This window comes from Oncorhynchus tshawytscha, linkage group LG02, assembly GCF_018296145.1.
Source record: "Oncorhynchus tshawytscha isolate Ot180627B linkage group LG02, Otsh_v2.0, whole genome shotgun sequence".
NCBI lineage: Eukaryota > Metazoa > Chordata > Actinopteri > Salmoniformes > Salmonidae > Oncorhynchus > Oncorhynchus tshawytscha.
In genome coordinates this window covers 20019462-20129082 of record NC_056430.1, presented here as the reverse complement: position 1 = coordinate 20129082, position 109621 = coordinate 20019462, and the positions used below count along the sequence as shown (strand labels likewise).

At 42.2% G+C, this 109621-nt stretch overlaps 5 protein-coding genes and 2 pseudogenes across 9 annotated transcripts; 5 read left to right on the top strand and 2 right to left on the bottom strand.

Moving 5' to 3' along the window:
- Window positions 1-2579: 2579 nt before the first annotated feature.
- LOC112220027 (SRSF protein kinase 2) lies at window positions 2580-9148 on the top strand. Of its 3 annotated transcripts, XM_024381584.2 has the most exons (15): window positions 2580-3088; window positions 3834-4279; window positions 4394-4502; window positions 4618-4705; window positions 5137-5224; window positions 5350-5456; window positions 5602-5767; window positions 6052-6077; window positions 6226-6282; window positions 6963-7335; window positions 7639-7736; window positions 7901-8008; window positions 8098-8167; window positions 8257-8349; window positions 8529-9148. In XM_024381584.2, the coding sequence occupies exons 2-15, from the start codon at window positions 3949-3951 to the stop codon at window positions 8711-8713; spliced, it is 1899 nt and encodes a 632-aa protein (XP_024237352.1). In that variant the 5' UTR covers window positions 2580-3088; window positions 3834-3948; the 3' UTR covers window positions 8714-9148. The 3 variants fall into 3 exon arrangements, with proteins under 3 accessions (XP_024237352.1, XP_042150827.1, XP_024237360.1); XM_042294893.1 differs by lacking the exon at window positions 6226-6282 and having other exon boundaries at window positions 7140-7335; XM_024381592.2 differs by lacking the exon at window positions 2580-3088 and having other exon boundaries at window positions 3368-4279.
- Window positions 9149-9548: 400 nt separating this feature from the next.
- LOC112262510 lies at window positions 9549-14885 on the top strand (annotated as a pseudogene).
- A 2855-nt stretch (window positions 14886-17740) lies between these two features.
- On the top strand, window positions 17741-36914 carry LOC112262523 (metabotropic glutamate receptor 6-like). The gene is made up of 10 exons (XM_024438137.1): window positions 17741-18345; window positions 23070-23286; window positions 23447-23582; window positions 23747-23901; window positions 24047-24187; window positions 24296-24496; window positions 31798-31937; window positions 32066-32689; window positions 32866-33177; window positions 36675-36914. The coding sequence occupies exons 1-10, from the start codon at window positions 17791-17793 to the stop codon at window positions 36912-36914; spliced, it is 2721 nt and encodes a 906-aa protein (XP_024293905.1). The 5' UTR covers window positions 17741-17790.
- Window positions 36915-39134: 2220 nt separating this feature from the next.
- Window positions 39135-42177, bottom strand: LOC121840631 (annotated as a pseudogene).
- Window positions 42178-42309: 132 nt separating this feature from the next.
- Window positions 42310-45593, bottom strand: LOC121838846 (E3 ubiquitin-protein ligase TRAIP-like). Of its 3 annotated transcripts, none has more exons than XR_006078514.1 (7): window positions 45285-45593; window positions 43849-43932; window positions 43660-43699; window positions 43425-43543; window positions 43234-43323; window positions 43013-43124; window positions 42310-42901 (listed from the first exon to the last, which is right to left on the bottom strand). XR_006078514.1 is itself a non-coding variant. In XM_042294886.1 (5 exons), exons 1-4 carry the CDS (start codon window positions 45486-45488, stop codon window positions 43524-43526), a joined length of 348 nt encoding a protein of 115 aa, XP_042150820.1. In that variant the 5' UTR covers window positions 45489-45593; the 3' UTR covers window positions 43255-43323; window positions 43425-43523. The 3 variants fall into 3 exon arrangements, 1 of the variants encoding a protein (XP_042150820.1); XR_006078515.1 differs by having other exon boundaries at window positions 43013-43105; XM_042294886.1 differs by lacking the exons at window positions 42310-42901; window positions 43013-43124 and having other exon boundaries at window positions 43255-43323.
- A 4209-nt stretch (window positions 45594-49802) lies between these two features.
- On the top strand, window positions 49803-56104 carry LOC112220066 (MON1 secretory trafficking family member A). The gene is made up of 6 exons (XM_024381652.2): window positions 49803-49938; window positions 50296-50461; window positions 53099-53497; window positions 53725-54490; window positions 54585-54732; window positions 54936-56104. The coding sequence occupies exons 2-6, from the start codon at window positions 50329-50331 to the stop codon at window positions 55074-55076; spliced, it is 1587 nt and encodes a 528-aa protein (XP_024237420.1). The 5' UTR covers window positions 49803-49938; window positions 50296-50328; the 3' UTR covers window positions 55077-56104.
- A 2680-nt stretch (window positions 56105-58784) lies between these two features.
- mst1rb (macrophage stimulating 1 receptor b) lies at window positions 58785-79889 on the top strand. Its single transcript, XM_024381663.2, has 21 exons — window positions 58785-59076; window positions 61125-62457; window positions 68627-68803; window positions 68934-69056; window positions 69161-69331; window positions 69601-69761; window positions 70706-70841; window positions 71073-71209; window positions 71980-72159; window positions 72313-72412; window positions 72539-72757; window positions 72921-73061; window positions 73243-73396; window positions 73615-73704; window positions 73884-74102; window positions 74332-74412; window positions 74725-74906; window positions 75050-75159; window positions 75356-75521; window positions 75702-75838; window positions 78126-79889. Exons 2-21 carry the CDS (start codon window positions 61237-61239, stop codon window positions 78355-78357), a joined length of 4137 nt encoding a protein of 1378 aa, XP_024237431.1. The 5' UTR covers window positions 58785-59076; window positions 61125-61236; the 3' UTR covers window positions 78358-79889.
- Window positions 79890-109621: the final 29732 nt, after the last annotated feature.

Below are 109621 nucleotides of genomic sequence, written 5' to 3'. Positions count from 1 at the left end.
GGCAGGCAGTAAAAGGAGCTGATATAAGGAGACCTCACAAGCTAAGGCAGTCAGGCAGGCAGTAAAAGGAGCTGATATAAGGTGACCTCACAAGCTAAAAAAAAAAACATTACAACCACAGCAGAAAAAGACTGTAAAGCCGTTCTGAATGGCCTCTGTTGAAAATGAGCCCACCAACTTTTGACCCCTAGATCGCAAAGCAAGAAATGGATTTGCACTGGAGCTGTCCCAGGAGTCACAGAATATATTGTTATTCTGTAGCTACTGTATTGTATTCTATCGTTGGTCAGACCCAAGCCACATGTAACAAACATCCTCGTTGTTTAACCTAACAAATCTCCCAATATATAATTTTTTACAGAATAAAGTATATGTATTCTAAATTACTATTTTGTATCTTCTGAGATATAAAGAATAGTTATATAAAAGAGGTAATTTAGTGTCTTGTGATTTACAAAAATATATAATGAACTCATATCAACTAAAAAGTATTTAAACACACCAGTGAACGTGTAAATTAACCTGTTTGTAAACATTAATATATATGTCTTATCTCTTCATCTGTCCATCAAACATACGCATTTCAACTGTGTTTGCTATTTCTCATGTTTTTCAAGCGAACACAAATCCTTTCAAAGTTTGGTCTTCAATCAACAAATGAAATTCCTGTTGTTGCCAAATTGTTGTTTCATGCAAGCTCTTTTTTTCTGCATTTCCTAAGAGTCCAGCTGGTGAAAGGACATAATAGCCAAGTTCAGATAAAAACCTGAGGACTTTTAGAGGTCTATGACAGTCGTTTAATGAACTTTCTATTCATTTCTATTCATTCAGTTGCGTAGCATGTTTTCCTTCAGGGCACTTTATGAACTTCAAAAGCCTTAACCAATTGCAGGAGTGGGATGGGGAAATTGTCCCCAAGAGAGAACACACTAAAACCAGAAAATGGTTGACAGCGTATGAATTTTGAGCAAATAAGAAAAGTGTTACCATGTTCAAGTCTACGTCAAGGTGGAAGTTTTGTGGCCCATTTGGACATTCACGATCAAAGTGATGTCGTGTATAATATTATGTATTTATAAGATTGTAACAACATTATCAACAATAAACCGCATATTTGGATCTGTATGTATCATGATAATAAGCTAGATTTGATTCTAAATTCCTTTATAAACTGATGTCAACTTAATGTGAAGAAATGAAAAGGGGTCTAACTAGAACAGGGCTAGGGGATGGGACTGTTGGCATGAGCAGGCCTTATGTCAGAACTCATAAATGTGGTAGTATGAGATTACGTTTCCATTGTATCATGTAATACGCTACTCCTATTGGTGGCACAATGTTATCATAATGGCAAAATTATTTAAAGTAATTAATGCCATTCCCATATACCACCGCAATTCAAGAACGGCTCTTTTATAAGCTTCCCATGACATGTGCTTGTTTGTTCTTGTGTATCTTAGGTTCATGATTATACCGTTATAAAAGGGCATCACTAACAACCTGAATTGTAGGAAATGAATACCTCTGGAAAGAAATGTATGAGTAGCTAATAATGATCTTTCATTTTAACTGATTAATGTCATGGCTTCATCTATTGACATGTTTTACAGGTAAAGCTATTCCTTTTATCTCAAGTACCTTTAATGGAATGTTATATTGGTTTTAAATGTTGGTGTTTTCACATTCAATAGTTTGTGTGTGAATTTCTTGAAGCTAGTCTAAACCTGAAACTGATGACCAAACTGCTGTGCATTGGGGGTCGTAAATGTATTTTTCAGGTGATGTACTTATGTCTGTAAAACATAAATGAATATACATTTTGCTCGAAGGAAATTTATCCAGAATATATATTGTATATTTATGAACTTATAACATTTTGTATCTATTGGTGAAATACATCATAAAACTGTCATAAACTGTCATAAACTGTCATAAACTGTCATAAAACCCATTCAGCACCAGCCAGAGAAGTGTGGTGTTAACTAACATTTACAAGTGTATTAGTTGTAGCTTTTTGAAGAATGAGTTATGTTGATTGACTGGAATTGTTTGTGACATATTGACTGAAATCCCTATCTGTTTTTCTCCTGATATTTTTTTCATCCTATGTCCATATTTCAAAGGGGTGAGAAATACTGTACAGTTTATGTTTGAGGAGGATGGGGTACATTCATTGATATTTTTTAAATAAAGTATCATCATGGTAAATCTTGGACTGGAATCATTTAAAAAACTATATTGATGTTCATGTATTTACAGTAATTACTGTGAGTGATTTGCCTCAAATAAAATATATATATATCATAGGTCATTTCATCGGTTATCCTTATTAGCCTAATTCTAATGACTTTGGCTTTGTTTGAAGAATTTGGCACAATTTGACATATTTAAAACATGTTTAAATAGCTTGCTAGTGTAGCTTATGGTGCTGCCAGCAACACAGCATGTACTGCTCAATCAAAGACTGGCAAAGCTCATGTCATTTTCAGAACGTGTGCTGTGCTTATGGGCAGGCACGCACGCACGCGGAGCCAGCTAGTGATGGGCATTCCGAGTCTTTTCGGTGAGCCGGCTGGCCCATTTGGCTCCGTAAAAAAAGCCGGCTAATTTGGCTCCCAAACGGCTCTTTGTTCAAAATGCTTAAACCTTGAACTAGAACCATGAGAAATCGCAAATCTAAAATGTAAAGCCCAAAAGGTAAGATACTATCATCTCAGATCGTGAAATGCGCGTTCAAATATATTTTTATCTGGCCAAATGATTCGTTTTTGCGTGGACCAGATTCATGCGGTCTCCCCACTATTTATTGTTTCTGTAGTGAGGATTCACATTCTTTAGGTAATTATTTTGTAACGTAACCGTAGAAAAACCTTATTTTGAGCTCAAAAAGCAGTATCTGCAGTATGCAAATCAGGGAGCCGAATTAATGAGTATTTCACTGATACGATTCGGTTCCTAATCTTAACCAAAAAGATTCTTTCAAAAGAGCCGTTCGTTCGCGACGCATAGTAGAGCAAACGTTGACGAAGAAGGAACGGTCCTTCAGTTTACTGGTTAAATCGGAGGACTCTGTTTTTCATTTTTATATGTAAGTATTTGGTAAATATTACAGTGTTTTTTTCACAGTTACAGGGTGTAATAAAGTTGTTAAGCAATTGTTACTTGATATGTCACATTGTAGCAACGTACGAATTTGAAGTCGGTTGCTTCAAAGCAATGACAATCTGTAACAAATAACGTTAGCTAAACAACTTTTGTGGAGAACAGACTCAAGCTAATTTACGCGTTGCATTAGCTAGCTAGTTAGTTGTACAAATCTGTTATAAAAATGTAATTCATATCGGTTACAAAGCTTTTTCTTTAGATGACATAGCTAGGTTTGTTGGACTTGGCAGTTCTGAATTGGTCAAAGGATTGACTTTTTCATCAACTCTTTGACACCTTAATGACTTGACTGAGACGGTCGTATCAATAGCTGTAATTGTCACAGGTTTGAAATAAAGACTCATAGACAGCATGCACTCAGTCAATAAAGTTACAGGCCAGCTTTGAAGAGCTATTTACGTTGACATGCCATTCATCTAAACCCAGCTAAAAATAAATGGACTCTTGCACATTCACTGGGCCCTTTCAAATGTCATTGCAGCCAGGCTCTAGAACTATACGATTTACTAAATGTAGAATTTGAATAGGCTTACTCAGTGTATTGGCCATGTTGTGTCGTCTGAATTAACCTCACATATCATATGTATGAATGCCTATTAGGTCAACTTATAATAGTGTGAACAGTGAAAGTTTAGTGAACAGTTTGTCTGTTTTTCTTTTTGCTGTAGGCCTTCTGCGTGTACCATCTTCATCTCCATTTTCTTCAATCCTGCCCTTGCATGACCTGTGCTGTCTAGGCTAGAAGGCGTTGGCTCCCTGTTCTATTGTGTGTCCCTTGTCACAATGTCCAATGAACCTTCATCTAGATATGCTGCTGCAATATCAGCCCTTTCCCTCAGTTTACCTGCTGTTAACCCCAACCCAACCCTTACTCTCAGTTCATCCACTGCCCCCAACTCATCGCTTACCCCTAAACCCTCTCTTATCCCCAAATCACATATTACTTCCAAATCCCTTACCCCTAAACCACTAGTTGCCCCTACCCCCAAACCACCCTTTGCCATCAAACTACCCACTGCTGCCAGCCCAGCCCCTTTAAATTCATATCCCCCTTCACTTGAGATTTTGGGATCAGATGATGAGGAACAGGAGAATCCATCTGATTACTGCATAGGTACTTCACCAGTGTGCCAAATATAACCAAACAACAATACAATCATGTGTGGTAGAAGGAGTTGTTGTGTACAGTTTATTGTTGATCGGAAAGAGGTTTCACTGTTTATTGTAGGTGGGTACTACCCGGTGGAAATTGGAGAGATATTCATTGACCGTTACCAGGTGGTGAAGAAGCTGGGATGGGGCCACTTCTCTACTGTGTGGCTAGGCTGGGACATGGAGTAATTATAATAGTTATACTGATAACATTGTTTTTGTTATTGATTGACCTTCGGTTTCATATTGTGATTATGACAGCTGAAGCAAGTGATTCACAATGTTTATTTGTATGTGCAGGAAGAGGCGTTTCGTGGCTCTGAAGTTGGTAAAGAGTGCTCCAACCTTCACAGAGACCGCTTTGGATGAGATCAAGCTTCTGAAATGTGTCAGTATTATATGCCCATGTTCAACATTTTATTCTCTGCTGTGTATGCCTAATCACAGGGTGCCTAGGAGGCAGCTCTACAGAGTGGTCACTAGCCGGCATAACCACAAAGTCATCCAATCAGATTTTGAACTTAAACTTATCCTTAACCTTAAATGAATACATTTCTGTTGTCATAAATACATATTTATGATATAGCCAATTGTGACATTGCAGCTGGCCCATCTAGCAGAAATTGCTCAGTTCTGCCTTCAGGGCAAGATTCATGACAATAAATGTTAACCTGTGGCCTAATCAGTGTAATTACTTGCTTGTTCATCAACCAGAACCAGGTTTAGTAGGAACTATATAATTTTATTAGTTGCACAATGGTGATAATAAAAAGGAATATGTTTACTCTCCAGTTATGTCCTGTAATATGTTGTTTTTAGGTAAGGGACAGTGATCCATCTGACCCTAAACGTGACACTGTTGTGCAGCTTATTGATGACTTCAAAGTCTCTGGAGTCAATGGGGAGCGTATCCTTTAAAAGCCACCTACACGTTATCCTTTTACTTATAATATCTTTATCATACAACATGTGTCATATGTTAACTTGCACATTTAATGTAAATGGTTTCTCCTTGATTCAGCTATGTGTCAGATGTATGCATGGTTCTTGAAGTGCTGGGTCACCAGCTGCTGAAGTGGATCATCAAATCCAACTACACTGGCCTTCCCCTGCCCTGCGTTAAGAGCATCCTTAGACAGGTGCTGTGTCTTTCCCCTGTGATTTCCAAATTATCTCTCTAGCATTTTATCATCCAGAGCAGCTTTTGTGAACTGATGATCTCCTTTGTGTGTTCCCTGCTGTCATGTAGCCACAGTATATCACCATTGTTGTCTCATATCACAGGTTCTTCAGGGCTTAGATTACTTGCACACTAAATGCAAGATTATCCACACAGACATCAAGCCAGAGAACATCCTTTTGAGAGTGGATGAGGTTTATGTCCAGGAGCTGGCAGCCGACACCAAGCTATGGGAGCTGCCAGTGTCTTCTGCTCCCACAAGCTGTTCAGGTTAGTATTGCTCTCAATTCCATGTTGGCATACACGTGTGACTAAGTACATATCCCTGTGGCATTCCTCTGTCTGTTTGACTTATTTAATTTTTATATGGAGGGAAATGGAAAAGATTTGTTACAGAGAGATGGCGATACAATAACAGTGCTGAATATTAGGAAGAGATGATTAACAAGTTTAATATGATTTCAATAGATGGGTCTGTTTTTTTCTTATTCTCTATGATTTGATTTCTTGCTCTCTTGTGCCCTGCTGATCTCTTCATCTACTACTGATGCCAGCAAACACCAGTCTAAGAGAAAAGCAGGTATGACAATCAACTCTTTATTATTGTCTCAAAGCATAAACCAATCATAGTGCTACAAAGGCGGAAAAAATATTTTCTGTTCATCTTTTGTTTACCTCATCTATCACCTCTGTCTCTCCTACCCCTCCTGTCATAACCTGGGTATTAGATTGTGTCAAACTTGATGGGAAAATTGACGGTGGCTTTCCAGGCTCTTGGGGTTTGGGTAAGATGGCCTTGGCATTATGAGTGTGTGCTGATTCACTGCATATTGGCCCTCAGAAGGTCCTTTTGGAGAAAAGCTTTGATCTGGAAATGTGCTATGTTATATCATTTGTTTTGGCTGTTGTCAATAGTTACGGTATTGTTTCAGGTTTTCTACTCATTCAACCATGAAAGCAGTTGTGTGTGTGTGTGTGTGTGTGTGTGTGTGTGTGTGTGTGTGTGTGTGTGTGTGTGTGTGTGTGTGTGTGTGTGTGTGTGTGTGTGTGTGTGTGTGTGTGTGTGTGTGGGTGGGTGGGTGGGTGGGTGGGTGGATGGGTTGGTGGGTGTTATTTAAAATGTGTATAACCTGCACAATAACAGCATTTCTGAATGAAGATGTACTATCTACAAATTGCTGTTTGTATTCAGTATTTATGTATTCTACAAATGTCTGTTTGTAATCAGTCTTTATGTATTCAATCAGTATTCATAACTACACCTTTGCATTTGTAGTGAAATTGCTCACCTTGATAAACTCATCAATAATTAGCATGCACTGCATGAAAAAGGGATATGCAGTTCTGATATTTAAGAAAATGTACCATATTTTTTTAGAGATTGTTTTAAAAATATATTTGAACACATGAGAGATGTGAATCCCATTTTAAGTTTCCCATCAAACTACTGTGACTGTGCTCATAGACTGGGAAGGTCTCCAGGATCCCGATGGCCAGGTTGTCGAGGAAGGAGAAGAAACAACAACAGCCGCAGAAGGGCGAGGACACTTTAGTTGGCCGTCAGAAGAGGGAGAAACCTCATGTGTCATTCTCTAATACCACCACTCCCTGTAGCATCCCTAATTCCACCTCGTCCCCTAAGCCTTCAGGTCCTGTGCATACTACTTGGAGACGGACCCTGCTGCATGAAGAAGCAATGGGCTCTGACAGCAAGGAGTCGGCCTCGTCACCGATGGAAGATGCACCATCATTGACTACAATGTCTCACTGTTCTAGACAATCTATAGTGTTACATCATTCTACCCAGAGAGACAACCTGCCCTCATCACCATCACATGGTCAGTCTTGCTCTGGAGCCAGCAGTTTAGAGTATATTGTAATAGCATATTACCGTGTAGTATACATGTCAGAATACCTGTCCACTAATCTTTCAAATGAACTTTTATGATTTGCAATATACTATGTCATGCATATGCTGATGATTAAGTTAATTTATATGATTGAAATTGCGTGTTGTAATACCTCGTACAAAGCAACCATTTTACACCAGAGCAATCACAGTGCATCCGTTATTGTAGTGGACAGGTGTAGAATTATTCAGTAATATCTATTTGAGGTATCTGCTTTATATTTTGTTTCAGGGTTAAGTGAAACAGATCTGTTGGTGAATCTTCTGAAGCCACAGAATGCTGATAAAATCAGCATCAAGATTGCAGATCTGGGAAATGCCTGCTGGGTGGTGAGTTACTATCTGTCTACAGACATTATGTATTTGAATGAATATATGTATTAATAAATACAGTGTCTTAGAAGACAAAATACATTACATTGAAATGATACGGCTTATTATCAAATAATTGCTCATGGTATGGAGTGCTAAGTCTTCATCTCTCTCTCCTCCAGTACAAACATTTCACAGAAGACATCCAGACCTGCCAGTACCGCTCTGTTGAGGTCCTGATTGGGTCTGACTATGGCACTCCTGCAGACATCTGGAGCATAGCCTGCATGGTGAGAACCCAGGAGCACCACATCTACCCTTATGTTAATGTTAGCTGTCCGAAATATCTTTTATTGAGAAGTCTTACATTTCCATAAAGGCGTTTGAGCTGGCTACCGGGGAGTATCTGTTTGAACCCCATTCAGGGGACAACTTCTCACGAGAGGAAGGTAAGCCTTATCCTTTCTCCTCTCTGTCCTGTGTTTTTCCTAGTGATTGTCCTTGCTCTTTAAAAAAACGCTTTAATGTCTCCCATCAGATCACATTGCTCACATAATTGAGTTGCTGGGACCCCTTCCATCCCAGTTTGCCCTCTCAGGGAGAAACTCCAAACGATATTTCAATCACAATGGTATATCTATTCACAATTGTTGTATCCACCATAGTGGTTTCCTTTAGCATATGATTCATATTTTGGTGAAAATGTACCCTTATTTTAGTTTCACCTACAATATCAAATTCCGTTTACATATCCTGTTCAGTCAATCCCTAGTGTAATCATGTAACACTCTTTCCCTTGTTTGCTCACAGGGCATCTGCGGCGCATCTCAAGGCTGAAACCGTGGAGTTTGTGTGAGATCCTGCTGGATAAGTATGAGTGGCCGCGGGAACAGGCAGTCCAGTTCAGTGCTTTCCTCCTCACCATGCTGGAGCCCCTCCCAGAGAAGAGAGCCACCGCTGCCCAGTGTCTGAAACACCCCTGGATCTCCTTATAGACATCATACCACTGCCTGGTGTCTAAACTCCCCCTGGATCTCCTTATAGACACAAAGCCACCACCGCTGCCCAGTGTCTGAACCCGATCTGGATCTCCTCATGGATACAGTGCAGTCTCAGAGCAGACACAGAGGTTACACAGGTGACACAGTGTCAAACAGGCTGGGACAAGTGCCTTAATATGATGTTTGAATAGTGGGTAATGGCTGATATTCAGCAAGTGTTATTTTTTCAGCTGATCTTCTGCAATGTTATTTTTCTGTTTGCTCAGGGAGAGCAGTCAACTATCAATATATGTTGTCTGATTATTTAACACCTTTGATGTAAAGAAAATAACTTATGATTTGGAGTGATATGCCAGATGGCCAGTCCGCCCCTGCTGGGAAAGCTCTATTTTTGTTTTTGAGTTTCATTGAATAAATGTTATTTGTTTATACAAGGCTTTCATTATCTATCGCTTTTCTCTTAATAATAAGAAAAAAAATATTTTGACAGAATTAATAGAAATAGGGTTAGGCATTGTGTTAATTTAGCCAATTCATCTATGAATTCAGAATACTCTATGGCTGCATTTAGACAGGCACCCCAATTCTGATATTCTTTTCACTAATTGGTGATTGGTCAAAAGACAAATTAGTGGAAAAAATATAAAAAATTAGGCTGCCTGTCTATACGCAGCCTATGTGATTCACCTGAATCCTGTCATAAGACCAGTGGAGGCTGCTGAGGGAGGAATGCTCATAATAATGGCTGGAATGCAGCAAATGGAATGGCATCAAACCATGTGTTTGATGTATTTGATATCATTCCACAAATTCCACTCCAGCCATTACCACAAGCCCGTCCTCCCCAATTAAGGTACCACCAACCTCCTGTGCATAAGACCTAATGGAATGACGAAGAAGCAGTGGCTTCAAAGGGGATTAGGATACTGTTGAGTAGGGCTCAAAACTGTAGCCCGGTCACCCAGTCCATGCAGGGTAAGCCATACCTCCCCTGTTTTCACTGCTTCCTTCTGTGCCGTCCCTTCTTTCTGTGTGAGTGTGCTGTGAGTATGTGTTGATGACTGAAAGTGTGCTTTAGTGAGATCTCCACAGCCACACATTCCTCTCAGTTCACATTAAAGTGGCAATCTGCAGTTCAAACAATAACAAAGCGGCCACCCAGCCACCAATGGTCAGTCCTTGTATCTATAGCTCTGTCCATGAGTTTGAGTGGTTACATTTCTCCAGCCCCCTCCCTTAGCTGTTTACCTAATCCATGTTTTAAGGCTATACAGTGTTTGTTCCAATTTACATTGTTTATAAACAAAGGAGTAAAACAAGCATATATAGTTTGTTCTGATGGGGAACGACAGCTCATGAGGCATCAATAAGTTATATTCTTCAAAAAATGTATGGGTATACATCATTCATTTAAAAGTCTAAAAATGGATGTAGCAACTGCAGATTGATGCTTAGGGAGGGGTTAGTCTCATGAAAATGTGAGTGTGCACTCATGTGTGAGACACAAACTGCTGGCAGGTGTGAAACAGTTTTATGGTGAGAGGCAGCATCAAGAAGGAAGAATATCACCACCCTGATTGGAGACAGACGAGCTTCAGATGGAAGTGAGATCCGTGTAATGTTATGGCGTTTGCATGTATTTGATCTGTCTTTGCATCGTAAAGTAGTAAACTAAATAGCTACTACCTTGTGCATGCTTGCATTGTTGGTTGCAACTGTGTTTTTATGTTAACAGTGCAGTGAATTGTCTTCGCTTTTTTAACATCTTGTGATATTGTAGAGCATTTAAAAAAAATTTTACTTATTGAATTGTGTAGATTTGAATGGAACTTTTCAGATGCCATAATTACATCAGAGGTTATTGAAGCTAAATATGTGTGGCATGTGTTTTTCTCTTCACCTCACCGGAATGATCTTCAGAGTTGTGTTTCATTGAGTTCTCGCTCTTTGTACATTGCAATTTATAATCATTTAGTATAATCTGACTAATATTTTCTTTTATATAGATTTTCAGTTTAGACACCAAACACCTTGATTCACTGGGGTGTAATGCCCACTCGAATATGGTACAGTTAATCTGCTTCATCAAACAACTCAAAGGTATATTTGCTATCAAATGAAGACACTATATCAAAGCGCCTGACTGAGCAAACCATGCCTTATTCATTTCCAGAGGCTTTTATGTATGTAGATACAGTACATGTGTAAGAAAGCCAAAGTAAAGATGCTAACAACCCCAGTGCCATGGCTTTTGTTTCACAGCTCTTGACCTGTTCTGCCTGTTGCTATGCAACTCAAAGCCCAACTTAATAGGCAATACCTCAGCTTAGCCTCTCCTGGTCTTTCAGACATGAGTTACATTTTCTATTAAAGGTTTAAGAGTCCCTCCCCGTGCTCTTTTCTGTTTTCACAGAAAACCAAAATTCCCTTTTTTTTCCTGTTTTGGCTTAAGGCTAGGTTCTTATCCTTTTGCACTTTTCTTCAACTCAACCACCATGTTTCAGAGGTGGTTTGGATTTTCAATATGAGCGTTATATTGTTGACTGTCTTTTCTTAATGCATAGACACTTTATATATTTGTTGTTACTTTGTCATAGTCCAGTGGGATTAGTTAGTATTATTTGTAACACTTAACTGGAAAGGAAAGTGGGATACCTAGTCAGTTGTACAACTGAATGCACTCAACTGAAATGTGTCTTCTGCATGTAACCCAACCCCTCTGAATCAGAGAGGTGCCGGGGGCTGCCATAATCGACATCCACCTGGACACATTAATGTATTTGTTTATAATATTAATATAAATTGCTCTCTGCTGGAGAGTAATGAGTGGATATGACAACAGGGCTTAAATAATAACGCAGGAGGATATGTTTGAGTGTCATCTGCTACATAGTAAACACCCTTTTCATTAGCCTAGTACTAAAGGAGCTATTAATTTCGCTATGGTCATGCAGATTTCTTGTGGACATACTGTATTGCAAAATATTTTTAAATGGGTACAGTGTTTCTATGGACTTATGTGTTTATCATAAATTCTCAGAGGGTGTCTCAGGGGGAGTTGGCATATGCAAAAAAGACTTAGGACAAATATAAGCAGCCACTAAACAAAAATATTTTATATTACAGTTAATTCATCTTGTGTGTCCTAGCATGTGGCTGAGCCTTCTTTCTGGTTAGATCGACGGAGCAGCTTTCCTCTTCGCTCTCTACCGCTAGGTGATCCCCACAGCTATGCAGTATCATGGAAGACTGGCACTACTGTGGCATGATGTCATCGTGGAGCGTGCTCTTGGCACTTTGACCCGGACAGGTGAGCTCTCTAAACAGATTTACAGTCCAGTCTTTGGTTTAAAGAAAATGCTTTAGTATGGTGGTATTGTGATTCTCCCACACCTGTCATGAAAGGTTACATGACAGTATTTCCCTTCCAGAGTTTCAGAGTGAAATGACAGTGTGTGTGTCATCCCTTTAATCTAGGCCTAATCGTGTAACGTAAGGTATGCCTCATCGTATGTACAATACCAGCTGTCATTTCCCCTCTGAAATATCTATCATCTTCTGAAGGCAGTGCAGAGGAAAGCCGCTGTGGTAGACCCCCAGAGTGTGATCACAGCCATCGACCACTTCTGCAAACATAGAGAATGGGCCATGAATGTGGGCGAGGAGAAAGGTGCTGTATGGATTAAATGTTCTTTGAATGGGTTATCGATAACCAGCTGAATGCAAAGTTATTTTCATACGTAATCTTCTTTATATCTACAGTCACCTCCAAAATTATTGCCATATTAACAAAAAAGTCTGTATAAAATATATCTATATTATTTTATACTAATACAATTGCTCAGAGAAAGAGATTTTGTTTAAAAGTTTTTAAAAATTGCACCCATAAAGATTATTATTATAAATAAAATCAAACAAAATAAAATCTGCATTAACATTATAATTTCTTAAAGTTAATCTCAGTTTAAGGAAGTGTATTGGGACCTTCCATGGTTTCTTGTTTCAATGGGGTATCAAAATTAGGTAACATGCATGTAAAATCACAATGGGGAAATGTAAAGATCTCACAAATGAATAGAGAAAAATGGTTGTTGACTTTCATAAATCAGGCAATGTGTACAAAAAAAAAGACTTAAAAACCAAATATACCTTTTAGCACTATTAGGACAACAATTGAGATGTTTAAAACCACTGGAACAGTGGTAAACTTGCCTGGAGTAGGACTCATGTGTATCTGAGAAAGATGGTTCAGGAGACAAAGAAAAGTCCAAGAGCCACAGTTGGAGAATTACAGAATTTGGTTGCATCTTGGGGTGACCAAGTCAACAATTCAACAGTTACATGCCGCTTTTAGGCCAATTGGCTAGTTGGAAGCGTTGACATAAAAAAGCCTTCATTGAGCTCAACTAACAAATGTAACAATTTGGAACTGGGTGGTTTGGTGAGATGAGACAAAAATGTTATTATTATTATTTTTTAAACTTGTTAAACAAATATCTTTCTTGAGCAATTGTAGCAGTATATAACAATACATATGTATTTGTTTTATTCTATACAGTCTGTTTTGCTTATCTTCATCAAGAGTGCTAATCATTTTGGAGGGGAATGTATATATTTCTTTCAGTCTCGTATGATTATTGGATAGAGATATAGTGCTAGAAGAGCAGTAGGCTGCAGCAGTATTTACTGTATGTGTTCCAGAGGCAAAGGCTTCGATTGCTAAACCACCCCAGGCCACATGTCTACCTGGTCTTGACTCAGGCCACATCTTTGTGTATGTGTCTGTGTGTCTATACACTGTATGTGTTCATTACAGGCTCCATTCCGGACTCTGTGGTCAATGAAGTGTCTTGGAGTTAGGCACTTATTGAAGGGTACTCAACAGTGTGAATAGCTCGCCTATTACCCCCTGGCGTCAGTGTCATTACCTTGGAGTTCAACCCGGATTATTCTGACACTGCTCGTCAAGTCATCAGATGGTCAGGACTGGAGGAGAAGGTAAAAGGAGATTGGGATGGATTAACATAATGACATGATGATGAACAGGATGTACATTCCTGTAAATTTGGGTGGGTTGTAGATGTTACAACATACAGATCAGTTGTAGCTCAGAAGCTTAGATGAGATCTTATTACTGTTGTCCAGGTGCAGAAAGTGGAGGGAGCCTCAGGAACTTGGATCCCTCGATTGAAGGAGCATTTCGGGGCCCAGGCGTTTGACTTAGTTTTCCTGGACCACTGGAAAGATCGCTACCTTCCTGACACAAAACTTCTGAAGGTATGTAAGATAACTAATTTGACCGTCCTGTGATTATAGGGAATCATTGATAGTCTTACACTCTTACATTGATTGATATGACCAATCAAAACACAAAACAACTGTAATTATTCTCTCTCTTTCTCCTTCTCTTTCTTCCATTCCCCCAACTCTATCCTCCTATCTCCCTCTCTCTCTAGGAGTGTGGTCTCATACAGAAAGGCACAGTGATGCTGGCAGACAATGTCATCTGTCCAGGAACCCCTGACAATCTGTAGTACGTCTGCAACAGCTCTCACTACAACAGCCACTACTACAGATCACACCTGGAGTACACTAAAGCAGAGAACGTCCTGGGGAAGTCTGTGTTCTTAGGGTACTAGCCAAACAGTGAGCATCTTGCTTTAAAACACCAACTCTCTCTTGATAAAACATTTTGGGTTAGTTTCAATTCAAAGTGCCACCTTATCACATGCTGTAACTTACTGTGCTAAGCATTTCTTTATCTGTAGAACTGATGTTATCTAGAGTAAGCAAATATGTATTTGAAAAACTATTTCTACTTGTGTTTTGACATTGTCACAATGCTGTCTTGCTATGCAAATGATGAAAATACCATCAGTTTTACAGCTGCAGAATTACAGTAGTGTGATGTCTTTTTCAAACATGGATTTAATACACTAGGTGGCAGTGGTGTGCCTTTTTAGATATTCAATCAGACAACTGAAAAGCAGCATGCAGTGGTCCCGTCATAACTTCATAGCATTTATAGCCTTCTTTCCGGTGTAGGTAGACAGAAAATTGTCTAAAGTCTTACACCATATCTAGCAACTTAAAATAATGATTAATATTTTGTTTTGACACTGTATCAGATCTACATTGAGTTATTAAAGGTTCTGTGAGAAAGGTCTATGTTGCACTGCTTTAAACTAATTTTATAGATTTAAATCTTTGATTTGATCAAATCCAATGGGTATCAAACAGATCACTAAGGTATTAACTTAAGTCGGATATTAACAGTACTGATTAATGTGACTTATCCTGGAGATGCTATAGAAAATGATCACATCTATACAGTAGAGAAACAAATGCACCAGATGTACCTGATTGTGAATCACAGTATTGTTTCAGTTAATAGTTGGTAGAATATGTCCCTTACATGATATTTCAACATGTGAATTAACAGGTGTGTATGAGAATGTATGAATCAAATCAATGCCTTTCTAATCTCCCCTGCAAAGTGACGGAGTGACGGTGTTCCATCATCAATGGGGGAGGGACTACATATAGAACAAGCTGCATAAAAATATATAGGCTAGTCCACCTAGGGATTTCTTCACAGACGCCCGCATGATAATCCCAATCTGTGGCCATTAGTGCACTGAGAGAGAAGAGGGTTCGGGAGAGAGAGAGGGAGGGGGGTCAACAGAGAGAGGGGGAGTGACAGAGAGAAACAGAGAGCGAGAGGGGGAGAGCTTTTAAGGGATTTGGCAGTGATTTGTCGAATCTCAGTGGCGTAATGTGCTTTTTCTACTTTTTCTACTGATTTAGACATGATGCTATACACGGAAGCCTCGAAAGCCAACGTTTTCAGCATGTTTTTATGAACTAAAACACATTTTTTTATGTTATTGAACGATTTGAGTCCATTACAGTTATTTTGGGAAAAGAAATATAATATCTGAGATGTTAATAGATTTACTTTTTGCTAAAACAACAAAGAAACGGGCACTGAATATCATCACATATTAAATATGGGAATAGGCCTATTTGGGAATGATGGCGTGATGGGTCAAATCAAGACTGGTCCAAATGGAATGCTCAGGTAAGCAGTCAATTCTTATATTTATGTTCAAATATATGTCACATCTCTATTTCAAGGTCTTGCAGAATTTGTGTAGACTTCAGGCCAGTATCAAACACAGTTTTTTCATTGTTTGCACAATATTGATATGTGCATCAAATGATAGCATGTGATGTTTGGTTGGATGATAATCATACAACTAAGATAAAATTCTGTTTTGCAACAACAAAAGGTTTAAACGTTTAATTATCCTTACTCTGTGAAACATCATATTTGCATAACGATATTATTGTCATTTCAATATCTTCAGTTGGTTATGTCTTAATAAACTTTTACTGCAGTTGGCTAAATCAGGGTCACACAGAGTGTTTCTTGGTAGTCTTAAACAAATCTACTTTGAAACAAAAGTATACACCTCACACACATGGTTATGGGCTTAAAAAAGACACATGTACCATGTCAGATATAGATTTGTAATGTATTATATTTTGAGTTTACATTCCAATATACCACTATATACATCACAAAAGACTGAAATATAACAAAACTGTTTAAATTAACAAAGAAACACCAGATTTTTGGCAGCTTCAAAAAAGAAAAGTTGAATAACTATGCATTTTTTGTTGTTGCAATATAACATTACATCCTTGAGGCCACTCAGTCATTTGATTGCAGGAAACGGGTACACCAAATATTTTACCAATTTTCAATACTGTTATAACTTATTCGGATCTCCCCCTCACATAGTGAAAATGTAAGAAAAGTAAGCTGGATAGGCAGTCAAACTGTGAGCTATATTTCAGTATATATATTTCAGTATATATATTTCAGTATATATATTCTTAGCGTCATATCGGGATGAAATTCCTTGTTCCTTACGCAAGTCATATTTTGATCTTGAACATGCACCTTAATTCTTCTATTTCTCTCACCCCTATGTCTCCCTTATGTTTCATTAAACCTAAACAGTATTACAGAACATAATAAAAATAACATAAAACACATATACTGTATCTGTCCATGTTCGCTTTTGTGAAATATTTATGCAATGTTATTACTTTGCACTTTGCTGCTCTCTTGGCTGTGTTTTACTTGTCCAACCCTTTTCATACAGATAACCTTTACTCATGAAGACTCTGCTGTGGTGTTTGAGCGGGTTGATTTTCTAGTCTAGGAGCAGTAGATATTCTCGGACACAGACACACACTTTTAAACAAATTTGTTATGCTCATTTTGAGACTGTTGTGAAGAACTGAAGTGGCATGTCCTATATTGTCTACTTGAATGATAATGTTTCAGAATATTATACACTGAACAAAAATATAAATGCAACATGCAACAACATCAAAGATTTTACTGAGTTACATTTCATATAAGGAAATCAATCAATATAAATAAATTCATTAGGCCCTAATCTATGGATTTCACATGACTGGGCAGCAGTACACAATTAGTTTTTCCCCACATAATTACTGACAGAAATACTCCTCAGCCCCCCTGCATATTTTAGACTGGCCTTTTAGGTGCACCTGTGTAATGATCATGCTGTTTAATCAGATTCTTGATATGCCACCACTGTCAGGTGGATGGATTATCTTGGCAAAGGAAAAATGCTCACTAACAGGGATGTAAACAAATGTTAGCACAAAAGTTTTGATAAATAAGCTTTTTGTGTGTATGGAACATTTCTGGGATCTTTTATTTCAGCTCATGAAACATGTGACCAACACTTTACATGTTGCATTCATATTTTTGTTCAGTATCTATATGCCAGTGATGTCAAGACATTGTGTATTGTAATCTCTGCTGCCATGGTTAGAGCATTTGCAGATCAATTTGTATGATAAACAGTTATTTGACTCATGCAGTGTTAGTTTAAAATGTATGTAATGAAAGCTATACAGATGTATTTAACTTAACCAAAGACCAACATGTCCTCATTAAACTGTTCACAGGTATCAAAGGTAGAGGGAGGAGCCTGGTACTTTAACACTGGATACAGGAACCTTTGATGGCCAAAATCATGACATCACAGAGCCACAAATCGCAGTCCTGCTGTGGGTTTGGTCCACCGTTTGGATGTCATGTAACAACATTTCCCAGGTTACTGTTAATGTTGTTTCTGGGTCTAAGTCCAGAGACATGGGCTCAGCAGGGCACACAACCACACTCCATCAAGATTGAGGGGGACATCACCCTGGGTGGCCTGTTCCCAGTGCACTCCCGTGGGCCAGCCGGTGTGCCCTGTGGGGAGATCAAGCGGGAGAAAGGTATCCACCGTATGGAGGCCATGCTGTATGCCCTGGATCAGATCAACAGTGACCCTGACCTCCTGCCTAACATCACACTGGGGGCCAGAATCCTGGACACCTGTTCTAGAGACACCTACGCCCTGGAGCAGTCGCTAACCTTCGTCCAGGCCCTCATCCAGAAGGATAATTCGGACGTGCGCTGCTCTAATGGCGAGCCACCCATCATTCCCAAACCGGAGAGGGTGGTCGGAGTAATCGGGGCATCCGGCAGCTCAGTGTCCATCATGGTGGCCAACGTGCTGAGACTCTTTGCGGTGAGACTCCTTCTTGTGCTGTGCATTGCAGCCCTCACTGTACTATATTCCCATGCTACAGCATTATCCTCACACACGTACATATATTCTTCAGCAGAGTTAAAGGGACAGTGCAGTCAAAAACTTGATTTTCCTATGTTTTATATATATTTCCACACTATGAGGTTGGAATAATACTGTGAAATTGTGGAAATTATGATAATGCCTTTAGTGTAAGAACTGTTTGAAAAAACTGCCTGAAATGTCTTCCTGGTTTGGTGGGAAGGAGTGTTGGCCTTCCATGGTGACATCGCCATGCAGTTAATAGACCAATAAGAAAGAGAGCTCCAAACCTCTGCCAATAACAGCACATTTTCAGTTTTTCCCTCCCCACTCAAACCACTCCCACACAATCTTGGCTAAATTCTTTCTTGGAAATTAAAGCTATTTTTGTTTCTTTTTGACCATTTTAATCAAAGTTATTTAATTGTTACCTAGAAATTATTTTATATTGAGATAAAAACAGCCAAATCGGACCTTTAATATACCTTTACATTATGTAATGTGTGGGGCAATTGTGTGTTTTGATATAAATCAAAACTACACATTGAACTAACGTCTGTGCCAGTGGGATGTAGCAGTAGGGTATGACGTCTATGGAAAGTGAACACTATTCCCCTGTGAATCCATGTTCTGAGCCGCGAATAGGTTTTCCTGATGAATCAGCTGTGAACTTACACCCTGACATTTTCCTCAACTGTTTAATTTCACACAAACTCAATATAAGATACTCTGCTAATTGCTATAACGGGACACTAGGGCTGCCTAAATCCCTCAGTGACTTAGTGACATGACTCATTAATGACCCACTAGTAATCTAGAAATGTCACTGTTAAAACTAGCCATTTCAACTAGGTTCAATAATCTTCAGGTTCAAGAAGCTAAGTATCTACCATCTCTAGTCCTCTGTCACTAGTTAATTCTCTTTATGGAGAGCTATTAGTTGGGAACCAAGCATATTGTGAAGATGTTAACTACAGAATTGTAGATCCCATCCTCCATTAAGCCCCTCTCAGCAGCTCAGGACCCAGTCTGAAAATAGAGCATCAGGCCAGAGGGATGACATTGGTTCTACGATATCACCAACTTTCTAACCAGTGTTCTGCAGATTTAACTAAATGGTGGGCTTGTCCTGTACGTATGTACTCAGGGATGGAAATTAAGTCAGCCTGCTAGTCAGAGGCTAGTATTCTTTAGACCAGACTTGTAGAAAATGTGTCCAACCAGCCTGCTGGCTAAAGAAACTGTGTTTTCAAATATTGCATGGCACAGATTTTGGACATGGGCTACTTAAAAATGTGGTCTACTAGCTGACCAGTGCCCAAAATCCTTAAGTTCCATCCCATAATGTATCGTTCTAGAGTTTGCACAGTTACTCAGATAGAGTCTGATGTGTGATGTCCTCAGTCTGATTTAATACGCATTGTATCACCTCTATCTAATACCAGAGTCAGAGAGAATTTGTTTAAAAGCGTAATTTTCATGATTTAATATGATTGTTCTCTCATTTTAATCACAATACATAATATTCTAACATGACATCTGAACTACATGTTCTCTGTGGTATTTATTAAACGTTTGAGTTGTCCTGGTCTTGAGAGTGAATTGTAAGAGCTCTGGGAAGGGTAAGGTTTGTCTATAGGGTTGAGGTCAGAGATCCCTGTAAATGTCATTGAACTCAACACACATGGCACTGACAATATACATGGCATGGCCAAATAACCTGATAGGGTTGCAACATAGCAGAACAGTCTATTTATTTTTTGATAGACATTTGTCTGACAGCCATAATCAATTGATTTCTGAAGAAAATTGATGTCATCCTTGTCTTTTGGTTTAAAGGAGGCTTAATGTTGTTTTAGGAATTCGTGTTGGAATGTAAATATTGGAAATTAATGTTACTATTGATGTTATCAATGTTTGGTGTATTGAATTTCACTCTCCCCAACAGAAGACTATATACACTACTCAAAAAAATAAAGGGAACACTAAAATAACACATCCTAGATCTGAATGAATTAAATATTCTTATTAAATACTTTTTTCTTTACATAGTTGAATGTGCTGACAACAAAATCACACAAAAATGATCAATGGAAATCAAATTTATCAACCCATGGAGGTCTGGATTTGGAGTCACACTCAAAATTAAAGTGGAAAACCACACTACAGGCTGATCCAACTTTGATGTAAGGTCCTTAAAACAAGTAAAAATGAGGCTCAGTAGTGTGTGTGGCCTCCACGTGCATGTATAACCTCCCTACAACGCCTGGGCATGCTCCTGATGAGGTGGCAGATGGTCTCCTGAGGGATCTCCTCCCAGACCTGGACTAAAGCATCCGCCCAGTCCTGGACAGTCTGTGGTGCAACGTGGCGTTGGTGGATGGAGCGAGACATGATGTCCCAGATGTGCTCAATTGGATTCAGGTCTGGGGAACGGGCGGGCCAGTCCATAGCATCAATGCCTTCCTCTTGCAGGAACTGCTGACACACTCCAGCCACATGAGGTCTCGCATTGTCTTGCATTAGGAGGAACCCAGGGCCAACCGCACCAGCATATGGTCTCACAAGGGGTCTCATCTCGGTACCTAATGGCAGTCAGGCTACCTCTGGCGAGCACATGGAGGGCTGTGCGGCCCCCCAAAGAAATGCCACCCCACACCATGACTGACCCACCGCCAAACCGGTCATGCTGGAGGATGTTGCAGGCAGCAGAACATTCTCCACGGCGTCTCCAGACTCTGTTACGTCTGTCACATGTGCTCAGTGTGAACCTGCTTTCATCTGTGAAGAGCACAGGGCGCCAGTGGCGAATTTGCCAATCTTGGTGTTCTCTGGCAAATGCCAAACGTCCTGCACGGTGTTGGGCTGTAAGCACAACCCCCACCTGTGGACGTCGGGCCCTCATACCACCATCATGGAGTCTGTTTCTGACCGTTTGAGCAGACACATGCACATTTGTGGCCTGCTGGAGGTCATTTTGCAGGGCTCTGGCAGTGCTCCTCCTGCTCCTCCTTGCACAAAGGCGGAGGTAGCGGTCCTGCTGCTGGGTTGTTGCCCTCCTACGGCCTCCTCCACGTCTCCTGATGTACTGGCCTGTCTCCTGGTAGCGCCTCCATGCTCTGGACACTACGCTGACAGACACAGCAAACCTTCTTGCCACAGCTCGCATTGATGTGCCATCCTGGATGAGCTGCACTACCTGAGCCACTTGTGTGGGTTGTAGACTCCGTCTCATGCTACCACTAGAGTGAAAGCACCGCCAGCATTCAAAAGTGACCAAAACATCAGCCAGGAAGCATAGGAACTGAGAAGTGGTCTGTGGTCACCACCTGCAGAACCACTCCTTTATTGGGGGTGTCTTGCTAATTGCCTATAATTTCCACCGGTTGTCTATTCCATTTGCACAACAGGTTTGCTGTGCCTGTCAGTGTAGTGTCCAGAGCATGGAGGCGCTACCAGGAGACAGTGTTGCTTCCTAAGTGGACAGTTTGATTTCACAGAAGTGTGATTGACTTGGAGTTACATTGTGTTGTTTAAGTGTTCCCTTTATTTTTTTGAGCAGTGTAGTTGGAGCCATATATGGTATTCATGCAGATGTGGGATCTTAATTTGAGCCAGTTTACAACAGCAAGAAAATAATCCTGCAGCAACAAGAAATGTGAATTATTATGTGAATTATAATTAATGGACATTTTTGTAGGGGTTGATGTATTTTTCGTAAGGGAAAATCAAGTCTGAAATTTCAAAGTGGAAATTACAAACTTCAGAAGCCTTTTTAAACCTCAAATACACTACAAGATTAACATGTCCTGCAGTGCAGGAAAGTTCACTTGTAACAGGGTGATCAAATTAAGATCTTAGATCTGTATCAGAGTAATGTATGAATGTTCCCACTAGAGGGAAAGGGTGAAAGTAAAGCAACAAACGTGGCCATCAGAATTAAATATATTGTATGGCTTACAGCTGAGAAATGGTAACCTTGTCTCTTGATCTCTGTCTCTCTCCCTCTGTGCTTAATGTAATTGGACTAAAACCCATATAATCCTTCCAGATAATCTGTGAAATGGTTATCTCCCTCTTCTCTCCTTCTCCCTTCACAACCCCTTGTGTCTACCTTTCTCTCCTCATCCCTCCAAAGAACCTCTCATTAAACCATGGGCAGGCATTAGTGGGGTCAGAGCCAAGACCACTCACATAAACTGTGTCATTAATGAAGTAGCACACCAGTAAATGAATCTTCTCATCAATTTCTTTCCAAACAAATGCTTTTACTGCGGTGAAATTTATCATCTGTATTTTACCATGACGTTGGCTTTTATGGCCGACACAGACCAGTAGTTATTGCTGTAGCAATATTACACTGTATGAATGTTCCAGTGGATTACATTGGCTGGACAAGTGAGAACTATTCAGCACCCTCCATTATAATGTTGTTTTGGGACAAAATGCCTGGCAATGTGGTATTATGTTGTTTGTTTACCAACTGTGTGTATGATTTATCCAGACGAAGATTGATTTGATAAATGACACATGGTGTCTGGTGCTGCAGAGAAAGGCCCACATGGTTCAGTAACTTTCCAACATCCAGTAACCGTCCTTTTGAATCTAATGATTGTCTCTGGTATCTTTTTAAAGTTCAGCACATGCAGCCATTAACATCATGTAACATCTGTATCTTTCAGATCCCCCAGATTAGTTATGCGTCCACGGCTCCAGAGCTGAGTGACAAAAGCCGTTATGAGTTCTTTTCCCGTGTGGTCCCTCCTGACTCCTACCAGGCCCAGGCCATGGTGGACATCGTCAAGGCTATGGGGTGGAACTACGTATCTACACTGGCCTCAGAAGGAAATTACGGAGAGAGTGGTGTCGATGCCTTCCTCCAGATATCTCGAGAGGCAGGTTTGTACTGAATTTAGTGGTAAATTGACATTTTCTGATGTAGCGTAACCATGGCCACTATGGTGTTGCAATTGATGGTACTGTATGGGGAGGATATGAGGTCCAATGAGGAAACACCTTGATGGTTTGAATCTTGTGTCTTTCTTCTCCCTTTATTCAGGAGGTCTATGCATCGCCCAATCCATTAAAATCCCCCGAGAGCCCAAACCAGGGGGCTTTGATAAGATCATTAAGAGATTAATGGAGACCTCTAATGCTCGTGGGGTCATCATCTTTGCCAATGAGGACGACATCAGGTGAGTGGTAACTTAGTAGTAACTTTTCCTTTCCTTTCCATAGGAAGGTTGTCACATAACCACCATGTTCTACTTGTTCTCTAAGCTCTACAGTACCAAGTTCCTATAGAGTCTAGAGCTACTAAAGGACCAGTGTGCTAATGTCTTACCACCACTTCTCGCAGACGTGTCTTAGAGGCAGCAAAGAGGGCCAACCTGACGGGTCACTTCCTTTTTGTGGGCTCTGACAGCTGGGGGGCCAAGAGCTCGCCCATCCTGGACCAGGAGGATGTGGCTGAGGGGGCTGTCACCATCCTCCCTAAGCGGGCCTCCATCGACGGTAAGGAAAACATATGGAAAAGGTATTGCAGAGATACATTATATTTTGGTATTCAGTATGACTTTAACTTCAGTGGGTGATGGGAAAGTCTTAAACATATGGTGATAGTGATGTTCTGTTTGTCCTCTGTTGGTTCTTTGCCAAGGGTTTGACAACTACTTCACCTCAAGATCTCTGGAAAACAACAGAAGGAACATCTGGTTTGCTGAATACTGGGAGGACGACTTCAAATGTAAACTGACCCGAGCAGGTATCAAGTACGACCTTGGTAGGAGAAAATGCACAGGTAGGAGAAGAGGTTACTTCTGACATATGTTATATCTCAAATCAGCAGATTTATTTATAGGCTACACTGGCTTTAACCATTGTATGCCACCCTTCCTCTCTTCTTCAGGTGAAGAGAGAATCGCTCAGGAATCTCAGTATGAGCAGGAAGGGAAGGTACAGTTTGTGATTGACGCGGTGTATGTCATGGCCCATGCCTTACACAGCATGCACCTGGACCTCTGTCCGGGCTCCATGGGTGTCTGTGAGAAGATGGACCCAGTGGAAGGGAGTAAGCTGCTCCAATACATTCGCTCAGTCAACTTTAATGGTGAGTTGGAAATGTAGGGAGCATGGGTCATTAAAGGTCCGTTTTTATCGCAATATCAATATCATTTCTGGATAACAATTAAGTACAAAAATTGCTTCTTAGCAAAGGGCAATTTCTCAAACACAACTTTTGCTAGGACTGTCTGGGAGTGGTTTGAGTGGTCTTTTAACTAATTTAGTGCATGATGATGTCACCATGGAAGGCCAAAACTCTATCCTACCAAAACAGGTAGAGGTTTCAGGCAGGCGGTAATTTCCAACAGCTCTTAGGGTCTTGAGGGATTCCATTGGAGCAGCAATCAATCAGGTCTTGGAACATTCTATAGACTTTGTTTAAATCAAGTTTGAAAATATATTTTCCATCCTGACTTTTATTTTTGTTGTTGCTGTCAAATCAGAATATATTCTTGATAAATTAAATTATTTTAAAAAATGGTTAGAAAGTGTATAGAGAAAATGCACAAACCAGTTGAATCAATGTTGTGTCAACGTAATTTGTCAACGTATTGTGACGTGTAATTTAAATGGAAAATACATTGGATTTGAAAGTCATCAACTGTTGTTTTGAGGGTGGATTTTCAACCACAGGATTGTGTCATCATTGTAACACATTTTCAGCATAGACAAACCTTGTATAAAGTACACTACAAGACCAAAAGTATGTGTTCACCTGCTCGTCGAACATCTTATTCCAAAATCATGGGCGTTAATATGGAGTTGGTCCCCCCTTTGCTGCTATCTTTTGGGAAGGCTAGATGTTGCAACATTGGTTGATGCTTATTTATAAAACCCTCGTAGGTCTCACTGCCCCTATCTGAGATACATACTACAGCCCTCATCCTCCACATACAACACCCGTTCTGCCAATCACATTCTGTTAAAGATCCCCAAACCACACACATCCCTGGGTCGCTCCTCTTTTCAGTTCGCTGCAACTGTAACGAGCTGTCAAAAACAGTCAAACTGGACAGTTTTATCTCCATCTCATCATTCAAAGACTCAATCATGGACACTCTTACTGTCTCTACCTTCTTGCTTTTGTGCTGTTGTCTGTGCCCAATAATTTATTTTTAATTTTTTTAATTTCACCTTTATTTAACCAGGTAAGCTGGTTGAGAACAAGTTCTCATTTACAATTGCGACCTGGCCAAGATAAAGCAAAGCAGCGCGACAGAAACAACAACACAGAGTTACATGGAATAAACAAGCTTACAGTCAATAACACAATAGAAAAAAAGAAAGTCTATATACAGTGTGTGCAAATGGCATGATGAGGTATGGCAATAAATAGGCCATAGTAGCAAAGTAATTACAATTTAGCAGATTAACACAGGAGTGATAGATGAGCAGATGATGATGAGCAGATGATGGTGTGTAAGTAGTGATATTGGTGGGCAAAAGAGCAGCAAAGTAAATACAATTGCTGTGTGGACTTGCTTCCATTGTCACGTTCTGACCTTAGTTCCTTTATTATGTCTTTGTGTTAGTTTGGTCAGGGTGTGAGTTGGGGTGGGTAGTCTATGTTCTTTTTTCTATGTTGTGTTTATGTGTTTGGCCTGGTATGGTTCTCAATCAGAGGCAGGTGTCGTTCGTTGTGTCTGATTGAGAATCATACTTAGGTAGCCTGTTTTCCCCATTTTAGTTGTGGGTGATTATTTTCTGTTTAATGTTTTTCGTCCCCTTACAGGACTGTTCGTTTGTCGTTTTGTTGTTTTGTTCAGTTGTTTTATTAAAAATATGAACACTTACCCCGCTGCGCTTTGGTCCTCCTCTCCTTCCACCAACAACAGCCGTTACATCCATTCAGCCACAAGAGGGCACTGATGTTGGGCGATTAGGCCTGGCTCGCAGTTGGCGTTCCAATTCATCCCAAAGGTGTTCGATGGGGTTGAGGTCAGGGCTCTGTGGAGACCAGTCAAGTTCTTCCACACCGATCTTGACAAACCATTTCTGTATGGACCTCACTTTGTGCAGGGGGGGCATTGTCATGCTGAAACAGGAAAGGGCCTTCACCAAACTCTTCACACAAAGTTGTAAGCACAGAATCGTCTAGAATGTCATTGTATGCTGTAGCCTAGCCCGACCCACGAAAAACAGCCCCAGGCCATTATTCCTCCTCCAACAAACTGGCACTATGCACTGGGGCAGGTAGCGTTCTCCAGGCACCCGCCAAACCCAGATTTGTCCGTCGGACTGCCAGTGGTGAAGCGTGATTCATCACTCCAGTGAACTAATTTCCACTGCTCCAATTGCGGCGAGCTTTACACCACTCCAGCTGACGCTTGGTATTGTGCACCGTGATCTTAGGCTTGTGTACGGCTGCTGGGACGTTGAAACCCATTTCATGAAACACCTGACGAACAGTTACTTCCAGAGGCTCGGTATTGAGTGTTGCAACCGAGGACAGACGATTTTTATGTGTTATGCGCTTCAGCACTCGGCGGTCCTGTTCTGTGAGCTTGTGTGGCCTACCACTTCGGTGCTGAGCTGTTGTTGCTCATGAGACGATTCCACTTCACAATAACAGTACTTATCGGGGCGAACTGACTTGTAGGAGAGATGGAATCCTATGACGTTGCTATGTTGAAAGTCATTGAGCTCTTCAATAAGGCCATTCTACTGCCAGTGGTATAAAGTACTTAATTAAAAATACTTTAAAGTACTACTTAAGTAGGTGTTGGGGTATCTGTACTTTACTATTTATATTTTTGACAACTTTTACTTCACTACATTCCTAAAGGAAATTATATACGTTTTATTAAATACATTTTCCTTGACACCCAAAAGTTCTTGTTACATTTTGAATCCTTAACAGGACAGGAAAATGGTGCAAATTACGTACTTACCAAGAGAACACCCATGGCCATCCCTACTGCCTCCTGTCTGGCGGACTCACTAAACACAAATACTTGATTTGTAAAGTATATCTGAGTGTTGGTGTGTGCCCCTGGCTATTTGTAAATAAAAATAAAAAAAACAGAAAATTGTGTCGTCTGGTTTGCTTAATATAAGGAATTTGAAATGATTTACAGTATACTTCTACTTTTGATACCTATGTATATTTTAGCAATTACATTTACATTTGATACGTAGGTATATATATATTTTACAGGGTGACTTTCCCTTTTACTTAAGTCATTTTCTATGAAAGGATTTTCCCACCACTGTCTACTGCCAATGTTTGTCTATGGAGATTTCCCGGATGTGTGATCGGTTTTATACACTTGTCAGCAACGGGTGTGGCTGAAATTGCCAAATCCATTAAATTGAAGGGGTGTCCACATGCTTTTGTATATACAGTTGAAGTCTGAAGTTTACATACACCTTAACCAAATACATTTAAACTCAGTTTTTCACAATTCCTGACATTTAATCCCAGTAAAAATGTCCTGTCTTAATTAAGTCAGTTAGGATCTCCACTTTATTTTAAGAATATGAAATGTCAGAATAATAGGAGAGAGAAATATATATTTCAGCTTTTATTTCTTTCATTACATTCCCAGTGGGTCAGAAGTTTATATACAGTCAATTAATATTTGGTAGCATTGCCTTTAAATGATTTAACTTGGGTCAAACGTTTCAGTAGCCTTCCACAACCTTCCCACAATAAGTTGGGTGAATTTTGGCCCATTCCTCTTCACAGAGATGGTGAAACTGAGTCAGGTTTGTAGGTCTCCTTGCTCGCACACACTTTTTTCAGTTCTGTCCAGACATTTCTATAGGATTGAGGTCAGGGCTTTGTGATGGCCACTCCAATACCTTGACTTTGTTGTCCTTAAGTCATTTTCCACAACTTTGGAAGTATGCTTGGGGTCATTGTCCATTTAGAAGACCCATTTGCGACCAAGCTTTAACTTCCTGACTGATGTCTTGAGATATTGCTTCAATATATCCACATAATTTCCCACCCTCATGATGCCATCTATTTTGTGAAGTGCACCATTCCCTCCTGCAGCAAAGCACCCCCACAACATGATACTGCCACCCCCGTGCTTTGTGGTTGGGATGGTGTTCTTCGGCTTGCAAGCCTCCTCCTTTTCTCTCCAAACATAACAATGGTTGTTATGGCCAAACAGTTATATTTTTGATTTATCAGACCAGAGGATATTTCTCCAAAAGGTACAATCTCTGTCCCCATGTACAGTTGCAAACCGTAGTCTGGCTTTTTTTATGGCAGTTTTGGAGCAGTGGCTTCTTCCTTGCTGAACGGCCTTTCAGGTTATGTCGATATAGGACTCGTTTTACTATATAGATACTTTGTACCAGTTTCCTCCAGCATCTTCACAAGGTCCTTGGCTGTTGTTCTGGGATTGATTTGCACATTTCGCCCCAAAGTACGTTCATCTATAGGAGACAGAACACGTCTCCTTCCTGAGTGGTATGACGGCTGCGTGGTCCCATGGTGTTTATACTTGCGTACTATTGTTTGTACAGATGAACGTGGTACCTTCAGGCATTTGGAAATTGCTCCCAAGGATGAACCAGACTTGTGGTACAATTTTTTTCTGAGGTCTTGGCTGATTTATTTTGATTTTCCCATGATGTCAAGCATAGAGGCATTGAGTTTGAAGATAGGCCTTGAAATACATCCACAGGTACACCTCCAATTGACTCAACTCAACTGATAAGCTAACTGACAATTAGCTTATCAGAGGCTTCTAAAGCCATGACATCGTTTTCTGGAATTTTCCAAGCTGTTTAAGGGCACAGTCAACTTAGTGTATGTAAACTTCTGACACACTGGAATTGTGAAATAAGTTAAATAATATGTCTGTAAACAATTGTTGGAAAAATTACTTGTCATTCACAATGTAGATGTCCTAACCGACTTGCCAAAACTATAGTTTGTTAACAAGAAATAAGCAGAGTGGTTGAAAAACAAGTTTTAATGACTCCAACCTAAGCGTATGTAAATTTCACACTTCAACTGTATTTTTTTATTTATTTTATTTTATTTTACCTTTATTTAACCAGGTAGGCAAGTTGAGAACAAGTTCTCATTTACAATTGCGACCTGGCCAAGATAAAGCAAAGCAGTTCGACAGATACAACGACACAGAGTTACACATGGAGTAAAACAAACAAACAACATACGTATAATCAATGATGCTATTTAGGCCTATAAAGCATTTGCAAAGTCATCAACTGCTATTGTTTCAATTCAACCTAGAATTAAACAAAAAATAGACAATATATATAGGCCCTAATGTTTCAAGCTGGTTTCAAGTTGATTTCACATGTAATGTTCAAGTTAATAATTAATATGTTGGATTCACATCTCCATCTCAACCAAAAATCTAATTTAAAGAATAAGATAAAATCAAATCAAACTTTAAATGCACTTTAAATCATTTGATTTGATTTAGTCCTATTCTTTAACTTAGATTTTTGGTTGATATGGAAACTTGAATCCGGACAAACTGGAATTAAAGCCAGACTAATTCCGTGGCACAAAAGATACATCTCATTTAAATGTTAATATTTTGATGCGTTGACAAACAAACACAATTCAATATAACTTTGCAATACAGTAAATAGCCTATGACCTTGTCGACAAATAAATCATGTTGGATTCACGTCTCCAACTAAACCCCCAAAACGAGTTAAAGAATAGGATTAAGCGAGAGGCTCAGATGGAACTGTCCAAGTATTAGATAAATCTCCTTTAAATTGTGATGTTTGGTTGGGTACAATTCAATATGACTTTTCTAATACAGTAAATAGCCTAAAGTTAAGGCTATCTTACAAACTAATGTATCAGTATTTATTCAAACTAAAATGAGGGACACGTCCATGGCCACATTTTGAGGTTACTGTAACTATAAATGTTTTCTTATGTTATCATAGAAAGTGTGCATGTTGAAGAGATAGCATGCAAAGATCCCAGGTCTGTGGAGATCTTCACAATTGCTACATTAATCTGTGCAGAATCTTGAACAGCATTTATCACTTACACTTTTAATGTAATCTCAACTACAATCCAGGTAATTTAGTTGTGCTAATCGATGAAGCACAGTGATATAATACAAAATATCTGATTTTGTATTCCCATTGTAGACCTTTCCTGCAGTCAAAATACCAAATCACCCTTTAGTGGCGTCATGGGTGGAATGTTTTTTATATTTTTCATAATTTCGTAATTAATCAACAGTATAAAAAATAATAAAACACTGAAAATACGGTGTTTCTATGTCAAACTGTTTTGTTATATTTCAGTGTTCTGTGATTTATATAACGTGTAATATTGTGATACAGGTGTCTTCATTTTTTAAAGCCCCTAATCATGTGTGTGATGTATATACTTTTGTTTCAAAGTAGATTTGTTTAAGACTACCAAGAAACACTCTGTGTGACCCTGATTTAGCCAACTGCAGTAAAATGTTATTAACTTTGTTGTGATTTTAAATGGTTGAAAGTGCAGTGATAATACATGTAGATGACAGCTAAACCAAAATTCTGACATTGTTTTTCCATTGGAATTTGGTTGTGCTTTAAGATTGTTGAAAGCATAGTGATAACACATTGAGAATTCAACAACCTTCTGGCTGCCTTTCTGAGTGGGTGAATACATGTTGAAATCTCATTGATCAAATTCTCAACCAAATGTTACCCAGATTTCCACATTGAAATGTCATGGTGTGCCTAATGCATGGTTTCATGAAGCCTTTTCCACTTCTGGTTCCCATCACGTCCCATGGGTTTAAGAGAAGAGTGTGGAGGGAGTTCAGTCTGAAGACAGCACTGCACTCTGCATTAGCCTTGGGATCTCTGCTAATGTACTAAGCCCCAGTACACAGCACATCCCTTCAATGCACTCTTCTTCCCCAGGGCTGCCGCTCTTCTTTCTTCATACACAAGACACACTCCTCTTTTTAGCTCCATCTTTCATAAAAAATACATTTCTTTATCACTGTTTGGAGTCCAAGGAGCTTTCTATGAAAGCATAGCTATTTCCTTTTCCCTCTTAGTGGATAACCTTTGTATAGAAAGCCCTCTCTGATTGAATGCCTGAACAGAACAGGCAGGAACAAGCTATAGTGTTAAGGCAACAGACCAGAGAGTACAGAAAGAATAGCATCATGTATGGAAAAGAACCCTCCACAGGAAGAATCTTATGCTCAGCTTTGCCCTGGTTGCATAAGGCACGAGTCTTATAGGTTCACCTCCTCTAATGTTACATTTTTCTTTGGTCAAAGGTTTAGGCATTCCACCAGGGAACACTACTGACCCTTTATGGTGCATACAATATACTGCCCAATAGTGGGTAGCCCTGTTGAAAATCCCTGCTCCTCTATCCAACAGGCAGTGCAGGGACTGGGGTCATGTTCAATGAGAATGGAGATGCTCCTGGTCGCTATGACATCTTCCAGTTCCAGCTCTCAAACACCACCAACCCTGGCTACCGGTGTATTGGCCAGTGGACAAACTATCTGCGACTCAATGTAAACATTTGTTTTGGCCTTTTTCATTTAGCTATGTTGATGTTCACTTTATCAGTGCTTTTATCGCTTGATGTTCTTCAGCATGGTTTCTGTCACTGTGTCTGTTTCTGTCTCTGTTTCTGTGGAAGGCTGAGGAGATGCAGTGGTCGGGTGGGGACAGTGCAGTCCCTGACTCGGTGTGCAGTTTCCCCTGTGAGCTAGGAGAGAGGAAGAAGATGGTGAAGGGTGTGCCCTGCTGCTGGCACTGCGAGCTGTGTGACGGATATCAGTACCAGCTGGATGAGCTAAACTGTGACATGTGTCCCTTTGACATGCGTCCCATGCCAAACCGGACGGGCTGCCGCTCCACACCCATTATCAAGCTGGAGTGGAGCTCCCCCTGGGCCATCATCCCTGTGTTCCTGGCTGTCTTGGGCATCTTAGCCACCTCTGGATGCATCATCACCTTCATCCGCTTTAACAACTCCCCCATCGTCCGGGCCTCCGGCCGGGAGCTCAGCTATGTTCTCCTGACAGGCATCTTCCTCATCTACCTCATCACCTTCCTCATGATCGCAGAGCCCAGCGCCCCAGTATGTGCATTCCGCAGGCTGCTGCTGGGCCTGGGCATGTGTATTACCTACTCAGCTATGCTCACCAAGACCAACCGCATTTACCGTATTTTTGAGCAGGGCAAGAAAGCAGTCACGCCACCTCCGTTCATCAGCCCTGCTTCTCAGCTCATCATCACCTTTATACTCATTGGAGTGCAGGTGAGTGGGTTTCTGCCTCTCTCCTACTGCATGTGATGAAAACGAGGCAGTAATACAACAGTGTTTTTTGTTAAAGACATAGGAAATGGTGTCTGGAATGGTATACAGTAGAATTAGATCGAACGGCTGAACCATGGGCCACATCAGTATTTTGCTAATTCTGTGTATATCCACAGTTACTTGGAGTTTTCATCTGGTTCGGAGTGGTGCCCCCACACACCATTATAGACTATGAGGAGCAGCACCCGCCCAACCCAGAGTTTGCACGTGGGGTCCTGAAATGTGACATGTCCGACCTGGCCCTGGTCCTCTGCTTGAGCTACAGTATCGTGCTGATGGTGACCTGCACTGTGTACGCCATCAAGAGCAGAGGGGTGCCAGAGACCTTCAACGAGGCAAAACCCATTGGCTTCACCATGTACACCACCTGCATCGTGTGGCTGGCCTTTGTGCCCATCTTCTTTGGCACAGCCCAGTCTACTGAGAAGGTTTGAAATTCAATGTTATATTTATATAATTGCTGGTATTTACCCTGCGGGAAAAAAGTTCATTTTTGATAAAACATTTTTTTTTAAAGCAACCATAAAACTATGTTTTCTCGAATTGGTTCTAGAGCTAACTTCTCTATTGAAGAACTGTCAACACTGTTATTAAATGCTAGTTTGTTACCTGTCGTACTCACAGTATGTTCAGCATTCTCTTCCTTGAATGACAGATGCCAATTTACCTTGTGGCTTATTTCTATGCTTACAAAGCAGTGGAACAATAGTCAAGATTTAAAAGATGGAAGTTTATTCAGACTGGTAGGGTGTATTATTAAGAGTCAGTCAAACTGAAATGACCCAACCCCCAGGTGAATTAAAAGTATTTTATCCTCTGCAAATGGAAATGAAATTAATCAAAGACGGGGGAACTCAGAAATGAGGTCAGATGAGCTCAGGGACAAAATGGGTCCCTGAGTGACAAAAAATACCCCATACATGCTTTTCAATTACACAGTTACTCATAGCTTAGAATGTCTAAATATAGCATCAATAACATTTAGTTGTCAGATTGCATTAGTTGCAGACAGTATTATAACAGCACAATAACAGTAAAACAGTGTTATTAGGTAGGAATGCAGGGGTATTGATGCATTAGATTTTGAGAGGTACTCAGAAAAGTGTCAATAATTGCATGCTGATCATTAGGGAAGTGTGAATGGAAGGTGTTAGATTTGGGAGAGCATGGCAAACTTAGGGTTGGCTATGTTTTTACATTTTCTACTGACTTGCTTCAATGTGTGTGGTCTGGATGGTTGACATGATTGCTGATGCACATGATAAGAAAATATCTCTCTCTGGTCTGTATTGCCTTTGGGTCTCATTAGAACTGCTCTTTGTCATATTTCAATGCCACTTAGTTGCTGAGCCATACTGTACCTAGCACTAGCCTGGGGTCATGATGTCTTTAATATTAACGCATGTGAACGGTGCTCTCTGGTCATCCATGCATTGCCACATCAGTGCTGGCCAGGTCATTGAGAGCCGATAAAAACCATAACAAAGAAGAGGACAGAGAATATAGAAATGAAAAGATATGTGGGTTATCCCCTCAGGATATTGTGCCATGTAGCTATTTATTAATTAATGAGGTGTACTGCTTTTGAATTGTCAGTGCATTGGACTCAGACCACAAGTCTGTTCTCATTACTGTTGTTGCCAGGCTGACAACAGAGGAACACCAAGATGATTAGCTAAAATACCCATGAATAGAACACCACTCCTCAGTGTTTATAGTTACTGGGTTATAAATCTATTCGGCTAAAAACACAGCCGTCTAAAATCAAATCAAATCAAACGTTATTTGTCACATGTGCCGAATACAACAAGTGTAGACCTTACCGTGAAATGCTTACTTACAAGCCCTTAACCAACAGTGCAGTTCAGGAAGAGTTAAGAAAAAATGGACCAAATAAACGAAAGTAAAACATTTAAAATCATAAAAAGTTACAAAAGCATAACAATGACGAGGCTATATACAGGTGGTACTGGTACCGAGTCAATGTGCGGGGGTACAGGTTAGTTGAGTAATTTGTACATGTAGGTAGGGGTGAAGTGACTATGCATAGATAATAAACAGCGAGTAGCAGCAGTGTAAAAACAAAGGAGGGGGGTCAATGTAAATAGTCCAGGTGGCCATTTGATGAATTGTTCAACAGTCTTATGGCTTGGGGGTAGAACCTGTTAAGGAGCCTTTTGGACCTAGACTTGATGCTCTGATACAGCTTGCCGTGCGGTAGCAGAGAAAACAGTCTATGACATGGGTGACTGGAGTCTTTGATAATTTGATGGGCTTTCCTCTGACACCGCCTATTATATACGTCCTGGATGGCAGGAAGCTTGGCCCCAGTGATTTTCTGGGCTGTACGCACTACCCTCTGCAGCGCCTTACGGTTCGATGCCGAGCAGTTGCCATACCAGGCGGTGATGCAACCGGCCAGGATGCTCTCGATGTTGCAGCTGTAGAACATTTTGAGGATCTGGGGACCCATGCCAAATCTTTTCAGTCTCCTGAGGGGGAAAAGGTTTTGTTATGCCCTCTTCATGACTGTCTTGGTGTGTTTGGACCATGATAGTTCGTTGGTGATGTGGACACCAAGGAACTTGAAACTCTCGACCCGCTCCACTACAGCCCCATCGATGTTAATGGGGGCCTGTTCGGCCAGCCTTTTCCTGTAGTCCATGATCATCTCCTTTGTCTTTCTCACAATGAGGGAGAGGTTGTTTTCCTGGCACCACACTGCCAGTTCTCTGACCTCCTTCCTATAGGCGGTCTCATCGTTGGCGGTGATCAGGCCTACCACTATTTTCATCAGTAAATGTAATGATGGTGTTGGAGTCGTGTTTGGCCTCGCAGTCGTGGGTGAACAGGGAGTACAGGAGGGGACTGAGTACACAGCCCTGAGTGGCCCCAGTGTTGAAGATCAGCGTGGCAGATGTGTTGTTGCCTACCCTTACCACCTGGAGGCGGCCCGTCAGGAAGTCCAGGATCCAGTTGCAGAGGGAGGTGTTTAGTCCCAGGGTCCTTATCTTAGTGATGAGCTTCATGGGCACTATGGGGTTGAACACTGAGCTGTAATCAATGAACAGCATTTTGTCCAGATTAGAATGGGCAGTGTGGAGTGTGATTGAGATTACGTCATCTGTGGATCTGTTGGGGCGGTATGCAAATTGGAGTGGGTCTATGGTATACAGGAGGATGGTGTTGATGTGAGCCATGACCAGCCTTTCAAAGCACTTCATGGCTATCGACTTGAGTGCTACGGGGCAGTAATCATTTAGGCAGGTTGCCTTCGCTTCCTTGGTACAGGGACTATGGTGGCCTGTTTGAAACATGTAGGTTTTACAGACTCGGTCAGGGAGAGGTTGAAAATGTCAGTGAAGACACTTGACAGTTGGTCCGCGCATTCTTTGAGTACACGTCCTGGTAATCTGTCTGGCCCTGCGGCTTTGTGAATGTTGACCTGTTTAAAGGTCTTGCTCACATCGGCTACCGAGAGCATTATCACACAGTCATTCAGAACATCTCCTGAACATTCAGATGAAGAAACAACGTCTGTATGCTGTGTACCTCTGAGACTTCTCATCATATAGCTTCTTCAGACATCGTATAGTAGTTAGGCATAATAAAGGTGTCATGGGGATTGCCATGGAAAATATTATGTAAGACAACCTCCATACATTGTTTATTGAAGGTTTACTGTATTCTCAGCATTTTCTCAGAATACTATATACTCATTCTCAGGTTATTCTCTGATTAATAGAAGGAATTACAGGCATAGGATAGATAATAAATATTTTTAAAAATCATATTTTGAGTTGTGAATGCAACACATGCAATTCACGTAGTACCCAGCCAGGCAATCCAACCCCTATTGTCAAATGTATAGGTTTATACTGAGGTATTTATTGTTAACTTTCACCCTGCCTTCTATCTGCTCCAGATGTTCATCCAGACCACCACCCTGACGGTGTCCATGAGCCTGAGTGCCACTGTGTCGCTCGGCATGTTGTACATCCCTAAGGTCTATGTCATCATCTTCCTTCCGGAGCAGAACGTGCAGAAACGCAAACGCAGCTTCAAGGCTGTGGCTTCAGCAGTGACCACACAACTCTCCCAGAAAGAAGACAAGCAGAACGGAGAGTCCAAAAGTAGCACCATAGTCCCTGACAGATCACAGTGAGTAAAGCAGAGACGGTGTCCAGTCAGAACTCTTAGAAAAAGGTGCTATTTAGAACCTAAATGGGTTCATCGGCTGTCCCCATGGGAGAACTCTTTTAGGTTCCAGGTAGAACCCTTTCAGTTCCATTTAGAAACCTTTTGGCTTCCATGTAGAACCTCCACATGGAAATCAAAAGGGTTCTACCTGGAACTGAAAGGGTTCCACCTAGAACCAAAAAGGTTAACTACTTGTAACCAATAATGGTTGTCCTATGTGACAGCCGAAGAACCCCTTCGGAATCCTTTTTTCTGTGTCCACTGGTCCTTCACCTGTGTTACTGTATGTATTCACAATGACAGAAACAGATTACAGTGTTCATTTTTCACTAAGACAATAGTAATTGCTCTCTCTTCAATCACTTTAGATAACCCAGCAGGAAACCAGAGATGAATGCGACACTTGGCGCCTTACAGATGACAGCTTAGCATGGTCTCTCTTGGCAAAGCACAGCTTTGAATCAATGGTGAAGGCTACACTGTCACATGGTTGGGATGGAAATGAAATGAAAAGGAGACACTAACTTTCTGTCATTCTAAATAAACACTGACTGACTCGCAACATGTGCTGTGACCTGACTGTAAACGGAACAGTTGATACATTGGATCATCCTCCTGGATCATCCTGATTCCCGAACAGAACACAATGAACATTGTAGACAGCTTTGCCAGACTTCAGGACACAGTGTCTCCTTCAGGACACAGTGTCTCCTTTTACAGTAGGATATCTCAAATTGACCATGGCAATGAAATAGTCTTTGATTTTTCTCCTCAGGACAATTATTTGGGTCAGTAGTTGATCAAATGATAAACCTTTTCCCGACTGGATGATCCAAAGTGGGATATTTTGAAAACAATGAAGCTTTGTTTGCTTGATTTATCAGCACTACATGGGTTGTGTGTATATTATATGAATGCTTCCATAGTATTGTGTGTATGAGTGTTACGACTTTGACTCGTTCTTTTTTACTTATTTCACCGGAAGGAACTAGCTTTTCTATACACTAATCCTGGAATACGTGTAGGGTTCATGGAGGACATACTTTTAAAGATAGAAACAATTATAGGGAATTTTGATTACTGACGTCAAAACTACCAGATCAAACCTCATGTAAGGGACCATTTTAATATAACATCTACAGTAAATGCTTTGGTTCGGTGTTAATTGTTTTAGCGGTAATGACTTGTATATGCTGCTGCAGTCTCTCTAAACAAGAAACCAGTGATTCTGAACAGGATATTGTGTTTTGTAAGGCACCTGTGACAATTGCGTTGTTAGAACAACTTATGGTAGACACTACACAATGTATGGCAGTTCCCTAGATTGTTCCAAATATCTTTACAGTGCTGCTGGGGTTGTGATAGTGAGAACAGTTATGGTAACACTAGATTTCACTGGGAATATAAATGTGTGTTTCCAATGCCTACTTTTGTTCGTCAATATTGTGCCATAAAATCACAGGTTTGTGGTATCAAAATGTTACAAGTGTCCCTTCATTTAAATTAGTGATTTTATGTAAACCTATTTGTGGCACCATAATGGTCCACAAAACCACGATAGCACAGTTAAGGTCACATTTCTAGATCACAGAACGCATGCAGCATTCACTCTGTGCTGAGGGGTACTGAGTTTCTATTTTGTGAGTTCGAACGCCATGCAGTGGCGATGTCAGCTTGCAGTTTGTTATTTGCAGTAAGATAATGTTTTACTTTGCCGGGGTTATGCTCAGGCTAAGGGAAAAAGGTGATTGAAAAAAAAATGTAAACGATAGGCATTTTATATTTTCAAATACAGTTATACACTAAAATATGAATAATATATGAATAATGACAACTCCATTTGATAAAACCCAATAGTACATACAGTACCCCACAATTCCACCTCAGTGTTGTACTTCTATAGCTGTAGCTTTCTTCCATTGAGTGAGGCTACCATTGCCCCCTGTGGGAGATTTATTGAAACTGTACAGTAAAACAGAACTACTTACTGGGTACACTAACCATTCTGTAGTGTGGAGACTAGAGTGTGGCACATTACGTGCCCTGTGGCGATGTCTCCACTACAGTATCATAGTGAGACGCATCTTGCAGAAAACCCTATCCAGGTCTGTTTAGAATGGAGAAACAGTTTAACACCACACGCAACAGTTTATGAAAAAACAATAGTTTATTTTTTGACAAGAGATCTTATGCAATAATCACAAGTAAACATATGGATCTAAAAGAAATTGCATTTGAAACAAGAGGATGCTATTCTGGGGATTTTTAAAATGTATTTAACAAGGCAGGTCAGTTAAGAACAAATTCCTATTTAAAATAACGACATAGGAACAGTGGGTTAACTGCCTTGTTCAGGGGCAGAACGACAGGTGTTTTCCTTGTCAGCTCGGGGATTCGCTCTAGCAACCTTTAGGTTACTGGCCCAGTGCTCTAACCACTAGGCTTCCTGCCGCCCCAAGTGGGAAACAACTTCTAAATATTCAATACAATGCTGTATTACAATATTCAGACAGTAAGTAAAACAAGAAATGTTCAAGTGTGAAAGATGGATAAAATTTGGATTTGTGTAATGTGCAACCGAGTCAAATGGCTGACATTTCACAGATGCTAGTAATGATATGTTTCAGTCAGCAGATCACCCTTCCTTACACTCAAAATTATAAACCAGAAAAAAATGAAATGTCTCAACACAAAATGAGCCAAATTAAGTCTCGATACACCAAAACAAATTCTCATCAAACTAGCAGCTATGCCCAAAGCTTGGAGCAGGCCCTCAAGTAAGAGGTCCAAGTTATTTTTTACCTGACTGGTAAACCTATTCAGGTTGCTCCTCTATATTGCCCCAGACGGGCTGGTCACTAGTGTCAGAGGTGCAACTTACACACATGCATCAGTCAGGGATGGAAAGGTCACAGGTCACTCCAGAAAACTGTTAAGCGTAGGGCAGGTGGAGCTCTTGGGAGGAGCTGGTCGGGAACCTTTTTTTTTTCCCCTCTTGGCCTTCATGAGCGGGCAAATCTCTGACAAAAGAGACTGGTGTGGGGAGGGCTGAATAAAGGAAAGTGGTATTCCATAACAAATGGCATTCACATGTTCCTCCACTATGGTTTCCTATGAGATTAGTTACAGCAAATGTATAACGACATATGTCAATAGACATCAGAGGATAAAATACACAGTCACAATATTTACTTCAATACCCATATCAATAAAAATACCTGTCAGTACACCTGAATTGTATGGTTTGAGAAAAGGATACAGGCTGGAAGAATTTGGTTCTTCCCCCAAGTCCACCGTAACCACGACATTGTCATATCGTTGACAAGAACAAGACAGGGAGTCAGGTTAAACCTACAGCTCCCAGTTTAATCCTCTTGGGGTCCAGCATGCTGCCGAATGTTCTCTTCCTGAACAGGTTGGTGTTATGGAAGGAGGTATCCATGGGCACCTCCTTTCTGGCCTGAGAAGGTTATGGCATGCTTATGCTTATGGCATGACATGCACACTAATGTACAACACATCTTGCTCTAAAATGTAACATTACATTAGTAATTTTGCAAATGATCCTAACCAGAGAAAAGTCTGTTCATGTGTTAAGTGAACCCTTGGAAGTGGTAAAATACCTTACTTCCAAACGAGGCTTTGTCTTGGTGTTTGGTCAGTGAGGACGACAACCTGAGAAACAAAACAAACAAGATAATTATGATCAATACTTCATAACTGTTCATTAAAAAAACAAGTGTCAGAATCATATGTTCCTCGTCAATGACACACTGTAGAGAGAGACTCACACGGCTGGGTCCAGATGCATCTTCTTGGATGGGACCTGTGACAACCTTTTATACACCGGGTCAGGGGTGATGATGTCAAAGGTCATGTTGAGGGCAATGTCCTCACTGTTGGGAGGCTGGTGGAGATGGGGTGGTTTCAGCTCCACTGGGGCAGGGCTGAAAGACAAGGGGGAAATTACCTATCAGTGACTGACACCAGATCTACCAAGAAGGTATCTTTACAGTGCATTCGGAAAGTATTCAGACCCCTTGATTTTTTCCACATTTTGTTATTTTAGAAGGCTGTAACATGTATTAAATTGTTTTTTTCCCTTCAATAATCTACACACAATAACCCACAACGACAAAGCAAAAACAGGGTTAAGAAAACTAAAATACATTTACATAAGTATTCAGACCCTTTACTCAGTACTTTGTTGAAGCACCTTTGGCAGCGATTACAGCCTCGAGTCTTCTTGGGTATTACACTACAAGCTTGGCACACCTGTATTTGGGGAGTTCCTCCCATTCTTCTCCGAAGCTCCTCTCAAGCGCTGTCAGCTTGGATGGGGAGAGTCGCTGCACAGCTATTTACAGGTCTCCAGAGATGTTTGATCAGGTTCAAGTCTGGGCTCTGGCTGGGCCACTCAGAGACTTGTCCCGAAGCCACTCCTGCGTTGTCTTGGCTGTGTGCTTAGGATCGTTATCCTGTTGGAGGTTTAACCTTCACCCCACTCTGAGGTCCTGAGCAGGTTTTCATCAACGATCTCTGTACTTTGCTCCGTTTATCTTTCCCTCCAGCCTGACTAGTCTCCCAGTGCCACTGAAAAACATCCCCACAGCATGATGCTGCCACCATGTTTCAGCTCTAGGAAGAGTATTGGTGGTTCCAAACTTCTTCTGTTCAAGAATGATGGAGGCCACTGTTCTTGGGGACCTTCAATGGTGCAAAAATGTTTTGGTACCCTTCCTCAGATCTGTGCTGATGTAACCGATGTGAAATGGCTAGCTAGTTAGCAGTGGTGAGCGCTAATAGCGTTTCAATTGGTGACGTCACTTGCTCTGAGACCTTGAAGTAGTTGTTCCCCTTGCTCTGCAAGGGCCGCGGCTTTTGTGGAGCGATGGGTAATGATGCTTGGAGGGTAGCTGTTGTCGATGTGTGCAGAGGGTCCCTGGTTCGAGGTAGGGGCGAGGAGATGGACGGAAGCAATACTGTTACACCGACACAATTCTGTCTCTGAGCTCTACGGACAATTCCTTGAACCTGGCTTGGTTTTTGCTCTGACATGCACTGTCAACTGTGAGACCTTATATAGACAGGTGTGTGCCTTTCCAAATAATGACCAATCAATTGGATTTACCACAGGTGCTCCAATCAAGTTGTAGAAAACGTCTCAAGGATGATCAATGGAAACAGGATGCACCTGCACTCAATTTCAAGTCAAACAGTCTGAACATTTATGTAAATAAGTTATTTCTGTTTTTTGGGGGGATTATAAATTTGCAATAATAAAAATAATAAAAGTTTTCGCTTTGTCGTTATGGGGTATAATTTGTCAAAATGTTTTATTTCATCAATTTTAGAATAAGGCTGTAACATCTTTTTTTTGTAAAAAGTCAAGCGGTCTGAATACTTTCCGAATGCACTGTATCCTAAGTAACGAGTTGTGTAGAGAATCGATTGGTGAAGTGACAAACCTCTCGAAGACTAGTCGGCTCAAAGCTTCGTTAGTGTGGGTTAGTGTGCTCAGGGTCTTTTGAACAATTATAACTTTTTTTCTTCTGACTAACATAATATTAAAAAGACAAAGTAGTGAGTAGTAAACCAAATTTGTATTTTTATTATACAAATGAAACAAAGCTTTGCAAATTATATAGTGCTTATAATTTCAAGAAGAGGGGCTTCTAACGGTAATCTCTGTCTGCGTTGGTCAAGTCATTTTGGACAGCTTTCATGTCATCCTTGGTCATGTTCAACTCCATTGTGGCTTTATGCAACTACAGAGATATGAGAGACGGTTAGTCGGAAGTAGAGACACAACCGACATTATCCCAGAAAAATGTCAATTCATGCGTTTTGTTTACATGCATTACCTTGATGTTTGAAACAAACACCTCCCTTTTGAGCTTTTCACACATTTAGTTTGAAGATCTGAGGCTCCCTTTTAGCTTGTCATACTCTCTGCCAAGGATAATAGGATTACTTAATAAATATACTTACACAACACTGATGCCCCTGACAATGTATAGTGCAACAGTAACACACAGCAGCTATGAGTTTGATGTTCCTTACTTCTTGAGAGAAATGCAGTAGATGGAAAGCTGCTCCACATGCAGCCTGGCCAACACCCATGTCAGTGATCATGGATTCCTCAGTTCTCTGACCCTGCAACACCACATCCAGACTGAGAAGCACACACACACACATACACAAGATATACAAGCCAGCAAAGTATGGTTAATGTTGGCACAATAGTGTGCTAATTATTATTGTGTAAGTGTGCTGCGGGCTACCTCTCATGTGTTTTCATTTTGGTCCGGAGTCATCGGGCCTCCTCCTTGGCAGCCTGGGTCTCACATTGCTGGTTCTCCAGGTATTTCATCCTTTTCGGACAGGTAAAAAAAAAATACACATCAGAGACATGTCAGGTAGACACGAGAGTGTAAATACATTTGGCTTTGTGTTTGACAACTTGGCATCCTACCCTGTGAGCTGAGCATCTCGTTCTCTTCAATCTCCTTCCTCACAATGTCCAGGTCTTTCTTCTGCCTGTTCACAGCCTCCTTCAAGCCCTCTACTATCTTCAGTCTGTCCATCGAGTCTCTGAGAATAAAAATACAAGTAAATGTTTTAGCCGTACCAAATGCAAAATAGCTACACCATCATAATGGCACATGGTGTATCAAAGCAAGCATCAGTTTTATTCACTGGCCTCTAACCTTTGGTACTTAAAACAGCTTTCATTCCATTGAGCTCATTCTGCAGAAGAAATAAACGAAACACTGAATAAACTCCAAATCATACAATAATATTAACCCCAATCCACATGCCATGAGTGACACTGACAATAGGCTATTCAATGTTGCCACAACATGAGTAAATAGTGTTTCCTCCTGGTATAGGCATACCTGCAAACTCTCTGGGTCAGCAGAGGATCCCTCTTCTTCACCATGAATGTCAAAGAACAACCTGTTGATGTGTCTGATCCTAACCTGAGGGTAGAGTCCAGATAAAGATAAACATGCAGAAGAAGAATTTGTAGTCATTTTGAGATGAATGGGATTGATATACTGCATGCAGATTTAAACACCAGTGTTCAGAAGGGGACACAAGTATAGTGAGTCCTACCTGGGGCGGTAGGTAGCCTAATGGTTAGAGCATTGAGCGAGTAACCGAAAAGGTTGCTAGATCAAATCCCTGAGCTGGTAAACATCTGTTGTTCTTCCCCTGAACAAGGCAGTTAACCCACTGTTCCAAGGCTGTCATTGTAAATAATTTGTTCTCATCTGACTTGCCTAGTTAACTTCATTCGCATACTGTTTTTGTCCAGAATTTCAGATGACTGATGTGCCCAAAGTAAACTGCCTGTTACTCAGGCCCAGAAGCTAGGATATGCATATACTTGGTAGCATTGGATAGAAAACACTCTGAAGTTTCTAAAACTGTTGAAATAATGCCTGAGTATAACAGAACTGATATGGCATGCAAAAACCAGAGGAAAATCCATCCGGAATCATTTGTTTTTGAGGTCACAGGCCATTTCAGTGCTTGTCTATGGGAAATACAAATAGATAGGACCCAGATTGCAGTTCCTATGGCTTCCACTAGATGTCGACAGTCTTTAGAAATGGTTTCAGGCTTGTTTCTTGAAAAATTAACAAGATGTTGGTAGAACTACAAGGTCTCTCATTAGAAAAGTGGTCTTGGAGTGTGAATGAGGTGCGCGCTCTTTGTTATTTATCTTCCCTATTGAACATACTATTCTCCGTCTTAAATATGATTGTTTATTTAGATATTAGAGTACCTGAGGATTACTTAGAAACATTGTTTGACTTGTTTGGACAAACTTTACTGGTAACTTTTGGATTCATTTGTATGCATGTTGAAAGAGTGAATTACTGAGATCGTTGGCACCAACTAAACAGACTTTTTTTGGATATAAAGAAGGACTTTATTGAACAAAACGATAATTCATTGTGGAGTTGGGACCCTTGGGATTGCAAACAGTGGAAGATCTTCAAAGATAAGTGATTTATTTAATCGCCATTTGTGATTTTGTGATGCCTGTGCTGGTTGAAAAAGTATTTTGGTGTGGGGCACTGTCCTCAGATAATCTCATGGTATGCTTTTGCCGTAAAGCATTTTTGAAATCTGACAACGCGGTTGGATTAACAAGAGGTTAAGCTTTTCAATTATGCATGACACTTGCATTTTCATGAATGTTAAATATTAAAATGTTTGTATTTGGAATTTCGGGCTCTGCAATTTCACCGGATGTTGTCGTAGGTGTTCCGCTAGCAGTTTATGCGCCAAAAGATGTTATATAAAAGGTTAAATAAAATACCTGTTTTCTACATTGTGGACAGGCACTCCTCTCAGTAGAGCCCAGGACACAGCCACACCTTGTGTTGAATGTGCCACCACAGATCCCAGCACTGGCCTGCCGGTCAGGCAGTATGCTGTCGTAATCGTGTCCACAATCCAGTGAGACAAAGAGCTGGTCTGTTGTTCTCACTGACCGTGTCCGCTCCACATAGGCAGACAGCATACCGGAGGGAGGCCCAGACTCCCCTGCCACTATTTCACCTTTATTTAACCAGGTAGGCCAGTTGAGAACAATTTCTCATTTACAACTGCGACCTGGACAAGATAAGATAAAGTAAAGCAGCACGACAAAACACAGAGTTACACATGGGATAAACAAACGTACAGTCAATAACACAATAGTAAAATCTGTATACAGTGTGTGCAAATTAAGTAAGGAGGTAAAGCAATAAATAGGCCAATGGTGGAGAAGTAATTACAATTTAGCAATTTACACTGGAGTGATATACGTGCAGATGAGGATGTGCAGGTAGAAATACTGGTGTGCAAAAGAGCAGAAACAAAAATGGGGATGAGGTAGGTAGTTGGTTGGATGGGCTATGTAGAGCTGTAAGCTGCTCAGACAGCTGATGCTTGAAGTTAGAGAGGGAGAAAAAAGTCTCCAACTTCAGCAATTTTTGCAATTCGTTCCAGTCATTGGCAGTAGAGAACTGGAAGGAAAGGCGGCCAAACAAGGTGTTGGCTTTGGGGATGATCAGTGAAATATACCTGGTGGAGCACGTGCTATGGGTGGGTGTTGCTATGGTGACCAGTGAGCTGAAATAAGGCGGAGCTATACCTAACAAAGACTTATAGATGACCTGGAGCCAGTGGGTTTGGTAACGAATACGTAATGAGGACCAGCCAACGAGAGCATACAGGTCGCAGTGGTGCGAAGAATATGGGGCTTTGGTGACAAAATGGATGGCACTGTGATAGACTGCATCCAGTTTGCTGAGTAGATTGTTGGAGGATAATTTGTAAATAACATCGCCGAAGTCAAGGATCGGTAGGATAGTCAGTTTTACAAGGGTAAGTTTGGCAGCATGAGTGAAGTAGGCTTTGTTGCGAAATAGGAAGATGATTCTAGATTTAATTTTGGATTGGAGATGCTTAATGTGAGTCTGGAAGGAGAGTTTACAGTTTAGCCAGACACCTAGGTATTTGTAGTTGTCCACATATTCTAAGCCAGAACCGTCCAGAGTAGTGATGCTAGTCGGGAGGGTGGGTGCAGGCAGCGATTGGTTGAAGAGCATGCATTTAATTTTACTAGCGTTTAAGAGCAGTTGGAGGCCACGGAAGGAGTGCCAGATGTATACAGAATGGTGTCGTCTGCATAGAGGTGGATCAAATAATCACCCGCAGCAAGAGCGACATCATAGATATATACAGAGAAAAGAGTCGGCCCGAGAATTGAACCCTGTGGCACCCCCATAGAGACTGCCAGAGGTCCGGACAACAGGCCCTCTGATTTAACACACTGAACTCTATCTGAGAAGTAGTTGAGGAACCAGGCGAGGCAGTCAGAAAAAACAAAGCTGTTGAGTCTGCCGATAAGAATACGGTGATTGAAAGCCTTGGCCAGGTCGATAAAGACGGCTGCACAGTACTGTCTTTATCGATGGCAGTTATGATATCGTTTAGGACCTTGAGCGTGGCTGAGGTGCACCCATGACCAGCGCGGGAACCAGATTGCATAGAGGAGAAGGTATGGAGGGATTCGAAATGGTCGGTGATCTGTTTGTTCACTTGGTTTTCAAAGACTTTATAAAAGGCAGGGCAGGATGGATATAGGTCTGTAACAGTTTGGGTCTAGAGTGTCTCCCCCTTTGAAGAGGGGGGTGACCGCGGCCGCTTTCCAATCTTTAGGAATCTCAAACAATACGAACGAGGTTGAACAGACTAGTAATAGGTGTTGCAACAATGGTGGCGGATAATTTTAGGAAGAGAGGGTTCAGATTGTCTAGCCCAACTGATTTGTTGGGATCCAGATTTTGCAGCTCTTTCAGACCATCAGCTGTCTGGATTTGGGTGAAGGACAATCGGGGGGGGAGGTGGAAAGCATGGCCAGCCTCGTAGAGAAATGCTTGTTGAAATTCTTGATTATCGTGGATTTATCAGTGGTGATAGTGTTTCCTAGTCTCGTCTCAGTGCAGTGGCCAGCTGGGATGAGGTGCTCTTATTCGCCATGAACTTTACAGTGTCCCAAAACGTTTTGGAATTAGTGCTGCCGGGTGCAAATTTCTGTTTGAAAAAGATAGCCTTTGCTTTCCTAACGGACTGTGTGTATTGGTTCCGGACTTCTCTGAAAAGTTGCATATCGCGGGGACTATTCGATGCTAGTACAGTACACCACAGGGTGTTTTTGTGCTGGTCAAGGGCAGTCAAGTCTGGGGTGAACCAAGGGCTATATCTGTTCTTAGTTCTACATTTTTTGAAAGGGGGATGCTTATTTAAGATGGTGAGGAAAGCACTTTTAAAGAACAACCAGGCATCCTCTACTGACGGGATGAGGTCAATACCCTTCCAGGATACCCGGGCCAGGTTGATTAGAAAGGCCTGCTCGCAGAAGTGTTTTAGGGAGCGTTTGACAGTGTTGAGAGGTGGTCGTTTGACCGCGTACCCATACGCACGCAATGAGGCAGTGATCGCTGAGATCCTGGTTGAAGACAACAGAGGTGTATTTAGAGAGCAAGTTGGTCAGGATGATATCTATGAGGGTGTCCATGGTTACGGATTTAGGGTTGTACCTGGTAGGTTCCTTGATAATTTGTGATTGAGGGCATCTATCTAAAATTGTAGAATGGCGTGTGTGTTAAGCATATCCAAATTTAGGTCACCTAGCAGTACAAACTCTGACAATAGGTGGTGGTGGGGGACACACACCCTTGTCCAGGATTGAGGAATTATTCAGGGGGGGGTCGGGCCACCGTGGTGACACCAATGCCCCTGAAGAACAGAGGCCGGCATTGTAATTGGAGTCAGTACCCCTCGATCATCGAGGACAACACCCATGGGGACTCTAGACACTACACCCACTTTGCCCTTTGAGACCGGGACAAGCGGCCAAGGCCAAGGAAGGGTGTGTCAGGGGACCTGCCGGGGCCCGCCTCTCCTCTGGCGCCCCAAGCGCATGGGTCCCTCTGGCACGTCCCTATGGTGGTGACTGTTGACACCATCACACATGTCAAAGGGAAGTTAGAAGCTCAGCCAACCCAACAAGTCCACGAAGCAGGGGTCCGAAGCCCTGGAAGAGCTTATGTTGTGACCTGCTTGGAGGAATAGGAACCCGTTGAGGGATATGGCAGAGGGATACTCAGCAGAGATCAGGACAGATGGAGAGTCCTCACTGTCCACCAGTTGATGACCAGTGCAGTGACTACCCAAGTGAGTAGGCCTCTCATAGCCTCTCGAGCCGCTGAAGCCCAGCTGGCGGCCTCTGATGGCCTGTCAGCCCCTCTTACATGGTGAAGAGTGCCAGCATCGTCCCCCAGGAACAGCCTATCACTGGCCAACAGGGAACAGCTGTCGTTGCCATCGAAGCTATCAACCTCCTGACACAGGGCATGCGCCCTCTGTTCAAGGTGGTCCCAGCAGTCCAACTCATGCCCCCGTCCAGGACTGGCAGCAGATGGGCTCTGCCTGCGGTGGCTCTGGCCACACTTCCTTGGAGGGGTACTGGGCCCAGTAGAGGGACTAACAACTCGCTGCCGCACCACTCCTGAGGGAGGGAGCGCATCCTCAGCCTGAACCCCAGCCTGGCCGACCCACTTGCGCATGGCTTCCAATCGCGCCAGGCGTAGGTGTGCTAAGAAAACCACACAAAACAGGTATCCAGTATGGCCCAAACCCAGGCAGTGCATACACGAGGTATGTATATCCCCAGGGGGATGCCACCATCACACCTGTCACAAAGGGAAGCCATAAATAAGCTCAGTCAAGCCAACAAGGCCATGGAGCAGTGTTCCGACGCCCTGGGAGAGCTATGTTGTGACCCGCTTGGAGGAATAGGAACCCGGTGAGGGATAAATGACCTAGTACCTCTGAAAACACAGGGAAAACCCCCTGTGGGAAAAACAGGCAGACAAAAAAAAAACAGCAACCAGGTAAAGTATTTGATTTATGTGTTTTTTTTGTTTTACTTCAACTGCGATTTTACCTAGCAGGTTTAAGTAAAAGTAAAAGTATATGCCCCTTGTGTGTATGTAGTCATCAAAAGGGTACGTTCGGATATCTTTTTTTTTTTGTTTCTTTGTCTGAGCTATGCCGTGAAATTAATTAGTCAGAGCTAGACCATCCCATACTTTCTAAATTGAAATATTGTTAACCACCACAAAACTAGCGAGTTAGGCACACTGAAAATTGTAAATGTACAAAATATGAACGAATCTACGCAGCATCATGCAAACCCTCGTAAAGTGAAAATAGACGCATTCGGGAACGTACCCAATGCACTCAAAATGGTGAGAAATTACTTCATTCCCCATAATTCAATAATAAAGGCACTGTACTTCCGTCAGGAGATACGCGCCCGCTAGAGGTGGTATTATTCTACACACAAAGAGTCAAACAACAGTTTACGATAACGTTACAACATTTAACATGCATTTAAATTCTTCTCGAAGAAATTAAAGGTAGCTATGATTTGAAAATAATTTGTGTACACAGGAAAATGCAATCGCTAGCTAGCTAACTATCCTATTTACCTGCAGAACTAGCTAGCTATGCTAACAAACTAACGTTAGCTAGCTAGATAGCTAAGTGTTGTCTCAGCAAGAACAGCTCGAAGATCCGCTCAAGTTGTCGACTGTTGTACCAATCGTCTTTCCCTCATCTTTAACATGACATGTATACATAGTCACAGAAAAACACAGTCAGTGTACTCAACTTGGAGTCAATGTTTACAACAACACGAGACTAGGCCGATGCGAATACTGAAACGCACTGTTTCAGATGTTGACAGACTTGGTATCTACTATCCCGTGTTACAGGTGGTTGTCCCTGTAGTAACTTATGCAGCAGTGATGGCTGTATATGTCCACAACAAGGGTATACCGTGGGAGGTCCAGCAGAATGGCACCCTGGCACCAGTGGACCGTCTCCGCAACGAGAGGTCTGAAAGCCCCACTCCAGGCCTGGTGGTGGGCACAGAACCAGGTGGGCATGGCTACTCTAATAATGGCATCACTTTCCAGTGACCGATATCCACCTGTAGCTTACTTACTGTAGATGTCATGTTACTACAGACTAGCTCCCCTGTCTGAATTAAACATCCAGTCATAGTTCTGAACAATGCCACTTTATGGTGACAGAAAATGTATATTTCTCTAATTGAAATATGTGTCCACTTGAACAGAGGATAAAATGGGCTGCTTATAATATTGCACTTGGCCAACTATGGACCCAATTATTATTATTATTTTACTTAATTGGAAATAGTTTCAAATAAATACTTTACATGCCACATGTTCTATTGATTGGACTAGCAGCTCTTGCTGTGCCACAATTTCACGAGCACGACGGCAGCATGAAATAACTGTTGAATCTACCATTAACTCAATTTCATCATGTGACGTTTTCCAAGAAACCGCTTTGACACATTTTGAACCATGCAACCTCTGTGAACAGACCTTCAGTGTGTGTTGGCTGGATAAGAGGGAGAAGGAATGTCGCTGCACAAGAGCTCACATGTATCCGTTCTCATCCACATATCATGCTTCCTGGATTTAGAATAAGTGGTCTTTGAAATAAGTGGTAGGTTTTGCTTGTCTTATTTGTTCTGTTTCAGACTGAGAGTATGTTGGATTATGATTGATATGGTACGTTTGTTTATTTGCCTTTTCTGAAGGTCATGATACAGATTTGTTTTGGGGAAGGAAATACAGTACTCTATTCTTCAGGAGTGATTCATGCTGCTTTCTCTGTTGATTAATAACACCAGCATTACTGAGAAAATAAGACCACAATGAGTTAAAAAAATACTTTGGCAGTGTGTGGCCAATTAATCTATTAAGTCTCGGGCCCTGTAAAGGAACATTTCAAAGGCCTGCCTCTTGGCATCGATGTAATTTCCTGTCCTAGAGATGAAATGCACGTTGAGGTTCCACCTCTGAAAAATAACAAAGGATGCTTATTCGTATTCATGAATTGGGTGTGGGAATTTCCACGTTGATTTGGTAAACGTTAACAAATGGGGCACTGACAGCTGTCAGTGTAGTTAGCGAGCATGTTAACCTTATCTAGCTAGCTAATGTTGTCTGTTTTTACTACACCGTATTCAAAAGATTAGCCATTTAGCTCTATGGCTGGTTCTGGAGCTGGATTTGTGATGAGCATTGATTTTGGGAAAACTTTGCCACAGATGGAAACATCTTTGACTTCGCCACGTATTGTTATCTCCAAAATGTTGGCATCTTCCATAAATTGCGCCTGCAAATCTGCCATAGAAATAGTTTGAAAAAATAAGATGAAGCTCCGGTAACTATTGAACTATTGAACGATGGATAAAAAAAGTGGATGTGCAAGTTTGCAGACTTTATTTTTATTTGTTCCATGGCTCAGGCGGCCAAGTGGACACAAGCCTGTTTGGCTCATCTCAGTCATTAAGAGGAATAACTTTGCAGCTGCTGTTTCTATTTAATTAACAATGCCATGCTAGTAGGTGGTAACCTTAAAATAAAACCCAGCCCTGAAATGAAAGTAGGCTGAATAGACTTTGTATGTCATATCATAGGAAAAAACATTCACACAGATTTGCAAGAAGTAGGCAGTTTGGATTTGTCACTTCAAGCCCGAGTATGTCATACTTTGACTAAAACCATGATTTATCGACTTTAAATTGTTGTGAAACATCTTGGGTAAGCACTGGCTATTGTCTTTCAGTACGAAAACATTTATTTCTACTGATGTGGGCATTTAACAGGGGTACATTCTTTTCTCAAATCCAACTTTATTTATATAGCACATTTCAGACATGGATGCAACCCAATACACTTTACTGGGAAATGTATAAAAACAATAAAAAGAGCACGAGACAGACAATCTGTAGATAACAGTCATGGGAGTTCAAACAGTAAAAGCAGATGACAAGAGGACTGTAGAGACTAATCCATGTTTAAAACCAATAGCTGAAATGTTTTTACATAAAAATATAAATCATTAGCTAAAATAACAGACTAAGAGCACCCAGGGAAAAGCAAAGCTGAAAATATATATTTTTGTACACAATTTCGGCCCCCCTCAGATTCTCTCGCATGCTGTTTTTATATATTTCCAGGGGAGAACTTAAATCCTAGTCTGACCTGGGAAAGGCTTGGGAACTCTTACTGCAGATGGAAGTGTCATCTAGATTAGATTATTATCTAAATAGGATATGACTTGCTGTCCAGGAAACATTCGTACATCATTCAATGAAAGATTTTTCCCATTCCCTTTAGGCACTCACATCAAAGTGCTGTTCTCCTGGAGGCTATCATAATGCACACCACTTATGACCTCTGTCTGGAATGGCTGTTAGTGTTGTAGTCAAAGCACAGTTGAAGCAGTTCAGTTCTCTGTCCTTCCAAGAACATCCATAAACTGATATCACTTTTACTTTATTACGCTTGTACTCATTTAATATTTTTGCCTGCTAGATGTCACTGTTTCATCAATTGATATTATAAATATATTTTACCCAGTGTTTGCTGTCAGGACAGTCAGTTAAGCCATACATTTCCCCCCTGTATTCAGATGTTGATGTAATGGGTTTATGTACAGAATCACTGTATTAAAAACATGATCTCATCTCCACAGGTGCTGGCCAGGAGAGTGCCATGTTTGTTCATGCACAGTCCTTTGAGGACCTGACTGCTGACAGTGAGCCGACTACTGAGCCAGAACCTGAAGGAGAGACTGTGCTTGGAGAGTCAGCAGAGGAGGCGGCTCTATGTCTGGGGGCTGAGCAGGTGACCCAGGAGGAACAGCAGCCGGAGGTAGAGGAGGAGTGCCCAGAGAACAGGAGTAAGGAAGAGGATGTGTGCAGTGAGGTCTGGCGTAGCCACAGGAAGCATGTGTTTGTACTGAGCGAGGCAGGCAAGCCCATCTACACCCGCTACGGCACAGAGGAAGCCCTCTCCAGCACCATGGGGGTCATGATGGCACTGGTCTCTGTCGTGGAGGCAGATAAGAATATCATCCGCTCCATTCACGCAGGTATGTAGAAGATGTAGGGAGTATCTCTGTGGAGGGGCAAATTAGTTAGAGTAGCCTTGCAGATTTTTGTCAATGAAACATGGTGAACAACTATGAAGTAGGCTACATAATTGAAAGCTCAGTCGGTAGTTCTGTCAGTAAGACATGCCATATTGCAAGAAAGGCTGCACCTATCTACTAGTACTGTAGATGTTTCATTGCCCTCTCATTCAAATCTTCTGTTCAAGACGGTTACAAAGTGGTGTTCCTTCGCAAAACTCCTCTGGTCCTGGTGGGTGTATCCCGGACCTGTCAGTCAGACAGAGAGCTGACGCGTGAGTTGCAATACATCTACTACCAGATTGTCAGCCTGCTCACCCTCACCCAGCTCAACCACATCTTCCAGCATAAGCAGAACTACGACCTGCGCCGCCTACTGGCAGGCTCCGAGCACCTCACTGACAACCTGCTGCGTCTGCTGGACCGCGACCCGGGCCTGCTCCTCAGTGCTGTCACCTGCCTCCCCCTGGCCAGCTCCACCCGCGACCTGGTCTCCTCCAGCCTTCAGGCCGCCAAGGCCAAGAGCTTGGTCTTCTCCATCCTCTTGGCTGGGGACCGTCTGGTCACACTGGTGCGCAAGAAGGACCAGTACCTGCACCACATGGACCTGCACCTGCTCTTCAACCTGGTGGGCTCCTCGTCATCTTTCCGCGAGGGCGAAGGCTGGACACCCATCTGCCTCCCTAAATTCAACACTGCTGGCTTCTTCCATGCCCACATCTCCTACCTGGAGCCTGCCTCTGACCTCTGCCTCATCCTGGTGTCCACCGACCGGGAAGACTTCTTTAACCTGTCTGATTGCAAGCGCCGCTTCCTGGAGCGGCTGAGCCGACGCACTGCCTACCAGTCCCTGAAGGAGGCACTGAAGTGCCCCAGCTACTCTGTCACCCAAGTCAGCATCCCAGAGCTCAGACACTTTCTGTACAAGTCCAAGAGCTCAGGGCTCTACACTAGGTGAGTATGGATCATCAGACACATGATGGCACACATGGTCTCCTATCCTGACTTACCACCAATTTAACCATTCTGTTTCTGTGTTCTCCATCAGCCCTGAGCTGCCCTTGCCATACCAATCTTTAGAGGACCAGGAGAGGCTGATGGGATTGTACCAGTACCTCCACAGCCGCTTGCACCAACCGACACGTCCCCTGCGCTCCATCTACCGCTGTGGAGAGACTGAGAACTTGCTGGCCTGGGTAAGCATAGTGTTATACCAATCTATAGATTTGCATTGTTATTAATCTCATCTTATTGATACCATCTTGTAGATGTTACAATTCAGTCTTGCAGTGCATAATAAAGATATTGGTCCATAAGGATCTCTTCAGGGGGTATCTGTAGTACCATTGTTACTAATCTCCCCTCTAAATCCTCTTCCTCTACCCTACCTCTCCTTTAGGTGACCAGTGGCTTTGAGCTCTACCTCTGTTTCAGTCCTCTTGGGACCAAGGCCATGGCCGTGGCTGCTGTTAATAAGCTGCTGAAGTGGATCAGGAGGGAGGAGGACCGCCTCTTCATCCTTAGTCCCCTGACATACTGAGCCCCCATCTGAACTAGCTACAGTTCCAAGAAGCCCTGGCCCTCTAAACTCGCCTCATGACGTTGAAGTCTGATGGTCACCATTGGAGGCCATGGATATAATGCCAACAAACCATCATGCATCACTGTTGTGCATATGCAGTCTGTGTTTGCTCTTTGCAGACCCTTCAGTCTATGGTCATCAGGGGGTCCAATGAGGTCATCACAATGAGAGTACAGCTATGTTTTATCAAACATAAATTTTTTATTTTAATTGTTTGCTTCAACTAAGGTGATTGCCCTATGGGAATTGAGATTACGCAGCAGACATTTCAATTAATAACAATAACATCTGTGATGCTCTCCCTGTTGCTATAAGATGATTATTTTAAAATCACTGTATGGAATCACTACCTGGACATGAGGAATGCTGTGTGTTTTAGCAGTAACCTACAAATATAACAAATAGAGACTGACCATCTTGAAAAGGAACTACATTTGTTTTTATCTAACTCTAGTATGCGCCTGAGGGGCTGTTTTATGTTTACCAAGATGCTCTTGCTTGGTTAGGGGATGCATGTCAAGGGCAACGGTTAATTTTCTGGGGAAAGCACATTCCTGTGACTCAATAGAGTCAATATTGTCAATAGTCCCTTATAGTTAGCCCAATAATTGATGAAACCCCAAAAATATTAATCTCACTTAATGACTGTAATGCAGTTAGCCCCATGCGCTCTACTTAGGCACATATGCGCATACTTAAAAATATACTTATTCATTTCATTATTTTGTTTGTCTGCATACTGCAAGAGTAATGTGAAAATTCTACCATGATTACTGTTTAGTTTTTTCAAAAGATTGTTTTGAAGGTTTTTTTTTAATGATTATTTGTGTCTTCATTTTTTGCTTGGATTAATGTTTTGATCATGGATTTTCACAGTCAAAGATGATGTAATTGGAAAAGTATCTTTATTTTAAGATGGGAATCTCTGAGGTGTCTGTATTAATATGATTTTTGTTATCTCACAAATTATAAGTGTTTTATGGGTCCATCATATTTGATTAAGAAAAATACTGTAATTTTCACATTCACCTTGGCAGTCATCAAAGGTCTTCATGCCTTACCTAATTGCCTTCAGACTTGTGCTAAGCTAATGGGGTGTGATGGCTGGAGCTTGTTAGGGTTTTAGGGTATTATAGCTGATTAGTTTACAGTGGTGGAAAAGGTACCCGATTGTCTTACTTGAGTAAAAGTAAAGATGCCTTAATAGAAAATGACTCAAAAGTGAAAGTCACCCAGTAAAATCCTACTTGAGTAAAAGTCTAAAGGTATTTGGTTTTAAATATACTCACATATTAAAAGTAAATGTAATATCTAAAATATACTTAAGTATCAAAATTAAGTATAAATCATTTCATATATTATAAACTCAGCAAAAAAAGAAACTTACTCTCACTGTCAACTGTGTTTATTTTCAGCAAACTTAACACGTGTAAATATTTGTATGAACATAAGATTCAACAACTGAGACATAAACTGAACAAGTTCCATAGACATGTGACTAACCGAAATGGAGTAATGTGTCCCTGAACAAAGGGGGTTGTCAAAATCAAAAGTAACAGTCAGTATGTGGAGGCCACCAACTCCATTAAGTACTGCAGTGCATCTCCTCCTCATGGACTGCACCAGATTTGCCAGTTCGTGCTGTGAGAAGTAACCCCACTCTTCCACCAAGGCACCTGAAAGTTCCCGGACATTTCTAGGAGGAATGGCCCTAGCCCTCACCCTCCGATCCAACAGGTCCCAGACGTGCTCAATGGGATTGAGATCCGGGCTCTTCGCTGGCCATGGCAGAACACTGACATTCCTGTCTTGTAGAAAATCACGCATAGAACGAGCAGTATGGCTGGTGGCATTGTCTGCTGGAGGGTCATGCCAGGATGAGCCTGCAGGAAGGGTACCACATGAGGGAGGAGGATGTCTTCCCTGTAACGCACAGCGTTGAGATTGCCTGCAATGACAAGCTCAATCCGATGATGCAGTAACACACCGCCGCGGATCATGACAGACCCTCCACCTCCAAATTGATCCCGCTCCAGAGTACAGGCCTCGGTGTAATGCTCATTCCTTCGATGATAAACGGCGAATCCGACCATCACCCCTGGTGGGACGAAACCGCATCTCGTCAGTGAAGAGCACTTTTTGCCAGTCCTGTCTGGTCCAGCAGCAGTGGGTTTGTGCCCATAGGCGATGTTGCCGGTGATGTCTGGTGAGGACCTGCCTTACAACAGGCCTACAAGCCCTCAACCTCAACTCTCTTAGCCTATTGAGGACAGTCTGAGCACTGATGAGGGATTGTGCGTTGCTGGTGTAACTCGGGCAGTTGTTGTTGCCCTCCTGTACCTGTCACGCAGGTGTGATGTTCGGATGTACCGATCCTGTGCAGGTGTTGTTACACGTGGTCTGCCACTGCGAGGACGATCAGCTGTCCGTCCTGTCTCCCTGTAGTGCTGTCTTAGGCATCTCACAGTACTGACATTGCAATTTATTGCCCTGGCCACATCTGCAGACTCCTTGCAGCATGCCTAAGGCATGTCACGCAGATGAGCAGGAACCCTGGGCATCTTTCTTTTGGTGTTTTTCAGAGTCAGTAGAAAGGCCTCTTTAGTGTCCTAAGGTTTCATAACTGACCTTAATTGCCTACCGTCTAAGCTGTTAGTGTCTTAATGACCGTTCCACAGGTGCATGTTCATTAATTATTTATGGTTCACTGAACAAGCATGGGAAACATTGTTTAAACCCTTTACAATGAAGATCTGTGAAGTTATTTGGATTTTTACTAATTATCTTTGAAAGACAGGGTCCTGAAAAAGGGGTGTTTATTTTTTTGCTGAGTTTATATAAGCAAACCAGATGGCACCGTTTTCTTGTTTTGTTTAATTTATGGATATCCAACACTCGGATACTCAACATAATTTACAAACGAAGCATGTGTTTAGTGAGTCCACCAGATCAGAGGCAGTAGGGATGACAGGGATGTTCTCTTGGTTAGTGTGTGAATTAGTCCACTTTCCTGCATGCTAAGCATTCGAAATGTAATGAGTACTTTTGGATGTCAGGGAAAATGTATGGAGTAAAAAGTACATTTATTTTTTCTTTAGGAATGTAAGTGAAGTAAAATTAAAATTTTCATAAATATATATACTAAAGTACAGATACCCCCCCCCCCAAATAATTTAAAGTACTACTTAAGTACTTTACTCCACTGTTCATTTGTGCCACAGGTCTAGCTTGTAGATCTGCCAATATTTTACGAATGTTCCTAGCGATTAGTGATTTAATATTAGGATAAATAATACATGTGTTATGAAATGTAATGTGTAGGTGTTCATGTCTGAATACAACACATTGTGAGAATTTTGTCTGTAGGCTATCATAGGACAACTGACATCAGTAACTATTTAACCACATACAAGAGACAGATTTTTTTACCCCATCTTTGGTAAGATTTAATTGTAATTTGTTTTTTAAATTGTTTTTATTTCGTTACTTTCAACAATTGCACATGGACTACTCATTCATATATTTATGTTAAATCCCAAAAAGTTTTTTTTCTTTGTGAATAAATAAATAGGAAATACATTTTTAAAGTCAAGTGGCAAGCTTCATCAATTTCACTATCATTTTATGCACTTGGCAGATGCTACACTGTATTACTAGTGCGCGCCAAGAGGAGGGGCGTGCGTTCGCTCATTTTAGGAGTACTGCATGTCGTCTGTGGTTCAACTTGTGCATGGAATTATTAAGAACTGTTTACATTTTTGAATATACTTTTTTGAATAGGGTAGGCTATATTATTTGGGAAAATTCAGGCTCATGTAACGCTGTATTAGAATCAATAGGCCTATCGGTGGAGTGAAAAAGTAGGCTTACATGTTCAAGTCCGCGCGCCGTCAAGAGTTTGGCAATGCAGTCAGAGCCAAATGAGAGATTCGTGATCTATTTCCATTAGCTCAAACAGGTAAGTAAAATCGGAAAATGCTTTATATAATTTGAGATAAGTTTCCTCGTTCTCCCTCCTCACCCAGCTATACTGTGATTTAGACATCGAATGTATTCAATTTGGATTCAGAAGAAGGTTATATTCACACTGATATGATTTAATAATCTGAAATATAATCTACGATTTTCTATGATAGATTCCCAGTAACTGGTCTACGTTGGGTGTTTCAAACCTCCCACTGGGCACAGACGTCAATTCAACTTCTATTCCGCGTTGGTTCAATTTAATGTAGTTGAAATTACGCTGATTCAACCAGTGAGTGTGTGTCAAGTGTGTTGTTTCTACTCCACTTGAAGGACAACATTCTTTCTGTTTATATTGTTTTTGTCAGTTTTAGAACTAGGTTGAGATATGCTGAAAAAAAAATATATATAATATTGTATTGACAACCACTGTATGTATTTACCTGGTTTTATGGAGGAATTGTGTACCTTAACTGTTCCATGATGATATACACATGGCATTTCCTGCAAGTCAGATAAACTAGTATTGCCTTATTGCATGTTTAACAGGGCAGCTGTGAGAATTATAAACCTATTAATCACATTGCAGTTTAGTTGGATAGCTAATACATTAGTGCTATTGGAGATGTTCCCAGGCAGACTCATGGCCCAGACAGTTGACCAAGCTGCATAGACAAAGTACTGTACTCCACTGTATTCATTGATACTTAGCCTATTGTAATGCTCTACTCTCCTAATGACATTTGTAGAAAGAACCTGAAAAGGCTAAGGTAATGCTATTTGTGACTTTTCAATTACCAAAACCAGATTACAATGCATCACATGCCTACCTAAAAATGGCAATGAATGGAAACTCAATTTCAAACCTTTGGTTTATAAACCATGAGCATGCAGAAAGTCAATCAGCCCTATTAATATGTATACCCATGTCCCTTCTAGTTTTAAACACTAAACCTCAGTTGGTTTGACATGAAGTTGCAGGTGTTGTAATGTAACATGTACACCAGTGCAATTCAATTAATTATTGATGTTGTATATTATTGATGTTGTATATTTCCAATTTTCAATCAAGTCTAAAGGCAAATTATTATAGGTATTTTTACTGTATCATGAAGATTATTATATACCGGTAGTTAACCTCATTATTATTATTCTGTTGTTGAAATTGCACAACACGTTTTTGAGAAGCTCCCATGTTCATGTGGGACTTAGAAGGCACGTATTGTATGACCATCAGTCCGTGTGCATCTTTCTCCCAGAAAGGCACGTAGTGGTTGTGACAGGAATGCAAAGTAGAGAGGCCCAGGTCCCTGAGTGCCACATTTCTATGATGTGTCCAGTTAAACATCAACCCAGGGGATCAGGCTCAATTAAAATGCAGAATGTCCAGGGGACATGGAGTGCTTTGGTACACTTCAGTACTAGCTGTAATTACATTGTTCAGTATTGATTAGCAATTATGTATTTCAACCCATTCATCATTTGAATGTAAAGACCTCTAGGGAAATTAAAACCTCCAGGGAGATTACTATTCTCTTGAATTAGAAGAAGTCTGGATTATTGATCTGTATTGAGCTAGAAAGACAGAGGGTTTGAATTACTATAACCTTCGTATGAGAACATGGAACAAATTGGCATAGATGCTTTTTGACATGTCTAGGGCTTTTACATTATTAGGCTGTGATGACAGAGGACAGAGCATGACAGTTTTAGGCACTTTATGAAATAATTTGGGTTGTTAATTAAGAAAAGGTTTCACAGACACATACTGTGTAATACCAACACAGCTCTCTTTGGCTACCGGTATCTAAACATTTCCTATTAGGCTGTTATTTACCATGATTCAGCAGAAGCTTTTAACATTGGCTCTTTATCACCACACGTCTCTTCATCACTGTCTCTCTCGTATTTGGCTTGACCAGAAAGTACTCAGCTCTTTGTTTTTGAGATAAAATCCCATTATGTTTACAGTTTAGGAGTCATATTGACTGCAATCTTGTGGACTGTCTGGGCGTCCTACTTTAATAATTCATAATTTTTTAGTCTCCTCAGAGATCTGCAGCTGGTCTCAATAAGGATGACATTGTCCAACAATCAGACCTGGAGGTAACCCAAAGACGTCAGTGCTTCCTTCTCTCTGTGTCCCAGTTTGGAGATGGTCCACTGGGCCACCCAGTGGTTGACATGTGTCTGGCTCCAGACTATCCTGGCCTCCGCGTTGGACACCTGTCCCTCCACAGCCCCTAGCCCTGTCAACTTCTCTGTGGCCTACACCATGCCCTTCTTCCAAACAAAAAGCCCCATCCAAAACATAGTGACCAACTCAATGTACCAGGAAGTGTATGTTGCATCTCAGAATGTGGTCGAAGCTGTGAACATGAGTTTGGAGAAGGTGTGGGAGCTTCCTACAGGCCCTGTGGGCAGCCCTGAGTGTAAGATTTGCAATTTGTGTGATGTTGACAAGGATCCCAACTTCCTAGAGAACACTGACAATGAGGTATTGTTGTTGGATACGTTCTTTATGTATTTATATTCTTGTGGGAGTTCTCAATATGGTGTGTGCCATTTTCACCAACTTAAGACAGATGGACAAGCACCCAATAAGAATTCTTCAAAATGTTTATTCAGAAAAGAATCTAACTCTGCTGCCTATTGCCCTGACTGCCTTGCCAGCCCGCTGGGCACCAAAGTCACCATGGTGGAGGAGGGGCAGACTGTATACTTTTTTGTGGCTGCCACTGTCAACGAAAGTGTTACACAGAGATATGGCAGGAAGTCCATATCAGTGCGCCGACCATTGGCAACAGAAGATGGGTTCTACAGCGATGTGCGGGGACTGACCGTTCTGCCTAACCTGCGCAGGACCTACAACATTGAGTATGTCTACAGCTTCTTCACCCAGGAGTTTGTCTACTTCCTGTCCGTCCAGAGAGAGAGCCCTGACCAGGAGTTCTCCCCGTTTCAGACTAGGCTGGGCCGCCTGCCGAGGAGCGAGTGGGAGATGAGAAGGTATCGGGAGGTGGTTCTGGAGTGCCGTTTCGAACCCAAGCGGAGGAGGAGGAGGAACACGGTGAGCGGGAGCGAGGCCTTTAAGGATGTGGTTTACAATGTGGTGCAGGCAGCCCACTTTGGGAAGGCAGGCAGGGAGCTGGCAGATGAACTAGGGGCAGAGGAAGAGGATGACATCCTGTATGGAGTGTTCGCTGTCACAGATGACAACGGGGTCACAGAGCACGACTCAGCCCTCTGTGCCTTTCCCATGGACAACGTGAACAAGGCTATCGATGACGGGGTGGATGACTGCTGTAAGTCCGGCCCAGAGCAGCTGTCCCGGGGACTGTGCCACTTCCAGGCCTGCGAGAGCTGTCCTCATGAGGTGAGTTCACCAGCCCACCCACTCAACACTCACACAGGTTTCTCCAGAGAGGTGTTGATAAATTGTGTTATATACTGTATGTATATTCCGTCTGTTCAGTATGTCTCCAAAATGCATATATAGCATGTAGTTTTTTCGCTTACAGGCTTACTGCACTCTAAATTTTGTGACAGACTGAGTAAACGTTAGTTTAGCTGCTTGAGCAGTACAGAGAGGAAGCCCAGATGCGTGCAAAAAACTACTGTCTTATACACAGTGTAAGGGGATAAAGAATATGTACATAAGGATATATGAATGAGTGATGGTACAGAGCAGCATAGGCAAGATACAGTAGATGATATCGAGTACAGTATATACATATGAGATAAGTATGTAAACCAAGTGGCATAGTTAAAGTGGCTAGTGATACATGTATTACATAAGGATGCAGTCGATGATATAGAGTACAAAAGTGGCTGAGTAGAGTCAGTGTCATTGACAGTGTTGGCAGTAGCCACTCAATGTTAGTGGTGGCTGTTTAACAGTCTGATGGCCTTGAGATAGAAGCTGTTTTTCAGTCTCTCGGTCCCAGCTTTGATGCACCTGTACTGACCTCGCCTTCTGGATGACAGCGGGGTGAACAGGCAGTGGCTCGGGTGGTTGATGTCCTTGATGATCTTTATGGCCTTCCTGTAGCATCGGGTGGTGTAGGTGTCCTGGAGGGCAGGTAGTTTGCCCCCGGTGATGCGTTGTGCAGACCTCACTACCCTCTGAGAGCCTTACGGTTGAGGGCGGTGCAGTTGCCATACCAGGCGGTGATACAGCCCGCCAGGATGCTCTCGATTGTGCATCTGTAGAAGTTTGTGAGTGCTTTTGGTGACAAGCCGAATTTCTTCAGCCTCCTGAGGTTGAAGAGGCGCTGCTGCGCCTTCCTCACGATGCTGTCTGTGTGAGTGGACCAATTCAGTTTGTCTGTGATGTGTATGCCGAGGAACTTAAAACTTGCTACCCTCTCCACTACTGTTCCATCGATGTGGATGGGGGTGTTCCCTCTGCTGTTTCCTGAAGTCCACAATCATCTCCTTAGTTTTGTTGACGTTGAGTGTGAGGTTATTTTCCTGACACCACACTCCGAGGGCCCTCACCTCCTCCCTGTAGGCCGTCTCGTCGTTGTTGGTAATCAAGCCTACCACTGTTGTGTCGTCCGCAAACTTGATGATTGAGTTGGAGGCGTGCATGGCCACGCAGTCGTGGGTGAACAGGGAGTACAGGAGAGGGCTCAGAACGCACCCTTGTGGGGCCCCAGTGTTGAGGATCAGCGGGGAGGAGATGTTGTTGCCTACCCTCACCACCTGGGGGCGGCCCGTCAGGAAGTCCAGTACCCAGTTGCACAGGGGGGGTCGAGACCCAGGGTCTCGAGCTTGATGACGAGCTTGAGGGTACTATGGTGTTGAATGCCGAGCTGTAGTCGATGAACAGCATTCTCACATAGGTATTCCTCTTGTCCAGATGGGTTAGGGCAGTGTGCAGTGTGGTTGAGATTGCATCGTCTGTGGACCTATTTGGGCGGTAAGCAAATTGGAGTGGGTCAAGGGTGTCAGGTAGGGTGGAGGTGATATGGTCCTTGACTAGTCTCTCAAAGCACTTCATGATGACGGATGTGAGTGCTACGGGCGGTAGTCGTTTAGCTCAGTTACCTTAGCTTTCTTGGGAACAGGAACAATGGTGGCCCTCTTGAAGCATGTGGGAACAGCAGACTGGTATAGGGATTGATTGAATATGTCCGTAAACACACCGGCCAGCTGGTCTGCGCATGCTCTGAGGGCGCGGCTGGGGATGTCTTACTCACTTCGGCTGCAGTGAAGGAGAGACCGCATGTTTCCGTTGCAGGCCGTGTCAGTGGCACTGTATTGTCCTCAAAGCGGGCAAAAGTTATTTAGCATCATGTAGTAACCAAAAAAGTATTAAACAAATCTAAATATATTTTATATTTGAGATTATTCAAGGTAGCCACCCTTTGCCTTGATGACTGCTTTGCCCAGATGACACATCCATAAGGCTTAATCAAAATTCTTCTGTTGTCAGCTAATATTTTGTCTATTCAATTTAGTGAATAGCATTGGTGTTTAGTATGAGGTTTTCAGCATGAAATATCCTTTATATATTTATTACACAATGGTATTTATTTTACAATGTTAATATGTATTTTTTGTCAATGTTTGGGCATTAGGGATGACAACGGGGTCACAGAGTATGACTCAGCCCTCTGTGCCTTTCCCATCGCAGTTGTGATTTTTTTGATTGGTTTATAATGCCATTGATGATTAGATGTGTTTTTTTTTCATTAAAAAGGCAATTTTCTCTTGAACCATATGGCCTATCTATTAAAAACTCAGGGACAATATGGACACTGATATAAAAAAAATGAATAGTATATATGAATATATATATATTTTAAGTTATTCAAGTATAAACTACAAAATTTACCATAGATTGCTATAGATTTTCTGTTCATTACCAAAATACCTGAAGATTCTGGTAACTTTGGTAAACTAACGGTAGCTTTGCAACCCTACTTCTGACTCCTTAACTCCTCTAGGGAGCAATCAATTTGTCCGGAAGCTATTTTTTTTAGGATGTAAAACTGCTTTATGGAAAAAGGACACACCATTATTCCAACACAAGAAAACAGCTGAAAAGGAACAGGATTTTGGACAGAGGCCAATGTATTTGGGAGTTAGTTAGCTTTTAAACTTGTTTCCAGATATGTGTCTTTGAATAAATGTCTCATGGCACATGCACTTTAACAGTGCCTTTGGCAATGTTCTATTGTCAGTCAAATGAATTTTATGCCTCATTAATCTGGAAATTAAACAACATTTTTGATTGTCACCGTGGTATATAGGCGTAAGGCCGAGACAATAAGAAGACACAGTGGCAGAATAAATTCATCCACACCTTTGTTTCATCACAAAACCGGAGAGCAACATCTGCCTGGTGAAGTCCACAAAACAAACAGTTACATGGTCAAGCAAGTTAATGTTTCCAACATTTTCAGACTACTAAAAAACGATTGATTTAGAACCAGAGAGAGTTACTGCAAGTTGCAAAGAAAACAGGAGCTGCCTCCACTAATTCCAGCAGCATTTCAACGTCAATATTTCCACATCATCAAATCACCTATGTTTAGTCTAATACAGTGAACACTAAGATACCAAAAAACGATTTAGCCCAATCAACGTAATCTAAATATGATATGACTGTCCATGGTACTGATTAACATGTTGACTCACCCTGAAACGCCAATGCCATCGTCCTCTCTTTTATGACTCTGTCATACAGTACACACTTTTAGTTTTAGTTGTCCTAAGTTACCTGGTTAAAATGCTTGCTCGTTAGTCTAACTTCCTTTGATGGGCAATGATGCGCCAGGCCAGCTAGTTTAACATTAGCCTACTACCTCTAGCTACATATTGAACTTCCATCCTCTCAGGCCAGGGACACAATATATGAATTTATGGTTAGATCAGAATCACCATTATAATAATTTGCCAGTACGGAGAATTAAGTAAAACCACTAGTCCAAATCCCTATCTCGATCCATGGGTAATTTAGGAAAGGGATGATTTTAGCTAGCTAGTTAGCCACCGGAGGACAACGACACAATGAGATGCAATAATTCCATTTTTTTCTGTAAATTACGTTTGGCTTGTGATTGGTTTGAAGCCAAATCCAAACTGGCTTCAGATAGAGGGCGTACACATACTGAGACAGAGGGGTGCTGTTTCGCTCAATCGGATGCTTTTCCAGGGAGATACATTCAGCCTCCTACAAACTGAAGGAAGCCTGGCCATGAACCTCCTTGATTGTGCAATGTTTCTGTATGGTCATTGGAGAGTTTGACCACATAATGTGCATCAGATAACTATTGACTAAATTTAGAGGTTCCAATGATATTGAAGATGGTTGACAGCTTGAAATGTTGTCCTTGCCAGATTCATAAGTGAAGTATTATGCCAACGAACTCCTGTGCTCCACTATTTGTCACACTTGACATTAAATGGGTGGATGAACGAAAATCCTTCATTAGATTCTCATTCTGCAAAACTGTAATTCTAGGTGAAGGCAACTGAGGCCACCTCTACCATGTTTTACAGTACGTTTCTGTTCCTGTGTGTTTTCACAATTCAGGGCAGGAGTGGCCTGCCATTTACAGGAATCTGAAATCCTGGCCCCTCCCTCTCCAACAGTAGCTCATAGCTGATACCAATAACCCTGCTTCTCACAAGAACAACTACACTTCCTTTAAGTGTCATTACCTGTTGTGTAGTAGGCATTATTGAAGTGGATATATTTTGTTATGTGGTCAGATGACTTGAAAACAGAGCCCTTTGGCCACACATACCAGTGGTGGTTTGGTGTCGAAAAACAGATGCATATGCAGAAAATAACCTCATACCTACTGCAAAATATGGTGTTTTGAGATTATTTTGCTTTCACTGGTCCTGGGGGCCTTGTTAAGGTCAATTGCATCAAGAACTTTTCCAAGTACCAGGACATTTTTGTCAAAAACCTAGTTATCTCTGCCAGGAGGCTGCAACTTGGCCACAAGTGGATCTTCCAGCAAGAGAAATAACCCCAAACACACAACAAAATCTACAAAGGAATGGTAAATTGACCACAAATCAACATTTTGCAATGGCCATCTCAGTTTCTGGACTTGAACCCCATTGAAAACCTGTAGTTTGAATTGAAGAGGGTAGTCCTTAATCGCACACTAAGAATATCAAGGATCTGGAAAGATGGAGGAATGGTCTCTCTGTATGGAGGAACGGTCTCTCTGTATGGAGGAATGGTCTCTCTGTATGGAGGAATGGTCTAGGATCCCTCCCAATGTGTTCTCCAATCTCATAAAACATTTGACAAAAATGCTCAGTGTCACTATCCTCGCCATGCGGAGGTTATTAGTTTTCAAACAAAACCTCTGACCAATTGTATTAGTATTAAAATGTAAATAATTAAAATAATAAAATGTATAAAAATGTTTGCTCATCTTTATCAAGGGTGCCAATAATTTGGGACCCGACTGTATAATTTGAAGTCTGTTTCAGTGTACTATTACTGGCCCATGGCATTGAGTGCTTACTGTTGTCTGGTTATTGCCTCACTGTCTGCCCTCTACCTCCAGCACACCCAGATGTTGTGAAACCATGGAAATAAACCCACCGTAACCAATCTTTTCCTAGTACAGTATTGTGGGAGAAAACACCTTTTTTTACAAGTTCCCGAGACAGTCAGAAAAAACACTCTGATCATACGACATATTCAATTTTGTGTCAGTACTACAGATACTGATTCCCAAACACCACAAGCAGTTCTGTTGAACTAATGAGCATATACTGTTATATCTTAGCTATACTATATATACTATATATCCTTAGCTATATCCTTCTTCTTCTAGTTTTTGATTCAACTGCCTTTTTAGAGAATTCCTAATTTGCACAACAGCTTGTGTGCATATTCTTGACTGTTGTAACTTGAAATCTGAGACAATGATTGCTTCGTTATCATGTTATTTGTACCTCTTTAGATGGATCGAATAATAGGTTTAATTGTACCACGTCAGAGTGATCACTAGAATATAGTAGCGCTATTAATCACTGTGGCCTCTGAGGCCAGACACGATTGTGGTTTTCTGGTCCCATGAGGAAGTTGGGCAAAATGAGTCAATATTGAAGCACAGACTACAACTGACATAATAATAGCATCAGAACTGTGGAGCAACTCACTGCTCAGCGTGCTCCCAAAGTGTTCCCTTCTAAAGCGTTACGACTTTTTCTTCCTTGTTCACTTGGCATCAGAAAAGCTGCTCATCGAGTTCCTTGTTCCTAGAACTTTCATGCCACATTTGTTTACAAAACAACAGCAGTAGGCTGTAGTGCCTCAAGGCCTTATGTCAAGTACCCTCATATACTGCCCTACGTTTACTAAAGGACTTTAGCCAACAGGTTGGAGCTGGAGGGCTTTTGTTACAAAATGTGAACACAATTTGTACATGCATCAAGATAATTATTTTTTTGCTTTCTGTTATTTACACTCTTAGAAAAAAGGATTGCAAAAGTATTCTCCTGGCCCTACTAAAAATGTACATCGTCTCCCTATCTACTATGGCCTATCTCCCTGTTACTAGAGCATGGAGAACAACGCCACCTGCAGGGACCACCCCAGCATGGTGTCTAAGCCTTATTACAGAGTGGACCTCTTCAACAAGCAGATGAATGATGTCCTGCTCACCTCACTGCTGGTCACCACCATTGAGAACAAGACCGTGGCACACATTGGCACCTCCACTGGACGGCTCCTGCAGGTATGGAGGGGGACAGAGAGCTCACAATAGTGTGTGATCCTGATCCATTTGATCTAATGAATGAAAACTGTGAACAAAGTCCAGCCCTTCTTTGATAGATTACTAACTATCTGCTCTGTCTCTTTGTCAGCTTGTTTTGAGAAGATCAAGCCCTACTATCTTTGCTAATTACACCTTGGTAGAGAACCAGAGGGTCTCCTCCATTGCTGCTGTGTACTCGTCAGAATCTCTACTCTTTGTGGTTGGAGACAAGGTATGGAAAAGCCTGTTCAAAATCTGTTACAGGTAGTAAATACACTGTACACAGTAATCAAAGTGACTCTTTGATTTGATCAAATCTCTCTTTTTGGCTGTTAGGTGATCCAGGTGCCTCAGAGGGGGCCAGGCTGCCAGCACTTCATGACCTGTGCAATGTGCCTGATGGCCCCTGAGTTCATGGGCTGTGGCTGGTGCTCTGGAGTGTGCTCTTGGAAGGAGGAGTGCAGTGGCCGCTGGAGGAATGAGTCTTGCCCCCCTGGTATCACCGGGGTGAGAAGAACTGGGGAGAGGGATGTGTTTGTTTAATGCAGTTTAGATTGGAGCAATTAGCTTCCCACCAATACCATGGTTGTTAATGCTGGCTAGAAATGTCATTAGTCATATGCATGTTTGGTTATCATAAAGATATGTTTGAGATTGTCCATATTCACAGATTACCTGAGCATAACGTGACCATAACTTTGCATTTGTATGTGGTTATTATGCTAAGTTGTTATTGTTGGTCATATGCTGAGTCTGTTTGTTCCTGTTTGGTTTAGTTCTTCCCCAAGATGGCTCCCCCTGATGGTCAGTCAGAGCTGACTCTGTGTGGCTGGGAGTTCCAGTCTCCCCTGAGGCCTGCCATCAGCTCCAGAACCCACCTGGTCAGACTGGGACAGACAGCCTGTGCTGTGCTGCCACTGAAGAGCAACAACACACAGTAGGCTTTTTCACACTTCATTGTTCTTCGCCCAAGACAAAGACTGGCCCTGGGTTAACTTAGCCTGTTTTCCCACAAGCAGGATTAACTGAAACCAAATGTCACTTTTCTGGAGTAGCAAATTCAAATTAGGTAACAGTAGAACTAGCTAGCCCCGAAAAGTCGGTGCTAATCCTCCTCCAAAGCAGGGCCAGCTAGTCCTGGGCCAAGGTTGGTGCTAGCCCACTTTAGAATGTTTAAGTGTGGATATTCTCTTAGCCCGGGACTAAGTTTGAACTCTCTCAGTGAGTACCACTCACAAAGACAGAGATACACAGTGAATCATATTAGACATATTGACTTAAACTGAGTATACCAAACATTAGGAACACTTTCCTAATATTGAGTTGCATCCCCGCTTTTGCCCTCAGAACAGCCTCAATTCATTGGGGCATGGACTCCACAAGGTGTTGAAAGCATTACAAAGGGATGCAGGCCCATGTTGAATCCAGTGCTTCCCACTGTTGTGTCAAGTTGGCTGGATGTCCTTTGGGTGGTGGATCATTCTTGATACACACAGGAAACGGTTGAATCTGAAAAACCCAGCAGCATTGCAGGTCTTCACCCTCTGAATGACACACATACATAATCCATCTCTCAATTGTCTTAAGGCTTAATCTACACTGATTGAAGTGGATTTAACAATTGACATCAACAAGGGATCATAGTTTTCACCTGGATTCACCTGGTCAGTCTATGTCATGGAAAGAGCAGGTGTTTTTAATGTTTTGTTTACTCAGTGTATACAGTAGGTTTATTATATGTAGGTAGGTTTTACTCAACTAGTAATGCAACATAGATGTTAATAAAACTGAAATGTATTCATGTCTCGTGGTGATTTCTGATGCATCAATGTTAATTTGACACTGACATGTTGATGAGCCTGTTCTTGTGCCGCTCCTTAGCCTGGTGTGTAAGATTCACTCTGGGACCATTGAGCTGTCCAAACCAGTTAACATCACTGTAAAGGTGCAAGAGGGGAAGGTGGAGGGCCGCTACTCCATCGACGGGAACGCGGAGATGCCAGGATTTACCTTTGTGGTAATTTGAACCTACCGTTGATTTAACTGATTAGTTGTAGTTGGGAGATTCATTTGATTATGCCTCTGTTAATAATAAAATATATTATTGCATGTAACAGAAACATATTGTAAATATCAAGTGAGTTTGGAAGTATCCTCTGTTGTACATACAAAGTCACCATCACATTATCAGCAATACTTGATGAATGGCCTTTTGATTAAATTGGGGACATTGTGCTCCCTCTGGCAGATTCCCAACATCACAGAGATCCAGCCCAACTACGGGCCTCGTGTTGGGGGAACTCTGATCACTGTGACTGGGCCTCACCTGGACGCTGGGAAGACCAGAAGGGTCACTCTGAATGGAGAGCCCTGCCCAATCACCAGGTGGGCAGATGCAGTTACTGGTTATGTTATTATGTCTCTCTTGTGATGTTTTCACCCAAAGTCTGTTTTCTCTAACATGGACTTCTAAAATAAAAACTTCTAAAACTTCTAAAATAACTGTACACTCTTAGAAAAAAAGGTTCCAAAATTGTTCTTCCACTGTTCCCAAAGGATAATCCTTTTTCGTTCCAGGTAGAACGTTTTTTGGTTTCAGGTAGAACTCTTTTGTGTTCCATGTAGAACCCTCTGTGGAAAGCATTCTACATGGAACCCAAAAGGATTCTACCTGAAACCAAAAATGGTTCTTCAAAGGGTGCTCCTATGGGGACAGCTGAAAAACCCTTTTAGGTTCTAGATAGCACCTTTTTTCTATGAGTTTATGACATAATTCACTGTCTACTATTTACCTGTGAGAGCCGCATGCTTGTCCCAGCATTTGTTTGTACAGTAATGTCAGTATTGGAAACGGATTTCGATCTGACTGTGCTCAGACTACTTATTATTACTTTTTTTAAAAAGCCTTTAAACCTTTCAATTACAGGGAGTGAATGAAAAACTAGTTGTTTTGATGACTAACTCACTGTGGGGGAAATATATATATAGATTTTTTTTCTTCCAAAAGTCTACCAGTATATCTTTTAAGTTGTCTGTTAAACTTTTTAATGTGTCAGATGTGAAAGCCACATGTAGAGTGAGGTGAACCTACATCCTATAGTATTGCCTGTAGGAGCACTAACCCTGGACTTTCCCTCTACTCCACCGGTCTCCAGTGTCACAGCGCCCAGAGGGAACATGTCCTCCATCATCTGTCTGTCTCAGCCCATCTCGGAGGTGAGGGACGTCCCCCTCAGTGTGTTCATAGACAAGTCCCCCGTCCTCACCACCAAGGTCTTCTACTACAAAGAGAACCCCGAGGTCACAGCCGTCCTCCCAGACTGTAGTTTTGACAGGTAGGCCAAGCCAGTAAGGCTTCTTCACTATATGGAATGACCCGTCTCAACGATCAGTGTTACCATCTCAACCATGAGACAAGGTTGAACGATCTAAGCCCTGCTGCTGGGTCTCTGTAGAATCTGTTATGTTATCGTCTCTCCACTCTCCAGGGGGTCAAAGATAATCATTGAGGGGAAGAACTTGGACTCTGTATACAGGACCATCATCCGCTTTAGGCCCAATGAGAGCCACCTGAAGCCTGTCACCAGAGTAAGATCTCGTTGTAAGATTATACTACCACATACTGTGTACATGATAGAGATGAAAACATGTTTTATCTCTATTGTATACATAATATAATCATATTCATACAGCTATTTTTATAATTCCCTCCAGGAGTGCAAAGGCAAGTCGTTGCCCACACGGATGGAGTGCATAACCCCTGCTTTCCCCCGGGAAGAGACAGAGGAAGGGGAGCTCTCCTTTGATATGGATGGAGCTGTTGGACTGTGGAATGGAGAGTTCTCCTACCACCCCTATGGCGAGCCAATACCCTTTGAAACTGACGGCCATGTACTTAGGCTGTATGCTGGACAAGATGAAGTGTCACTACATGTAAGTGCAACAGTGCCATAACAACAAAATGTTAATGGTGTCATGTCTATTTGACTGCAACTTACTGTCAGAAGGAGTAAGAATATTGTTTTTATTGCTTACATACTGTTTAAACCTTTTCAAGAAGAAAAACTCAGAACTCTTTTTTTCTTCACCCTCACAGCACCAGAAACTGAATCTTGTGAGTTCCTGCATGACAATCACTATGACAGTGGGAGGAGTGGATTGTGACGCGAAAGTTCTGGACAATGAAATCACCTGCAGGATCCCTAGAAACGTAACCATCAGTGGACTGCCTGTGAAGGTAAGTTAGTAACTGGAAACTATGTTGTCCATTCAACATTAGAGTATGTCAACAGCTTTACATAGATTCAAGCAATAAACATCCTACTATTGGGTTTTCCCTAAATATGTGGTTAAGTGAAGAAAACAAGACAGTAGTCTGGCAGCAGTCTTGATCTGACCCACTGTCTATCCTCCCCCAGATTTCCATCAATGGGCAGGTTCACAACGTTGGGACAGTGGTCCTGGTCAGTAACCACTACATGGTGGGCATCGTACTGGGGATACTGGGGGCCCTGGTGGCGGGGGCCGTGCTGGCCTTCGTAGTCATGAAGCACCTGAGGAAGCAGAAGAAAGGTGGGTTTCCCTGTCTGTCTGGACTTTGATCAGGCCATCTTACACAACCCCAATGACTAGTAATGAGGATGTCTTATGCAACTGGTTTCAGTAGGACATCCACAGCCATGCACAGACATGCACAGCCATGCACAGTGACAGCGGTAGCTAACATTGTCTTGTTGACTTTTGATGCGGTTCCCTACTCCCTTGGTTTATGATTGAAAACTCATTTCCAGCCTCTCAGGTGGAGACCCGTTTGGCTCATAACCACAACCGCCCCGGCAGCAGTAGTGTGGAACTGTCACCTGTAGGGGACTACAGAAGAGGTGAGACTGTAATGGGCTAATATCATATTTTATGTAGGGAATCTATCAATCCATTTTGTCTCGTTCAATTTCTATTCTTAGGTTTCAACAACAGTGGTTGAAATCTACACATACTGACATAAATTAATTATCTACACATGCTGAAGGAACTCTACTGACCTTGCCCCTCACCACTCTAGTAGTCCTGCCTCAGAGGCCAAGTTTGGCTCTGGGAAGCACAGTGGTGTTCCCCAGCCCGGCCTATGCTGCAGGCAGCATGGACCCCACCCTCACCCCCCTCATGCCCCCTGAGAAGATCTCCATCTCCAGCTTTAGACCAGAGCTCCTGGAGGAGGTGAAGGACGTGCTGATCCCAGCAGACATGCTCATCGTCCAGCACCACCAGATTATCGGCAAGGGTCAGTCTCATTACAGTGTGTACAGCACACAGTGTGCTTTTTAATCAAATGCACATAGGCTACTACTCCCATACCACCTTGACTGATGGATAGAGGGTGTTATTATAGCATATAAATCAGCAATTTGAAAGTTCATGGATCATAATAGGGACTCACACCGATGACTTGATATACAGTATGTCGTTGAATTTTGTTTCTGATGATAATAATGTTCTCTTATCTCCCCCAGGTCATTTTGGCACAGTTTACCATGGCTACTTCACAGACCATAACAACAGAGAAATCCACTGTGCAGTCAAGTCATTGAACAGTGAGCACCTCCTCCCTGATTCACAATGTTCTAGATCTGAACCAGGTGGACTGAGTATTAGTCACCTGTACATGTGACCAGCAGGGTAATCATGGAACAACCCTGCTCATATGCAGGAATAATTAAACATGTACACTAGGTTTAATGTGGTTTGTTTAGGGTTTTTAAGCTTTATCTGTAAATGTTGACTGTTCATAAGCAGTTTTTACGTTCATTTATGTGTGTGCCCTGCATATGAGCATGCATTTGTGTGTGCGTGTGCGTGTGTTGTGCATGTGTCGTGCATGTGTGTGTGTGTGTGTGCCATATCAGGGATAACAGATGTAGAAGAGGTAGAGCAGTTTCTAAAGGAGGGCATCTTGATGAAGGGGTTCCATCACACCAATGTTCTCTCTCTGCTGGGCATCCTGTTGCCTCAGGAGGGGCTCCCCCTGGTGGTACTACCTTATATGAAGCACGGGGACCTCCGCCACTTCATACGCTGTGAGAAAAGGGTGAGGAAGCTGGCGCCAAACAGTAGCTACAATACAATGTTCACTTTTATCAGCATACAAGGGATCTCCTTAACACCTCAGTGATATATCTCAAGGCTTATGTGACCGACATCTTTATTGTGTGGTATTGATTCTTCCTATAGAACCCCACGGTGAAAGACCTGATTGGCTTTGGGCTTCAGGTTGCCAAGGGGATGGAGTACTTAGCACATATGAAGTTTGTGCACAGAGACCTCGCAGCACGCAACTGCATGTAAGTCAGGGTTGAGCAGTCACTTCAGTTCTCTGTGACTGGGGCTAGTCACCACTTTAAACTATACATTAGTCCTGACATAAGCAAACTGGTTTTTATTTTACTTAGCAATGCTACTGTACTATAGTTGCAGGCTTGCATTCACAGATAACCAATCTGTGACCCTTATGTTTTACCCTTACTATTGTCTGTGCAGGCTGGATGAGTCGTACACAGTGAAGGTGGCAGACTTCGGCATGGCCAGGGATGTGTTCGATAAGGAGTACTACAGTGTTCAGGACCACAGGAAGGCCAAGCTACCAGTCAAGTGGATGGCCATTGAGAGCCTACAGACACAGAAATTCACTGCCAAGTCAGACGTAGTAAGTGAAGGAATTACTTTCTGATAACATAATAAGAATTAGGCAGCATTTGTGGAATTAGTACTGGCTATGTTGTTACTTGATTAATTACAGTGTGACTACACAGCAATAAGAGCAACTTTATATTACACCCAAATAATTTCTCACCATGCTAACTTTCATCATGACCTCCTATTACAGTGGTCCTTTGGGGTGTTGATATGGGAGATGTTAACCAGAGGAGCAAGCCCCTACCCAGAGGTGGACCCCTATGACATCACACATTACCTGCTGAAAGGCAGGAGACTCCCCCAACCACAATTCTGTCCTGACCCTTTGTAAGTAGTGGCAATGATAGTCTAGATAACAGTTAATTTAGTTGAAAATACTTCATAGTAGAACTCAAATGAAAAAAAGAAGCCCTTTTCAAAGTAAACAAATGATATGTCTATAGTAAATATGGTTATGCTTTAAAAAACCTGAAGGTTCTGGATGAATTTCCCACCTCTACAGTTGCAACAAAGAGAAACAGGAAAGTATAGCCAGTAATTAAGGGATGTGGGAAAGGTTAACCTGCAGTGTTAAACCTGTAAATGTCCACCACACACATATCCAAATATTGTTAAGCAATGTCGTCTGGGAGTTAATGATCATCAATATGCTTCACTTGAAAGATATCCTTAAACGCGCCCATACACACACTCATTTACTGGTATGAGATTACATCTGAACGTCAATGTTTTCCCATGTGTCCTCATCCCATTATCAATGATACATCCTACAGTCTAATCTAATGTGTCCCTTTTCCCAGTGAAAAATAGGAAGTGTTGAAATACAGATTAACAATTGAGAGAACAACAGTTGAGTAGGATAGCAAAACATAATGGCTGACTTTTCTGTGTGGGGAAAAAACACATCAAATATGTAAAAGCTATAAATCGTCTCCATATCGCTTTTGCTTAGTCATTTCGGTCCGTAAATTGAAATAAGTACATAGCCTGTACAATATTGTTTTATTTCAGTTAGGCAATTTGTACACTACCGTTCAAAAGTTTGGGGTCACTTAGAAATGTCCTTGTTTTCCATGAAAACATACATGAAATGAGTTGCAAAATTAATAGGAAATATAGACAAGACATTGACAAGGTTATACATAATTGTGTCCTTCAAACTTTGCTTTCGTCAAAGAATCCTCCATTTGCAGTAATTACAGCCTTGCAGACCTTTGGCATTCTAGTTGTCAATTTGTTGAGGTAATCTGAAGAGATTTCACCCCATGCTTCCTGAAGCACCTCCCACAAGTTGGATTGGCTTGATGGGCACTTCTTACAGTCATGCTGCTCCCACAACAATTCAATAGGGTTGAGATCCGGTGACTGTGCTGGCCACTCCATTATAGACAGAATACCAGCTGACTGCTTCATCCCTAAATAGTTATTGCATAGTTTGGCGCTGTGCTTTGGGTCATTGTCCTGTTATAGGAGGAAATTGGCTCCAATTAAGCGCCGTCCACGGTATGGCATGGCGTTGCAAAATGGAGTGCCTTCCTTCTTCAAGATCCCTTTTACCCTGTACATATCTCCCACTTTATCACCACCAAAGCACCCCTAGAACATTACATTGCCTCTACCATGCTTGACAGATGGCGTCAAGCACTCCTCCAGCATCTTTTCATTTTTTCTGCATCTCACAAATGTTCTTTGTGATCCAAACACCTCAAACTTAGATTAGTCCCTGTAGATACTTTTTTCCAATCTTCCTCTGCCCAGTGTCTGTGTTCTTTTGCCCATCTTAATACTTTCTTTTTATTGGCCAGTCTGAGATATGGCTTTTTCTTTGAAACTCTGCCTAGGCCAGCATCCCGGAGTCGCCTCCTCACTGTTGACGTTGAGACTGATGTTTTGCGGGTATTATTTAATGAAGCTGCCAGTTGAGGACTTGTGAGGCGTCTGTTTCTCAAACTAGACACTCTAATGTACTTGTCCTCTTGCTCAGTTGTGCACCTGGGCCTCCCGGGGCCTCTCTCTTTCTATTCTGGTTAGAGACAGTTTGCGCTGTTCTGTGAAGGGAGCATTGTATGAGATCTTCAGTTTCTTGGCAATTTCTCACATGGAATAGCTTTCATTTCTCAGAACAAGAATAGACTGATGAGTTTCAGAAGGAAGGACTTTGTTTCTGGCCATTTTGAGCCTGTAATCGAACCCACAAATGCTGATGCTCCAGATACTCAACTAGTCTTAAGAAGGCTTTATTGCTTCTTTAATCAGAACAACAGTTTTCAGCTCTGCTAACATAATTGCAAAAGGGTTTTCTATTGATTAATTAGCCTTTTAAAATGATAAACTTGAATTAGCTAACACAACATGCTATTGGAACACAGGTGTGATTGTTGCTGATAATGGGCCTCTGTACGCCTATGTAGATATTCCATAAAAAATCTGATGTTTCCAGCTACCATAGTCATTTACAACATTAACAATGTCTACACTGTATTTCTGATCAATTTGATGTTGTTTTAATGGACAAAAACAAGGACATTCCAAACTTTTGAATGGTAATGTATGACTTGTACTTCTATTGTTAGAAGAAAGCCCCATAGTAAGTTCTATATGGAACTCTCTCCAGGTATGCCATCATGCTGCAGTGCTGGGACCCAGACCCAGAGATGAGACCCAGCTTCGCAACGCTGGTGTCTGCTGTCCTGACCATCCTGTCTGGCCTTGAGGGGGAGCACTACATCAGCCTCAAGGTCACCTACGTCAATCTGGACCAGCCACGCCCCTACCCTGCCCTCACAGAGTCCGCAGATGAGTGTGATTCCTCAGACACTGAAGACACACGCTCAATGTCCTCCTGATGTCACATCAGGACAGGTACATGTAATACAGTATGGCTTGGTGCTATGAGCACAAGGGGCTCAGTTAGAAAGTCAAACTAAAGGTCGTCGGTTATCCTGGAGAAAATGACTTGTCTTTTACTACCTAGTGTTGAAAGTGTAGGGACTTGAATGGTCCTCCCCCATTCACATTATAGTATATTACCTGAGAAAGCTTTTGGTAAATAATAACGGATGTAATGTCTATATGTTTTCTCTTAATTTTTTTGAGATGTAGTAATTATACTGTATATTTTGGATCATAATTTTACCAAACAAAATGTACCCTAATGTTTTAACAGTGATCTGTTATTATTCTGTTACTTTTATTTCATGCACAATGTGTTTTAGATAGTGTAATAAATTAACATATTTATTTGTAAATATACTCTTGTTCCTGTGAGATTTGAGAAAAAGGCTCATTTATGTAAAATTCCAATATGATAAGATATTAATTTATGTAATTTAAGTTTTAACATTTTCTACATTAGCTTCTTCCCATGTGGTGGTTTCACCCATCGTCACTCCACACTTACAGTAGATCAGAGACAACTGACACTTGTGTAAACTGTCACTGGTAAATATGCAGCTGGGATATGCAAAAAACACATTTCCAATTCACACGTGTATAATTAAACATGTACATGTGTGAAATAGGACAAATATAAGCACCCACCAAATTATATATATTTTTTAATGAGTCCATCAGGATATTATTACTGTCATTGAGAAAGGCTTCCACTAGAGGCCAGTGTTCTACTATATTTATGGAACGCTGGAGAAATATGGAGAAAATTCAGCACTACTAATATGTGAATCACGTTATATGAACACCATAAAGTAACATAGAAATAACTCACTGAAAAACATGTAGTAATGGTGTACATACCATATGGATAATATCCTTTCCATACTTTAAAATTGCATATCTATCTGTCTTTGTGAGTGCACACAGTGGTCATTAAGCCAATTAGATTTGGCTGTTGTCATGAATTAATAGGAAGAACAACCATAAAACACCCATCCAAAGATGAGCTGTATTTCTGTGGAAAGTAGCAACAAATGTCACACAACAGTCCTGCTTCTTGCACACAAAAGGAATCCAAGACAAATAAAGAGGGAAATTAACAAAAAAATCAATGTTTTTTCCAAGCTACATAAGAACAAAAGTGAATTCCCAGATGGCGGGACATTTGATTATTTCTAAGAAAAGCGCACATTGTAAAAAATGTGCCTGGGTGCCGGGGAGGGTAACACCCAGTAGGGCAGAACCATGGGTTTTACAGGAGAAGGAGGGGGTGAAGAATCTCTGTCTCTCTCCACCACACTGCCTGCCTGTCTGTGTGCTAATGCTGCAGCCACTGTGAAACCTGGCTTCAACACACCCAACTTAACCTGCATGCCTCTCCTTTTGATCTTTATCTGACTGAGAACCTCTGTAGGTTCAATGCTGGGTCTCTTATCATACAGTGATTCTTCTCTCCATGTGCAGGCAATACACATCCAATAAATATTTATACAAGTGCATTCTCATCTGAAACTAAAGTGTCTATAATGTACAGTATCTATAATGATTCAACAAATGCTTTTCTTTAGGATTTTATTCAAACATCAGAGTTGTGGGACATGTTCTGTCAGCTCTTACTAGCTACAGTATATGTAACGGATGTGAAATGGCTAGCTAGTTAGCGGTGTTCGCACTAAATAGCGTTTCAATCGGTGACGTCACTTGCTCTGAGACCTTGAAGTAGTGGTTCCCCTTGCTCTGCAAGGGCCGCGGCTTTTGTGGAGCGATGGGTAACGATGCTTCGTCGGTGACTGTTGTTGATGTGTGCAGAGGGTCCCTGGTTTGGGCGAGGGGACGGTCTAAAGTTATACTGTTACATATACATGAAGAGAATGAATGACTGTTAACTTTCAAAAGACATAGTATCACGCTCTGCAGTATGGTTATAGCATAAACACTGTCAGGAATGGAGGGTAGTTATGTAAGGAAGTGACTAGGTGCACAGGTAGACAGTACCCTTGCACTTCCACACCTAGGTGGCAGCAGCAACGGGGGCCGGCTTTATAGGTGCAGGGGTGTGGTAGGTGAGAGCAGTGAGGCTGAACAGTAGCCTCTGGAACTTGGCGGGGCCTTTCTGCTTTTGTTTGAATCTTTAGTGTCGGAAGGCCAGCAATTCATAACCTGCTTGGGTTGGCCGACTTTTGGCATCCGGACAAAGCTGTCCCTGGACCCCGGTGAGTAATTTGTTGCCTAGACACATGCATCCAACACTCTCTCTGTGGACTCTTACTTTAATGTTAAATGCACACATTAAGACAGGTTAAGTTAATTAGGACTAGAACCCTAGACATAGCGAGAGTAGACATTTCAGAAAGCTGGCTAGCTGGTTTTGTAACACTACTTCCACAGTACCGCATTTGGCCAGCTCCTGGTAAATCAGGGTTCTGGCACAAATCGTCTGGCACAAAAGCAATGTCAGAATAAAAGCTGGCAACGTAGGAGGCGTGCTGAGTGACTGAGTGTGTTGATTCAGCCATTTATCAGTAGTGTATAGGCCTCTTACAGAGCCTCTGGGGTTGTTGCCAGAAGATTCTGACCCTACTGTTATGCTTGTTTACACTGAGCTGCACTGGGGTCGGTACGCAATCATGGTTAGCCATATGGAAAAGTAATACACTCCAAAATCATGGGCATTAATATGGAGTGGGTCCCCCTTTGCTGATATAACAGCCTCCACTCTTCTGTGAAGGCTTTCTACTAGATGTTGGAACATTGCTGTGGGGATTTGCTTCCATTCAGCCACAAAGGCATTAGTGAGGTCGGGCACTGATGTTGGGCAATTAGGCCTGGCTTGCAGTTGGCGTTCCAATTCATCCCAAAGGTGTTCGATGGAGTTGAGGTCAGGGCTCTGTGCAGGCCAGTCAAGTTCTTCCACACCGATCTCGACAAACCATTTCTGTATGGACCTCGCTTTGTGCATGAGGGCATTGTCATGTGGAAACAGTTAAGAGCCTTCCCAAAACTGTTGCCACAAAGTTGGAAGCAAAGAATTGTCTAGAATGTCATTGTAGGGTTAAGATTTCCCTTCACTAGAACTAAGGGTTCTAGTTCAAACCATGAAAAACAGCCCGAGACAATTATTCCTCCTCCACCAAACTTTACAGTTGGTACTATGCCTTCAGCTGGTAGCGTTCTCCTGGCATCCGTCAAAACCAGATTCATCCGTCGGCCTGCCAGATGGTGAAGCGTGATTCATCACTCCAGAGAATGCGATTTTTAAGCGATTCTACACTCGGTGGTCCCATTTTGTGAGCTTGTGGGGCCTACCACATTGTGCCTGAGCCGTTGTTGCTCCTAGATGTTTCCACTACACAATAACAGCACTTACAGTTGACTGGGGCATCCTATGACTGTGCCACGTTGAAGTCACTGAGCTCTTCATTAAGGCCATTCTACTGCCAATGTTTGTCTATGGAGATTGCATGGCGGTGTGTTCGATTTTATACACCTGAAATAGCCACAACTAATCATTTGAAGGGGTGTCCACATACTTTTGTGCAGACAGTGCATTCGGAAACTATTCAGACCCCTCTACTTTTTCCTGATTTTGTTACGTTACAGCCTTATTCTAAAATAAATCGTCATTATTGGGTATGCACACAATACCCTATAATGACAAAGCAAAAACAGTTTTTTAGAAATGTGTACAAATGTATTAAAAATTTAAATCAGAAATACCTTATTTACTTAAGTATTCAGACCCTTTGCTATGAGACTCGAAATTGAGCTCAGGTGCATCCTGTTTCCATTGGTCATCCTTGAGATGTTTCTACAACTTGATTGGAGTCCACCTGTGGTAAATTCAATTGAGACATGATTTGGAAAGGCACACAGCTGTCTATATAAGGTCCCACAGTTGACAGTGCATGTCAGAGCAAAAACCAAGCCATGAGGTCGAAGGAATTGTTTGTAGACACTTTAATAACTCTACCTACATGTACATATTATCTCAATTACCTCAACTAACCGGTGCCTCCGCACATTGACTCTGTACCAGTACCCCCTGTATATAGCCTCGCTATTGTTATTTTACTGCTGCTCTTTAATTATTTACATTTTTGGAATTGAAACTGCATTATTGGTTAGGGCTTGTAAGTAAGCATTTCACTGTAAGGTGAACCTGTTGTATTCTGCGCATGTAACAAATAAAATTTGATATGATTTAGAACTCCGAGACAGGATTGTGTCAGGGAAGTGTACCAAAACATTTTTGCAGCATTGATGGTCCCCAAGAACAGAGTGGCCTCCATTATTTTTAAATGGAAGAAGTTTGGAACCAGCAAGACACTTCCTAGAGCTGGCCGCCCGGCCAAACAATCGGAGATAAGGGCTTTGGTCAGGGAGGTGACCAAGAACCTGATGGTCACTCTGACAGAGCTACAGAGTTCCTCTGTGGAGATGGGAGAACCTTCCAGACGGACAACCATCTCTGCAGCACTCCTCCAATCAGGCCTTTATGGTAGAGTGGTCAGACAGAAGCCACTCCTCAGTTAATTAGCACATGACAACCCACTTGGAGTTTGCCAAAAGGCAAATTCTCTGGTCTGATGGAACCAAGATTGAACTCTTTGGTCTGTATGCCAAGCGTCATGTCTGGAGGAAACCTGGCACCATCTCTACGGTGAAGCATGATAGTGGCAGCATCATGCTGTGGGGATGTTTTTCACTGGCATGGAAGATCGTTGATCGTTGATGAAAACTTGTTTCAGAGCACTCAGGACCTCAGACTGGAGTGGAGGATAACCTTCCAACAGGACATTGACCGAAGCACACATCCAATACAATGCAGGAGTGCTTCAGGAAAAGATTCTGCATGTCTTTAAGTGGCCAAGCCAGAGCCTCGAACTTGAACCCGATCTAACATCTCTGGAGAGACCTGGAAATAGCTGTCCAGCGACGCTCCCCATCCAACCTGACTTCGCTTGACAGGTGTGCCAAGCTTGTAGCTTCATATCCAAGCAGACTCGAGGCTGTGTTCACTGCAAAATGTCTGAATGCTTATGTAAATGTGACATTTCTGTTTTTTGTATTTAAAAACATTGCAAAATGTCTATAAACCTGTTTTTGCTTTTTCATTATAGGTTATTGTGTGTAGATTGATGAAGATAAAAAAACAACAACAATTTAATCAGTTTGAAAATGACTGTAACGTAACAAAATGTGTAGAAAGTCAAGGGGTACTTTCCAAAGTGTATATGGCTTTATATATCAAAGACCGTGACATATATTTTAATACTTACTTTCCAAAGTGTATATGGCTTTATATATCAAAGACCGTGACATATATTTTAATATATAATCATATATTTAAAACCCATATAAACCTGACAAACATTTTAAAATCTATGATCATATAGTTTAGTAACATATAAATCTCACATCCCCGATACAAAAAAGAATAATATGAATATGTATTTTCATCATGAAAAATGTACTCAGATTTTTTCAAAAGTGTTGCTTTGAAATGTGTTCCAGAAACGTCTTTTAATTATTTTTTTTTACATGCCATATATTTTAAAGCAATACATACATTTCACATGTAGGGTTGAATTATTTTCTAATTTCATTTAGTGTTAGGCAACCTTATGATTACTTTGTCAAATCTTCGTATCTACTATAGATGTTGCCATCTCATTTTGAAATTAGATTGAGATGTCCTAGACCATTGTAGGATTATAATTTGTGATGTACACGTTTTGAAAATGCACAGAAACCTAAGTATGAATGTTTATTTTCGTACACTATAGTTGTGGCTGCCCATGAGGTTATGGAATCACATTGTATTTCTAAAACCTTGTTTAGATTATCTATAATGTCTGAATATGGTTTTAATCCACTATTATTTTGGGATGAGTCCTCCAAGGATTTCAATTGGTAATTGTTTATGCCTGTTGCCACCAGCAGGGGGCGAGGGAGCACAGTGGTTTGCATCTCCCCTCCACTTAACACTCGAAGACTCCTGTGACAACTACCATTTATCTTTTTTTTGCTTTGTTCACTTAATTAAACAGGTATATAGTGTACAAAAACACATTATTTATAGAAAATGTTTGTCAAGATGATTATCTGAGTGATACTTACCTTTTTATGTTGAAATTGTAATATTTAAATGTGAAAATTGATCGAGTGAACTGTTAGAGATCTTGACAGAGATGACTGGGTTTGCGGTTATGTAAGGTATGTACTGGTTTATGGTTCATTTAGCTATTTAAAAGCATTTTTATTGAAACTTAGTACTTGAGGTTAAGATAAGTACTGAGAATGTATTTTTTTATTCATATTCTATTATTGTACTTTTGTCTTTTACAGCATCTGACTTAATTATTCATATTTTGCAGATGGAAAGTTCCCTGGCTCCAACGTTACAGTCCCAAAGAACGTCTAGAGGGCAGCCATGCAACCTGGCTAATAGTTCCACTGAAAAGGCAAGAGCACATTTGGGTGCTTTAGATCAGGGTTACCCAAACTCTGTCCTGGGGCCCCCTATGGGGGCACATTTTGGTTTATGTCCTAGCAATACGCAGCTGATTCAAAAAATCAAAGCTAGATGAATAGTTGGTTATTTGAATCACTCGTTTAGAGCCAAGGCAAACACTAAAACGTGTGCTTCGTTTGAGTTTGGGAAACCCTGCTTTAGAGATTTGTATAGACCTAGAATTACTAGAAGGGACATACACCCTTAGATCATTGCTGGGAGGGGCTCTGCCTTTGGGGTGTGGAAGGAGCTTTCTCAGGCTCAGTAGTTCTAAGATTTTTTGGGGGGGTCCATCTCAGAAAGCACAAATTAAGGAAAAGAGGCGTTGTGTCAGAGATACATCACCTGTGAAAAGAGGCTATTTGTTGTCCACCCAATCACTGTTTCGGATGGGATTGTCTGTTCTAATTCACTCCAATTCTATGTAACAATGGCTGTGGTACAGTATGATTTTGTAGTGTTGTACAGATAAGCCATTATCTTCAGACCTAGCTAACATTTTAATATCTGGCTGTGTTATTAGGATTTTGGATAATTATTTATGACACATTGAACTTATTTCATTTGAACAATTCAAGGTGGAAAAGCTAAAAGGGAGAAGATGGGGAGAAAGACTGATTGGATCCTAAAGAAGTGCTGCGATAACTGGTGAGTAGGTTTTTGTTCATCGATTGGAAATGAGCATTTGACAGTTTGTGGTTATTGAAACTATTTAAAAAATAATATGACTCATGGCATGCTAACTTCAATAATATCCAAATTGCACACAGAGATATACAAATTGTGTTCATGAGTTAATCTGACTCTGGGTAAGTAGAAAAATGTCCAATCTCCAAATCTCTCAGTATCACATTAAAAATGAACACCCCATAACAGGGTTGGGTTCAATTTTAATACCTTGAAGATGTTAAAGGGATAGTTCACTTTTTTACACCTTATAGTCAGATCTCTAACAAAAAAATATGTGGGTGATAGGTGCAATTGGACAAAGGCCAAATCCCCTCGAGTTAATAGTGGCTGTTTAAACCATGCATTACAGTGTCTGGCACATAGACTACTTTCAGGGTGAGGAACTGGCTGTAAAAAAGTGAACTATCCCTTAATTGAATTTACAAATCATTGCACAATAGGGCATTAATGGTCAAGGATTTTCTATTATTATTATATTTTTTTAAAGTTATGACCATAAACCCAACCCCTATGTGTTCAATGAGCTCTTTATATTCTATTTGTTGCTTTCCCACCACAGATGCTGTCATTAAGCGCTTCCGGGATGCAACAAAAGGACAAGTGGGAACAGCTTAAAACAGTCAAATGAATTGAGAAGTGAATAGGATTAAATAACGTCTGACAGAGGTCAGACGTTTCTTGTAGTTGGCCACCAGGTTTGCACACATCTCAGGAGGTATTTTGTCCCACTCCTCTTTGCAGATCTTCTCCAAGTCATTAAGGTTTCGAGGCTGACATTTGGCAACTCGAACCTTCAGCTCCCTCCACAGATTTTCTATGGGATTAAGGTCTGGAGACTGGCTAGGCCACTCCAGGACCTTAATGTGCTTCTTCTTGAGCCACTCCTTTGTTGCCTTGGCCATGTGTTTTGGGTCATTGTCATGCTGGAATACCCATCCACGACCCATTTTCGATGCCCTGGCTGAGGGAAGGAGGTTCTCACCCAAGATTTGACGGTACATGGCCCAGTCCATCGTCCTTTTGATGCGGTGAAGTTGTCCTGGCCCCTTAGCAGAAAAACACCCCCAAAACATAATGTTTCCACCTCCATGTTTGGCGGTGGGGATGGTGTTCTTGGGGTCATAGGCAGCATTCCTCCTCTTCCAAACACGGTGAGTTGAGTTGATGCCAAAGAGCTCCATTTTGGTCTCATCTGACAACAACACTTTCCCCCAGTTGTTCTCTGAATCATTCAGATATTCATTGGCAAAATTCAGACGGGCATGTATGTGTGCTTTCTTGAGCATGGGGACCTTGCGGGCACTGCAGGATTTAGGTCTTTCATGGCATAGTGTGTTACCAATAGTTTTCTTGGTGACTATGGTCCCAGCTGCCTTGAGATCATTGACAAGATTCTCCCGTGTAGTTTTGGGCTGATTCCTCACCGTTCTCATGATCATTGCAACTCCACGAGGTGAGATCTTGCATGGAGCCCCAGGCCGAGGGAGATTGACAGTTCTTTTGTGTTTATTCCATTTGCGAATAATCGCACCAACTGTTGTCACCTTCTCACCAAGCTGCTTGGCGATGGTTTTGTAGCCCATTCCAGCCTTGTGTAGGTCTACAATCTTGTCCCTGACATCCTTGGAGAGCTCTTTGGTCTTGGCCATGGTGGAGAGTTTGGAATCTGATTGATTGCTTCTGTGGCAGGTGTCTTTTATACAGGTAACACACTGAGATTAGGAGCACTCCCTTTAAGAGTGTGCCCCTAATCTCAGCTCATTACCTGTATAAAAGACACCTGGGAGCCAGAAATCTTTCTGATTGAGAGGGGGTCAAATATTTATTTCCCTCAATAAAATGCAAATCAATTTATAACATTTTTGAGCATGTTTTTCAGGATTGTTTTGTTGTTATTCTGTCTCTCACTGTTCAAATAAACCTACCATTAAAATTATAGACTGATCATTTCTTTGTCAGTGGGGAAACGTACAAAATCAGCAGGGGATCAAATACTTCCCCCCCCCTCACTGTATGTGTTTATAAAGCATTGTGGCAAAATGAGCTTTCCCCCCCTCAAAAATGAATTTAAGATCCTCCAAAGCATTTCACTATCATTCTTTGTCATTTATCTTTTTTTCAAAGTAGTTTCTTCTGCTTCTTATTCAGTTTACAGTGCATTTGGAGAGTATTCAGACCCCTTGACTTTTTCCACATTTTCTTTTATGTTACAGCCTTGAGGTCATGAGGTCCTTGAGGTCAAAGGAATTGTCTGTAGAGCTCCGAGACAGTATTGTATCAAAGCATAGACCTAGGGAAGGGTACCAAAAAATTGCTGCAGCATTGAAAGTCCCCAAGAACACAGTGGCCTCCATCATGCTTAAATGGAAGAAGTTTGGAAACGCCAAGACTCTTCCTAGAGCTGGCCGCATGGACAAACTAAGCAATCGCGGGAGAATCATCAGGGAAGTGACCAAGAACCCGGGGGTCACTGACAGAGCTCTAGAGTTCCTCTGTTGAGATGAGAGAACCTTCCAGAAGGACAACCATCTCCGCAGCACTCCACCAATCAGGCCTTTATAGTAGAGTGGCCAGACAGAAGCCACTCCTCAGTAAAAGGCACATGACAGCCTGCTTGGAGTTTGCCAAAAGGCACCTAAAGACTCTCAGACCATGAGAAACAAGATAAAACCAATATTGATCTCTTTGGCCTGAATGCCAAGCGTCACGTCTGGAGGAAACCTGGCACCATCCCTACGGTGAAGCATGGGGGTGGCAGCATCATGCTGTTGGGATGTTTTTCAGCGGCAGAGACTGGGAGACTAGTCAGGATCATGGCAAAGATGAACGGAGGAAAGTACAGACAGATCCTTGATGAAAACCTGCTCCAGAGCTCTCAGGACCTCAGATGGAAGAGAAGTCTCACCTTCCAACAGAACAACGACCCTAAGCACACAGCCAAGATAACGTGGCTTCGGGACAAGTCTCTGAATGTCCTTGAGTGGCCCAGCCAGAGATCGAACATCTCTGGAGACACCTGAAAATAACTGTGCATGTCACGATTGTCGTAAGAAGCGGACCAAAGCGCAGCGTGGTGTGAATGCATCATTTAATAGATGACGAAAAACACGAAATTAACTGTACAAAAACAATAAACAAATTATGACCGTGAAGCTATCATAAGAACTGTGCTGACACAAGCAACTAACATAGACAATCACCCACAAACAAACAGTGAAACCCAGGCTACCTAAGTATGATTCTCAATCAGAGACAACTAATGACACCTGCCTCTGATTGAGAACCATACTAGGCAGAAACATAGAAATCCCCAAAATCCGAGAAAAACAAACATAGACTGCCCACCCCAACTCACGCCCTGACCATACTAAATAATGACAAAACTAAGGAAATAAAGGTCAGAACGTGACAGTGCATCGATGCTCTCCATCCAACCTGATAGAGCTTGAGATGATCTGGGGCAGAGAAGAACTGGGAGAAACTCAATCCCAAATACAGGTGCTTGATTCAAGCCTTGTAGTGTGGTGCGTCATACCCAAGAAGACTCAAGGCTGTAATCGCTTCCAAAGGTGCTTCAACAAAGTACTGATTACTTATGTAAATGTCATATTTCAGTTGTTGATTTTTTAAAATAAATTAGGGACATTTTCTAAAAACCTGTTTTTGCTCTGTCATTATGGCTCTGTACCATCACTCATTCATATATCCTTATGTACATATTCTTTATCCCCTTACACTGTGTATAAGACAGTAGTTTTTTTGGAATTGTTAGTTAGATTAGTTATTACTGCATTGTCGGAACTGCTCACTGCTAACCATGTGTATGTGACAAATAAAATTTGATTTGATTTGAACTAAGCACAAGCATTTAAAATAAATTAGGGACATTTTCTAAAAACCTGTTTTTGCTCTGTCATTATGGGGTATTGTGTGTAGATTGATGAGGAACCATTTTTTAAATACATTTAGAATAAGGCTGTAACCTAACAATGAAAAAACCTGAATACTTTCAGAAGGCACTGTAGTCACATGATTTCTCAATTTGCAATAGGTTTGCTAATCGGTTGTGCAGCCAGACGTGTTTGCCATTCCTTTTGCCTCATCCCTCTCAACCATACAATATTTAAATTCCTCATCAATCCTCAGGGATTAAACAGTTTTTACAGTCATTTTCTTAATGGGTGCATGCTTATTAGTAACTGGAATTAACTATTTAATTAATGTGTCAATTGCAGCGTCTGTTTGCTCCTCATCTCCTTCACCCAAATCCAGACAGCTGATGTTCTGAAAGAGCTGCAAAATCCGGATCCGTACAAATCAACAGGGATAGACAATCTGCACCCTCTCTTTCTAAAAGTATCCGCCGAAATTGTTGCAACCCATATCGGGAGACACTGTGGCCCCATCTGACGATGCCCCCGGACAGGGCCAAACAGGCAGGATATAACCCTACCCACTTTGCCAAAGCACAGCCCCCACACCACTAGAAGGATATCTCCAACCACCAACTTACCATCCTGGACAAGGCTGAGTATAGCCCACAAAGATCTCCGCCACGGCATAACCCAAGGGAGGGCGCCAACCCAGACAGGAAGATCACATCAGTGACTCAACCCACTCAAGTGACGCACCCCTCCTAGGGACGGCATGGAAGAGCACCAGTAAGCCAGTGTTAGAGGCAGAGAATCCCAGTGGAGAGAGGGGAACCGGCCAGGCAGAGACATCAAGGGCGGTTCATTGCTCCAGTGCCTTTCCGTTCACCTTCAAACTCCTGGGCCCGAGTACACTCAATCATAGGACCTACTGACGAGATGAGTCTTCAATAAAGACTTAAAGGTTGAGACGAGTCTGCGTCTCTCACATGGGTAGGCAGACCACTCCATAAAAATGGAGCTCTATAGGAGAAAGCCCTGCCTCCAGCTGTTTGCTTAGAAATTCTAGGGACAGTTAGGAGGCCTGCGTCTTGTGACTGTAGCATACATGTAGGTATGTACGGCAGGACCAAATTGGAAACATAGGTAGGAGCAAGCCCATGTAATGCTTTGTAGGTTAGCAGTTAAACCTTGAAATCAGCCCTTGCCTTAACAGGATGCCAGTGTAGAGAGGCTTGCACAGGAGTAATATGATCACATTTTTTGTTTCTATTCAAGATTCTAGCAGCCATGTTTAGTACTAACTGAAGTTTATTTAGTGCTTTATCCGGGTAGCCGGAAAGTAGAGCATTGCAGTAGTCTAACCTAGAAGTGACAAAAGCATGGATACATTTTTCTGCATAATATTTGTACAGAAAGTTTCAGATTTTTGCAATGTTACGTAGATGGAAAAAAGCTGTCCTGGAAACAGTCTTGATATGTTCGTCAAAAGAGAGATCAGGGTCCAGAGTAACGAGGTGCTTCGCAGTTTTATTTGAGAGGACTGTACAACCATCAATATTAATTTGCTGATTCAACAGAAGATCTCTTTGTTTCTTGGGACCTAGAACAAGCATCTCTGTTTTGTCCGAGTTTAAGAATAGAACAATTTGCATCCATCCACTTCCTTATGTCTGAAACACAGGCTTCCAGCGAGTGCAATTTTGGGGCTTCACCATATTTCATCGAAATGTACAGCTGTGTGTCATCCGCATAGCAGTGTAAGTTAACATTATGATTCCGAATGACATCACCAAGAGGTAAAATATATAGTGAAAACAATAGTGGTCCTAAAACGGAACCTTGAGCTCCGGTCACAACTTGCAGACTTGTTTTCGAGTTGCTGTGCGTTTTGTTGCCAACCTATTTTGGCAACAAAACCTATTTTGCTACCTGACAACTTTACGTTTTTTACTTTTTAATTACCGTTTTATATATATATATATATATATATATATATATATATATATTTTTTTTTTTTCCTCAACTTTTTCACTCCGGACGCTTTATCTGGACACGATTCATCAGGACCTCCAACAGCCGAAGCTAAGTAGTAACATTAACATGATGCCTTCTAATTGCAGACGCTGTACTCGCCTTACGGCGAGGATAGCTGTGCTACAAGCCCAGCTTCAGATGCAATCTTAGGCAAGGGTAATTTTAGTGTAGGAAAGGATGAAATAGCGTCTGTGCCACCAGTAAGTACAGATAGTAGTATAAATCCCCTGGCACACTCCCCGCAGCCGGACAACTTTCTCACGGTTTCTGGAAGGAAATACTGTAGGAACGCTCAACCGGTGTCGCTTATAATGGTGGGAAGCTTCGGCGTCTCAGACCCCGTAACGAGAGGAGTAGAGACCAGAGAAGACTCGGCCTCTGACTCCGACTCGCTGCTTAATGGGGAAAACCGGTTGAAAGTTTCGTATACATTGTTTGCCTTCAGGAAGGCAGTGAGTTTCTGCACACACGCTTTTTCTTAATTTTTTGAGAGGAATGGGAGATTCGATATAGGCCGATACTTTTTTATATTTTCTGCGTCAAGGTTTGACTTTTTCAAGAGAGGCTTTATTACTGCCACTTTTAGTGAGTTTGGTACACATCCGGTGGATAGAGAGCAGTTTATTATGTTAAAATTAGGAGGACCAAGCACAGGAAGCAGCTCTTTCAGTAGTTTAGTTGGAATAGGGTCCAGTTTGAGAGCTTTGGAGGAATAAGCAGATTTAAAGAGGAGTCCGTAATTTGCTTTCTAATGATCATGATCTTTTCCTCAAAGAAGTTCATGAATTTATCACTGCTGAAGTGAAAGCCATCCTATCTGACAAATGTTTTTGGTTTTTAGGGGTACGACTGCATCTAGGGTATTTCGCAAGGTTAAATTGAGTTCCTCAGTTAGGTGGTTAACTTATTTTGATACCCTGACGTCCTTGGGTAGGCGGAGGCAGTCTGGAAGGTCATCTAGGAATCTTTGGGTTGTCCGAGAATTTATAGCACAACTTTGATGAACCTTGGTTGGGGTCTGAGCATAATATTTGTTGCGATTGCAAACGTAATAAAATGGTGGTCCGATAGTCAAGGATTATGAGGAAAAACATTAAGATCCACAACATTTATTCCATGGGACATAGAGTATGACTGTGGCAGTGAGTAGATTCGGAGACATGTTGGACAAAACCCACTGAGTCAATGATGGCTCCGAAAGCCTTTTGGAGTGGGTCTGTGGACTTTTCCATGTGAATATTAAAGTCACCAAAAATGTGAATATTATCTGCCATGACTACAAGGTCCGATAGGAATTCAGGAAACTCAGTGAGGAACGCTGTATGTGGCCCAGGAGGCCTGCAAACAGTAGCTATAAAAAGTGATTGAGTAGGCTGCATTGATTTCATGACTAGAATCTCTAAGACGAAAACATTGTTTTTTTTTGTAAATTGAAATTTGCTATCATAAATGTTAGCAACACCTCCGCCTTTGCGGGATGTGAGAGGGATATGGTCACTAGTGTAAGCAGAAGGTGAGGCTCATTTAACACAGTAAATTCATCAGGCTTAAGCCATGTTTCAATCACATCAAGATTATGATCAGTAATTAGTTCATTGACTATAACTGCCTTGGAAGTAAGGGATCTAATATTAAGTAGCCCTATTTTGAGATGTGAGGTGTCACAATCTCTTTCAATGATGGCAGGAATGGAGGAGGTCTTTATCCTAGTAAGATTGCTAAGGCGAACACCGCCATGTTTAGTTTTGCCCAACCTAGGTCGAGGCACAGACACAGTCTCAATGGGGAAAGCTGAGCTGACTACACTGACTGTGCTAGTGGCAGACTCCACTAAGCTGGCAGGCTGGCTAACAGCCTGCTGCCTGGCCTGCACCCTATCTGATTGTGGAGCTAGGGGAGTTAGAGCCCTGTCTATGTTCGTAGATAAGATGAGAGCGCCCCTCCAGCTAGGATGGAGTCCGTCAATTCTCAACTTGGTCCTGTTTGTGAGTGAATCTCAGAAATACGGCCAATTATCTACAAATTATATCTTTTGGGAGGGGCAGAAAACAGTTTTCAACCAGCGATTGAGTTGTGAGTCTCTGCTGTAGAGCTCATCACTCCCCCTATCTGGGAGGGGATCAGAGACAATTACTCGATGCTGACACATCTTTCTAGCTGATTTACACGCTGAAGCTATGTTGCGCTTGGTGACCTCTGACTGTTTCATCCTAACATCGTTGGTGCTTTCTAATCGACCTGGCCCGGGTATCCTGGAAGGACATTGACCTCATCCCGTCAGTTGAGGATGCCTGGTCATTCTTTAAAAGTAACTTCCTCACCATTTTAGATAAGCATTCTCCGTTCAAAAAATGCAGAACTAAGAACAGATACAGTCCTTGGTTCACCCCAGACCTGACTGCCCTCGACCAGCACAAAAACATCCTGTGGCGGACTGCAATAGCATCGAATAGTCCCCGGGATATGCAACTGTTCAGGGAAGTCCGTAACCAATACACGCAGTCAGTCAGGAAAGCTAAGGCCAGCTTCTTCAGGCAGAAGTTTGCATCATGTAGCTCCAACTCCAAAAAGTTCTGGGACACTGTGAAGTCCATGGAGAACAAGAGCACCTCCTCCCAGCTGCCCACTGCACTGAGGCTAGGTAACACGGTCACCACCGATAAATCCATGATTATCGAAAACTTCAATAAGCATTTCTCAACGGCTGGCCATGCCTTCCGCCTGGCTACTCCAACCTCGGCCAACAGCTCTGCCCCCGGCAGCTCCTCGCCCAAGCCTCTCCAGGTTCTCCTTTACCCAAATCCAGATAGCAGATGTTCTGAAAGAGCTGCAAAACCTGGACCCGTACAAATCAGCTGGGCTTGACAATCTGGACCCCCTATTTCTGAAACTTTCCGCCGCCATTGTCGCAACCCCTATTACCAGCCTGTTCAACCTCTCTTTCATATCGTCTGAGATCCCCAAGGATTGAAAGCTGCCGCAGTCATCCCCCTCTTCAAAGGGGGGAGACACCCTGGACCCAAACTGTTACAGACCTATATCCATCCTGCCCTGCCTATCTAAGGTCTTCGAAAGCCAAGTCAACAAACAGGTCACTGACCATCTCGAATCCCACCGTACCTTCTCCGCTGTGCAATCTGGTTTCCGAGCCGGTCACGGGTGCACCTCAGCAACACTCAAGGTACTAAACGATATCATAACCGCCATCGATAAAAGACAGTACTGTGCAGCCGTCTTCATTGACCTTGCCAAGGCTTTCGACTCTGTCAATCACCATATTCTTATCGGCAGACTCAGTAGCCTCGGTTTTCGGATGACTGCCTTGCCTGGTTCACCAATTACTTTGCAGACAGAGTTCAGTGTGCCAAATCGGAGGGCATGCTGTCCGGTCCTCTGGCAGTCTCTATGGGGGTGCCACAGGGTTCAATTCTCGGGCCGACTCTTTTCTCTGTATATATCAATGACGTTGCTCTTGCTGCGGGCGATTCCCTGATCCACCTCTACGCAGACGACACCATTCTATATACTTTCGGCCCGTCATTGGACACTGTGCTATCCAACCTCCAAACAAGCTTCAATGCCATACAACACTCCTTCCGTGGCCTCCAACTGCTCTTAAACGCTAGTAAAACCAAATGCATGCTTTTCAACCGATCGCTGCCTGCACCCGCATGCCCGACTAGCATCACCACCCTGGATGGTTCCGACCTTGAATATGTGGACATCTATAAGTACCTAGGTGTCTGGCTAGACTGCAAACTCTCCTTCCAGACTCATATCAAACATCTCCAATCGAAAATCAAATCAAGAGTCGGCTTTCTATTCCGTAACAAAGCCTCCTTCACTCACGCCGCCAAGCTTACCCTAGTAAAACTGACTATCCTTCCGATCCTCGACTTCGGCGATGTCATCTACAAAATGGCTTCCAACACTCTACTCAGCAAACTGGATGCAGTCTATCACAGTGCCATCCGTTTTGTCACTAAAGCACCTTATACCACCCACCACTGCGACCTGTATGCTCTAGTCGGCTGGCCCTCATTACATATTCGTCGCCAGACCCACTGGCTCCAGGTCATCTACAAGTCCATGCTAGGTAAAGCTCCGCCTTATCTCAGTTCACTGGTCACGATGGCAACACCCATCCGTAGCACGCGCTCCAGCAGGTGTATCTCACTGATCATCCCTAAAGCCAACACCTCATTTGGCCGCCTTTCGTTCCAGTACTCTGCTGCCTGTGACTGGAACGAATTGCAAAAATCGCTGAAGTTGGAGACTTTTATCTCCCTCACCAACTTCAAACATCAGCTATCTGAGCAGCTAACCGATCGCTGCTGCTGTACATAGTCTATTGGTAAATAGCCCACCCATTTTCACCTACCTCATCCCCATACTGTTTTTATTTATTTACTTGCTCTTTTGCACACCAATATCTCTACCTGTACATGACCATCTGATCATTTATCACTCCAGTGTTAATCTGCAAAATTGTAATTATTCGCCTACCTCCTCATGCCTTTTGCACACATTGTATATAGACTCCCCCCTTTGTTTTCTACTGTGTTATTGACTTGTTAATTGTTTATTCCATGTGTAACTCTGTGTTGTCTGCTCACACTGCTATGCTTTATCTTGGCCAGGTCGCAGTTGCAAATGAGAACTTGTTCTCAACTGGCCTACCTGGTTAAATAAAGGTGAAATAAAAAAAATAAAAAATAAAAGTGCCGACGTGGATAACAATATCCTTATATCTCTACACTCGCCAGTTTTAGCTTTAGTCAGCACCATCTTCAGATTAGCCTTAATGTCGGTAGCCCTGCCCCCTGGTAAACAGTGTATGATTACTGGGTAATGGAGTCGCCAATGACTAGGGTTTTCAATTTGTCAGAGCTAATGCTGGGAGGCTTCGGCGTCTCAGACCCTGTAACGGGAGTAGAGACCAGAGAAGGCTCGGCCTCTGACTCCGCCTCCCTGCTTAATGGGGAGATCTGGTTGAAAGTTTCTGTTGGCTGAATGAGCGACACCAGTTGAACTTTCCTACATCATTTCCCTCCAGAAGCCATGAGAAGGTTGTCTGGCTGCGGGGACTGTGCGAGGGGATTTATTTTACGATCTGTACTTACTGGTGGCACAGACGCTGTTTCATCCTTTCCTACACTGAAATTACCCTTGCCTAATGATTGTGTTTGAAGCTGGGCTTGTAGCACAGCTATCCTCGCCATAAGGCGGTCGTTCTCCTGTATATTATGAGTACAGCGATTGCAATTAGTAGACATCATGTTAATGTTACTACTTAGCTTCGGCTGGTGGAGGTCCTGACGTACCACGTTCAGATAAAGCATCCGGAGTGAAAAAGTTGAATGAAAAAAAGTCGAGCAAGGGAAAAACAAAAAATATAAACGGTAATTAAAAAGTAAAAACCGTAAAGTTGTCAGGTAGCAAAGTAAGGTTAGCAACAAAACACGCAGCAGCATGTAAACAAGTCTGCAAGTTCTGACCGGATATGACGTGAAAGAGAGCGACTAGTGGAATTGGCTGCAATATGATGGAGCCATAGTAGCACCCACTACTTGTTGAGTTTGCTTATTGATGATGCACATGGTCTTGACCATTGCGCTAGGGGGTGATAAGGAATATTAAAAAACAAGGATACTAGTCACCATACGTACAGGCAACAGTAGCTGAGGTATTGACAAGATGTGAAGTATTTGCGCAAAATAACACACGGCAAGGAATAACTACACCTATAGGCCACATACCGGTACCAGAAGGACCATTTCAACACATTTTAATGGACTTTGTGGATATGATAAATCCAGTACGTGGCAAAAGATACATGTTAGTTATCATAGACAGATTTAGCAGATGGATAGAAGCAATACCATCAGCAGATCAGGGAACAGGAACAGTGATAACGTTTTTGACCAGAGAAGTAATACCTAGGTTTGGAATACCTACAGAAATCAGCTCAGATAATGGATCATAATTTGTGCAGAAAAAGTAAAACTGGTGATACAAGGGGTTAAACCTCTTTGGGCTAGGGACACGTCCCACCTAGACAACATCCGGTGAAATTTCAGAGCGCGAAATTCAAAATACAAAAATCATGATATTAAACATTAATAAAAATATAAGTGTCTTACATCGTTTAAAAGTTCACTTCTTGTTAATCCAACCGCGTTGTCAGATTTCAAAAAGGCATTACGGCAAAAGCATATGCGATTATTTGAGGACAGCGCCCCGCATACACCAGCATTAAAAACATTTTTCAAACCAGCAGAGGTGTCACAAAAATCAGAAATAGCGAAGATTTGAAGATCTTCCTCTGTTTGCAATCCCAAGGGTCCCAGCTACACAACAAATGGTGGTTTTGTTTGATAAAGTCCTTCTTTATATCCCAAAAAAGTCAGTTTAGTTGGCGCATTTGATTCAGTAATCCACCTGTTCCACTCGTTCAACATGCAGACAAAGGAATCTCAAAATGTATCCGGTAAACTTTGTCCAAACAAGTCAAACAATGTTTCTAATCAATCCTCAGGTACCCTAATATGTAAATAAACAATACAATTTCAAACGGAATGTAGTATGTTCAATACCGGAGATAAATAACGAAGTGCGCACCCTCATTCACTCGCGACACAATACTACAGTCAAAATGGGAGCCACCTAGAAAAACTACAAATTCTAGCTAATTTTTCAAAAAATGAGCCCGGAACTCTTTATACAGACTTTTGACATCTAGTGGAAGCCATAGGAACTGCAATCTGAGAGGTATTTGGATGGGCAGACACCTAAAAAAAAAACATTCCAGGTGGATTCTCCTCTGGTTTTTGCCTGCCATATCAGTTCTATTATACTCAGACATTAGTTTAACAGCTCTAGAAACTTGAGTGTTTTCTATCCAATACTACCAATTATATGCATATCTTAGCTTCTGGGCCTGAGTAACATGTAGTTTACATTGGGCACGCTTTTCATCCGGATGTGAAAATACTGCCCCCTACCCAAGAGAGGTTAACCATTAGACATGTAAAAACAGAAAGTAAGCAGCATCTATGTGGATGTGGCAAGGTAGACCAACACAGACTTGACTGGTCTGGGCCATATTTGATCTTGTGAAGGCTACTGGACATGCACATGGATTAATCATACATAGACAACGTCGGCCTGAACTTTTGAAGACCTTTAGACAGGAACATCCGTTAATCAGTTATAGCCACCATAAGACCTGCAGTAGGAGTGTGCATGTCTGGGTGTCACACCACCAGTAGAATCTATGCCCTAATGTCTGAGCCAATAAGAGCATGGAAACTAAACAAGATAACAAGATTAGGATGGGCAAGGCTAAAAGTTATTAATCAGTTAGATAAAGTGGAGTTACTATGTTATGTAAGGGTAAAACTGTATAAAAGCAGAGTACTGAGACTGGAGAGATGTTCTTCCATGGAATTGCTCAGCTTCTGTTACATTTGTATAAAAGTATAATTGAATCTACAAGTTCTGGTATCTGAGACATATTTGATTCAATATTTACGCAACAGGTACAGGGACAGATATGATGGGTATTTTATTAGTGTCTAGCAGAGAGTCAATCAACTCTTTAAAATCCAGTTTTAGTTCAGCGCTGCCGTTCATAATGTCATTAAAACCCACATGGACTACGAAAAAATCGATTTCCATGTCCTGATGTTGTACATTCAGCAGCAGCTTAACAATGTCATTTACACGAGCTCCGGGATAGGACAATGTTTTTGCACCAGGAACGGTCACATTTCTTACAATGGAGCTGCCCCAAATCACAGCTGGCGAGAACGGTGAGGAAATCCGCCCACTCCCATGCTTTACAGGATACTGAGAACCCTTTATGGATGGGCGAGAGACAGGATATACAGTACCAGCCAATAGTTTGGACACACCTACTCATTCAAGGGCTTTTCTTTATTTTCACTATTTTCAAGAGTGTAGAATAATAGTGAAGACATCAGAACTATGAAATAACACATATGGAATCATATAGTAACCAAATAAGTGTTCTTTTTTATATATATTTGAGATTCTTCAAAGTAGCCACCCTTTGTCCTGATGACAGCTTTGTACACTCTTGACATTCTCTCAACCAGCTTCATGAGGTAGTCACTTGGAATGCCTTTCAATTAACAGTTGTGCCTTCTTAAAAGTTAATTTGTGGAATTTATTTCCTTCTTAATGTGTTTGAGCCAATCAGTTGTGTCTTCTTAGGTAGGGGTGGCATACAGACGATAGCCCTAACGACCAAGTCCATATTATGGCAAGAACAGCTCAAATAAGCAAAGAGAAACGACAGTCCATCATTACTTTAAGACATGAAGGTCAGTCAATCTGTAAAATGTCAAGAACTTTGAAAGTTTCTTTGAGTGCAGTCGCAAAAAACATCAAGCGCGATGATGAAACTGACTTTCATTAGGACGCCACAGGAAAGGAAGACCCAGAGTCACCTCGACTGCAGTGGATAAGTTCATTAGAGTTACCAGCCTCGTAAATTGCAGCCCAAATAAATGCTTCACAGAGTTCAAGTAACTGAAACATGTCAACATCAACTGTTCAGAGGAAATTGCGTGAATCAGGCCTTCATGGTCGAATTGCTGCAAAGAAACCACTACTAATGGACACCAATAAAAAGAAGAGACTTGCTTGTGCCAAGAAATACGATCAAACACCTATAAACTTGTCGACAAGTTAACCTCTCTGGGGTAGGCGGGACGCTTGCCAGGGAAAATGCAGAGCGCCAATTTCAAATACATTTTTATAACAATCAAACTTTCATTAAGTTACACATGCAAGATAGCAAATTAAAGCTACACTCGTTGTGAATCGAGCCAACATGTCAGATTTCAAAAAGGCTTTTCAGCGAAAGCAGAAGATGCTATTATCTGATGATAGCACAACAGTAAACAATGAGAGAGTAGCATATTTCAACTCTGCAGGCGCGACACAAAATGCAGAAATAAAATATAAATCATGCCTTACCTTTGACCAGCTTCTTTTGTTGGCACTCCTCTATGTCCCATAAACATCACAAATGGTCGTTTTGTTCAATTAATTCTGTCGATATATATCCAAAATGTCCATTTATTTGGTGCGTTTGATCCAGAAAAACACTGCTTCCAACCTACGCAACGTCGCTACAAAATATCTCAAAAGTTACCTGTAAACTTTGCCAAAACATTTCAAACTACTTTTGTAATACAACTTTAGGTATTTCTAAACGTATATAATCGATCAAATTGAAGACTGGATGATCTGTGTTCAATACAGGAGCAAAACAAACTGATGCTACTTTTCTGGTTACCTCTATCAAAAGGTACACATGAAGTGACGTTCGTTCTGAGCTATGGTACTTCTTCATTACACAAAGGAAAAACCTGCAGGAATGTCGATTAGAATTCTGGATTCCCCATGAAATCATATTGAAAAGACAGTGACTTAAAAAAAAATCTGAATGGTTTGTCCTCAGGGTTTCGCCTGCTAAATAAGTTCTGTTATACTCACAGACATGATTCAAACGGTTTTAGAAACTTCAGAGTGTTTTCCATCCAATACCAATAATAATATGCATATATTAGGATCTGGGACAGAGTAGGAGGAAGTTCACTTTGGGCACGCTATTTATCCAAAAGTGAAAATGCTGCCCCCTACCCCAAACAGGTTAATAAATAATTTGTTGCATTCACATCTCAAACTCAACCACAAAAAAAGTTGGGATGGAGCCAGTGGCTCAGATGGAACTATCCAAGCAGTAGATAGATATGTCTGTAAATGTTATTTGATTGTGTTGTCAGCCAAACACAATTCAAAATTACTTTTGTAATACAGTAAATAGCCTAAAGTTAAGGGCCTAGCTATCTTACAAACTAAGATAACATTCAACCTTAAAATGAGTAACACCTCCATGGCACATTGAGGTTACTGTAACTATACATTTCTTCTGATGTAATCAAATAAAGGAGGCATAGTGAAGATAGCATGCATAGATCGTCTCAGGTCTGTGGAGATCTTCACAATTGCTGTAATAATCTGTGCAGAATCTTGAACGACATTGATCACTTGCTGTTACGTGGGGTGGAGCAGGTGAAACCAAGTGCAGACTCAGATGAGGAGACAGGGATAAGGTAACCAAGGTATTTATTGAAAAGCAGGGGGAGATAGGGTACAGGCCAGGGGGAACTCGGGCGGATAGTAGGGAACCAGGAACGGAGGCTGCGGCTGGGGAAAGGGGAGTTACTCTGGACCCTGATCTCTCTTTTGAAGGGCATATCAAGACTGTTTCAAGGACAGCTTTTTTCCATCTACGTAACATTGCAAAAATCAGAAACTTTCTGTCCAAAAATGGTGCATAAAAATTAATCCATGCTTTTGTCACTTCTAGGTTAGACTACTGCAATGCTCTACCTTCCGGCTACCCGGATAAAGCACTAAATAAACTTCAGTTAGTGCTAAATATGGCTGCTAGAATCCTGGCTAGAACAAAAAAATTGATCATATTACTCCAGTACTAGCCTCCCTACACTGGCTTCCTGTCAAGGCAAGGGCTGATTTCAAGGTTTAACTGCTAACCTACAAAGCATTGCATGGGCTTGCTCATGCCTATCTCTCTGAATTGGTCCTGCCGTACATACCTACATGTACGCTACGGTCACAAGATGCAGGCCTCCTAATTGTCCCTAGAATTTCAAAGCAAACAGCTGGAGGCAGGGCTTTCTCCTATAGAGCTCCATTTTTATGGAATGGTCTGCCTACCCATGTGAGAGACGCAAACTCGGTCTCAACCTTTAAGTCTTTACTGAAGACTCATCTCTTCAGTGGGTCATATGATTGAGTGTAGTCTGGTCCAGGAGTGTGAAGGTGAACGGAAAGGCTCTGGAGCAACGAACCGCCCTTGCTGTCTCTGCCTGGCCAGTTCCCCTCTTTCCACTGTGATTCTCTGCCTCTAACCCTATTACAGGGGCTGAGTCACTGACTTACTAGGGCTCTTTCATACCGTCCCTAGGAGGGGTGCATCACTTGAGTGGGTTGAGTCACTGATGTGATCTTCCTGTCTGGGTTGGCGCCCCCCCCCCCCTTGGGTTGTGCCGTGGCAGAGATCTTTGTGGGCTATACTCGGCCTTGTCTCAAGATGGTAAGTTGGTGGTTGAAGATATCCCTCTAGTGGTGTGGGGGCTGTGCTTTGGCAAAGTGGGTGGGGTTATATCCTTCCTGTTTGGCCCTGTCCGGGGGTGTCCTCGGATGGGGCCACAGTGTCTCCTGACCCCTCCTGTCTCAGCCTCCAGTATTTATGCTGCAGTAGTTTATGTGTCGGGGGGCTAGGGTCAGTTTGTTATATCTGGAGTACTTCTCCTGTCCTATCCGGTGTCCTGTGTGAATTTAAGTATGCTCTCCCTAATTCTCTCTTTCTCTCTTTCTTTCTTTCTTTCTCTCTCTCGGAGGACCTAAGCCCTAGGACCATGCCTCAGGACTACCTGACATGATGACTCCTTGCTGTCCCCAGTCCACCTGGCCGTGCTGCTGCTCCATTTTCAACTGTTCTGCCTGTGATTATTATTATTTGACCATGCTGGTCATTTATGAACATTCGAACATCTTGGCCATGTTCTGTTATAATCTCCACCCGGCACAGCCAGAAGAGGACTGGCCACCCCACATAGCCTGGTTCCTCTCTAGGTTTCTTCCTAGGTTTTGGCCTTTCTAGGGAGTTTTTCCTAGCCACCGTGTTTCTACACCTGCATTGCTTGCTGTTTGTGGTTTTAGGCTGGGTTTCTGTACAGCACTTTGAGATATCAGCTGATGTACGAAGGGCTATATAAATGAATTTGATTTGAGTAGGGGCAGGGTAAGCAGTGGGATCCAAGGAAGCGGAGTGGGATCCAAGGAAGCAGTAGAGCGGGGGTCCAGGGCGGGGAAGCAGGACTGACGAGACGAGGGACTGGCAACAGGGGCCAGTCAGAGCAGATGGAACTGTAGCGGAGAGAAGGGCAGCATCAGGCTAGGGTACAGGAAAACATGCAGGAACAACCGTCTTGAAATGCAGACTGACTGAGCATAGGCTACGATCTGGCAGCATGGAAGTGGTATTGCTGAGTATTTGTAGAGGTCTTGATTATGGAACAGGTTGCAGTTGGTGGGGATCTGCTCTGACTCCAGCACACCTGTGTCCACTCACACAATCAGATACACCCACACACAGAAAGAGAGGGAGAGAGCACTGGGGGAGTGGCGGCAGGTTAGGGAGACACAGGATTAGAAGTAGAGTGTGTTTCAGGGGCAAATGTAACACTTCCACCATTTACTTTTAATGTAATCTCAACTGCAATCCAAGCCATTTGGTTTTGCTATTAGATGAAGCACAGTGATAACGTATTCATCTGTTGTATAAATAAACAAAATATCTGACATTGTATTCCCATTTGAACTTTGCAGTGCTTTTGAATGGTTGAAAGCATAGTCATAACACATTGGAAATTCAATTCAGTTTTGTGTGTCTTTTTGAAGGTGTATTACCCAATTATCCAAGTTATCCCAGTGGGATGGCAGTTCTTCATCTGGAAGAAAACTTTACTCCCCAGCATCTTTAATACAAGCCATTAATAATTTACACATATTTTTTGAAAGGGAGCAGAAACATCTAACCTTTTCTCTCCAGACCATGTTGACGGCAGAGAGGAGATTCACTCTGACAAGCTGATATTGGTCCAGGTTCCTGGAAGATGAGTTTGAAATATGGTGATGTTAAAAGCTATTGATTTCACAGCAACATGCCCGAGTTATTTCACCTATGCGGCAAGAGGTCAAGAAATCTTGTTAATTTCTTTGGAAACACTTTGCATGGCTTGAGAGAGAAGGGCTCTAAAAAATATTAAAAGTGTAAAGAATCTGCTTAGGAATATTGTTTGGCACGTAGTGCTTTAGGAATACAATAAAATCAAGTTTTATTCGTCACATGCTTCATAAAAACAGGTGGAGACTAACAGTGAAATGCTTACTTATGGGCCCTTCCTAACAGTACAGAGAGGGAGTGTTACATCCGTCGTCAATTGAATGAGACCAAAGCGAAGCGTGGAAAGTGTTCATCGTACTTTATTAAATGAACACCAAAAAACAACAAAATATAAACGAACGTAAAGCTCTGTAGCGCTAAACAGCAACTATACAAAGACAAGATCCCACAAACTAAGGTGGAAAACAGGCTGCCTAAGTATGATTCCCAATCAGAGACAACGATAGACATCTGCCTCTGATTGGGAACCCTACCCGGCCAACAAAGAAATAGATAACTAGAATGCCCACCCAAATCACCCCCTGACCTAACCAAATAGAGAAATAAAAAGTCTCTCTAAGGTCAGGGCATGACAGTACCCCCCCTCCCCCTAAGGTGCGGACTCCGGCCGCAAATGCTGACTCTATGAGGGAGGGTCCGGGGGGGCATCTAGCCTCGGTGGTGGCTCCGGTTCGGGTCGTAGACCCCGCTCCGCTTGCTAATACCTCCGTTTCCGTGGAACTGGAGCGTGGATCGTCGTCGGAGGCTCCGAACCGTAGATCATTGCCGGAGGAACCAGACTGTAGATCTTCGCCAGAGGCTCTGGACTGCCGAACATCGCTGGAGACTCCGGAAAGCCGACCGTCGCTGGAGACTCCGGACCGCGGACCGTCGCTGGAGACTCCAGACCAACACTAGAGGTTCCGGACCGTGGACCGTCTCAGGAGGCTCTGGACTGGGAACTGTCGCCGGAAGCGCTGGACTGGGAACTGTCTCCGAAAGCTCTGGACTGTGGAGGCGCACTGGAGGCCTGTTGCGTGGGACCGGTACAGGTGTCACCGGGCTGATGACATGCACCTCAGGGCGAGTGCAAGGAGGAGGCATTGGACGTACTGGACTGTGGAGGCGCACTGGAGGTTTGGAGCGTAGAGCTGGCACAACCCGTCCTGGCTGGATGCTCACTTTAGCCCGGCAAGTGCGGGGCGCTGGCACAGGACGCACTGGGCTGTGAAGGCGCACTGGAGACATGGTACATAGAACCGCATAACATGGTGCTGGTACTGTGACACACACCCCAGGGCGAGTGCGCAAAGGAGACACAGGACGCACTGGACTGGGGAGGCGCACCGGAGGCCAGATGCGTGAAACCGGTGCACATGACACCGGACTGGTGTCATGCTCCTCAGCACGCCTGCTCTGCAGCGCTCTCAACACCAGCACCTCTCTCCGGAATCTGGCGTTGAGCTCCTCACTCGACTCCCTGACTGGCTCTGGTTCAACCCTCGGCCCCACCGACCACCCCGTTTCCCCCCCCCAAACATTTTTTGGGGGCTGCCTCTCGTACTTGTGTCGTGTCCTAGATTCTTGGTCTCGTCACCGTTCCTCTCTTGCTGCCTCCGCCTGCTTCCATGGCAGGGTCTTGTCCCCTGCCATTACCTCCTCCCAGGTTCAGGATGTCCTCCACTCCTGGGCACGCTGCTTGGTCACTTGGGGGTTGGGATCTTCTGTTACGTCCGTTGTCAATTGAATGAGAACAAAGCGCAGCGTGGAAAGTGTTCATCGTACTTTATTAAATGAACACCAAAAAAACAACAAAATATAAATGAACGTAAAGCTCTGTAGCGCTAAGCAGCAACTATACAATGACAAGATCCCACAAACTAGGGTGGAAAACAGGCTGCCTAAGTATGATTCCCAATCAGAGACAACGATAGACATCTGCCTCTGATTGGGAACCCTACCCGGCCAACAAAGAAATAGAAAACTAGAATGCCCACCCAAATCACATCCTGACCTAACCAAATAGAGAAATAAAAATGCTCTCCAAGGCCAGGGCGTGACAGGGAGAGAGAGATAGAGAGAAAATAGAGAAATAGTAGAAAAGTAATAATGTGTCTTGGCAACAGGATAGATAATAAACAGTAACAGCAGCATGTGTGATGAGTCCAAAAAGTGAGTGCAAAAAGTGTTAATGCAGATAGTCCGGGTAGCTATTTGGTTAACTACTGTGTTTAACTAACTATTTAGTAGTCTTATGGCTTGGGGGTAGAAGCTGTTCAAGGTCCTATTGGTTCCAGACTTGGTGAATCGGTACCACTTGCCGTGCGATAGCAGAGAGAACAGTATACACATTTTCTCTGAAATGGTGCACTTTAGGTCTTTGAAAAACCCATCGATGGTTTTAGTGAATGGATAGACACTGTTTGCTTAGTGTTTGCATAGTTCCAAATTATATTTAGTCTCAGTTTTGGCTTTTGAAAGTTGTTTTTGTCTCCAAATTGATGAGCTCTGTAAAAGCAGACACAGACAAAGCAATGATCAATGCTGTCTCTTATCCCAAGTAAATTATTGCTTGTGGTAATTTAACTTTTCTGACGCATGCTGAAGAAGCACCACATCTTTTCCTTAAACAGAAGGTCTCTCAGTGGTTCTGAACCATCTCTCACAATACTAGAGAGTTTAGCATTTCCCGCCTCTTTCCTATCCTCTAATGGACTTAACCCGAGACTTCAAGGTATGGCCCAATTGAAGATGGAGGAGGGCTAATGATTTCTTGTCGAATTCAGTCTTTATCAAGATTTTCCCTGGACACCAGTAAATCCTCAACAAGTGTGTGTGGAGTTGTTCAGGTCCATTCTCACCTCTGCTAGTAGTGCTTAAGAGCATGGCTTGTGTTAAAATACTGAGGTTTCTGACTCACTGTTAGAGAGGGGTCTAGCTCCCAGGGGTCCTAGGGTTGTATCTGCACTGTACGAGGTGCACTTACTGACCTCTGCACTAAAGCAGGGTAAATTCCAACTACACAAATTAGATTATAGAATTAAAAAGCTAAATACTTTCCCCCTTACACCATCACAGTATGGTTTAACCTTAACTACTGAAAGTCTATACCTGAAAGGATTATGGGAATGTCCATCCAAACCCACTGACCCATACCTTTAGGTCTCTGTCTCACAATGCTTCACGTTGAGGTGAGCGGGCAAGGGAACATAGTTTGTAGGCTAAGTAAAAAGGTGAATGAAGTGGTCCCTGGACTTTGTGAAAAATGTATGACCTTTTCCACAATATATTAATCTCCTAACTAAATATTAATTGAGATTGATCTGGGTGATTAGCATCTCCTCCATTTAAGGCTTCATGTGTAATATTCAGTGACGCATTACAGCTATACTTCATATGAGCTTCACTAGCACGGCGATGAGGAAAACACTAGAACCCATTAAAGACTTTCTGAGAGCACTAACATACCTCAGGAATACAAGGCGTCATCTAAAATCAGAATTGAGCAATGGTGTATGCTACATTGAGTGCAGAGGAGGCTGGTGGGGGGCTCTATAGGAGGACGGGCTCATTGTAATGGCTGGAATCAAACATCAAACGTCAAACATATGGAAACCGCATGGTTGACTCCATTCCATAATTACATTCCAGCCTTTACAATAAGGCCGTCCTCCTATAGCTTCAATTGCTCACATGTAAAGTATTACGCAAAAATAATAAACTATGGAAGAATCATTAAATGTTTTGGTTTAATATCTTTAGAGCACGATCACAAAAAGTGAAATGTTTCAGAGATGGTTCTGCTCAGGAGCGAAGAGGATTTGTTAAAGGGGCCCTCTAAATATAATGGTAACATCTTTTTCATTTTGAGTTGAGGCACATACAAACACCCCCCTATAAGGAATAATAACATTCAATATATTCTATTAAATATGCTCTTTAAAAACATTTCCCGCATGAATCGTCATTCTGCTCCCCTCAAGATTTGGGTATAGTACCTAATCCAGGAAAGTTGTCAGGAAGTGATTCATCTGTCTTTTGATACTGGCCCCATGTTCTCCGGAATTGATTCAGCTCTCCTTCACTGCAGCCGAGGTGAGTAAAACATTTAAACGTGTTAACCCTCACAAGGCTGCAGGCCCAGACGGCATCCCCAGCCGCTCCCTCAGAGCATGCGCAGACCAGCTGGCTGGTGTGTTTACGGACATATTCAATCAATCCCTATCCCAGTCTGCTGTTCCCACATGCTTCAAGAGGGCCACCATTGTTCCTGTTCCCAAGAAAGCTAAGGTAACTGAGCTAAACGACTACCGCCCAGTAGCACTCACTTACGTCATCATGAAGTGCTTTGAGAGACTAGTCAAGGACCATATCACCTCCACCCTACCTGACACCCTAGACCCACTCCAATTTGCTTACTGCCCAAATAGGTCCACAGACGACGCAATCGCAACCACACTGCACACGGCCCTAACCCATCTGGACAAGAGGAATACCTATGTGAGAATGCTGTTCATCGACTACAGCTCAGCATTTAACACCATAGTACCCTCCAAACTCGTCATCAAGCTCGAGACCCTGGGTCTCGACCCCGCCCTGTGCAACTGGACTTCCTGACGGGCCGCCCCCAGGTGGTGAGGGTAGGTAACAACATCTCCACCCCGCTGATCCTCAACACTGGGGCCCCACAAGGGTGAGTTCTGAGCCCTCTCCTGTACTCCCTGTTCACCCACGACTGCGTGGCCACGCACGCCTCCAACTCAATCATCAAGTTTGCGGACGACACAACAGTGGTAGGCTTGATTACCAACAACGACGAGACGGGCTACAGGGAGGAGGTGAGGGCCCTCAGAGTGTGGTGTCAGGAAAATAACCTCACACTCAACGTCAACAAAACTAAGGAAATGATTGTGGACTTCAGGAAACAGCAGATGGAACACCCCCCTATCCACATTGATGGAACAGTAGTGGAGAGGGTAGTAAGTTTTAAGTTCCTCGGCGTACACATCACAGACAAACTGAATTGGTCCACCCACACAGACAGCATCGTGAAGAAGGCGCAGCAGCGCCTCTTCAACCTCAGGAGGCTTGTCACCAAAAGCACTCACAAACTTCTACAGATGCACAATCGAGAGCATCCTGTCGGGCTGTATCACCGCCTGGTACGGCAACTGCTCCGCCCACAACCGTAAGGCTCTCCAGAGGGTAGTGAGGTCTGCACAACGCATCCCGGGGGTAAACTACCTGCCCTCCAGGACACGTACACCACCCGATGTCACAAGAAGGCCATAAAGATCATCAAGGACAACAACCAC

Coding starts and splice junctions, on each gene's coding strand:
- LOC112220027 (XM_024381584.2), top strand. CDS start 3,949: ATGTCCAATGAACCTTCATCTAGATATGCTGCTGCAATATCAGCCCTT. Junction 4,503..4,617: donor TGGCTAGGCTGGGACATGGA/GTAATTATAATA, acceptor TTGTATGTGCAG/GAAGAGGCGTTTCGTGGCTC. Junction 5,768..6,051: donor TGCTCCCACAAGCTGTTCAG/GTTAGTATTGCT, acceptor TACTGATGCCAG/CAAACACCAGTCTAAGAGAA.
- LOC112262523 (XM_024438137.1), top strand. CDS start 17,791: ATGGCCAAAATCATGACATCACAGAGCCACAAATCGCAGTCCTGCTGT. Junction 32,690..32,865: donor TTATACTCATTGGAGTGCAG/GTGAGTGGGTTT, acceptor GTATATCCACAG/TTACTTGGAGTTTTCATCTG. Junction 33,178..36,674: donor CAGCCCAGTCTACTGAGAAG/GTTTGAAATTCA, acceptor TATCTGCTCCAG/ATGTTCATCCAGACCACCAC.
- LOC121838846 (XM_042294886.1), bottom strand. CDS start 45,488: ATGCTGTCTGCCTATGTGGAGCGGACACGGTCAGTGAGAACAACAGAC. Junction 43,933..45,284: donor GTCCACAATGTAGAAAACAG/GTATTTTATTTA, acceptor CTCTACCCTCAG/GTTAGGATCAGACACATCAA. Junction 43,544..43,659: donor AGCTGTTTTAAGTACCAAAG/GTTAGAGGCCAG, acceptor TTTTATTCTCAG/AGACTCGATGGACAGACTGA.
- LOC112220066 (XM_024381652.2), top strand. CDS start 50,329: ATGGCTGTATATGTCCACAACAAGGGTATACCGTGGGAGGTCCAGCAG. Junction 53,498..53,724: donor CATCCGCTCCATTCACGCAG/GTATGTAGAAGA, acceptor CTTCTGTTCAAG/ACGGTTACAAAGTGGTGTTC. Junction 54,491..54,584: donor AGCTCAGGGCTCTACACTAG/GTGAGTATGGAT, acceptor GTTCTCCATCAG/CCCTGAGCTGCCCTTGCCAT.
- mst1rb (XM_024381663.2), top strand. CDS start 61,237: ATGGTCCACTGGGCCACCCAGTGGTTGACATGTGTCTGGCTCCAGACT. Junction 69,057..69,160: donor TCTTTGTGGTTGGAGACAAG/GTATGGAAAAGC, acceptor TTTGGCTGTTAG/GTGATCCAGGTGCCTCAGAG. Junction 75,839..78,125: donor CAATTCTGTCCTGACCCTTT/GTAAGTAGTGGC, acceptor AACTCTCTCCAG/GTATGCCATCATGCTGCAGT.